The 144,179-nt window shown below is 33.9% G+C and overlaps 10 protein-coding genes across 18 annotated transcripts; 6 read left to right on the top strand and 4 right to left on the bottom strand.

Annotated features, from left to right (window-relative positions):
- Nucleotides 1–23,066: 23,066 nt before the first annotated feature.
- LOC112791645 (transcription factor MYB20) lies at nt 23,067–24,802 on the top strand. The gene is made up of 3 exons (XM_025834556.3): nt 23,067–23,363; nt 23,453–23,582; nt 23,752–24,802. Exons 1-3 carry the CDS (start codon nt 23,231–23,233, stop codon nt 24,449–24,451), a joined length of 963 nt encoding a protein of 320 aa, XP_025690341.1. The 5' UTR covers nt 23,067–23,230; the 3' UTR covers nt 24,452–24,802.
- A 36,334-nt stretch (nt 24,803–61,136) lies between these two features.
- On the top strand, nt 61,137–62,253 carry LOC140183611 (uncharacterized). The gene is made up of 2 exons (XM_072232069.1): nt 61,137–61,595; nt 61,960–62,253. The coding sequence occupies exons 1-2, from the start codon at nt 61,137–61,139 to the stop codon at nt 62,251–62,253; spliced, it is 753 nt and encodes a 250-aa protein (XP_072088170.1).
- Nucleotides 62,254–62,309: 56 nt separating this feature from the next.
- LOC114927490 (uncharacterized) lies at nt 62,310–63,268 on the top strand. The gene is made up of 3 exons (XM_029297470.1): nt 62,310–62,441; nt 62,749–63,073; nt 63,219–63,268. The coding sequence occupies exons 1-3, from the start codon at nt 62,310–62,312 to the stop codon at nt 63,266–63,268; spliced, it is 507 nt and encodes a 168-aa protein (XP_029153303.1).
- A 3,113-nt stretch (nt 63,269–66,381) lies between these two features.
- Nucleotides 66,382–69,363, top strand: LOC112791644 (glucan endo-1,3-beta-glucosidase 2). The gene is made up of 4 exons (XM_025834555.3): nt 66,382–66,771; nt 67,514–68,764; nt 68,874–68,904; nt 68,991–69,363. The coding sequence occupies exons 1-4, from the start codon at nt 66,699–66,701 to the stop codon at nt 69,130–69,132; spliced, it is 1,497 nt and encodes a 498-aa protein (XP_025690340.1). The 5' UTR covers nt 66,382–66,698; the 3' UTR covers nt 69,133–69,363.
- Nucleotides 69,364–70,836: 1,473 nt separating this feature from the next.
- On the top strand, nt 70,837–74,805 carry LOC112791642 (uncharacterized). Its single transcript, XM_025834553.3, has 6 exons — nt 70,837–71,697; nt 72,147–72,452; nt 72,775–72,833; nt 72,993–73,121; nt 74,016–74,151; nt 74,274–74,805. The coding sequence occupies exons 1-6, from the start codon at nt 71,302–71,304 to the stop codon at nt 74,589–74,591; spliced, it is 1,344 nt and encodes a 447-aa protein (XP_025690338.1). The 5' UTR covers nt 70,837–71,301; the 3' UTR covers nt 74,592–74,805.
- A 732-nt stretch (nt 74,806–75,537) lies between these two features.
- On the bottom strand, nt 75,538–79,760 carry LOC112791643 (THO complex subunit 4D). The gene is made up of 7 exons (XM_025834554.3): nt 79,386–79,760; nt 78,469–78,757; nt 77,504–77,647; nt 77,335–77,403; nt 76,692–76,879; nt 76,389–76,451; nt 75,538–75,883 (listed from the first exon to the last, which is right to left on the bottom strand). The coding sequence occupies exons 2-7, from the start codon at nt 78,718–78,720 to the stop codon at nt 75,715–75,717; spliced, it is 885 nt and encodes a 294-aa protein (XP_025690339.1). The 5' UTR covers nt 78,721–78,757; nt 79,386–79,760; the 3' UTR covers nt 75,538–75,714.
- A 6,434-nt stretch (nt 79,761–86,194) lies between these two features.
- LOC112791640 (uncharacterized) lies at nt 86,195–92,680 on the bottom strand. Of its 9 annotated transcripts, XM_072233529.1 has the most exons (9): nt 92,513–92,680; nt 92,373–92,421; nt 92,133–92,241; nt 88,663–89,615; nt 88,499–88,561; nt 88,332–88,372; nt 87,803–87,978; nt 86,855–87,669; nt 86,195–86,760 (listed from the first exon to the last, which is right to left on the bottom strand). In XM_072233529.1, exons 4-8 carry the CDS (start codon nt 88,961–88,963, stop codon nt 87,567–87,569), a joined length of 684 nt encoding a protein of 227 aa, XP_072089630.1. In that variant the 5' UTR covers nt 88,964–89,615; nt 92,133–92,241; nt 92,373–92,421; nt 92,513–92,680; the 3' UTR covers nt 86,195–86,760; nt 86,855–87,566. The 9 variants fall into 9 exon arrangements, 8 of the variants coding, with proteins under 8 accessions (XP_072089630.1, XP_072089632.1, XP_072089633.1 ...); XM_072233531.1 differs by lacking the exon at nt 87,803–87,978; XM_072233532.1 differs by lacking the exons at nt 87,803–87,978; nt 88,499–88,561; nt 88,663–89,615 and adding an exon at nt 88,193–88,250.
- A 5,800-nt stretch (nt 92,681–98,480) lies between these two features.
- Nucleotides 98,481–100,149, bottom strand: LOC112791639 (HMG-Y-related protein A). Its single transcript, XM_025834550.2, has 2 exons — nt 99,788–100,149; nt 98,481–99,248 (listed from the first exon to the last, which is right to left on the bottom strand). The coding sequence occupies exons 1-2, from the start codon at nt 99,827–99,829 to the stop codon at nt 98,769–98,771; spliced, it is 522 nt and encodes a 173-aa protein (XP_025690335.1). The 5' UTR covers nt 99,830–100,149; the 3' UTR covers nt 98,481–98,768.
- Nucleotides 100,150–108,767: 8,618 nt separating this feature from the next.
- LOC112791638 (HMG-Y-related protein A) lies at nt 108,768–110,287 on the bottom strand. The gene is made up of 2 exons (XM_025834549.3): nt 109,980–110,287; nt 108,768–109,510 (listed from the first exon to the last, which is right to left on the bottom strand). The coding sequence occupies exons 1-2, from the start codon at nt 110,028–110,030 to the stop codon at nt 109,004–109,006; spliced, it is 558 nt and encodes a 185-aa protein (XP_025690334.1). The 5' UTR covers nt 110,031–110,287; the 3' UTR covers nt 108,768–109,003.
- Nucleotides 110,288–134,111: 23,824 nt separating this feature from the next.
- Nucleotides 134,112–136,113, top strand: LOC112782659 (putative F-box/LRR-repeat protein 9). Its single transcript, XM_025825153.1, has 3 exons — nt 134,112–134,479; nt 135,460–135,988; nt 136,084–136,113. Exons 1-3 carry the CDS (start codon nt 134,112–134,114, stop codon nt 136,111–136,113), a joined length of 927 nt encoding a protein of 308 aa, XP_025680938.1.
- Nucleotides 136,114–144,179: the final 8,066 nt, after the last annotated feature.

Raw genomic sequence — 144,179 nt, 5'->3', positions numbered from 1 at the left:
TTCAATTAGAATTTATAATTTTTTTACAATTTTAAGAATAAAGTTGTTTTGAAAGAGAAGTTAATGTTAAGATTAATATTAAATTTATAATTCAATTAAAAATATATACTATAAATAAAAATATAATATAATAATAAATATACATGATATAACTAAAAATTTTATTTTTTTAATTTTAATTTTTAAAATCTCTATTATATTTTTTCTGCTATTTTTATTTAATTCTCTCTTTCCCCTAATACTATAGTCTGACACATATATTGAATGCACGAACAAAAATTATATTTGATCTTTTAAGAGCGTCCATTAACAAAATTATACTTTGTTTACTACACATGAAAAACACTACGTCAACTCATTAATTTTTACTAGATAAAAGGATATTACTATAAGTCGAGTTTACATATGATTATTTTTCATTTAATAATAAATAATGTGTTAACAACATGCTCTCTTCCACTAGTCTTCCACACAATATATATACAAGTAAATGTATATAAGTAACTCTTGATATTAAAAATAAAATAAAAAATGTATAGGTATATATTGAGGTGAAAAAAGGAAAAAGAAAATCAACCACTTTATACTTGTTTATTTATTTCATTATTGTATAGTGTATCTCAAATAATTCTACAAATTACACAAATAACAATAACAAAAGACAAAAATATATATCTGCAGTCTGCATATATCAAAATCAAGTTAAGCATTATTGGTTGTAGGAGGTTGTTGATGTTTCATTTTCTTGAACACGAAAAGAAACGGGCCGGATATGCCTTAACATGTTTCTTAACGGATTATATGTTTTTAATATTTTTATCACAAATTTGGTTACGTTTACACTTTTTATAATAAATATTATTTTAATATTAATATTTTTTAATAATTAAATATATTTTTTGTTTTATTAATTAAAAAAATTTAAATTTACAATTAATTAATAATAATTATATTTTTATGCGAATGTAAAGAGTATTTGGACGAATAATGTTTTTTTTTTAATAATATACACCAATATATCGAGGTGTTTATTTGGATTCAAAATAACTTCACGGCACAATACCGAACTTAGTGACAGGAAATTTTAAAATGTACCTCTTGTTTGTATATAATTTAGTATAATTAAATTGACTTTTAATTTAGTATATTATCAACTAATTAGCTGTATTTTAATCTCTTACTCATTAAACTGATTTTGATCTCTTAAATCCGTTGGATATTAAAAAATATTGCACATCCAGCCATATATAAGGAACTAACTCCATCCACTAAACTCAAGCAATCTCTTTTAATTAGTTAATATAATATATATCCTTGTCAATAAATAATTTAAAATTGGACGATGGTATTAATCACATTTAATTTATAGTGTTTAAGTGGAAAACGCAAAGCAACTTGATTACATTTTAACATGTTATAAATTAAATTTGACCATTTGCTCAGCTGACTCCATAACCTTTGTCTGGTTATATATGACCTATTTACGCATAATTAAAGTGATACTCGATTTCGTCTCCTTAAATAAGTGTTAGGATGTTCGAATCTCGCATTGTATCAGTAACAATTTAATAGATTAATTTTTTGTCTATCGGATTAAGAGATACCGTGTGGATAACTAAAAAAAATATCACGCTTTGGTGAGAATTAATTAATAAAACAACGAACTAATTAACTATGAAGAATAATGCATGTCGCCATGGCTGCTTCATTACTATTTATATATTCTAAGGATGCTAGCATTAAGTTTATTACTCATTAAGGAATGTGGCTAGTAGTCATTGTTTTTAACAATCAGTAATTAAGAAAATGGGTGGTTAAACAACTAAGATGATAACAACTACCAGGATTTATTTTGTAGTACGTACCATGCATGCATATATACGTTTGGTAGTGCTAGCAATTTCATGTTGAGAGAGAGAAAGTATCATTGTTATTTTTCATTCTAGATCAAAGATTTTTATTTTTTCTAATAGCTAGTTTAAACCTTTGATAAGATAATTTATAATTTTCGGAAAAAGAAAAGAAAAAAATACCTTGAATCTTTTGCCCTTTGGTGATCGTCGTTGTATATGATTTATATCAGTAAACGTTTAACTTATTGGTTGCAATTTTATTTTGCTCTTCTACCTATATTTTAATTTGACCACGTTATCAATAACCTATTAATTTGTGCTGTTGGCATGTCACCGTCACAAGAAGAAATTAAATAAAAAATAGATATTAAAATATGGACTTGGTTATATATACACAACACTTTAAAATTAATTATATACTTTTCCTATATATATATATATATATATATATATATATATATATATATATATATAACTATTTGCATGTCTTCTCTTATAAATTTTTAGGATAAGTAATACAATATCAAAATTTATATGACTTAAAGGTTTAGATTCGATTTTTATTGACCTCAAAAAAAAAATATCTCAAAATTAATAAGAAGAGAAAAAAAATTTATATAAAATTTACATAAATCTAAAAAACTTTTAGGTTGAGTCAAGTCCATTTAATTTTAATTTTAATTTTAATATTGTATTATTAAAGCTTATTTAATCTAATATTTTTGGATCATCCACCTCTAAAATATTCTAACTCCAAATGATCATTTTTAAGTGTGATGAGGATGTATTACAAGTCTCTAATTTCTCAAAAATCAAATCTCTAAAAAATTTATAATGATGCGGTATTTTTCATCCTATAAATTAACTTTTAAAATTAGTTAAACCATTCAATAATTTTAATTCTATATTTTTTTTCACGCGTCAATATGTATAGAGTGGCATAGTCGCGTCTTCACCAGGAGTTTCATATTTTGTATTATTAATATAATATTAAAAAATCATAATTATGTTACTAATTTTACTACATTATTTCTAAGAAAATAGGTTATGAAGCATTGATATTATTAATATTTGACGCGATATAAATATAGAGACATACTAAAACTTTTCATAAAATAATAAGACACACACTTAATTATACTGAGTCACAAAAAAAGCACTTAATTATATTGATGAATGAAGTTACGCCTTTTTTTTCTTTTTAACGCAATCTAATCAATAATATGATTCATTGTTTGGCTATATGCTTGCAATATATATATAGCTCAGTACGTTCGTGAATAAAATATTAGGCACATGGATTGTGAATTACTTGACCTAGAATTAATAAATTGGGGAGAAAATAATGGATAACTTAATTACTTTAAAATAATTATTAAAAATTAAAAAATAAGTCTTAGAATATAACAAAATTAAGTACTTTCAATCCAAACCGAGTGGCCCAACAATTTTAAGAAACTCAAATGGCAAATTGAAGTTATAACCACTAACATCCTTAATGACTACTCACATTTGTTAGTTAAATTCTCCTAACCGAATTTGTCACAACTCTTATCGTCCAACAAACCACACAAGAAGAAATATCTCACTCTCAAATTTCATTTAGAGTAATGTTACACATTTATTAATTTAGAGAGTATTTTATTAAAAAAATTTAAAAGATAGAATTTACTTACTGCTGTGAGAATTAATGCATGATTAATATGATTATAATAAAAATTATGAATTATTTCATCCGTTACCGAATTATAACCTTAAGATAACTGTTATATTTAAAGTATAATTCGTATTTAACCGAGTTATAATCATCATGTATATATCATCACATGGAATTGCACTTATGCTTAAAGTATACACAACTAGTAGCAGTATTTATTAAAAAAAAAAAAAAAACTAGTAAAGTATTTATTTGAGGCTAGCGTTATAAATGACCTTGCGCAATATTTTTATGGGAACATTATGTCTGTTTTCAATTTATTTAATAATAATATATATAACTTCAGCTTCAGTATATTAATGTTTTTCTGCGTGAAGTATTTGCCGCCAAATTATATACATTATCAACGAACTCTCAATTATTCTTTGGAATCGGCACTATTTATTGCTTCTAACACGAAAATAATAATTCATATTAGGGTTGTAGACTTTCTCTCTTTGTACATAAATCCTACCTACTTTCCAACGCCAAAAAAAAAAAAAACAATCCTACCTACTTTTTGTTCTAAAAAAATTATCTATAAAATCAACTCAATAATACATACGAAAGCCTACCTATTTTTTGTGTAAAATAACGAACTACAAATTCAATCCAAAAAGCATGCTAGCTAAGAAAACTTAATTACGTATTTCCTAATAATGTCGACTAATAATATTATTGAAATCAACAAAAAAAATCATTGTTAAAGATGATTATATGAACTTTGTTTAAATTATTATATATATGTATAAAACAAAAGAAAAAGAAGTTATTACTATGGATATAATAATTCATATATTTTTTATTGATTTAAATTTTAAAATAACTAATTTTGTAATAAATATTAAATTTTTTGTAATCTAAAAACTTAAGATTTATCTTTATTACTCTAAAAAAGGTTAAAAAAACATAAAATAAAAAAAGTTTAATTATTTTATCGACCCCTATAATTTTATTAAATTTTCAATTAGGTTCCTATACGCTTTTTCTTTTTAATTGAATCCTTATACCATATCAGATTTTGTAATTAAATCTTTGTCGTGACAAAAACGTTGAAATTAACAGAATATTCTATTAAACAAAACGAATATGCTTAATACTTAATTAATATTCTATATAATTTAATAAAATATTCTGTTAATTTTAATATTTTTGTCACGATAAAAATTTAATTATAAAATCTAATATAATATAAAAAGCTAATTAAAAAATATATAAAAATTTAATTAAAAATTTAATAAAATTATAAAGAACACAAAACCATTAAAAATTTGGATGGACTACATAAAACCACATAATTCTGTGTTTCTAGTTTCTACCACTTTTAGTCTCCTAGTCTCCAAAATACAATCTCTGCGCTCGATCCACTTCAATGGCCCAATCAGAGTCAGAAAACACGCGAAAGAGTTTTCACATTTTGTAAGAGTAATGTCATGAATAATGGCAGGAACATTGACAGTTAGAATTTAACATATCAACTTTTCGTAAAACATCGCACACATATACAATATTTAAAATTATTTTATATAATATAACCTCCATAATTCAATACACTAATTATTTATAATTATATATTTATTATATTTAAATATACACAATTATTTTAACGATAAAATAATTTTAAACGGTTTAGATTAATTTGTTACTATTTTTCAAACATTATTATTAAAACTAATTATTACGGGCGGACAAGTCCAGCCCAAATAGTCACCGGGTCGAAGCATCGCACCACCTAGGCCCAAACCTCTCGCATAGAGGTTCAGCGGATCGGTCCCTAAACACCCGACTCAGAACTCGATCAACCTACCACCCAAAGCATACTATCGCTCGGGTCGATATCCTTGGGGCAGCGCTCAACTTCCCGACCCGAGGTCCGGAACAACCTATTCACGTGGAATACGACAGCTCACCTCTACCAATGAGCTGGACCATCACTAGGCCCACCCACAACATGCTGGACCATCACTAGGCCCACCCACAACATAGTATATAAAGGGAAGGACAGCTCTCCCCCCAAGGTACGTTACATCCTTACCTAATTCGGCCATCCTTTGATACGGACTCTGACTTGATCGTCGGAGTGTCCTTGCAGGTGGCCACCCCCTCTCGCACATTCCGTCCAACCTTCGGCGTCGCCAGAACACCTCAGCCATCGCTCCACGACCATCCGGGATCTCCCATTCTTCCATACCCATCTACATCTGACTACCCGAGAACATCAGGTACCGAACACTAATATATATACAACATATTAAAATGAAATGATAGGCTTAAAGCATACATAATTCAATCGGTTCCTTAAAAAATTGACACCTTGTTCATATTTCTTGCAACTTATTATTATAGCTAGCAGTTTAATTTAATGTAGATATAAAGATTATGTTATTCTGATAAAGATATGGATGATCACTTGATTTAGACGACTAATTTTTTTAATATTGAAGGAATCACTTTTTAAGATAAATTTAAATAAATAAAATTTTAAAATTTTGTTCATGTATAAATAGAGATTTAAACCTTTGACAATAAATACAATAATAAAAATAATTCTCTCTCTTTTTTTATGTTGCAACTATAATATTCTTTTATCTCACTCTTTATATATATAATATTAATAAATATATTAATCATCTCTATTATATTGAGATAATAATTATGGTGAATATTGTTATCTAATTATACTTTTTTATTTTATATTTATTACATCTTCTTTATTTATTTATTTATTTATTTTACAACACGTTATCAGTACAAGACTCTGATCAAAATTTAGGAAGACTCGGGTAATAAATTTTTATTCAGTCGAAACTCTCATCCTGAATTTAATGCTCTTGATATATCTAGAAACAACTATTTATCATGAAAACTAGATGCTGAAATCCATCTTGATTCAATGGATCTTGGAGATACAATTAAGGCTGAAAATAATGCATTTTAGAAGGATAAAACCAAAGTCATGATCTTCCTTCGTCGTCATCTTGACGAAGGATTGAAAAATAAATTTCTCACATTAAAAGATTTTGGAGATCTGTGAAAAGACCTTGAAGAAGGGGTATAATCAACAAAAGACAGTAATACTTCCTCAAGCCCGATATAAATGGACGCATTTGCGTTTACAGGATTTTAAATCCATAAGTGAATATAATTCAGCAATGTTTCAAATCACCTCAGGAATGAAATTATGTGGGAAAAAGATAACTGATAATGATATGTTAGAGAAAACTTTCTCAGCCTTTCATGCCTCGAATGTGCTCCTGTAGTAGTAATATCGAGAAAAAGAATTTAAAAAATATTATGAATTAATTTTTTGCCTTCTTGTTGCTGAACTCAATAATGAGTTGCTTTTAAAAAAATCATGAAACGCGCCTAGCTGGCGCCGCACCATTTTCTGAAGCAAATGCGACAAATCATAACCCTAGAAGAGGTAAATGGCAAGGGTTTGGCAAAAATTATGGAAGAAAGAAAAATTATATTCACAAGAAAGGATCTCACCAGAAGTGGGATAAAGAAAGAAACAATGGGTAAAATAATTCAACAGATGATAAATATTTCCGTTGTGGTGGAAAGGGCCATTGGTCGCGTACCTGTCGTATTCCAAAGCACCTAGTCGATCTTTATCAAGCATCTTTGAAAAAAAGATGACAAAGAAAAGGAGACGAATTTTGTTTCAAATGATGCTGAAAATTACACCACTCATTATGAAGTATTTGATTTTTTTAGGGTCTTGAAAGAAATATTGGTCATTTGATCAATGATGGAATAGTTTAATATGTGGGATTGTTAAGTATTCGTGTAAATAAATAATGTAAGAAACTTCTTATTAAGTTTTATTTTCTATGCATTTGAATTTCAAGTATGATGTATATGAATAATGTTTAATAAAATATTTATGTTTATGAATTTCAAACTTACAAAATGTGCCAAGTTCTAAAATAATAAAGTTTTTAGTATATATTATACTTCTTAGAAAAATATTTTCAATCAAAAAAATAATTTTACTACGCAAATATCTCTACTCATTTTATTATTTGTCTTTAAAAAAATGGCAAGGACATATAGTGAAAATGTTTGCCTTGCAGATAGTGCGAGACCGCACACCATTCTCAAAAGCAATATATATTTTACTCATCTTGTGTCAAAAGAATGATATATTAATACTATTATTAACTCAGGTAATGTGATAGAAGGTTTCGGAAGAGCTATAATTTTATTTTCTGGAAGAACAAAATTCATAATAAATAATGCACTATTGTCTACTAAGTCTCTAAAGAACTTATTGAGTTTTAAAGATATTCGCCGAAATGGATATCATATTGAAACAATGAATAAGGAAAATCATGAGTACTTATGTATCACAACTCATGATTCAAATAAAAAGCTTATATTAGAAAAGTTACCCTCACTTTTAACTGGATTATATTATACTAAAATTAGTGCAATTGAATCACATGTCATTGTAAACAAAAAGTTTATTAACCCAAATGAATTCATAACTTGGCATGACCGATTGGTCATCCGTGAACAATCATAATGCGGATAATTATTGAAAACTCCCATGGACATTCACTAAAGAATCAGAAGATTCTTAAATCTAGTGAGTTTTGTTGTGCTACATATTCTCAAGCAAAGCTAATTTTAAGGCCATCACTAGTAACGATTGGATTTGAGTCCCCTGAATTCTTAGAAAGGATTCAAGGCGATATATGTGGACCTATTCATCTACCATGTGAATCTTTTAGATATTTTATGGTCCTAATAGACGCATCTTTGATATGGTCACATGTGTGCTTATTGTCTTCTTGCAACCTGGCGTTTATGAGATTACTTGCTCAAATTATTCGATTAAAAGCACAGTTTCTAGAAAATCCAATCAAAGCAATTCGTCTTGATAATGTTGGTGAATTTACTTCTTAAACCTTTGATGCTTATTGTATGGCTAATGAAATAAGCGTTGAACATCCAGTAGCTCATGTTCACACACAAAATGAGTTAGCAAAATCACTTATTAAACGCCTCCAATTAATTTCTAGACCCCTTACTTATGAGAACAAATCTCCCAACATCAACTTGGGGGCATGCTATTTTACATGCCGCAGCACTTATTCGTTTGATGCCAACAAATTACCATCAGTTCTCTCTTATGCAATTAGCTTTTGGCCAGCAGCCAAATATTTTCCATTTAAAAATACTCGGATGTGTGATATATGTTCCCATTGCACCACCTTCACGCACCAAAATGGGACCCCCAAAAAATTGAGGATATATATCGGATATGATTCTCCCTCTATAGTAAGGTATCTTGAGATACAAATTGAAGATGTGTTTAAATCCCTATTTGCAGACTGTCATTTTGATGAATCAAAATTTTCAATATTAGGGGGGGAAAATAAGTTTCTTGAAAAGGAACTTAATTGGGATGCATCATTCTTAATGCATTTAGATCTTTCATCAGGACAATGTGAACTAGAAGTTCAAAAGATTATATATTTACAAAGAATAGCAAATAAATTGCCTGATGCATTTTCTGATACAAAAAGGATAACTAAATCTTATATACCAGTTGAAAATACTCCAATTTGAATTGATGTCCCAGTCGGACAAATAGCCACTGAAACAAATTCACGTCATAAGTGTTGTAGGACTGTCGGTTCTAAAGACAAAAATCATTAAAAAAAAGAGGTAAATACTATTTTTGTTGAAAAAGACATAGTAAAGACACCTGCAGTTGTCCATAATTCTGATATAATTTTGACGTCAGAAGATGTTCAGGTACCTGAAAATTCTGAAAATGATGAGACCTAGATAAATTATATATTTACAGAAGAAAAATGGGACCAAAATAAGACAATTGTCAATGAAATATTTTCATATAATGTGGCATTAAATATCATGAATGAAAGTAAGGATCTTAAGCCAAGAACAGTCGAAAAATGTCGACAAATGAATGATTGGCCAAAATGGGAAGAAGCTATGAAGGTTGAGTTAGTCTCACTTGCAAAACGTGAAGTCTTTGGACCTGTAGTCTGTACACCAGAAGATGTAAAACCTGTTGGATACAGATGGGTGTTTGTGAGAAAACAAAATGAGAAAAATGAAGTTGTATGCTACAAAGCTTGACTTGTGGCACAAGGTTTTTCACAAAGGCTCGGTATAGATTATGAAGAAACATATTTTCCTATAGTGGATGCAATAACATTGTGTTATTTGGTCAGTTTATCCGCGTATCATAAATTACGTATGCATTTAATAGATGCGATAACAACCTATTTTTATGGATCATCAGATCGTGATATCTATATGAAAAGTCCCTGAAGGACTAAAGATGTCTAAACTATTCAATGAATATTTGCAGGGGTTCTACTCAATTAAATTGCAAAAATCTTTATATGGTCTAAAGCAATCTGAACGAATGTGGTATAATCATCTTACTGAGTATCTGGCTAAAAATGGATTCAGGAATGATGATATCTGCCCATGTGTTTTCATAAAGAAATCTGCATCTGGATTCGTTATTATAATTGTTGATGATTTAAATATCAATGAAACTCTTGAAGAGATTCCAACAATTATAAAAACTTTAAAAGAAGAGTTTGAGATGAAAGATCGTGGAAAGACTAAATTTTGTCTCGTCCTACAGATCGAGCATACAAAAATGAGATCTTTATTCATCAAACAATATAAACAGAAAAGATTTTAAAGAGATTTTATATGGATAAGTCACATCCCTTGAGTACCCCAATGATCGTAAGGTCTTTGGATGTGGAAAATGATCAATTCTGTCTTAAAGAAGAAAATGAAGATATCCTTGGTCCTGAAGTACCATATCTTAGTGCCATTGGAGTGCTAATGTATCTTACTAATAATACACGACTCGATATATCATTTGCTATGAATTTACTAGCAAGGTATGATTCCTTTCCAACCAGAAGACCTTGAAATGGAATCAAACAAATCTTTTGATATCTTCATGGAACGGTTGATATGAGATTGTTTTATCCCTATGGATACAAGTCACAATTAGTTGGGTAGCAAATGCAGGATACTTGTTTGATCCACATAAAAGGAGATCTCAAACAAGATGCCAATTTACATATGGTGGTACAGCTATATCATGGAGGTCCACAAAATAGACGATTGCAGCAACATCCTCTAATCATATTGAAATACTAGCGATACATGAAGTAAGTCACGAATGTTTTTGGCTCAAGAGTCTGATCCAATATATTAGGGGTGTTCGTAGTGCGGTTTGGTTCAATTTTTTAGGGAAAAGTCATCCGATCCGATCGTCTAATTAAACTGTAGTTCAGTTTGGTTCGGTTTTTTTATCAAGGCCATCTGAACCAAACCAAACCAATTAAAATTGGTTTGGTTTGGTTCAGTTTGTTTGGTCTTTTCAATCAATTAAAAAAATACTACCAGACTATTATGCAAAGTCATAACATTGAAATCGACAAACACAAATACACAATAGCTAACAAAGTCTTGATCTAATGAAATTTAACGACAAAAGAATTCAAATACGACAATTAAAGAAGTAGTTTAATAGTTCAACCGTCAACACAACTAAAAATGAAAATAAATTATCATTAAAAGATAGCAAAGTTATGGTGTTTTCTCCAACAAAACAGCTAAACTTCTTAATGCAAACCAACCTGAAATAAAAAAAAAAACAGTTATATAATAAGAACAACAACAACAACAACAACAAAACAACAATAAAAATAATATAAGGAGAACAATTCCTACCATAACAAGATGTACTCAATCAGACTCAACACCGGAATCTTCTTCATTAGGATTAGGAGTGGATGCAACTTCTACAAAATATATAAAACAAGAAACAATCATAACAAATAATATATTAATAAAAACTATATTAAAATAAAGAAAATTATAAGTAGAAACTTAATCATACCTAATTTCAACTTCTCCAATTCCTCGATGAGTTCCTCAAGAACAAGTTTTAGAGAGTTTTGGAGCCAATTTTGTGTACAAATTAACGCTTCAGCTGTCATCAGAGTTAGAGAACTCCTATAATTATTCAACACCCTTCCTCTAGTACTAAATGCCGATTCTAAAGCAATTGTGGAAACTGACATGGCTAAGACGTCTCTTGCAATCTGCCCAAGAATTGGATATTTAGTGGAATTCACTTTCCACCAATTTAGAATGTCAAATTGCACGCCACTCTTCTCTAATGCCTCCATAAGATATAACTCAATCTCATTCTTGTTAACACTCTCATTGAATTGCATTTCCTTCTTAAATTCCATAGCAAAAGAAGTTTCATGTGCCTCAAGCTCTTGTGTGCCAATTTCAGGAGGATCTTGCCGAGTAGATCTTTGATAGTTACCACCAAACAGTCTATAGCTATCAAACACCTTGAAAAGCGTCTCCTTCACCTTTAAAGTTAAGAATTCAGCATCTTTTTTTTCATACAACTTTTCAAAACTCCACTTAATCAATTGAAGCTTATATTTAGGATCAAGAATAACTGCAATGAAAATTATCATGTTTAGGTTTTTTATATTTTCCCAATACGTATCATACTTGGACTTCATTTTCTCAGCGATGCCTGAAAACACCGTATCTAAACTTTTCATCCAATGCTTAAGTGTAGAAAATATTTTACAAAAGTCATTAAAGTGTTGAGAAGATTTCACAAACGTTGAACCAGAAACTTTGTTAGTTACCTCATAAAATATTTTAAAAAACTTGACAAAATGCCTTGCATTCTCCCAATCCTCAGACTTAGGAATCCCACCAGCCATCATAGCATATTCAGAATCTCTCTCCCCCAATCGTTTAAATGCCTTTTGAAACTTCAAAGCACTTTCAAGCATTAAGAAGGTAGAGTTCCACCTGGTAGAAACATATAAATGGACAGTGCCTTTTTTCAAAATTCTAGCTTCCTTAATCATAGTTTTAAACCTCTCAATACGACTCGGTGATGCACGCACATGCCAAACTGCATTAGTAATCTTTAAAATTGACTCATGCATTTCTCTCAACCCATCATTCACAACAAGATTTAAAATATGAGCACAACATATAACATGTAAAAACTCTCCTTTTAATGGATGTGAGTTCCAATCCTCCATTCTATTTTTCAAGTAAGAAAGTGCAACATCATTTGAACTAGCATTATCAACAGTGATAGAAAAAATCCGGGATATTCTCAGCTCAACAAATATCTCTCAATCTTCCAACCAATTGTTTCTCCCTTGTGATTCTTGATAGCACAAAAAGTCAAGATTTTTTTTGTAGTTTCCAATTAGCATCAATGTAATGAGCAGTAAGGCAAAGATAGTTCAAGTTTTGCATAGATGACCAACAATCAGTTGTCAAACAAACATACTGATTTGGTTGAGAGAAAATAGACTTCAACTTAATTTTTTCATTCAAATAAAGCTTCCAACAATCCCTAGCAACTGTGAGCCTTCCAGGAATTGGAAACTTGGGTTGCAAACAACTCGTATAATAACGAAAACCATCCCCCTCAACATGCAAAAAAGGCAATTCATCCATAATAATCATTCTAGCAAGCGCTTGTCTATAATGATCAACATCAAATGACACGGCAGAAAGTGAACTATCTATCCCTTTCATATCATCTTTTATCACATCTTGAAAACAAATATTCTTTTGGGTAGGATCTAATGCTTCCTTCGGAAATTTTTTGCATTGTGACAACAAGTGATTTTTCATGTTACTAGTGCCATTTTTATGTGTATCATAAGTATAACTAGCCCCCACACCAATTACATTTAGCTCTAGGATACTGTGGATTACTAGTTTCATCTTTAGTAAAGTGATCCCATGTCCAAGACCTAGGCCTACAAGGTTTTCTCTTACCTTCGTCGGTCTCAGTTTCAGCGGAGTCATCAACAGGAGCTTCCTTGTGTTTCGATGAGGAGCTGGGACAGGAGGCAATGCAGTCAGAGATCTGATGCTTGTTGATTCATTCGGAAGAGAAACTGGTGGCAATCCAGAGTCGCCCATATTCTCACTTGAACTGACGTCAAACTACATAAACAAATACAATAAATCAAGGACAGAAACACAACAACAAATAAATTAAAAACCAGCACTAAACTGCACAATAAATGAATAACCAGCAATACCAAGTTATCAACATTCAACAATAAATTGAGCAACAAACTGACCAGCAATAAACTGAACAATAAATCAATAACCAGCATCCAGCAATACCAAATTATCAAGAATAAACTGAACAAAAACTAAACAATAAATTGATCTCAATAAACTGAAAAATAATTCAATAACCAGCAATACCAAATTACCAACAATAAACTGAACAATAAAATGAACAATAAACTGATTTCAATAAATCTGAACAATAAACAGCAACCAGCAACAATGCCAACAATAAAATAATTCATCAATAATTCAATACCAAGTTACCAACTTTACCTAACAAACACTCAAACAGCAAGTAGCAACAATGCACCAGTAAATAGCAAATGGTAAACATTACCTGAATCGGTGGCTTGGGCTCCATATTGACTTAGGAGGAAGGCTGGGTGAGAGACTGGGAGGTGCTGGGTTGAATTGATGATCGTGGCAAGAACCCAGAAACGCTGCTGGGTGGTGGTGTCATACTGGCGTGGTGCTGTGCTACCCTATTGAGTCAGTGGGTGGCGTGCTGGCCTGTTGTGCGACGGCTTCGTGTTCGTGGTGCACTGGCGGTGGGGGATCTCTGCTCTGTCCGCGTCTCTGCGAAGAGGAAATCTTCGGCGTTGGGATTCGGAGGAAGGCTTCGTGGTGGTGGGACTTGGGAGGAACGTGGGTGCCATAGGTGTGGAGACTCAAGGACGTGGGTGGCTGGCTCCGTGGCTGGGTGCGCAGAGGGAGAGATTTGGAGAAGAGAGAGCTACTGAGCTAGGTTAGGACATTAGGTTTCGATTGGGGATTTAGGGGGTTAGGGGCGCAGTGACGCACTCTAGCGCAGTAGCACTCATTTCATTTGTTTGGGGGGTGGGGTTACTAATTTTTAGGATTTTTTTGCCAAACCGGTTCGGTTTGGTTAGGATTTTCATGGTCAAAATCGAAAATCGAATCGAACCGCAAAAAAACAGCAAAAGTTTTTTTTTTGTTTTTTCGATTTTCGGTTTTTTTTGTTTTCGGTTACTTCGGTTTGGTTCGTTGGTTTAGTTCGGTCTGGATCGGTTTTGAACACCCATACAATATATTCTGTCATCTTGTGGACTGATTGATCAGAAGATAGCTCCAACTATTTTATTTGAAGATAATACAGCATGCATTGCTCAACTTAAGGATGGATACATCAAAGATGATAGAACAAAGCATATTTCTCCCAAATTTTTCTTCACTCATAATCTTCAAAATCAAGGGACAATTGATGTCCAACAGATCCGCTCAAGTGATATTTTGGCAGATTTATTTACAAAGTCCTCTTTTGAAAGATTGGTACATCAGATTGGGATGCGTCAATTTTGAGATATTAAATAATATCGACATTGGTGGAGACTGTACTTTTTTTTTCTTTGGTCATGTTTTTTCTTATTTGATTTTTCTTGACAAGGTTTTTAACGAGATAGTCCCAATCACAAAGAATTTTGTACTCTTTTTCCTTTACTAAAGTTTTTTTCCATTGAATTTTTTTAGTAAGATTTTAATGAGGTATAATCCTATAAATGGTCATCAAATAGAGAGTGTTGTGATAAAGATATGAATGACCACTTAATTTGGGCGGCTAACTTTTTCAATATTAAAGGAATCACTTTTCAAGATAAATTCAAATAAATGAAGTTTAAAAATTCAAAACTTTATGCATGTGTATAAATAGAGGTTTAAACCTCTGACAATAATCACAGCAATAAAAATAATTCTCTCTCTTTTTTTATGTTGTAACTATAATATTTTTCTCTCTCACTCTTTATATATAATATTAATAAATATATTAATCATCTCTATTACATTGAGATAATAAAATAATAATTATAGTAAATATTGTTATTTAATTATATTTTTTATTTTATATTTATTACATCTTATTTATTTATTTATTTATTTTACAACATACGTATTTTTTAATAGATAAAAATATACTTAAAAAAAATCTTCATTTTAATATTTACAATGAAATTATTATTATCAAATATATAATCATTTAAATATTCATACTATTTATGAATTAATTCCTAATCTGATTTATCATTACTTATATAACGATATATAATCAAAGCGGCGTGGTAGTAAAAGAATATCACTAAACAAACACGATAGCCTAAAACATTCGTTTTATACTTAAATTTTATATGTATCTTATAATAATCTTCGTTTTTTTGTCTGTTTTTTAAATCAATACTTAGGATTCGTTTGGTTAGTCTTCATGTCTATTAGGTAGCGTTTGTTTTCAGGTACTGAAATAGAGACTGAGAGACTGAGATTCAGTATTGTGTTTGTTAGTTCAGAGACTGGTACTAAAATTTCTGTCTCTGTCTCCAAAATTTCAGTATTTCAGTACTTCCAAAAAGTAGGGACACAAGGGACTGAAATTTTTAGAGATGGAGACTGAAACTTTAATAACATTTTATACCTTAAATACTTTCATTTCAATTAATTAATTCCAATTTTACCCTTTGTGCAAATTAAATTAGAGTTTCATTCTTATTTCAATTCATGTCTCCTATTTTGCACCAAACAGAATACTGAGATTTGTTTCAATCCCTGTCTCTCAATCTCTATCTCTCAGTCTCAGTCTTTCTGTCTCTATCTCTCCACCAAACGCTACCTTAAAGACATGGACACGGTTACACACGTTTAATGTTTATTTTGTAAGACATAACAATAGAAAAATACAGTTACACACTGAGATACATAAAATACGTGTATTTTGTGTCTCGCTAAAATGATGAGACATGGTGAGACACAATTTAAAATTTAATTTTGGACAAATTTATCCTTAATATTTTTTTTTTAAATTTTAATTTTATCCTCATTTATTTAACCTTTTTAGTCTCTTCTTCTTCTACACTATTTTAGCGTCCTTCTTTTTCTCCCTCACGCACTTTCATCTTTCACTGTAACCATTTTTTTCTTCATCCTCCACTGCAGCTACTTTCTTCTGTTTCTTTCTTCCCTTGACCCTAATCTGGCCACAAAACTTCTTCTTTTTCTTTGAATCTGACCAGCAAAATTTCTCTTTCACAACTGAGTATAAAACTCCTCTTGTCTTCGTGCCTCTTTTTTGGCAGTCATGGATGTCACCATGTCACCCCATTCTCGCCATTGCAGATCGTCGTTGCCACAGGTCTCATTGCGTCCCCGCTATGGGTCTCATTACTTCACCACCACCATTTTTCAGATATATTCCAGCTCCCTCTGTTTTCTTTTCTTTTTTTTTTTGCTAGATATGCAGTTTGTCATCATCTTCTTTTTTGCTTCTATCACTTTTCTCAAACCTCATCACATCCCTCTCACTTTTATTTTTCTTTATATTTTAATTGCTGATCAGTTTTTAATTTTTAAAATATAATTATTGAAATTCTTTATTCTATTTCAATTTTTAATTTGAATTATTAAACTAATAATTAAGTTTTTTGATGATATTGATTTGGATTGAATTTGAAAAATTAGCACTGGTGTTAGAAACAAATGATAATGATAATGACAGTGATGGTTATGTTTAGAATAAAATAGACATTTAAATTAGATATTGTGTCTTGTGTATCATCACCAAACACAATAATAAAATTTATGTATATTTATGTCTATGTCTATTTGTGTATTTATGTTTATGTCTTTGTGTCTAAATGACACTAACCAAACGCAGCCTTATATATTGCCATAGCTTTTATCGTTAACACCACCTTATATTTATAGACCATCGTTAAACGCTCCTTTTAGTAATATAAAGTCAGTTATTATTGGTTTTCAATGCTTTAAGATTTAAATTGTGAAACTATTTTAATAAGTTAAATATTTATCTTTTGGTGATTATTTACATTTATTTTTTCCTTCAAATTTTTAATAATAATGAACAGAAAATTAATTAGACCAGTAAATTTTAATGAGATAAAACATGTAGTCTTTTAGTATTCATTTTCAAAACGTTCTTGGTAATAATAAATTTACGGCTAAATTCTTTTAATTTTATTAGAATTTAGTAGGGGATGATATTTTGAAGGTTGTACGCAATTTCTTTATTAGTGATAAATTACTTAAGAGCTTTAATCATATACAAATTTATCTCATTCTTAAGATTCGTGATGCTAAGTATATATGACACAGATTAAATCTATTAGTCTTTCTTCAGTTGTGTATAAGATTATTTCTAAAATACTAATCCATCAGCTACAGAAATTTATAACTTTGCTGATCAGCCTTAATCAAAGTGTCTTTATTAAAAGTAGATTGATTTCAGATAATGTCCTAATTGCTCATGAATGTATGCACTATCTAAAGACAAAAAAGAAGGGCCTATCGACTGAAATGGCTGTTAAATTGGATATGAGTAAAGCCTACAATCGTATTGAGTGGTATTTCCTTAGGTTCATTTTAGAGAAACTAGGATTTGAATCTAGGTGGATTTGTTGGATACAGGAGGTGGTCACTACAATTTCTTAATCTGTCGTTGTTGAAGGTCAACCTTTTGGTTTTTTAAAACCAAATAGAGGTATCCGTCAAGGAAACCCTCTATCTCCCTACCTTTTTCTTTTCTGTGTAAAAGAATTATCCTTTTTGCTAAACAAGGCAGAACAAAACGGTCTCATTGAAGGTATTCAAATCAATCAAAAATGTCCTACTTTTAATCACTTATTATTTGTGGATGACTCAATCTTTTTTTACAAAGCGTCAGAAAATAGTTGTGAAAATATTCTCAGTCTTCTTCAGTCATATGAGGAGTTCAATGACCAAAAAGTTAATTTGCATAAATCAACTCTATTATTCAGTAATAATACTCCTCCTACTACTCGATTACTACTGGCTCAGAAATTGGAAATTGTTCATATTGGTGCACAAGATAAATATTTGGGTCTTCCATTTACAGTAAAAAAAATGCCACCTTCAGAAAAATCAAGGACAAGGTGAGGAAGCGAGTTCAAGGGTGGAAAAAAAATTTCTCTCCTCTATAAGCAGGTATGTTCTAATCAAAACTGTTAGGGAGGCTATCCCAATTTATTCATTATCATGTTTACGTCTTCCTGACACTTTAATTAGGGAGATTCACAACATACTCTCCCAATTTTAGTGAGGTTAAAAAAATACAGAGCGAAAAATGGAATGGATTAATTGGGATACTATGACAAAATCGAAATTAGAAGGTGGACTAGGTTTTAAGGACCTAAGGACTCAGAATTTGGCGTTATTAGCAAAACAATGTTAGAAAGTTGTCTCTCAACCACAATCACTTCTATCTAAACTCCTCAAAGGTAAATATTCTTGATACAGTTCTATAATAAATGCAGGAATCGGAACAATACCTTCATGAGAGTAGCGTAACATATTGGAATGGTGTAAAGTTGTTGAAAAAAGACTAGTTTGACGAGTTGGTGATGGGCCCAGTATCCGAATCTCCAGCGATCTTTGACTTGCTCATCCACATTTTTGTGTTGTTCCTCCATCTGAAGCTTCCAATATGCAAAATCAACCACTATTGATAGTCAAAGATTTAATACTTTTTAATGGTCTGTGGAATCAAACTCTAATTAGAAGCATTTTTTGAGGGCACTAATTAGTGTGTGCTAACAACAATTGGGGGTGGAGAAGATAAAATTGATTGGGTCCCTAATAAAAGTGATTTGTATGAAGTGAGTCTTAGGTACCGTGTGGCTTATGGATTCTCACATCCTTCCATTGAATTTTTCCCAAAAATTATGAGACAATGAAACTTGTGCACGAGAATTGTGGAATCCGAGCGAATATTAAGATTTTTCTTTGGAGGAAATTCCATGAAAAACTTCCAGTGCTACAAAAGTTTTATCATCGCATCTCATCGATTCAACCCACCTGTTGAAAATGCTTACAATTTTCAGAAATAATCAATCATTGCATCTATTATGAGAAATCAATGGAGATTTTGTCAAAAATAGACTTACCTATTACTAGAAGGAGGACCGAAGACTCTTATTTCTATGTTGAGTGGAACTTAAGAATGAGAATTTTGCGTACCCAACCCAATAGCTCTTCTCACAAGATGATGATGGTGATTTTAAATTGGTCTTTATGAAAGGTTAAAAACTAGTTCATCTTTTATAATGTATCAATTAATGTGGAAGAGATAATAACATTGATTTTGAAGTTGCAAAAAGAGTTTCAACAAATTTCCAATTTCTGAAAATATTAAAGATATATTTTCAATTCCTACATCCAAACCAAAGAATCAACCTGAGAATATTAAAGATATATTTCCTCTTGCAATTGCAAGCATGTAACAAGTTGCCTTAAAGTTTAACAAAGAATCCTTAATTATAAATATCGAAAGTTCACCACAGATGTATTAAATCAAAGCAACGTATTATTTCATTTGATCTTGGTGGTGTAAGTAGTAGTATATGCAACAATAATACCGGCCACTAACAATAGTACGACGCACTTCAGTTATTGTGTTCTTTTTATTTATTTATTTATTTTTCTAGATGGACTAGATCGAAGTCTCTAATTTTAGACACTACAATATCACAAACTTATATACACTACACGCTCATATGCACAACATTTAAAAATTCTCATCTACTATTTGGTCTGAACTAAAATTTAAACCTAAGTACAACATATTAAACGGCACTTCTAAGATTTGCCATAAAAAACATACACCGCAGCATTATATACATACATAAATTTACTTCTCTGATCTATGGTAATTGGATAATGCATCACTCACAAAAATAGAGTATTTATTTAGAGAAGTAGGAAGACTCTATCTTAACATAAGAAAGTAAAAACACGTAAGTAATAATGCTAACTAACCTACGAAATCCAACAAGGAAATAATAATAATAATAATAACTCGAAAAATTAATATGGAAAAACAATTAAAGCAAAGGAAAAAGATTGATAAAAAAAACCCTAAACTGTTTTGCTACATGGCTGAAATGGGAGATATGAACATACTAATACAACAACCAATCATGATACTAATTAGAGAAGAATGGATAATTTAAATAGGAAAGAGTGGAGAAAATTTTTAAAATTAAAATCCATGAAAAACGTAGTCCGATCCATCCCTTAATTTTTAAAACCCTAAATTGAAGGGAAGAGAAATCGTCGTTTTTAAGCCGCCTTCATTTTCAGTTTTTCAATCCTTATGTGTACTCTGATGAATCTCCATGCATGCAGAAAGGAAGATGGATCAAGTAGTAGGAATTATTGAATAGGAATTATTCAAGATTAAATATGTATCATGGCTAATTAAATCGATCAACTACTCCATGTTGCAACAATCAGTTAACTTACTTGGGCTGGCTATATATAGAGATCGAGAATCGAGACAGAGAGAGTTGGATACTTGGATTTTCCAAAAGAAGCGCAGATTCTCCATCTTGAAGGTAGGTACGGAAGCCACCATATCGCTCAACTTGTTAATTTCTTATATATAGTCACGCTAGCTAGGGTAAAGCTCAGTTTTTTTTTTTTTGGACATCAGATTTGGGTTCAATATATATATATTGACAAGATAGTTCGAGAGAAATGTAAGATCGCCTTTGGTTTGGATATTTTTTATTTTATTAAAAATAATAAAATTTTATTTCTAATTATTATTTTTATTTTTTTACAAAAATTTAAAAATAAAAGATTAAAAATAAAATTGCAAACTAAATTCATGTTAAGAGTCCAATATTCGATTGCTTAAACTAGATACAAGATATTTAATTTAATTTTGAGTTCAAATTGCACCTTATACTATAAAAAAATAAATGTATAAAAAATATTAATATTTTAATAATTTTAATTATTATATATATTTTTTATAATTAATATCAACGCACTAAACGATCGAATATTTTTGAAATATCTAAACTTCTTCTACTAGACGGATGACACATATTCCTAGGTTGAATTTTATAATATGTATTATGCACGTTATTATTTATTATATTAGACTATTGACGATAATAAATAGGCAATTTTTTTTTATCGTGGGTGAATTCGCTAATTAATTATACATCGGTCATTAGTTTATTATATTGTTGTCGCAATGAGAATGACGCAACCCTGATGACTTTGGTTACAAGAAGTAAATACAAGAGAGCGTACTTGAAAGGTATATGTAGAGTCATGGTAAATAAATGGAAACAACCTTAAAACTTATTTCTTTACGTCTTAAAAGCTAGAGTCTTGGTATATTTGCTTTTAAGGTAAAACAACACAGTACATTTTCTAACAAGTTATTCTTGCTTTTTATTTTTCTGGAAATCATTGCACATTTATAATATTTAGAATGAAGTAAATATTGATTTTATGAGCATTTAATTAAGGAATTATTTTTTTTTAAGTATAGATATTATGATTTTTTTTTTTTAAGAACGTGCACCAATGATCCGTTAGTTTTATATGATGCATGTAATTGATGTATAGCTACAATTTTCATCATTACTCACATTGCTTTAGTTTTTTTTTTTTTAATCCTTTTGTACTTATTTATTGCTGAATAGAATTATTTAGACAATTGATGATTCACATTGTTCTTTAATTTATACCTTCATGAGTCTAGCTAACTACTAAAGGAATTCAAACTGGTTACGTTCCAATAATAAATCACACCATCTTTTATTCTCAATCATGACTTCACATAATTATTTCTTATAAAACTGGTAATAAAAATGGCTAAAGTTCAGATAGTATAATTTTCTTTAAATACATCAAAAGTCACTCCGTTCCTTTTATTAATATTTTTCTTAAACAGTTATAAATGTCTAGAAGAGAGGAGTGCTAGGACTCCGTGAATTTTGTGAGTTGTAACTATCAATTAGCCATCAATAATATTTTTAATGGTGTAAGATTTTATTTAATAATAAAAAATTATTTATTTTTCTTTTGCTAGCTAAATGCCGACTAGATTTTGATAAAAGGGATAGCCTAAACTTTCTCTAAATTATATTTTAGTAAATACTTTTATTCATTAAAGGCTTCAGTGTGAACACAATTAATATTTTGAAATAAAGAGTGTTAAAGAAGTCAATAGTTATAGTTGAAATAAATGAGAATTAGTTTATACGGGCTGAAATAATAATGAAGACATTGAATGAAATGAATGAATGTTTAAGAAGGCAAAGAAGAAGAGTGTAGTGAATTGTAAGAGGTGTATTGGTCGGAAAATGTGAAGTAATTGGAGGGTTACATACAGAAATTGAGAATGGTGTTTACTGTTTGCAGGAATAGAGATAGATAGTGGAATGGAGTATCTCTATCTCACGCTTGAAACCCAAGCAAAGTAGGTTGATGAGTTGGCGCTTTCTGACCATGACCTAGCACGTGTGGCTCGTGTCACCTTCTCTAACCAACACCTGTCTTTTATTATTTATATCTCTAAATCAAAAATGCAAATTGAGATAGTGGGGCTTGATGACTTTTGGACTTTAGAGCAATTCAATTCTATTGCATTTGTGTATATATAAATAAGTAGGTGGTGCTGCTCTATCTCAAAGCTTCCCCTTGTTTATGTGCATATTCTTTCTCTATCTATATTATCATAATGGGAAGGCAACCATGCTGTGATAAAGTTGGGTTGAAGAAGGGGCCATGGACTGCAGAGGAGGACAAGAAGCTGATCAACTTCATCCTCACCAATGGCCAATGTTGCTGGAGAGCTGTCCCTAAACTTGCAGGTTCCCTTCTTATCATGTCCACCACATTTAATATTAATGTAGGAATTTGGATATGATGAAATTGAAATTGGAAAATGACTTTGATGCAGGCTTGTTAAGGTGTGGTAAAAGTTGTAGGCTTCGGTGGACAAATTACCTCAGGCCAGACTTGAAAAGAGGCCTTCTATCAGAATATGAGGAGAAAATGGTCATTGACCTCCATGCTCAATTAGGCAACAGGTGCTTCTTTCTATCTCCAAAGACAAAAATTTTGCACTTCTTTAAAGTTGACTGCATACGTTAATGATTAATAATAAAGAAAGCAAAATTTTTATGATAAGCTGTAACTTTCAAGTGGCTTTAAAGTCATTATTCCTTTTCAATAATAAATAGTATTCTTGTTTGGTAGGTGGTCTAAGATTGCTTCACATCTGCCTGGAAGAACTGATAATGAGATCAAGAATCATTGGAACACCCACATCAAGAAAAAGCTCAAGAAATTGGGAATTGATCCTGTCACACACAAGCCACTCTCTAATAACACCACTGACCAAAATCAAATCAAACCAGAACAACCACCACTTCAAGAGCAAGAACAAGATCATCATGAGTCTTCCATAATTGTTGAACCTGAAATTAAGGAGGCAGAGAAGCCTGAGGCAGAGGATCAATTCATGACCCCACTGTTTGAATCAATGGACACAATAATGATGAATGGTTTCTGTACAGATGAAGTTCCAATTTTAGAACCTGATGAGATCCTTGCTCCATGTGCTGGTGATGCTTCTACTTCATCAACAGCAACAACCACTTCTTCATCATCATCATCATCTTCTTCTGATTCTTATTCAAATAATCCATCATCCAAGTTCCTTGAAGACCTTCTTCTCTCAGATTCTGAGTGGTCCAATGACAATAACAACAACTACTATAGCAGCATGGCCTTATGGGATGATGATGACTTCATTAGCAGTTTGGATATGCTTCTTAATGATGATTATTATGACAGTGACAGAAAACAGCAGCAGCAACCTTTTGATGCTTCACTGAATCAGTACCCAAGAATGATCATGGATTCATCAGAATCTTGGGCTTATGGCTTGTTTTGATTGTAATTTCAATTCCCATCCCCCTCTTCTTTTTCTATTTATTTCACTTGATCACAGCTTACGTATGTGCTTGTAAGTTGTTAAAAAGAATAAACAGTGAAACTGAATCCCAAATAGTTTGTTTAGTAATTAGCATAGAATATATTATCCACTTTCTTTTTCCCCAAAAAGAAGGGGAAAAGAAAATCTGTATATGATAGTGGAAACGTGTTGGTTTGTTGCTTCTTATGTTCAAGCCATATTTTTTATTTTCTCTATCTCTTTTGTCACACTTGAAATTTTGTGCCCTGTAATTGGAATTCCATATTGTTTCTTACATAGCAAGTTCAATAAATATATGTTTTGATTCCACACTTCATAGTTCATATGCTAAATAGGAACAAAGCCCAAATCAAATGCTAATTTACTAGCAGCAGTAAATTAAGTTTAATTTTAGGAACTAAATGATATTTAACTCTTGTTGCTACTAAATTACACTTGGTGTTTCACTATGTTAGCAATAATGAAAGATTACCAATTTGGGTGGCAAAATGTAATCATTTGAGATATTTCTAATCCAGGACTTAAACAGCTCAAAATTAATTAATTAAGTGGGTAAGAAAACAAAGGAAAAAGAAAAAATGATATAGTTCCAATGGTAAGTAGGGATATGTCTTTTTCCGTGATTAAAATAACCTAAAATTTTGATAATAATAAAAAAAGGAATAAATAATGAAGTTAATTAAATGGAAGTCATCCAAAAAGTAGACGTCAGTGTATATTTATTGGATTTTGAAGCAAGCATCAGAAATCTGCGCACTAGATGCCATTCAATAACCTCTTAACCGATTTATCCAAACCGCACATATTTGAAAATTAATCAAATATATATGCTGGGGAAGCTAGATATTAATTATATGATATGTAGAATTTATTATTCTTATCTTATAATACAATCTCCTCGTGGCCGGCGATCAATTATCTTTGTGAAATTAAAGTAATGCGTAGTTGTACAATTTTTTATAACGTTGATGCTATACACTTTTATATCTAAGTTTAATTTAGTATAAATCTAATAAAATAAATGTGCTTATGTGCAAATATGTTATTATTTCTTTTTTTTTTCAGTACAAAAATTTTTTATTGACATACCATAGATATAGCATAACAATTTTTATTCATAATATAAATTTTTTTTGTGTATAATACACAAATTTTTGTTATCAATAATTTATTGGTTAGGTAAATCAATATTATAGATATGTGGTATTTCAAAAATTTTTGTACATAATATAAAAATTTTTTATGATGTGCATAAAATTTTTTTGTATTATATACTAAAATTTTCTATTGTATGTATTTTGTTGATTAAATATTAATAATTTAAATAGTTGTACATTAAAATTTCTGTTATGTGCACTAAATTTTTTGTGTTGTCACTATAACAAAATCTAATTTCAGCGGTCATTTTAGAAAAGCAGTCAAATAAAACTGCCGTTGCTGCTATCCTCTAATTTCACATACTAGCAGTTTAATATTAATATTATTGTTTGTATTTTGTTAGTTAAGTATTAATATTCTAGACATGTGATTTTTTAATAATTTTTGTGATGTACATTAAAATTTTGTGCTGCCACTATAACAAAATCTAATTCTAACAATTATTTTAGGGAAGCCGTCAAATAAAATTGCCGTTGCTGTTACCCTCTAATTTCCCATGCTAGCGGTTTAATATTAATATTAATATTATTATTCGTACTTTGTTAGTTAAGTATTAATATTCTAAACATGTGATCTTTTAACAATTTTTGTGATGTACATTAAAATTTTTTGTGATGTGTATAAAAAATTTATGTATTGTGAATCAAAATTTATATGCTCTAATTTTTTGATTATATATAGAATAAAACGACGACAATGATAATGATAATAATAATGACAGAAGATAATAAAAAAATCAAAAAAAAATAACGACATTAAAAAAATAAGAAAAGATAACAACGATAACGATGATGATGAGAAAGAGGAGAGAAAAAAAAAAAAGTAGCAACTACAATACAAATATGCATACATTTAAAAAAAAAAAAAGCGCGCTACGCCTAGCAATCGTTATTATAAATATTTTCCAGCAGCAAAAAGCAAACAAAGGGTTCATCAAAGTACGGCTAGCCTCAAACAGCATCACAGTAAAGCATCTTATTTCTATGACCTACAAAATGTATATAAAAGTATTAGGAATTAGCAATTTTTATAATTTATAATTATTAAGTAATTATTAATAATATTTTTAATAGTGTAAAAATTTTTTTAATAGTATGAGATTATTTTTTTTTTGTTGATTATATGTTAATCAGAATTTAATTAAGTTGCTGATTCTTTAGACTTTTCCAATGTATATTTTAAAAAAAAATATAAATAGACAATAAAAATATTAAATAATGTGAATAATAAATTATATTGAACGTTCATTTTACTAAGTATGCGGATAATTATTTTAATATTAAAATTTAGGTAAATAATTTAAAAATATAATATGTTTTAATTCGATTAGTAATTATTTATATTACTTAAAAAAATTATTGACAGCATTACCCATATTTTAATTCTTGTATAGTTTGTTTTGCTCATTGCATTAATAAACTCTAATTAAAATTGATATAGTCAAATACATTTATAATGTTCTCTTCCATATAATTAACAAACTTGATGCAGCTTTTATATTAGTATCAGAATAAATAATAATGCATTATTGTGATAATAACAAACCTCAAGAGAATGACTTTCTTATGTAAAATTTTCATGCTTTTTTTTATGTAAATATATATTGATTAAGAAAGTGAGACAAGACATATGACTAAAGATTATCAATAACCAAAATTTGTTATCATGAATAGAAACTCACATGAAAATCCACATTGATATGCGGTTTATCAAATCGATCAGAATAAAAAATGGGAGTGCGCTGCTTTATTTCTCTCGTATTTGAAACATTTTTGGCTGGAGAAATTTATTAGTTTTTACAAAATTTAGTTTTTTCGAGTGAACAAAAAGTGTTGACCTCTTAGACTTTTTTTTTTAAATTATGTTACGTGATTTATTTTAATCTTTACGAGTTACTTTTTTCACATAGCACAGTCAAAATTATTTTGATTTTTAAAAAATGAAGAAATGAAAGATCAATTAGAAAACAGAGTAGAAGTAGATAATACAACAAGATAGTCATTTTCCAAAAGGAAAAGGAAAAGGAAAAGAAAGTCCTTAACAAACAGCGATGCTACACAATATCCATGATAACTTTAACAAGATTGCACTTGAATTCTAAGACTTATTTTTAACAAAATTATAAGTTTATTATTTATGATCATTTCAAATTAAATTTGAAATTTCGTGATGAATACTTGATATAATTTCTTAGCTTGGGAATGAGTAGAAAGGGTGCCTTATCTTGAAAGTTAAAACCGTAAAGTACGAGTAACATTGACATGCAGGGTCCATATATATACATAAAATTCGCCTAAGTTATATATATATACCAAAATCAGTTATTAAAATCAGCACTAATATAAAATACATGTTAGAATATAAATATAAATTAAAAATAAATTAAATCATATATATTTATATATACATATATAAATATATTAATAACTGATTTTAGTAATTAATTTTAGTGTATAAATAATATTTTTATATAAGATTATACTATACATCATGTGTTATCTTCTGTACTCACATTACTTGAAAATATTTTTATACAAAAATAATAATTAAAATATAAATATATATTATATTAAATAATTTAATTAAATTTATCAAACTATCTGAAAATTTTAGTTATATTTTTATATAAATATATTTTTATTTGAATACATATAGTCACTTTTTACCTAATTATAATATACACTTCTAATTTTTTTTATTACTTTATATATACTTTTCACTAATTAAAATATATTATGATCTGTGTACATATATCATCATAGTAATTATATTAAGTGGTAAATACATATATAGACAAACATTTGGTAAATGGTCCTTTTAGCTGCTGTATATATTGTATACACCTCTACTTATAATATATGAATGTATATGCTTGTCTAAGTTTGTATGATGACAGCAAACATATACTTGTTCTGCAAGCCAAAGTTATTTTTTTAGAATAATATATATTACATTATGAACAAAATTTATTATTTTATTTTTAATTTTTATATATGATACTTAAGTATTTTACTAAATACAATAATAACAGCACAGTAGATTATGAATGATAAATGGTTTGAGAAATTTAATTATTTAAGATAAGTGTCTTTAATTTGAAGAAAAATAAATAGATATTAAGCCAAAAATTGTCTTCAAATTCTGAAATAAGGACATTTTATTTGGACCTCTATTTTTTAGTAAACTTTTAATTTGAAAGATTTGGCATGAAAAATTGGATTGTGAATCAGTTAGATTGAAAAATGTGATAATCAAGAAACAACCTAACCAAATAAATTAAATGTAACCTCTACATTTGACTTGAGGAAGCAGATATGAACTTAACTACTTGAGATGATTAAGGCTCTGCTGAAAACAATGAAGGACAAAACAATATGAAAGGGATCATAAGATCTAAGTGGGAGAGAAAAATTCCATGTATGCACATACATTATGAAGGCATTATCCGTACATACACCAAGTCAATGTTTGTACATCTTAAATTAGTCAAACCTTTTGCCTTTCATCTTCACGTTGTTGAGACTTAGACAAATTAATATTTAATTAATTATATAATGAAAATAAACCTACACAAAACTATTACTATTATTTAACTTACACGCTATAAAAATAAAAAATGAAAACTATGACTTGCCAATCAAATATAGTTGTGTTTTGTATGTCTTCTTTAGATATATATGAGTTTTCAATTAAATAATCAACTGTTTTTAATGACATAAAAATATAATAAGATTAGATGTTTGTATAGTATAATAAAATATTTTATTCCAAATAACATCAAATACAAGTTAAATTCTTAAATAATATTATTACAGCATCGATCCCGTTGTTCTGAAATTGAAAAGTAATATTCTTGTTCTTATCTTGTTAATTTAATTAATAGATGTTGAATATGTAGTACAAAATAACAGTAATAAATTAGAGATTAAAAGTCTTTATGAAAAGCGAAGGCTACGAATGTTGTGTGGATTTGATCCCTTTAGCAATTGAATTGGCGGCAGGTGTGTATTGATGATCTGAGTGGATTATTTATTAATCAACAATATAAACGTTTTTGCTCCATCGAAACCGCTTCATTCTTCATTTCTAGCATTAAGTTTCATCATCACAGCTAGATATATAGCATGCAAGCACTTCAATTAATCTGCAAAGGAGCTTCAAAACGCGTATGAATTGGTTTTGTTTTTTTGTGTTAGGCAATATAATGTTAAGAGATAATTCTGGCTAGCTCGTTACACAAAGAAAATGACCTTTATTTAGATAGTGGAGTTCAATAAATTAATTACACAAAAATCTTTCAAAGTTATTGTATTTCTCGTAGAATAACTAAATAAATAAGGAAGAAATAGCAAATATAAAATATGAAAATATGATTAGATAACTCAAATAGTAATATTTACTAGAATTACTATATTAATATAGTAAATATAATTAATATATTTAATAGTATATAAGAGAATAGTATAAAGAGAAAAAATATTATGAGAGAGAGGCTATAGTTTTATTGATTGTTGTTGTGTGTAAAAAGCATCTGAGGATGCTTGCTACTTATATATGTAAAATGATACCACTTTTAACTTTCATTTATTGCCATTTGTCTTGTAAATGGATTCATTTAGTCTTGAGAATGAAATCCACTTAAGTCATACGTGGTTATCCATTGTCATCCACTTTTATCACAACATTCCTCTTTGGATGGTCATTTAGTATTATTACCTCGTTAAAACCTTACTAAAGAAAAATTCAGTGGAAAAAAATCTTAGTGAAAGAAAAAGAGTACAATATCCTTTGGCTATGTTTGGTTGAAAGGAAAGAAATAGAGAGGAAAGAAATTGAGTGGATTTTTATTTTCTTTAGATGTGTTTGGTTGAAAGGAAAATAAGAAGGAAAGAAATGTTATAAAAAGACAATTTTACCCCTATATTATAATATATATTGAAAAAAGTGAAGGGGTAGTATTGGAAGTAGAGAGAGAAACATTAGTTTTCTCTCCATTTTCTTTCCAATGTTGGAGAGAAAAAAAATTGGTGGGCCCCACCAGTTTTTTTCCATCCATTTTCTTTCCCCTCAATTTTCCTCTTCAACCAAACAATGAAAAATAATCATTTTCCTTCCCATTTTCTTTCTTCCCTTTTTTTTCCTTCCATTTTCCACTCAAACAAACATAGCATTAGTGATGGGGACTGCCTCATTAAAAATCTTGTCAAGAAAAATCCAATGGGAAAAAAAAAACCTGACCAAGGAAAAAAGAGTACAGTCTCCCCCTCTTGCCGACATCATTTAATGTCTCAAAATCGGCGCATCCCAATCTCATGTACCAATTTTTCAAGAGAGGATTTTGGGAGTGACTTTGTGAATAAATCTGCCAGATTGTCACTTGAATTGATCTGTTGGACATCAATTGTCCCTTGATTTTGAAGATCATGAGTGAAGAAGAATTTGGGAGAGATATGCTTTGTTCTATCACCTTTGATGTATCCGCCCTTAAGTTGAGCAATGCATGCTGTATTATCTTCAAACAGGACAGTTGGAGCTATCTTATGATCAATCAGTCCACATGATGACAAGATATATTGGATCAAACTCCTGAGCCAAAAACACTCGCGACTTGCTTCATGAATCGCTAGTATTTTGGCATGATTAGAGGAGGTTGCTGCTATCGTCTGTTTCGTGAAATATTTGTTGCTATCGTTGTGAATATTCATTGGATGGTTTAGATATTTTTAGTCCTTCAGGGACTTTCATATAGATATCCCGATCTAATGAGCCGTATAAATAGGTTGTTACCACATCCATTAAATGCATATGCAGTTTATGATATGCAGATAAACTGACCAAATAACGCAATGTTATCGCATCCACTACAAGGGAATACGTTTCTTCATAATCTATACCGTGCCTTTGTGAAAAATCTTATGCCACAAGTTGGGCTTTGAAGCGCACAACTTCATTTTTCTCATTTTGTTTTCTCACAAATACCCACCGGTATCCAACAGATTTTACATCTTCTGGTGTACGGACTACAGGTCCAAAGACTTCACGTTTTGCAAGTGAGTTGAACTCAGCCTTCATGACTTCTTTCCATTTTGGCCAATCATTCCTTTGTCGATATTCTTCGACTGATCTTAGCTCAATATCCTTACTTTCATGTATGATATTTAATGCCACATTATATGCAAATATTTCATTGACAATTGTCTTATTTCGGTCCCATTTCTCTCCTGTAAAGACATAATTTATCGAGATCTCATCATTTTCACAATTTTCAGGTACCTGAACGTCTTCTGGCGTTATATCTGAATTTTGGACAACTTCAGGTGTCTTTACAATATCTTTTTCAACAGAAATAGTATTTACCTCTTTTCTCTTTCGAGGATTTCTATCTTTGGAACAAACAGGCCTGCCACGCTTCTGGCGTGTATTTGCTTTAGTAGCTATTTTTTCTACTGGGACATCAATTCGAATTGGGGCATTTTCTGCCCTGCCACACTTCTGTCGTGAATTTGCTTCAACGGCTACTTGTTCTATTGGGACATCAATTCGAATTGGGACATTTTCTGCTAGTATATAAGATTTGGTTATCCTCTTTGTATCAGAAAACGCATCAAGCAATTTATTTGCTATTCTTTGCAAATATATAATCTTTTGAACTTCTAGTTCGCATTACCCTGATCGAGGATCTAAATGCATCAACGATGATGCATTTCAATTAAATTCCTTTTTCAGGAAGTTTATTCTCTCCTTCTAATGTTGAAAATTTTGATTCATCAAAATAACAATTTGCAAACCGAGATTTAAATACATCTCCAGTTTGTATCTCAAGATACCTCACTATATAGGGAGAATCATATCTAACATATATCCCCAATTTTTTTGGGGTACCATTTTGGTGCGATTAGGTGGTGCAATGGGAACATATATCGCACACCCAAATATTCTTAAATGGGAAACATTTGGCTGCTGGCCAAAAGCTAATTGCATAGGAGAGAACTGATGGTAATTCGTTGGCCTCAAACGAATAAGTGCTGCGGCATATAGAATAGCATGCCCCAAACCGAGGTTGGGAGATTTGTTCTCATAAGCAAGGGTCTAGCAATCAATTAGAGGCATTTAATAAGTGATTCTGCTAACCCATTTTGTGTGTGAACATAAGCTACTGGATGGTCAACACTTATTCCGTTAGCCATACAATAAGCATCAAAAGCTTGGGAAGTAAATTCACCAGCATTATCAAGGCGAATTGCTTTGATTGGATTTTCTGGAAATTGTACTTTTAATCGAATAATTTGAGCCAGTAATCTCGCAAACGCCAGGTTGCAAGAAGACAATAAGCACACATGTGACCATCTCGAAGATGCGTCTATCAGGACCATAAAATATCTAAAAGATCCATATGGTAGATGAATAGGTCCACATATATCACCTTGAATCCTTTCTAGGAATTCAGGAGACTCAAATTCAATCTTTACTGGTGATGGCCTTAAAATTAACTTCCCTTAAGAACATGTAGCACAACAAAATTCACTAGTTTTAAGAATTTTCTGGTTCTTTAGTGAATGTCCATGAGAGTTTTCAATAATTCTCCTCATCATGATTGTTCTCGGATGACCCAATCTATCATGCCAAGTTATGAACTCATTTGGGCTAGTAAACTTCTGGTTTACAATGTCATGTGATTCAATTGCACTAATCTTGGTATAATACAATCCAGATGAAAGTGAGGGTAACTTTTCTAATATAACCTTTTTATTTAAATCATGAGTTGTGATACATAAATACTCATGATTTCCCTCATTCATTGTTTCAATATGATATCCATTTCGGCGAATATCTTTGAAACTCAACAAGTTCCTCATAGACTTGGTAGATAATAGTGCATTATTTATTATAAATTTTGTTCCTCCAGGAAACAAAATTATAGCTCTTCTGGAGCCTTCTATCACATTGTCTGAGCCAATAATAGTATTAACATATTCTTCTTTTGGCACAAGATGGGTAAAATATATATCACTTTTAAGAATAGTGTGTGAAATTGCACTATCCGCAAGACAAATATCTTCAGAATATGTCCTTGCCATTTTTCTTCAAAGACAAATGATAATAATAATAATAATATGAGTAGAAGTACATGCATAGTAAAATTATTCACATGAATACTTAACAAACACATACACATATCAAACTATTCCATCATTGATCAAATAGCCAATATTTCCTTCAGAATCCTTAAAGAAATTAGATACATCATAATGAGTGGTGAAATTTTCATCATTTGAAACAAAATTTGTTTCCTTTTTTTTGTCATCCTTTTTCAAGAATGCTTGATAAAGATCAACTAGGTGCCTTGGGATACGACAGGTACGTGACCAATGGCCCTTTCCACCACAACGGAAGCATTTATCTTCAATTGATATACTTTGTCCATTATTTCTTTTTTTATCCCACTTCTGGTGAGATCTTTCTTGTGAACATAATTTCTTTTCCTTCCATAATTTTTCTTGTTATCAAAATCTTGCCATTTACCTCTTCTGGGGTTATAATTTGCCGCATTTGCTTCAGGAAATGGGGCGGCGCCAGCTGGGCACACTTCATGATATCTTAAGAGCAACTCATTGTTGCGTTCAGCAACAAGAAAGTAAGAAATTAGTTCAAAAAAAATTTTTAAATCCTTTTTCTCGATACTGCTACTGCAGGAGCACATTCGAGATATGGAAGGTCGAGAAAGTTTTCTCTAACATATCGGGTTTGAAGAAGTATCACATTATTGTACCTTTCTTCAAGGTCTTTCCACAGATCTACAGGATCTTTTAATGTGGGATATTCATTTTTCAATCATACTTCAAGATGACGATGAAGGAAAATTATAGCTTTGGCTATATCCTTTTGGAATGTATTATTTTTAGCCTTAACGGTATTTCCAAGATCCATTGAATTAAGATGGATTTTAACATATAGTATCCATGATAAATAATTATTTTCAGATACATCAAAAGTATTATATTCAAGATGAAAGAGTTTCAACATAATAAAAATTTGTTACCTGAAGTTTTCCTAAAATTTCGTTTGAGCTTTATACTAATAACGTGTTATAGAATAACTAAATAAATAAGGAAGAAGTAACAAATATAAAATATGAAAATATAATTAGATAACTCAAGTAGTAATATTTATTAGAATTGCTATATCAATATAGTAGATATAATTAATATATTTAATAGTATATAAGAGAATAGTATAAAGAAAAAGAATATTATGAGAGAGACTATTGTTTTATTGATTGTTGCTGTGTATAAAAAGCATATGAAGATACTTGCTATTTATACATATAAAATAATACCACTTTCAACTTTCATTTATTTATTGCCATTTATCTTGTAAATAGATTCATTTAATCTTAAAAATGAAATCCACCTAAACCATCCGTGATTATTCATGGTCATTCACCTTTGTCACAACAGTATTCACACACTCTTTTTGGCATACTTGTTGTCTTCTCAAAACGACACAAGTGAAGTTTCATTTCATTTCTTCATCTCAAATGATTTATAATGCCGCGTTCCGCGTTATGTCCATGATTCATTTATCTATAATTCTTCTATCACTCTTTTCTGTTTACATTTGTCAACTTGTTCCATAGGATCGGAGTTCAGCGATTCTTCCTTAGAATCTTGTCTGCGAAGACCAAAACTATGATTCAAATTTCAAACAAAGTTATCATGCAAACTTTGATTCAGTCTTTCGGTAAAATCTAAAATCATTTCGCCTTGTTTAAAAAGATACAAGCCGTCAGTTTTTTTTGCCCTTTAATTTGTTTTAGACCGGTTAATTATTTGAATATGAAAATTTAACCATTTGATGAAAAATAACAATATAAATATTTCTTACGTATATTATATTCCACTGAATTATTATTGTAATAATTAACAACTAATTAATAAAGTTGTGGGATTGGGCACCATTTCTTGCGGATTGACGTTCTAATTCACCTATAAGGGCTATGCTTGGAAGAAATAGAATCATTTATCTACTGTAACAAAAATTGGACATGATATCCTACCAGATGTGACAGTGAATCATATATTATAGATGGTACCCCATTACTATGCGCATCATTCTCAATCCATATCACCTACGGATTCTACCATCAAAAGCTGAAGCTCATATATAGACAAGTGGAAACCAAATATTTTGTGCCCCAAATTGCAAGTTCCATATTGCGCATACATATAATATTAAAAGATTTAGTTACATAATTTTTCATTAGAACTTTGGAGGCATATGTTCACGTACTAATGAACATCTTATACGTGGCTGTGCCTCTCATAGGCCAATTGTGTCCATTTTTATTCGAGGAAAATCATTGCTAGCTTAATAATTGTGTTTCTCCATGAGGGTGATGACTAAATATTAAAATAAAAAATAATTTACCAACATAAAAATTCAGTTGTCATTTATTTATGTATAATTATATATATTATTTTATATTTTTTTAAAAATAATTAATCATTAAAATCAAAAATATTTCATAACATAAGAATCAAATTTAATTATATCAGAGTTATTCAATTTTTTTAAAATCAAAATTTTAAAATAATTTCATACTTGGATGAGTATTAAAAAGTTAAATAATATTAAAAGATATATTTTCACCTAATTTTAAAAGAAAATATATTTTAAAAAATGTTTAACTATTTTGACAGTCTTTGTAATTTTATTAAAATTTTAATTAGATCTTTAGAGATTAAAAATTTGTAATTGAATTCATATATTAAATAAAAAAATTAAATTAAGTCTCAAACTGTTTTTACTAAAAATACAAAATACTTTTAGAATATTGAGTTCGATGCAGAATAAATTATAAAATAACTTAAAAGTAAATATTCTATGATTATTTTTTTTTCAAGTCATTAATTATTATTGAAAATGGACCAATTGGATTGATATTATTAAATCAAACCCACTTTGATACTTTTTAAGTTCTTTTCGGGACTTTGGTGATATAACGAGTAAAGAATAATGACATCTTTAATTCTCATGAATCTTGATCTTCGAAAAAGTGATTTGTCTGACATTAACTTTAGAAAATGAGCTTAGGAATATTTTGAATTACAATGTATGTCCTTTCCCTCTATTCTAAATAGTTTTTGGAATTCCCCATCCATTATTACCTTTAAGATTAATTGTGGTGTTAGTTATTTTGGTTCGAGTGATACTGTTAGTTTTGCTCGTGTTGTTAGAGACTGTAATGGGAGTTGTCAAAGAGGGTGTTTGGGAATGATTGAGAATAATAGTATTTTTCAAGGAGAATTATTTACTATTTTGAGAGGATGTCTCTTAGTTTGGGATGTGGGTCAACTAGCTGTTATTTGTAAGACGGATTGTGTATTTGTGTGGAAGCATTTAATCTTGTTACTCAAGATGGTTTTGGGTTTATTGATCCGTTGGTACTCGAAATAAGAGATATCATGCATTAGAATTGGCGTGTTGACTTTCGTTTGATTATGAGAGATGCAAACACAATGGCAGATGCTATGACAAAGATAGCGATGAAGTTACAACTTTCTCGTGTGAAACTTCCTTTACCTTGAAAGGAGTTTAAGACCATCTCTAGTAGGGAACTTATTCCAGTCCCTATTTATGGCCCACCTGTCATAAAAAGTAACTCCACATCAGCTTTTGTGTCATAAACAGTAAATAAGAACTCAAAACATCTCTCTCTTTTCCATTAGAAGGAACTAACTTTAGTCCCTATTGTGGTCCTACTTAATTAATTAATTAAAATACTTAAAACTAATGTAATTGATTTTTTTAATAATATTATTTAAATTTATAAATTTAAAAATAATTCACTATTAAAAGATATTAATATTAAATAAATTCATATATAACAATAATACACAATATATAATTCAGAATTACACTAATTTATAAAATTACTTAATATAAAAAAACATAATTAAGCTTTACAAGTATTATAAAATTACCGTATGTGTTTAATTAAACTCTAATTAATTATTAAAATTATTAATAAATTAATTATAATTTAATTATTATTAACTATTATTATTAATTATTATTAATAATTTAATTATTATTAATTATTATTAACTTAATTATTATTTAATTATTTAATATAATTATTTAATTATTTTAGATTTTATATAATTATTTATTGAGATAATACTCAATTTGGTCCCTGAACTTAACGCAAGTCTCAATTTAATCCTTAAAGTTTCAATTGCCTCTATTTGGTCCCTAAACTTTGTGAACATAACTCATGTTAGTCCTTGAAACAATTTTCAACGTACAAACGTTAACGGAACACTGTCGTGACAGCCGGATGCCATACTAAACTTTGTAAAATGATGTCGTTTTGGTTTTGGTACTCAAATAACCCAAAAACAACATCCTAAATGGTGTTTATTAAAATTTTACCTAACAAAATATGTAATACGAAGTCGTTTTTGAGCTATTTAAATATCAAAACCAAAATTCAATCATTTTACAAGTTTTAACGTGACATGTGATAGTCTATAACAGCGCTCTATTAACATTTTTATATTAAAAATGGTCTCAGGGACTAATATGAGGCACGTTTATAAATTTCGGGGACTAAATAGAGGCAATTGAAACCTCAGGGACTAAATTGAGACTCGCGTGTAAGTTCCGGGACCAAATTGAGTATTATCTCTTATTTATTTTATAATAACTTGCCAAATGACAAGTTATTATTGGTTAATTTGAGTCCCTGTTTAGAGGGATTCACTCATCTAAAAATCCGTGCAGAAACTCGTTCTTTTTCCTCTCCAACGGTCCGTCTCTCATTTGTCAGAAGCAGGACCTTAAGATATTGCCTATTAAAATTACTCTAAGAGTAGTCCCTTTATTTAAGTAGTTTTTTATTTTTTTATTTTATTTTATTTTTACTTAATTTATTTCAGTCAGTGAAAAAAACCACCTTGGTAGAAACTAGAAAGTAGAAATTAACATGATGGATTAAGTATTATTTCTTTTTCCATTTTATTGTGAATTATTAGTGTTGAACAGCTTTTGTCGATCAAAGCAAGATTCTTAGTGGTTCTTATTTAATTTCTTGCCATATGATGATGAATTTTGTCCCATGAAACATAATTGAAGGCATGTGATTGGTTGATTTTGGTATACTTAATTAGTGGGTCAAATCACTTCCAAATTAAAGCAGTCGTTAGAAGGTCAATTCTTGGATCATCACTTATGATGTGTCATTAACTTCATTCAAATGACTTACTAGTAGTTTTTTTTTTTTTTTTGACAGGGACTTACTAGTAGTTACAATATACTACTGCTTATAATTATACGTATACTTATACAGATAATACTGTAATAAAAAAATAGTTTTAATGAAGAGTAAAATTTAATTTTTTAATAAAAAATAATCCAAAAAAATTATCATATAAGATACACATGATTTTCATAATTTAGCAAAAACTTTGTTTTTCATCCAATATTACTTTAATTTTCACCAAAAGAAATTCATTACTTATACAACCATAATTATTACAGCTTAGAATGCTTCCCACAAGTCGCTATAATCGGCGGTGGATCCCTAATGTCATATACCTTTAAGCTAAGGAATAGAAACTTGTGGGATTAGTAATTTTTAGTATTGTTTGTTATTATTTATTTATTTGATTAGTATAAATTTAAATTATTTTAAATAAATAAAATTTATTAATTTATATGTATAAGTTCTTAAAAATATAGATATAAATTGTATTAATTTATATATATGTATATAATTTTAATAAATATAAATATAAATTATATATTTTTTATATATAAAATATTTATAAATATAAATATAAATTATTATTGATTAAAAATAATAATATTTGTTAATCATATCTCATTACTCTTTAAAAACTCTTTTGAAAAAGTAAGTAGATGATTGTCATGTTAGGTCCTTATCTCTTCAAAAGTGATTAAAATGGATTATATTTATTATTTGTTCCTTCATAAATAATCAATTAAAAGCTATAAATTGCTATTTAATATTTATATATTTTTTATTAATTTTATTTTTTTTAAAATAATTTCATGACAAGCTATTATGCCTTTGTTAAAGAATATACTACCTTATTAAAAGAAAATCATGTTGCTTCCCGATGTTCTTAGCAAGAGTATTAAATTTTCAAGTATATACCATGGTATATATATATTTTTAAATTGATTGTTTGACTTTTTACAACTATTTTACAAATCATATGAAATATAAGAATATTAATCAATGACGGGATATATATATAAACATTCAAGTTCTCTCTTATAAATCTTTCTTCAACTACCTTACCCAATTGTTTTAGAAACTCATATACCATGATATCATTCAAGCATATTAAAATTTGAAAAGAGTTTGTGTTATATTTTTTCTGCTAACCTATATGTGTACCTGTAAAATATGAGGACAATTATTGGATTATCTTAAACTCAAAAAGTCACAAACATCATCGCATGATCAATACCCATTGTTCATACCCTGACCCAACGCAAAAGCCCAGGTCCAACTAAAAGGCCTAACCTGAAGGGTTAAGCCTAGCTAAGTACCGACCTCCACATAAGTAGTCGGTATCAACCACGACTTGGTCCGAAGAGGTCGGATGTGAGATTAGCTGGCAGATAAACACTCATTCAAATGAGTAACCGCCCCTAAAATCTCTCTAAACCGCTTCATAAAGCCATATCTTAACCTCCCCAAGATAATAGGGACGGTTAACACCCTAAAGATACGGCACTACTCCAACGGTGGTTATTGGCTCACCACTATAAATACACTGACACCCCTCAGGTATCTCTAAGTCCAATACTCTCTAGACCTGCTCACACTCTTGCTAACTTAGGCATCGGAGTGTCTTTGCAGGTACCACCCCCCATTCACTCGCGAGCACAAGTCGGGCAGAGCCTCCTGAGTTGCAGGTCCATCCGGAGCCTTCCTCCTTCATACACTTGGGCAGCCAAACGCCATCCACTTTATTAATCTCTGGTTACCCACCGTAACATTGGCGCCGTTGCCGGGGACCCGAGAGATCATCCAGAGATGGCGGATAGATCCCACGAAGAAGGCCATGTAGAAACAGATTCTGAACAAGAGAATCTAGACATGGGTAATGACAATGAAGACCTGGCCCAACACCAGGAGGATAATAACCAACACAGAGAGGGTACCTCCGGAGTGAAGAATCCGAAGGTAAATTCCTCAGATGGGCGTGAATCAGAAAAAGGCGGACCATCCCACGTAGCTGAATTGATGGGATTAGTCCATAGCCGCCTGGAACAATTGGAGCAAGAGCGGGAGAAACAAAAGGAAACTGAAAGGTACCTTAAAGAGGAGATGGAGCGGCGAAAGGAGTTAGAAAGAAAACTCTTACAGCTAGAATCCTCCCTCAAGGGTCACAACTCCCGCGATGAACAAGAAGACCAACTCTCGGGCGGAGAAGATCCTTTCAGTGAGGACATAATGAGGGCAAAAGTTCCAAGGAACTTCAAAAGCGCTGATATGGACCTCTACGATGGAACCACGGATCCAAAGCATCACCTAAGCAACTTTAAAAGTCGGATGTATCTAGCTGATGCCTCCGACGCTACGAGATGCAAGGCTTTCCCGACCACTTTATCGAAAGCAGCGATGAAATGGTTCGATAGCCTTCCCCCGAGATCCATCACTAGCTTTGAAGACCTCTCAAGAAAGTTCTTGATGAGGTTCTCCATTCAGAAAGATAAGGTAAAACATGCACCGAGCCTCCTGGGAATAAAACAGGAGGTCGGGGAATCTCTGCGAGCCTATATGGAAAGGTTCAACAAAGCATGTTTAGAGATCCAAGACCTACCCACAGAGGCAGTCATAATGGGGTTAGTCAATGGGCTCAGAGAAGGTCCCTTCTCACAGTCCATATCCAAAAGGCACCCCGTTTCTCTAAGTGATGTACAAGAAAGGGCTGAAAAGTACATCAACATGGAAGATAATGCAAAATTAAGAGACCTGAGTTGGCGACCTGGACCCCCTCCCTCATCTAAGGAGAGGGAAAGGGAAGTCAAGAAGAAGGAAGAACTCGGTCTCGAGAGGCCCAGAAAATATCACTCTTATACTCCTCTAAAAACTTCTATAGTGGACGTATACAGAGAGATTTGCCACACTGAAAGGCTGCCACCCCCTAGACCTATTAAAAATAAAAAAGGGGGAAGCCGCAGCGATTATTGCGAGTACCATAAAATATATGGTCACTCCACCAACGACTGTTACGACCTCAAAAATGTGATAGAAAAGCTGGCTAGAGAAGGTCGGCTTGATAGATATCTCATGGAAAGGTCGGACGCCCATGGAAAGAGAAAGCGAGATGATATGGATAGAAGAGATCCCCCGCCGCAGACTCCAGAGAGACATATCCATATGATCTCAGGAGGATTTGCGGGAGGCGGCCTCACTAAATCCTCTCGCAAAAGACATCTCAAAAGAGTCTACCAAGTCGAAGAAGAAACACCCGACTTCCCCACTATTTCGTTCACAAAAGAAGATGGGCAAGGGATAATCCCCGGGCACGATGATCCCGTGGTGATAACTATGATCCTAGCCAATGCCCATCTCCACAGAACCCTAGTAGACCAAGGAAGCTCGGCGGACATCCTTTTCAAGCCCGCCTTCGACAAGCTAGGGTTAGATGAAAAAGAGTTGAGAGCCTACCCCGACACCTTATATGGATTAGGGGATACGCCAATAAAGCCACTGGGATTCTTGCCCCTTTACACCACTTTTGGAAGAGGGAAAAAATCAAGGACTCTGAGCATAGACTTCATAGTCATTGATGAAGGGTCAGCCTATAATGCCTTAATCGGCAGAACTACCCTCAATCGCCTCGGGGCAGTGGTATCCACTCCCCACCTTTGCATGAAATTCCCGACCCCAGGAGGAATAGCAACGGTGAGGGGAGATCAAAAATTGGCAAGGAAGTGCTATAACGAAAGCCTAAATTTGCGAGGAAAGGGCAAAGAAGTCCACACCATAGAGCTAGGCGACACAAGGACCAGAGAAGAGCTGCGACCCCAACCGGGAGGAAAAACCGAGGAGATACAAGTCGGCGAGGAGGAAGGAAAAAACACTTACATAGGAGCCAGCCTAGGGGAAACCCTAAAACAAAGGTTGGGTAAACTCCTAAGAGCTAATTCTGACCTCTTCGCATGGAAGGCTTCCGACATGCCCGGGATTGATCCCGAGCTCATGTCCCACAGGCTCTCGGTTTACCCAGGGTCCCGACCTGTACAGCAAAGAAGACGCAAGCTCGGCTCGGAGCGAGCCTTAATAGTAGAAGAGCAAGTACAGGCGCTCCTAGAAGCCGGCTTTATTAGAGAGGTCAAATACCCAACGTGGCTAGCCAATATAGTGCTAGTCAAAAAACAGAATGGTAAATGGAGAATGTGCGTCGACTATACCGACTTGAATAAGGCATGTCCTAAGGACCCTTATCCCCTACCAAGTATTGATACCCTGGTGGACTCCAGCTCGGGGTACCAATACTTATCATTTATGGACGCCTACTCGGGATATAACCAAATCCCGATGCATGAACCTGACCAGGAAAAAACATCATTCATCACACCCAAAGCCAACTATTGCTACGTGGTCATGCCGTTCGGACTAAAGAATGCAGGAGCCACGTATCAAAGGCTTATGAATAAGGTGTTTTCCCCCCATCTAGGGAGCCTAATGGAAGTATACGTCGACGACATGTTAGTAAAAACCAAGCAAGAAGTCGACCTCTTATCCGACCTCTCACAAGTCTTCAACACTATAAGGTTGCATGGGATGAGACTAAATCCCGCAAAATGCGCCTTCGCGGTGGAAGCAGGGAAATTTCTAGGATTCATGCTAACACAAAGAGGGATTGAGGCCAATCCCGACAAATGCAGAGCCATCCTAGAAATGAAAAGCCCGACTTGTTTGAGAGAAGTTCAACAGCTTAATGGCCGGCTTGCAGCCCTCTCCAGATTTTTGGCAGGATCGGCACTAAAATCCCTTCCACTATTTTCCTTATTAAGGAAGGGATGCCAATTTGAATGGACTTCGGAATGCGAGGAGGCGTTCCAAGAGTTCAAAAGATTCCTAAGCCAACCTCCTATCTTAACCCGACCAATACCGGGAAAAGACCTCGTCCTATACCTATCCGTAGCAAACAGGGCTGTCTCATCAGCCCTGATTAGAGAAGACGAGGTCGGACAACACCCGGTCTACTTCATCAGTAAGGTCCTACAAGGCCCTGAACTAAGGTACCACAAACTAGAAAAGTTTGCCTACTCCTTAGTGATAGCCTCACGAAGGCTACGACCTTACTTTCAGGCTCACACAATAAGAGTCCGAACAAACCAACCCATGAAGCAAATCCTCCAAAAGACGGATGTTGCAGGGAGAATGGTCCAATGGGCAATAGAACTTTCCGAGTTCGATTTGAGATATGAAACTCGGACAGCAATTAAAGCCCAATGCCTAGCCGACTTCGTAGCAGAATATGCAGGAGATCAAGAGGAAAAGCCGACTACATGGGAACTCTATGTAGATGGATCCTCCAACAAAACAGGGAGCGGCGCAGGCATAATATTGGTGGATGAAAGAGGAACCCAGATAGAGGTCTCCTTAAAATTTGAATTTCCGGTGTCAAACAATCAGGCAGAATATGAAGCCTTGATAGCCGGATTAAAATTGGCGGAAGAAGTTGGTGCTACAAAAATATTAGTATACAGCGACTCACAAGTGGTGACCTCCCAAATAAGCGGAGAATATCAGGCAAAGGACCCCAATATGAAGAAGTACTTGGAAAAAACCTTGGAGCACCTTGGGCGCTTTGCGAAAACCGAGGTTAAACACATAACTCGGGATCTAAATAGCAGAGCCGATGCCCTATCCAAGTTAGCAAGCACCAAACCCGGAGGAAACAACAGAAGCCTGATTCAAGAAACCCTCCAAGAGCCCTCGGTATCAAAAACAGAAGATGAACAAGAGATACTTGAGGTAGTCGGTTTAAACCTCGGATGGATGAATCCCTTGGTCGAACACCTGAAATTCGACATCCTCCCCAAGGAGGAGAAAGAAGCTAAAAAGATCCGAAGGGAAGCACAACATTATACTTTGGTGAGAAATGTCCTTTACAGAAGAGGGATATCAACGCCATTACTAAAGTGCGTACCGACCTCAAGAACCACCGAGGTGTTGGAGGAAGTACATAGTGGGATCTGCGGAAACCATCTCGGAGCAAGGTCGCTGGCCAGGAAAGTAATCCGAGCAGGATTTTATTGGCCGACCTTGCAGAGAGATGCCACAGACTTTGTGAAAAAATGCCAACCATGCCAGATGCATGCAAATTTCCACGTAGCTCCACCAGAAGAGCTCATCAGTATCACTTCCCCCTGGCCTTTCGCAAAATGGGGAATGGATTTGTTAGGTCCTTTTCCCCAAGCACCAGGACAAGTCAGGTACTTGATCGTGGGAATAGACTACTTCACAAAGTGGATAGAAGCAGAACCATTAGCTACTATCACCGCTCAAAGAAGTCGCAGGTTCCTCTACAAAAACATCATCACAAGGTATGGAATACCTTATTCCATCACTACAGATAATGGAACCCAATTTACCGATGCCACCTTCAGAAGCCTAGTAGCCAGTCTAAAGATCAAGCACCAATTCACCTCGGTGGAACACCCACAAGCCAACGGGCAAGCCGAGGCACCTAATAAAGTCATACTGGCAGGGTTAAAGAAGAGATTACAGGAAGCAAAGGGAGCTTGGGCTGAAGAGCTCTCTCAAGTGCTATGGGCTTATAGGACAACCCCTCAATCCGCCACAGGAGAAACACCCTTCCGACTAGTCTACGGCGTAGAAGCCATGATTCCAATAGAAATCAATGAGCAAAGCCCAAGGGTAATTCTCCATGACGAGGTCGGAAATATACAGGGGCACAAAGAGGAGCTTGACTTGCTCCCCGAAGTCCGAGAAGGTGCCCAGGTAAGAGAAGCGGCATTAAAACAAAGGACGACTGCTAGATACAATAAGAAAGTCATTCGAAGAACATTTGTCCCGGATGACTTGGTCCTCATCAGAAATGACATTGGAGTCAACAAATCAGGAGAAGGAAAGCTCGCCGCGAATTGGAAAGGGCCATACAAAATCAAGGAAGTGTTAGGGAAAGGTTATTATTAAGTAACCGACCTGAATGGCACTGAGCTACCAAGGTCGTGGCATGCTTGTAATATGAAAAGGTACTACAGTTAAAAGCGAACTCTACTCCCTGATGTGCTCTTTTTCCAACTTCGTGATTTTTTCCCAAAAAGGGTTTTTTCTGGAGAAGGATTTTTAACGAGACATCACAGTAGAGGCTAAGGGAAATAGGCTATCAAGACCCTTAGTAGCAAAAAGGTACCTTCCCAATTAATAAAGATATTTTTTATTTACGATATCTCTTACAATATCCTTCTTTATTTATCTAAGTTTTTCTACGAAACGCGCCGACTTAAGCTCGGCAAAACGTGAAAATCCCATGAACCGACCTAGATGGTCGTCAGGATAAAACGACGAGGTACAAGTCGGCGTAAAGAGGTTATATGAGTTGATCGTAAGAACTCAGGAACCATCCGACTCTTAAGTCGAAATGAAAATCCGAGTAAACCAAACTCGAAAGAGCTCCGAGTAAAAGAAAACCGAGCTCCGAGTAAAAGAAAAACGCATCGCAAAAATAACCTAAGTCATGAAAACTCATCAAAAAGCAAAGTTGAGTATAAAGGATACCAAAAAGAGATTGAAAAACCTAGGATCGAGGGTTGCGTAAAAAACCCTCAAGCTAAAGGGCTCAAAAAAGCAAGACAAGCCAAGAAAAAGGTTTTCAAAAAAAAGATCAAAAAGGGTTCTTCGAAATATCAAAAGCAGAAAAGCATACACGCACAAGGTAACTTAAACCCTTATCCAAAAAAGGGCGTTCACTTTTGTTTAAAAACCCTTATCCAAAAAAGGGCACAGATCAGAATATTTTGTTTACGGCCTTAAAAGGCCAAAGGGAAATTGTTCAGACAACCACCAACAATGAATAAGTTTAAAAAGGGGGGACTCACAGGCCGAGCCCCCATATAGCCATAAAAAACAAAGTTATCATTTCAAGGGAGTAGAGGAATCACCACCGCCAGACTCAGGAGGGGCACCACCAGGACCAGTCGGAGGAACGGAGGAAGAACTCGGAGCATCTTTAGAACGAGGAGGAGACTCAGTAATCCTCTGCCCCCGAGTCTTCAGATCCGACTCAGAAACAGCCTCGGGGACAGGCGGATCAACGATGGCGCCATCAATAACTACCTTGTCGGGATGTAAAGGAGAAAGATCCAAGTCGGGAGCGATAACTCTGACTTGTTCCAGGAAAATTCTCCAAGACTCCTCGGCCCCATCAGCAATAGAGTCCTCCAACTCGGCGTATGCGTTCCGAGAATTCAGCAAGTCCTTCCTCACAGCAACAATATCTTGAAATAAACTGTGGTAGCTGTCTTGTGCTGTTTTCCTCAAATTTGCCTCCAAAGTGCATTGAGCCCGCAGCTTACTCTCCTCCTCCTTAAGGTGATCCCTCTCCTTCCTCAATTTATCTCTCTCCTCCTTCAACTCTTTCTCATGTTTTTCATAAATAAGAAGTCTCCCCTCCAACTCCTCAACCTTCGAGGATGCCCCCAAAGAGCTGAGGGGAGTCTTCTCAAAAATGTCCAAAAGTTTGCCACAAACACCCGCCGCCCTAAAACTCTCCTCGGCCAGAGCGGTGAGGTGGTTCCGAACAGAAACATCATCCATGCTTATATAAGGATAGATGTTCTTTCGGACGAATGCAAGAGCATCCGCCTTAACCCCACCATCCAAAGAAAAGCTAGACTTTGAAATCTTGCGCTTCTTCTTCTCTGGCTCGGAAAGAAGTTGGGCAGAAGGGAGTGGCCGAGATAGAGTTGAAGAAGAAATTATAATAGGTTGAGAGGGAGTACCTGTATTCTTAGGAGGAGGAGGAGGAGGAGGAGAGACGACTGCTTTGGCACCCCCGGACCTAGCCCGGGACTTCGCTTTAGCCTCCTGGACCCTTTGATAAGCCTCATGAGCATTCTTTCTGGCCATATCTACAAGTAAAACAACTAACAGTTATAAGTCGGCTAAACATTCAAGTCGGTAGAAACAACTCGGGAATAAGAAATGCATGTACTACCTAATTGAGATTGAACAAAAGTCGGCGTTCCCTGGAGGATTTTCCTGGTATCCAAGTATGGGGCCCTCCCCCACGCTTCGCGGAAAAACCCCACAATAGCCGCCTCCACCTCATCCAGGTCATCTGGACCATACTTTTCACAAGAGGAAGGCGGCAACCAATAAAGGGAGAAGCGAGGGGAGGAATGCTCATCCAGGAAAAAGGGGTGGTGACCCTCTACAGCTTGTACTTTGAAAAAATAGTTTTTGAAGTCATGAAAAGATTCGTCAAAAAGGGTGAAAATCCTCCGACCTTGTATGGCTCGGAAGGATACCCACTGCTATTTGTTGTTTAGCCCACTAAAGGGCTTAGTCATATGAAAGAGAAAGAAGAAAATCCTCAAAGAGGTCGGAAAGTCCAGAGCGTGGCTAATAAACTGATAGATCTTCAAAAAACCCCAAGAATTGGGGTGAAGTTGAGTAGGGGCAACTCTACAGTGGTGCAAAACAGATATCTCGAAATCTGAGAAAGGAAGAAAAATACCCAAGCGGGTGATCATACATTCATACATGAAGAAAAAATGAGGGGCCGCCTCATTAACTCTCCCAAAACAGACCCGGTCTTCAGGACCCGGGATTATCAGTTCATATTTTGGCTCGTCCTCCTCCGAAGTACAGAGCCTGTGATGAGTACGAAGATGAGTGATAAACTCAGCATCGACCAACGGTTCCTCCCCAAGGACCGTAACATCAACCCACTGAGAAAGAACGTCTACGGAAGCCATTTTTATATATAAAGAAAAATGGCAGAAACCTACAAAAGGGAAAAAGAAAAAGAAAAATCAAAAAACACGTCCCCTAAAGAGGAGAGATACGAAGCTAGAGTCTACAGGTCAACCTATCCACTCACAAAACAAAACATGCAAACATAAGGCATGACATGGAAGAAACAAAACTAACCTTTATCCGAAGAAATGAAGGCTGGAGAGAACGGAAATCTTCGAACACAAGAATGTAGCACGAGCAGGGAAAGAAAAAGTTTGAAAGATTGCAGGGAAAATTGAAAGAGAGGGAAAGTATTTATAAACACGCTAAGGGGCATAATGGTAAAAGCGAAGCAGTCATTAATGAGATTGCACTGTTACCAAAGCCCTTAACGCTTCCCCAGCGGACACGACGCTTGAACTGACATAACTGTCAGAAACTAAAGGTCGCGAAAATCACGTCGGTTTCTAAGACCCGTGTTTCCTCCCAACAAGTCGACTACGAACCCGAGTTAAATACTTGAACCCAAACTTTAAAGAAAATTTGGGCTCAAGTAGGGGCACTGTTCATACCCTGGCCCAACGCAAAGGCCCAGGTCCAACTAAAAGGCCTAACCTGAAGGGTTAAGCCTAGCTAAGTACCGACCTCCACATAAGTAGTCGGTATCAACCACGACTTGGTCCGAAGAGGTCGGATGTGAGATTAGCTGGCAGATAAACACTCATTCAAATGAGTAACCGCCCCTAAAATCTCTCTAAACCGCTTCATAAAGCCATATCTTAACCTCCCCAAGATAATAGGGACGGTTAACACCCTAAAGATACGGCACTACTCCAACGGTGGTTATTGGCTCACCACTATAAATACACTGACACCCCTCAGGTATCTCTAAGTCCAATACTCTCTAGACCTGCTCATACTCTTGCTAACTTAGGCATCGGAGTGTCTTTGCAGGTACCACCCCCCATTCACTCGCGAGCACAAGTCGGGCGGAGCCTCCCGAGTTGCAGGTCCATCCGGAGCCTTCCTCCTTCATACACTTGGGCCGCCAAACGCCATCCACTTTATTAATCTCCGGTTACCCACCGTAACACCCATAATGAGTACAAATGTTGACTTTGCCTGCTCATATATATATATATATATATATATATATATATATATATATATATATATATATATGTATATATAACACTTTTTATATTTAGATTAAGGATGAAGTATTATTATAATTTTTAAATTTAAAATAAGTTTTAATTTTATTTTTAACATTTGAATATTTTATTTTTATTTTACGCATCTTATTTGGTCATATTTTAATTTTTTGGTCAAAATTAATATTTTTTTAAATACTCTTCTATTATAGTGTGATAGTTGTTGTGATTTAAAAATAAGGATAAAGTATTAAATTAGTCTTCTATTTTTGGGCGTAATCTTGTTTTGGTCTTTAAGATTTAAAATATCCTATTTGAATCCAAAAAAAAATTCATTTAGCTTCAATGCATGTAGTTCTACCATTAGGTCAAAGTTAAATAATTAACGGAATGTCCTACATGACAGTAGTACAAGAAAATACAAGTTTTAGATGCACAAAATCAACCGTGGATGCATCAATACATTTTATTTATTATTTTCCTTTGTTCTATAGAAAATATTTCATTTAAATTGTAAAAAAGAATAAATAAATGTATTGATGCATCTACGGTTGATTTTGTGCATTTGGAGCTTGTACTTGTTCTCCTGATTACCAACCTTATTCTTGTACTGTTATCATGTAGGATATTCCGTTAATTATTTAACTTTGACCTCACGGTGGGACTATATTGAAATTAAATAAAAAAATTTTGGATTCAAATAGGACACTTTAAACCTTAAGGAATAAAATAGGATTATGTCCAAACGTAAAAGATTAATTTAATATTTTGTCCTAAAAATAAAAAAAATAAAAAAAATAATAGAAAAAATAATTTTTATAGTTTTAACTACTATAAAATTATAATAAGATGAAATAAAATATTTGAAATAAAAAGAGAACTTTTCAAATATAAGGAATAGAATAAGTTATAGGAGTTAGTTCAAATATTAACAACTAAATGAATATTTTACCCTTAAACTAGCATAAATTAACTTTTTATTTTTCGTTAAAAGTATTATCTCCTAACAATTTTTCTAAAAAGATTTGATTAATCAACAATAATATCGATCATGAATTAAAACACAGGCTATAGCTAGCTAGGTATAGAGGAAAAAAACAAGAGAGAGAAATAGCATTGCAAGATGAGGTACTAAACAGTAACTCAACTCCCGACAAACATAAATCTGCTTGGATTTTCTTGTAGATTGATAAAATGTTAATATGAATACTATCATATATTTGTTAGAGTTAAATTCTAAAGTAGTACCTAAAATTTATGAAATGTATTATTTAGTTTTTAATTTTTTAATTGTATTATTTATATTTTTAAAATTGAAAAAATATACTTATTTAGTCCTTTCTAATTTTTCTATCCAAATTACTTTCTAACGACAGTAATGTGGCAATAGATTATCAAGCTAGTATTCAACAACGCCGTTTTTTCCAAACTAGTAAATTCATTCAAAACAGCTTCCATCAAATTTTATTGTTTTCATCAACAAAAGCAGCAATATCTTTAGAGAAAGAAGAAAAAGAACGGTTACTCTTTTTTCTCATGGCCTTCATGTTCTTCTGCTTCTCAGAGCGCTTTTTTCTTGCTTCCAGCCTCCTCAATATTTACTAAAGTTGCGAAAACCGAACCGGTCAACAAACCGGTAGAGTAACCGGTTCAGCAGTTCAGTGGTCTGACCGTGGTCCAACCGGGTTCAATCGGTTTAGTTAAATATAAAATAAAATTATAAAAAATTAATATATAATTTTCAATATTTAAATTTGATAAATTTTAAACAGAAATCACACCATATAAATTACATTTAACAAAATAAATCTTCAGCCATAAAAAATATTCTTTCAATTTTTTTAGACATTCTTATGGAGTACATTATCTCAAAAAAAAAACTTCCTGTAGTTATTGGCATCAATGTTTAGTCCATGTCAATTGCCAACATTGTTCCAAGCAGGTACTTCATGGCTGCAAAACCACCACAGCTCCAATCTCAGTTGACAACAAAACCACCACAGCTATATTTCAATACAAAATCATCTCAAACACTGATCCATTCTCTTCTTCAACTTCAACATGCAAACAATATCCTCAGATCCTCAGCAAACAATAGCATCAGCAACAAAATTATGAATAAATAACAAATAAATCAGAAACAACAAATAACAAATAAATCAAAATAAACTCAGAAAATCAAAATAAATAAAAATCATGAATCCACCAAACAAATAAATCAGAAAATCATGAATAGAAAATAAAAAAATAACACATAAATCCATTCCAGCGAACAATAAACTAGCAAGCAGAGGATCAGGGAGTGTTAGAGACTGAGACTTGAGACCTGAGAGGGTTGAATGCTTGAATCAGAGAAGAAGAAACTTGAGAACTGAGAACTGAGATCTGAGACCTGAGAGGGTTGAAGCAGAGACTAAGAAATGAGACACGGCGACGGCGAGGAGCAGCGAAGCGGCGCGACCCACGGCGAGGAATAGCGAAGCGGCGCGACTCACGGCGACAAAACGAGCTCGGACAGAGAGGGCGACAAGTAGAGAAGGGGTCGGCGATGAGTTTAAGCTCTGAAATGGGATGGTGGGTGGTGGCTATTCTTGGAATTCGAAGAGAGGAGAGGATTATGGCCTATAGGTGGGAGCTAGGGTTTTCTGGTGGGTATGAGTGAGAGAGAGAGACAGAAAGGAGTGGGGTGGGGATTCAGGGATTGGGGCCTTTAGAGAGACAGAAAGGGGTGGGTGGGAATTCAGGGATTGGGGCCTTTTTGGCCTTTCATTCGTTTTTTTGTTTTCACCTTCGAAACGGGCGTCGTTTAGTAGTTTGGTTTAAAAAAAAATCGCTAAAAAACCGAACGATTCTCCCGGTTCACCGGTTAACCGCCGATTTGACCAATTTTTTCACCGGTTTTTTGCCAGACGGTTTCTGACCTTATCCGAACCGGTTAAGTGACCGGTTCCCGGTTTTTTCGGTTGAACCGGTCGGTCCGGTTCGATTTCCAGAACCATGATATTTACAACTCCTTCCTCTTTCTTCACTTCTCCTCTGTTTCCGTTGGAAGGAAACATGTTCTTATCAGATTTGTTGTGCAAGGCATTGGCATGTTATTAGAGTAACCCCCAATATCTTAATTATTATTATTACTATTGTTATTATCTTCATCTCTGATGAGGGATTTTGAGAATGAGAATTCAGGTATTGATGTTGTTCTCTTGATCTTCTTCGTTGTTGGGTTCACACCAAAACGACCGTTCATTGAAAGACCAAGGCCCAGCTCAATCTCTTGTTCTGCATCTCCATCACCATGGTGATGTTGTTGTTGTTGTAGCTCATGATGGTGATGATGGTTCCTAGACATGAACCCTTTTAGCATATCTCTTGAAAAATCGTTCATGCGAGTTCTGCTGTTCTCTCTTTCCTCAACAATTTGTGCCACTGAAAAATTTGGGATTGAAACAAAAAAAAGATTATCTTTTTTAGAGAAGTAAGAATACCCAAATAGCTCAGAATTCACGAAGACTTGAAAATTGAAGTTTGTTTTTGGTAGGTAATCGAAAATTGGTGATGAACCAGAAGAAAAATAAGGTCGAATCAAATGGTTTTTGTACCCATGTAGTGAGTAAAAACGAACAAAGAAGAAGAAGAAGTGGTGCGCTACTTCTGCAGTTAGGGATAAAAAAGAGTTCAGAGACCATATTGGGTTAAACACTTTCAATTGCCACGTCATGTAATCGTTAGACACTCTAGCGTGACAATTTATTGTCATATCACTATCACCAAGAAGTAGTTTGGATGGAAAAATGAGAAAGAACTAAATAGGTGTATTTTTTTCAATCTCAAAGACATAAATAATGCAATTAAAAAATTAAAGACCAAATTGATATATTTCATAAATTTTAGAGACTATTTTAAAATTAATCTTATTTATTATACTACTTTGATAAGTATGAAAAAAATTACTATTAACTTGGAAGAGGATATTTAATTTTATAGCTCGAGTGAAAAAAATTAAATGTTCGTTCTTTTCTTTTTTTTTTTTCTTTGGTTTTTCATTCCTTAAAATATTCAAATAACCAAGAGTCGGCGCAAACAGAAAAAATAAAAATGTCAACAAGTTACATAGTTATTAGTTAGTAAATGGGATATAAATCTTAAGGTAATTAAAATTAGAGATATAATAACTTTTGTTTTTTTTTATCAGTTTAAATTTTTGGAATGAGTGATTTTATAATGTGAACACTAAACATACATGGATAGAAATACTGAATTAAAAACACAACTTTATAATTATTTAAAAAAAATGATAAAATAGGTCTTTAACCTTTTGATTCACGGATATTTAAATTTTTAAATATTTAGAAATATAATTAAATTTTAATCTTTTTCAAAACTTGGACATATCAATTTCTTATGTTCACTTGCGTCTATCAAATCCAACAAAAAATCAAACGTAACTTTCATTGTACTGACCTACTTGATACAGACGCACAAGTGAGAGAATTTTTAAAATAGAACAAATTAGATCCAAGAATCGATATGCCCAGATTTTAAAAAGATTTTAAATTTAAATGTATTTTTAAATTCTTAGAGATTTAAATATCCATAAACAAAAAATTAAGGATCAATTTGTCATCATTTTTTCTTATTTTTATCATTTTTTTATAATTATATTTTTTATTATTATACTTTTTTTCAAATTTTTTGTATAAGAAAAATAAGAGTAAACTAAATTTTTATAATTTGTTTTAGTTTATTTCTCAAAAAACAAAAAACATATAACAAAAAAAATCTATACAAAAATTCAAACAAATTCCAAAAAAAAATTATTACTTCAAAAAAGTATTAAAAATATAAACTCCTCCCATCAGTTTAAATATTTATGAGAAATAATTTCATGGCACCTATAAATTACAAGATAACCAAAACACAACCCAATAAATAAACATTTGGAATTAGCTTTGAATCCACCATATTTTTTTCTTTCCTAAAATAAGCTCTCATCCTCTCAAGTAGTTCTGTACTTTTTTTTACTGAGAACAAATCAACAAACACTTACTACATGAGCAGCAGGTTCGTCTCTGGTTCTGTGATTTCATTGGATTGGCGAAGGCCACTCTTTTATATTCGCATGGTAAGCAACATACTATTCAATATTTATAAAAGTTACCGGCCCTGGGGTACATTTGCAATTTAAGCAAAAACCTTTACAAATTAAATTAAGCAAAGCATTTCATTGGATATGAGGTACAATTCCCTCATGAAGCATAGTGTTTTGAACATTGATGAAAATAGTCTTACCTTTAATTAAGAGAAAGGGTACAAACTTTTTCTGGCATCCATTTCATCAATTATTATTATTACAATAATGAATCAATGCTCCAATTAGTGCACTATTTTCACAAGTCACCTTTGACGTTTCTATGTCCTCAACCTTTACATTAAAATAGACTACCTACTAGTTTTTATAGAACAATTCTTTGTTTGTTCACTTTCTTGCAATAGCATGCTTTCTTCTTCCCATAATTGCATGTGTCCATTGTTAATTCGATACACCACAGTATGACACAAGCGAACTCGTAATGCTTTGGTCACTCACAATGTCACACATCACACCTACAATTTTTCTTAATTATATATAATAGAATGGCAAAGACAGAAAATTTAACCTTGGTACTATCACTACTATTCCCACTTAAAATTTTCTCCATCCTTGAATGACTTAAGCAACATACAAGCTTGACGCAATAATGCTTGTCCCATTTAGGGATGGCAACACACCCAAACTCACAGATACTCATTTTGCTCCTACTTGTTCGAGGCGGGTAATCATCCGCTCCGGTATATATATAATACGTATAATATATGTAAAATAATTAGTAAATAATTAATAATATTATATTATATTTAAATTTTTACTTTAATTTATGTTATGTATGTGATGATGGTTATATAAATTTTAAAATTTAATTTTATTTATTAGATTTTAATAATTATAAGGGCGGATAGGGGTGGAGCGGATATCCACAGGAACGGGTTAGGGTTCAACGTTTTACTACCTGTAGATAGAAGCAGAGCAGGTTCTACGCGAGTTGTTGTACGGCGAGGTGGGATCGAATAGAGTAAAAACCCACCCCTATCCACCCCGTTGCCACCCCTAGTCCCATTAGCTTGGTTGGAAAGACATTTTGGCGCTAAAACTTTTATATATGGATAATTTTAAAGTAAAATATATATTATTTAATTATTATTTTATAAAAAAAATATTTTAATTACAAAAGGACAAAACGTTATTAACGTGTTATAAAAACCCACAACAACATATAACATATAATTTATTACATCATTTTTAAATAATTTATCACTCAAAAACTAATATATATATAATTTTTTTTATTCAATACCATTTAAAAGTGTTTTATTTTAGTCTTTATTGTTAATTTATAATTTTAATATATTAAGTGCTCACATAATAGATTAAATTGACGTCTTGCCACCTCAATTTAGTTTATTGCATAAATATTTAACTTAACATATCAGAAGAATATGAATTAACCTAACATACAAAAATGACAATGCTAATGCGTTTTGAAAACAAAATAGAAAATGCAATATTTATTGGAGAATAATTATATAATATAAAAATTTTGAATTATAAAATATAATTTTTTAAAAAATATACTTAAAATTAATGTGATTTAAACTCTAAATTACGTTATAATGCAATAAATTAGACAATAAATAATAAATTATTATTTATTTCTTATAGACTCAAACCATGTATACAAAATATAAAAAATAAACGATCAAATAATAATAATTCATGAATACCAACATTCGATTGGTCTAATGAGATGAGGTGTTAGGCTCCTTAAATAAGGCATGCAATACTTTAAATCTGGATGGAAAAAAAATAACAATCCATGAATATATTCAAATACATATCACATTTTGATTTGGAACTAATAATCCCAACAAATCTTTGGTCCCCACCCACCACTACATGTGAATGTGATTTAAATATTATGCATTTATGTTGTCTAGTATATACTTGAAGCTAAAAATTGGAGCTTGATGATGGGTCCAAAAGGTGGAGATATGACTGGTTCTGTTTTATATTGAAATGGGGAAAAAATAAAAATATACGAGGTCAACATTTTAGACGGCAACATCTTTTTATAAATCCACAAAAAAAGATAAATGATTAGGGAAAAAAAAAGGAGAGGGAATATCATTAATATTTTCAGCGACTTTTTCCAAAATTTAATAATATTATGTAAAATATTATCTAATAGCAATCACTTTATATGATTATGGATACTGAAAAGGCCTTTTCCATATTTGATTATTCTTCCATATGGGAATGCTAATTGCTACATATCCATTCATTTTTGTAGAAACCTTATCTTATGAAGCCACATTATGGGTTCTACATTCTTCTGATGCAAGGTGTGTCATTATTAGAATATATATGGAAGCCAGACATTATGTTTTGGAGGGTACTATCTTATATGAGCTGCTCCAATTTATCAAATACAGGTGTAGTTGCACCAAATATTTGTTATCACTATACTAAGCCCCAGACATTTTTATTTGGATTTTGCATTTTATTGGTCGTCTTTACCATTATCAATTAGGTTGTCTTTCTTTATAAGAATAAGACACTCAATCATAGTTATATATTGAAATATAAAATTATATTTGAGAAGTAAAATATGAATATAAATATTATGTTTTGAAATATTGTCAAGAAATTATTATTATTAAATTTTTATAATTATATTTTATTATTTTATTTTTTATTTTAAATTTTATATAAAAATATAGATCATACTTTTTTTATTATATTTAATTTACCGTCAAATAAAATATAAAAATATTAATTTTTATATTTCTGTCTTTCACTCTTTTGTATCATATTTTTAGCATCTTGTTTTATCTTGTTTTTTAAATTAATGTAACTTTGTGTGTACTAGACTATCTTATATATTAAGTTCAATCTTCAATTAATTTCCAACACGTGGGCATATTTGTTAGTATTGGAAAATAGATATCAAAATTAAAAATATTTTATATATACAAAAAATTAATTATTATATATTATATATATTTATATATTTTATTTCAAACATTTTTAATGCATATTTCGTATATATATTATAACTGCACGTGACTAGTTAGTAATAAATTTTTAATATACATGTAACAGACTGTGTCCCAGGTATAACATGTTTCAAAACTACCTTTTATTTTTGGTATTTATACTTATTAGTGCGGGTTCAAATTGCTTTATGCTCGTACGTATTCTTCCAATGTCATAGACTCATATAGTAGCAAAAACTGTATATGTATGTTGCATGCATGCAACAAATTAAAAGCAATTAGAATTAACAAATCACTTAATTCATGCTTTCTACAAATTAATCTTCTTAGTTTCGAGAAGTGATTTTAAAAAATAAAAAAATAAAAAAAATTTATATTTAAATATTTTATATAAAAATATGAAATAATTATATTTAAATATAATAATGTAAAAATATTATTTATTTATTTATTATGTCAGAAATATTTTTTTAAAATAAAAAGATCTTTTAAAAATATAAATTTATAATTTTTAAATTTTTTTATTTTTACTATATTTATTTTTATTATTAAAATTTTATGAAACATATTAAAAAATACAAAATATATTTTTTATTAAAAAATATTTTTTTAATAACTGATGACACCTAAACAAGCACTTAACGTATTTATACCAGTACGCCAACACACTTTGTTAGACGTTCAAATAATGTTTGAAAATTTATGATCAATATTACAATGGACATTGGACAATGTCACGTATAACGTCCTCACTCAATTGAATTGTTTTCTAAGATTAGATGTTAATTGTTAAGAGAAAGTGCTTGTGTGGACACAAGAAGTAAACATTAAATTCGAGAAACTTCCACGTTTTAGATGAATCAGCAAAGATGGTAATGATTGTTGCCTCAACTTTGAATACTATAGAATGTAATGAGTGGAAGCCAATTAGGGGTGGGTCGAAACATCATGCTAACTCAATAATCACACACATTGGCAAATTAATGTTTATCTATAAAGGTTTAATTTATGGTGATTCACGTACAGAATAAATATATACATAAAATATGAAATATGAATATATTTGATAATAAAATTAAATTTTATTTTAAAAGAAAATAAAATTCATTTGATTTATTATTTATTTTTATTCTTTTTGTATTCTCTGTACAATTTTATTTGATAAAGCTGTGATTTGAATTAAAAATAATTAATGGGTTGGAAACAATAATGTTAAAATTATTGTCTAATTTACAAATCAACTTGATTTCAGATAAATATTGATGACAAGTTGACATAGCAATGATAGCATATAAGCTATTTGTCTTGTTTTTTTTTTTTTTTGGTTTTCTACGGTATTCCCTAACCCGGCAGGTCAAGGACTAATCCGTCGCGATACTGAGCTCTATTTAAAGGTTTGTCGCTGGCCAATGGGTTGCTGCATGTACAAGGCGGGATTCGAAAATGAGTCATAAATAATTTGGGCAAAATCAAGGTCCCGTGTATGGTATAAGAAAGGCTCGATATTGTTTTTGGTAAAAGGCTCAATATTTTTGGTTAAGCCCGCCCATATTTTTGTAGTGATGTATTATTCTCTCTAAGGCCATATGTTTGTTTGTTTCCTGGGTTAGAAAAGAAGTGGATTGTTAATGAGAAGTGACAAAAATATCTCATTCAAGTCCAAAAAAAAATCTCATCAGGTCGAAGGAAAAAAGTTAGGACTTTTGGTTGAGTGGTAATATATGATGCTTTTTAATTTGTATTCAGGTTTGAACTTTAACAATGGCCAAGTAATGAATAGAACTCTTAAATGTGTGTGTGTGAGTAAGTAATGTACCTGAGTTTGTAATGTCTAAAATTAAAAGTTATCTAATCCATCTGAAACAAATAGAAGATGATAACTACTAGTTTTATCTTTCCCTCTCTTTTTTTCTATACAAAATATCGGTATTGTGAAGATGTGTCATTACAAGTTTTGAAAAATTTTTTTAGCTACATTAAAAATGTAAGTTTAATTTTAAGCTATGCTTTTTTATTGAAATAAATAAAAAAATATTATTTTCCTAAATACGCACTCTTGAAAATTGTTACCTAAATGCACGGTACTATTTTTCGACCACCACCCACGAAATGAGTTTAACCTCCACCTCAAGCCAAGCGCCCACAAATTGGACCAAGGTGCCATTATGTGAAAGGCGCCCAAGAAATGGGCATTTAAGGCAGGACACCTGCGAATTGGGCCATTTCTTAAGAGATACCAACGAAATGGCACTTGAGACAAAATTGGGAGGCCAGATGCGAGTTGGCCCAAATTCAGTTGTACCCCACACGAATTGGTGCAACTCAGGTGCACCTCCCGCGAAATAGAGCATGGATTTCGCTATATAAAGGGCTGTGGCAGCCAGTTTGAAACCACAGTTGGAAATCATTGTTGTGTCTCCGAGTAATCCATCTCCAACCACTCTCTTCCATCTCCAACAACTCTCTCCCATCTCCATCTCTTCACCTTCTTTATAAAATACTCTAGTTGGTACGTTGTTGTGTCTATGACTTCTGAAAATGTCTACGTTTTCATATATTCTAATGGAAAAATTTCTCATACATATGAAGGTATTACATTTGTTTGTGACGATCCACTGTGGATAATGATCCCGCCCCAAACATCATTGCAAGAGATGAAAAATGTGATCCTCATGAATACTGGTATGGTCGGAAAAAAGAAAATCACGACGTTGACTAACAGAATGCCAGTTGCAGTCGCCAACTCGTTTGCGTATCAGAAAATGCAAATTAAATCTGACCAACAAGTTTCGATGATGTTTTTTTTTTACCATTGGAGCATTGGAAGTATCTACTTGTTGGAACTATGTGTGAATCTCCAAGATGTTGGAGAAAGCTCCTCTAGTTCCAATAATATGGAACAAGCTCGAAATTTTGGTGCGGCAGATTTGATGCCAGGTCAGGAGATTTTAAGAGCTCGTAGTCCAACCTTCAACGCCTCTGTGACGCCTGGTCAGACTGTAGCAAATTGTCGTTCACGTCCCTCCCCTTCTAACCGTGTTGCACACCTAGAAGGAATTGTTGATGGGTTGGCAGAAACTTCTGATGAAGATGAGATTGAAGATGATAGTGGTGAAGAGGCAGAAGTGGTTTCCGAAACCCAACCGGTTTACCGCGAGAGGGATGTTCCGAATCGTGTCGAATCGGTTGGTGTGGGAGGGGGCGGTGGTGGATCTAGCGGTATCTTTACTATCTATCTTTAAATCTCGGTGCCATGATGTCGACCACCGCCGAAGACACATCGAGCAACTATGCTTTGTCTGGTGAGATGGAGTTGGAGGTTAGTTTGAAATTTCTGAATAGAGAAACTGCGATGCTTGCTGTAAAGAACTACAACATTCGAAGAAGTACGGAATACAAGGTGGTAGAGTTAGATCAAGCTAGGTATGTCTGCCAATGCAAGCAGCTTAGGGACCAATGTTGTTGGATGGTACGGGTTGCAAAGACAAGGGCCTCCAGATTTCTGGTAATTCGAAAATACGAAGGGCTCCACAGTTTTTTGGCAAGCTCCATGTCTCAAGACCATGCTCAGCTTGATAGGAACGTCATCTACCAGCATATATTCCCCATGGTTCATGCAGATGCTACTATTTTCATTAAGGTGTTTCAAGGATCAGTCGAGGCAGCCTACGGGTACAAGGTTTCTTACAAGAAGGTTTGGCACGCAAAGCAGAAGGTAATTACCAAAATTTATGGTGATTGGGAGGAGTCATACGACCAGCTTCAGAGATATTTCAATGCACTGCAAGCTTTTGTTCTAGGTATTTGTTTCAATTAAAAGTTACGGTAATTTATAAGTTGAAGTCCTTATGGTGTGGTTCTAATTAAGTGTAGTCATGCCAGGCACAATTGTTGACCTCCAAACACGACTGAACTATGTCGGCAACACATTGGACTGTCACAGTGTCATGTTTCATCAGGTTTTTTGGTTGTTTCCATCCTGTATTGAAGCCTTCAAGCATTGTAAGCCACTGGTCTCCATAGACGAAACGCACTTGTATGGTAAGTGAACAGGGACCCTGTTGTTGGGCATAGTGCAGGACAGGGATAACAACATCCTGCCCGTTGCTTTTGTGATTGTCGAAAGGGAGAACACAGAGTCGTGGTTCTTTTTCCTTTCGAATCTCAGGAGACATGTAGCAACTCAACCAGGGATACTGCTTATCTCTGATCGGCATGCAGGAATAAAGGCTACTTTAGAGCGGGCTGAGAGTGGATGGGAACACAATGTGTACTGTGTGAGACATATTGCCTCTAATTTCGCAACTAGTTTCAAGAGCAAGGAAGCAAAAAGGCACCTAGTCAACGCGGCGTATTCTAAGACACAAGAGTAGGCACAATACTACCTTGAGTTAATTAGCACGAGGATCCGGTGTCTTCCCCGCAAATGATGGCCTGGATTCGAGGGTTAGAGCCGCCGAAGTGGCTGCAGCATCGTGACGAGGGCCGACGATACAGGCACATGACAACCAACTTGTCGGAATGTATCAACTCTATTCTCAAGGGAACTCGTAACCTTCTAGTTTGTGCTATTGTGAAGTATACTTACCATCGTCTTAAAAAAATAATTTTTTAAAATATTATTTTTTTTAAAAAGTTTATCAGGCCTTCTAACAGGCTACAGGCCAGGCTAAACTGAATAACATGCCAGGCTTAGTACTTTGAAAAAAGTCTATAACAGACTGCAGGCCAGGTCCAGGCCAATTAACTACATAACAGGCCAGGCCTGACCTATTTTCACCCCTAGGCTTAATGCATTATTTGTCAAGAAGGGTCGCGAGGCACAGGCACAGATCGCATGAGGTCAAGTTTTTTCGCAATTTCTGCAGAAAGCTATACTGGCAAACAGAGAAGGTATTTCCCAGATGCTTGTTATTTCGTATGACAGAGCCACGTCTATCTTCACAGTCAATGAGATAGCAGCCGTCGGGGTCCAGTCGTGTTTCAGGGTTTACTTAGAACATGGTAGATGTGACTGTGGATACTTCCAGGCGTTGCACTATCCATGTGCTCATGCGTTGGCTACATGTGCACACGCAAGGCTTGATTGGCAGCCTTATGTCGCGCCAGTCTATCGTGTTGAGAACGTGTTTCGGGTTTACCAGATGGAATTTTCTCCAATGCCAGACGAGGAGTTGTGGCCTCCATACGAAGGTGAATGGATCGCCTCCAATCCCCATCTCCAAAGAACAATGGAAGGAATGTTATCGGTGCGCGGATCATATAATGCGTCAAGTGCGAATAGGAACCTCCGGGTCCTGTCGCAATACCACCTATAATAATCTTGGCTGGGACGCAGGGTCTCGGCGTGATCAATCTGCAGTCGATATGACTCGATATGGCGGCTAGCCCATACCTCAAACCAAGTTGACAGGCGTACGAGCCACCAGCGGAGGATTCAACAGTCCTTGTTTGCCCCCAAATTGACGCAACACTCTGTCAATATTTAGAATCTCAATCCACCAGAATAATATCAGCGGTACAACCGAGGTGTAGAAATCTCTATGTGGAGCACCAAGAAATTCAGCAGGCACTCTTGACAGAATACGAGGTTCCATATACGGCAACCAATTAAACTGCACGGAGAGTGACATAACGTTAACACATATTTAGACGAACACCATATATAAATTTCAACAAAGGCTAAATCAGACCTCGTCCACTTGTAGGTTGTCCAACCTTAGTCGGTGCCTCAGAAGGCATTGCTCAGCGTAGTTATTATGTCCCTTCTTGCCCGCCCACCTGAGGGAAAATCAGTACGTGCAAATAAGTTGTATAGTTAACAATAAACCAAAATTTATGACGTAACGAAACTAAACAGGATATGCCATATGATACCACACCTTGTAGCTAATGGAAAACTATACAGCGTCGCCACCTCTGGTGCCCAGAACGATAGCCTGTAATAAATCTATGACATTAACAATGTATGACAACCAGCCATACCTTCGACATTGTAATCTGTTGCCAAGCACATGGCTCGATATAGCCAGCAAAGACATGCGCTACCCCAACTATAGGTACTGATGGCATCAAAATCAACCAACAGAGATAGATACTGAACGTGGACTGTGTTGTTGGCCTTGTCTGGCAGTAGCATGCCGCCCAACAAATACAGAATGTAACAACAGGCATACTGAATTAGGACATCATCTGTTACGTCAAGCGGTATCTGTTGAAGACGAGTTCTAAGTCACTTCAGCTTTATGTTATATTTCGTTGTCCCTACATGCCCGACTGGGACATCACCAAGTAGTTCTTAGCACCATTGCCATATATCTCTCTGATGAAAGTTGTTCCATGACCTTAAAGTACCACTGATAGGCTCCCCATCAATAGGTAAACCTAGCTGCATTGCCACATCCTCTAGTGTGATGGTACACACACCCCACGGGAGGTGAAATGTGTGCGTCTCGGATCGCCATCTCTCAATAAAGGGGCTTATTAGTGGATTATCATACTCGAAACGCTTTATTAATGAAGCACAATAAAATCTTGCTTGTCGTAAATATAGTTCAAGCCTCTGTCGCCTGACATCCATACTTGGATCCGGCGGCTCCGACGTGAAAACATCCACAAGTGTGCCATGCGGTGTCAGAACACGTGCGGGCTGCATAAAAGAAACATGAAGAGCACCCTTAAAATTACACTGGCCGATATTAAATAACGCCAAAATTATTTAAACTGAAAAAAGTAGAAACAAAATTGACAACAAAGAATCACTGAAACTAACCTTGTGAATCAAATGCGCAATAATATAAATCTCGTCTATCTGATTTAAATTTTCCTGGACGTTACTACAACTACCGTCGCCCATGTTACACTTTTCTAATCAAATCACAACATAAAATTATTAATCAAAACACACTTTTTTTTCCTCTCCTCCACGGTTTATGATTTTCCTCCCTCTCTTCCACCGATTTTCATTTCATGCTGCACTTGGTCCTTTTCCTCCTCCCTTTTATATACACACCAAGCCACAATATGTACCCAATGCATGTTTGTACTGGACTGCAACAACCTGAAACTTGCAGCATTCACCACAAACCTGCACCATTTCGTTGCAGCCGCCATGGGCTTGGTCATTTTATGGGCGCTGCAACAGATGTGACCCAACTCGTGGATGCCAGAAGCAGGATGCTCCATTTTGCATGCGCCTCCTTTGATGTCGCCATTTCGCTGCTGCCTCCAGTGATGTGCAGTCCTCCATTTTGCAGGTGGTATGATTGAAATGGTGGTCAACGATTCTCCTGTCAGCTTTGGATCCATTTCATCAGACATGTATGAAATGGTTGCTAAACCCATTTCGTGGGTGGTTGCCGAGAGATGGTGCTGCGCATTTAGGTAACAGTTTTCAAGGGTGGGTATCTAGGGAAATAATATTTTTGTTTTATTTATTTCAATAAAAAAGTCCATATATGAAAATACTCAATTTTATTCTAATTTTTTCTCCCTTACTCTAGGTTATTTTGGGTATTTTAATGTTAAAAGAAGTTACTATATTTTCATTCATAATAACGATATAAGTGCGCCATTATTTTGATAAAAAAAAATATTTTTTCAATGAGTTTTTTTAGCGTGTGTACCAAATTTCTAGTAGTAAAAATAAAAGTATTAGAAAAATAAAAATATCTTTTTTGATAAGCTGTAATTTATATTTTTTTAAAAGATCTTTTTTCCTTAAAAAAAGATGTTTTTCATATAATAAATAAACAAAAAATACTTTTATATTGTTATACCCAAACATAATTGATAGATAAAAAGATCTTTTTATATGAGATAACTAAATATAAAATAACTTTTACTTTTCTATAAGATCTTTTAAAAAAAAGATAACTCAAATTATTTTTTTTAAAAACTCACCCAAATAAACCCTAAATACCATAAAATTAAATCAGGAATTAGTCCTCACATAAAATTATATTTACTTATTATCTCAACATTTAATCACCATCCACGCCCATAGTTAATAAAATTGAATAAGATCTTTTTAAATTTTAACACAATAAGCGTAAATATTTTTTTATAGATATTATAAAGTGTGATTTTTTATTATATATTTTTAAATAAAATCAGAAAATATTATACAATAAAAAATTATATTTAATAATATCAATTTATAAAAAAAAAGTATTTTACACATTGAGCCAAACTAGAAGTATTAAAAATGAATGAGGAAGAGAAGAAAACAAGGGGTAAGGGTGGGAAATCCCATATAATATTTGACCGTTGTTGATTCTATGTAGAGTGTAGAGTGCAGAGTACCTGTCTGTAAGTTGCAGTGGTCCTTTTCCCTTTTTGCTGGCCCCACACCACATCCATTGGTCTGTTTTCATCTCATATATCATATCATATGCTTTACAGTTACAAGTTACAAGACAAAATCCTAAAGCCAAACTCTCCTACTTTAACGGCTACCACACAGTTAACTATAAATAATACCAATTTATGTAGTAATTTACATGCACATACACCTTTAACAAATTATCATATTTGTTGAATCCAAATACTTAAAAAGAAGTGCAAACATAAAATATTAGTCACTCTCCTTTCCTTGGTCCTTGCAATCTGGTTTCGTTTTCTGCTGACTCTGCTTGTTTGCAGCATTCATTTGGATTCCTTAACCATTTTGATTTTTCTGACACCTTTCTTTTCCCCACTTGCATTGCTCCTTCAATTCCATATTGTAACTTCTTTTGTTTTTTTTCTCTCTCATTCACATTATCACATATATCACCTTCTTCCTCTTTCCATTGTTGAGTTTCTCAACCCGGAGGACATGGCTCTGCATTCTTGTCTTCTTCTTCTTCTTCTTCTTCTTCTTCAAATCTCTCTACTTGCAGCTGATGAAGGTGAGTACTGAGTGCCCTCTTCTATTACTTTCTTTTTTCTTCTTTGCTGCTGTGCTTTCTCTCAACATGGGTGTTTTCTTTGTCAAGGGATAAAGATTAGTTTTTTTTTTCCCATTCACATTCTCTTGATGTTTGAACCGTTCATTATAGCATTAACATTCCCCTTTGGAATAAAAACATATTATTTCTCATGAGTTGGCCTTCATTGTTAAGTGTGCTCTGAAAGTGAAAACTACATTTGCTTCATTCTCCAGAGGTGGATTTTGGGATGAGTTCTTCTCTTGCCTGCCCTTTAACACTGTATTAGCTCCAAGCAACTACTAATTATTCTACTTTTAATAATGCTTTTCTCTTTGTGATTTATCTTAGGGTAGGGAGTGTGTTAAGAATACTAGTCATGGAAGAGTTGTTGGTGTTTTTAATGTATTTACACATTTGAATGAAAGAACAAAGTTATAAAAAAGATACACCCATGTGCACAAGCACAACCCTTTTTATTTACTTGTTGCATATTTTCTTTTAGAATGAAAATAATGAGAGGGTAGATAGGCATTTGTTCTTTGATCTTCTTCTTGAATGACAATTTATGTGGTCCACCTCTAATCATTTAGATACATTAAATAAAGAAGGACACCTCAGTTTGTTGGTTTTGTTCTCCTTGCAATTCAATAACTTATGGTCTTCACCTTATGTTAAATGGAACATGATGCTGATTTGTGTTTGTTTTTTACCACCTTTGAAGCATTCATTGGAGTGAACATTGGAACATCTCTCTCAGACATGCCTCATCCAACACAAGTAGTAGCACTTCTTAAATCACAGCAAATTCACCATGTTCGGTTGTATGATGCTGACCAAGCCATGCTCATTGCACTTGCAAAGACAGGAATTGAAGTTTCTGTCTCTGTCCCCAATGAAGAACTCTTAGCAATTGCCCAATCAAATTCCACAGCTGCCAATTGGGTTTACCGAAATGTTGTAGCACATTATCCATCCACTAACATAACATCAATTTGTGTTGGTTCTGAGGTTTTAACCACACTTCCTAACGTTGCAAAAATCCTAGTCAATGCCCTTAAGTACATTCATTCAGCTCTTGTCGCTTCGAATCTGGATCGCCAGATCAAAGTTTCCACACCCCTTTCGTCTTCCATGATCCTCGATTCGTTCCCTCCTTCCCAAGCCTTCTTTAACCGCTCCCTGAATCCTATCTTGATTCCAATGCTTGATTTCTTGCAATCAACAGGCTCCTATCTAATGCTCAACATTTACCCGTACTATGATTACATGGAATCTAATGGGGTGATTCCATTGGACTATGCACTCTTCAAGCCTCTGCCTCCCAACAAAGAAGCCATAGATTCCAACACACTTGTACACTACACCAATGTGTTTGATGCTGTGGTGGACGCAGCATATTTCGCCATGTCCTTTCTAAACTTCACCAATATCCCGGTGGTGGTGACGGAGACAGGATGGCCTTCCAAGGGCGACCGGAACGAGCCGGACGCAACATTAGACAATGCAAATGCATATAACAGCAATCTCATCAAACATGTTTTAAACATGACAGGAACTCCCAAGCATCCGGGGATAGCCATTAGTACTTACATCTATGAGCTCTACAATGAGGACACAAAAGCAGGGCCATTGTCTGAAAAGAACTGGGGATTGTTTGATGCAAATGGAAAACCTATTTACATATTGCATCTCACAGGGTCAGGAGCAGTTTTGGCTAATGATACTACAAATCAAACTTACTGCGTCGCCAAGGATGATGCTGATCCCAAGATGCTGCAGGCTGGAATAGATTGGGCTTGTGGACCTGGCAAGGTGGATTGCTCTCCATTGCTTCAGGGCCAACCCTGCTATGAACCGGACAATGTGGTTGCACATGCTAACTATGCTTTTGATACTTACTACCATTTGATGGGAAGGTCTTCTGAAGCCTGTAACTTCAATCAAATGGCTACAATTTCTACCTCCAATCCAAGTAAGTTACTGTTTATTACATCAAAATTAAGATTATAAATGTTGGGTTTGATTTGTTTTGCCATTTTTGTATATAGTTATGTAACTAATGACATTGTTAACGAATGCAGGTCACGGTTCTTGTGTATTTCCGCCGGGAAGGTAAGACATATTGGCCTTTTTATGCTTCATTTCATTAATAATATGTTTTTTGTGTCTTTGTTGATTTTATTTGTAAATATGTGCAGTCTCGGCAAAAATGGAACCTTTGGTAATGTGACAGCAGCATCAATGAACTCAACAAGTTTAGATTCTTCTGCTAACAATGTTCATAGAAGCCTTGTATTGGTGATAGGAGTAGTAGTAACATGGGGAGTGGTTTTGCTATGATACATTCCTTAAGGAACATATGCTCCTTATTAGATTATTCTGTGAAAAATGATGATGTTGCAATCTCAAACTTCAAAGTCCAAAGTGGTCTGGTCCATTCAACTTTGTACTAGAATATCGTTTGACAGTTGACAAGGCATTAACTAGGCCAATTTTTTTGTGGAAGCCTTTCTTCTTTTTTTCAATGTAAGATGTGATCGGATAATACAATTCAATATTCCAGCCTGTAAATTAAGTAGGATCTAAGGAAGGACTAGGTGGCTGCCATTTGCCAAAGCGTTTCCTTCACCTTCGAAACATGTATAAAGAATATTCTTCATTGAATTTTCCAGATGGAAAAAAAAGGGGGAAAAAGTTATTAAAAAAAAGCTAGGAAGATTGGAAACACTAAATAAATAAATAACATTTTTCTTGATGCCTTTTTTATTTTATTTCTTTATTATTGACCGCTTAATCCAGGTACAAATTTACAAGGATTTAGATCTTCTAAATTTTGAATATCATTTTAGAGAATAAAATATGATCTTTTATTTTTTGAATAGTTTTTCTCTCATATTTTTTTTTGTTTCACCTATAAAATAAATGGTGAAACATTACATTTTATCATCTAAAGTAAAAATTCAAAATTTAAAAGATTCAAATTCGTTCATAAAATAGCAAAGTGATACAGAAAATAATTAAATAAAAAAGTCTTTTTATTTGAAAGAAGGATATAGAATGAGCGTTGATTTTGTATGTTCATATTGATATTATTTACTTTGATCAAATAATTTAGTCAATACCAACTCCATTGCATGGTATTACGTGTGTGTTCTTAAGATTTGTATAAATATAGGATTAGGTTGAAACCTAATAAAACAGAAAATAAAAGAAAGAGATTCTGAAATCTAGTATCTTATTAATGACTCGTTGTCATCAGTCATTAGCCATTATTACAGATAAGAGATGTTTAATGGAAAAAGCTAAACCCGGTTGTCAGCGATGTATGGTTGGTACGGCGGATTTTGCTAAACACAATAACAATACTGCCAATGAGAAATGCTTTTTATGACTATATCGCCATCTTTGATTCTTTGGTTTGAAGAAGGACATTTGTATTAACCACAATTAACATTTCTCCTTAAAATTGATAACCTTTTACCTTTAAATTTTCTTAATATAATACTTATTTTTTTAAGAGTTCACATTCATGTATTTAGATAATATTTTAAATATTAAGTTTAAAAATTTAATTATTTTTACTAATATAATAATAATAATTATTTGTGTAAATTTTTTATTTTAATATTATATGAAAATTAAATTCTTTATTTAATTACATTAGAACAATAGTTACATTCTTATATTATATTTGTGTAACTTTTAAAGTCATGAATTCGAATGTAATATTAAATTAAACTAAATACATATAGTATTGTATAGTTTGCGCTACATTTACTCTATTTTTATGTTGTCATTAAATTTACGATCATATATATAGAAAAAGAATAGAATTAGCATAAGGAAAAGTTTAGGGCCAACAGTTTTATTGAATTTTGGCCAGCATGTAATCAGCAGAGGAAGGTGAGTCATTGGATAAAATCTCATACCAATCTCACACCATCAAATCATCATTGATGGCTAGTTGATGGCTAACAATCACATAAATTGCTGGCCCCTAACATTGCTCTTAGAATAAAAGTAGCAGCCAATGTCCAATGAGGTATGGCAATGCTCTTTGGTGTTAAACAAAAGTTACCACTTAATGCACAGGCAAATAGAATAAAAACCGCAATCCTGTAGTTGAAGACAAGTATCAGAACAGTAAACACATTTTCGGAGTATTTAAACAAGAACGAGGGGCCAAAGATCAGAAGCTGCTATGCCTATTCTGTCATAATCTCACTCTCTCTCTCATCCAGCTCCTATAAACAACCCTCTCACACTCGAAGCTTCCATTCCATGTGCTGATGTGCACAACAACCGCCACCCCCTTAACCCCCCAATTAAGGATTTAAGATTCCAAAACACTAGACAATACAAGTCACAACTCAGCACACAAAAGCACATAAGAAGAAGAAGAAGAAAACACACTCTTCCAAGTTAAACATCTTCCTTTCTTCAACCATCCGCAAACTCCAAACTTGCGACCATATTCGGAGACCCATTTGACCAAAACATCCGAAACCAATGTCAGTGTCATGTGGGGTGGAGTGCGTCTTCGTGCTCGGCTGCGCACGCTGGCTGTGGAAGCGCTGCACATACATCGGCTCTTACGACAGCGCCACGTGGACCGCCGCCACTCCCGACGAGTTCGAGCCCGTCCCCCGCCTCTGCCGCCTCATCCTTGCCATCTACGAGCCCGATCTCCGCCGTCCTACCCACTATGAGCCCGCCGGCGGCTACCGCGTCGACCCCGATTGCGTCGTCAAGCGTGTCGGCCACTCTGAAACCCAAGGCCGCGTGCCGCCGTATCTCATATACGCCGACCACCAGCACCGCCAGATCGTGCTCGCCGTCCGCGGCCTCAACCTCGCCAAAGAGAGCGACTACAAGCTCCTTTTGGATAACCGCCTTGGGAAGCAGGTTTGTATTTGGATTTTGGAACAACATTTATTTATTAAACTTAGTAATATACTAATATTGCTTGCAGCTATAAGAAAACTAATGCTCAAACTTTGTTATGAATTGATTAATCAACGTCCCTTCTAATAATAACAAGAAAAACTGTTCATATTAGGTATAGATTACTAACGAGCGCGTAAATCAGCTGGCTGGGGGCTGAGCTAGGTACGAGAGGTTTGAATTGCCTATGTCTGGTTTTGATTATAAAAAAGAAAAATTGTTTTAGTTGAATCTGCCTATAAGGACTCATAATCTATTAAAGGACATGTTGAATTATTATAGACTATGGTGAATATTTTTATATGCCTTGGGCTTAATTGTTGGAAACTTGGGACACTTTTTTATTCAGGATGAATGTAGCTATTGCATAAAACCTTGATAGTGTTTACCACTTACCAAATATGTTACAGATGTTTGATGGCGGGTATGTTCACCATGGTTTGCTGAAGTCGGCGGTTTGGTTGCTGAACCAGGAATCGGAGACCCTCAAGAAGTTGTGGGTGGATAATGGTTGCAGCTATGATATGGTATTTGTGGGGCACTCCCTTGGTTCCGGGGTTGTGTCGTTGCTGACTATACTGGTGGTGAATCATAGGGAGAGGTTGGGAGGGATACCAAAGGAGAAGATTCGGTGCTATGCCGTTGCTCCTGCAAGGTGTATGTCACTCAATTTGGCTGTCAAGTATGCCAATGTCATACACTCTGTTGTACTGCAGGTAACGAATCAAATTCTATTCGATGCTCCTGCTTGTGTTCCTGCTAATATAGTGCTAGTGTGTCACAATCATGACAATTCTTGAGAAGACAAATTATTATATGGCACTACTTTGTTTATTCTAAAGCTAGAATTTGTGTTTCTATGTTAATCTGGCGAGGAAGATATTCTATATCAACAAGCTTTTTCTTCTCCCCAACAATCTTTTCGTTACTAATCTCAATGGAATTGAAAAGATGCTCATTTAATTGCTTATTCAACTTTCTGATCATTGACAATGTTGATTCTAATTAGTAATTATAGTTGCTTTTATTCTTCTTCAGGACGATTTCTTGCCAAGAACAGCCACTCCATTGGAAGATATATTCAAATCCATATTCTGGTTAGTAATGTCCTTCATCCTATAACGGCAATGTGGGAGCACTATTGTTCTCAACTTTCAAGTGCATGTGATTTGTTCTCCATTCATATTTTTAATCTCTGTTGGGTGGAGTAAATTATCACAATGATCTCTTAAACCAGGCCTTGATGATTTAAACAGCTTGCCCTGCTTATTATTCTTGGTTTGCTTGAGGGACACCTTCATACCAGACGATAGAAAGCTTAGAGATCCAAGGAGACTTTATGCACCTGGACGAATGTACCATATTGTTGAGAGAAAATTTTGCAGGTATTCACTTCCGTACACTCTTGTTTATAGTAAACGCCCAATATTCCCAAATATTGTGGGAATTTCCCTTTCTTCTCCCTTGGTAATTCTCGTTTTGATTGTAGTAAGGAATAAATACCGCAAGGATGTAGTTAATCAGATATAGTAACAACACAACTTTGAGTGATTTTGTTTTTTGTTAATATTTTTTGGGTTCTACCTACCTAGAAAAATACTTCAAAAACAATAATAAAATTATAGAAAATCTTGGTTTATGATTGAGGAGTTTGTATAGGATTTGTTACTTTACCCAATTGTAGTAACGTAGACGGTTTGTGATAGATCATATAATATATCAGTAAATAGTCGAATTAGTCTCTGAAATATCACTCATTCTCCAAATTAGTTCTCGAAAGATTTTTTTAATCAAATTTGTCCTTCAAAGATTTTAAATTAGTAATGTTAGTCCTTTTATCACTTTCATTGCTAATGACGTCATAATTTGCTGATGTGGTATGTTAAGTGACATCACAACACACACCTAGTAATCCTAATTGGCGCCTAACATGGTAAGTTTATGAAATTAGATCAAATTAATCCCAAATTGAGGGATTTTAATGCCTAAAGTTCTCTCAATTAGACAACTAGATTTTGATTTGATCTATTTCATAAACTTGTTATGTTAATAATCAATTGAGACTCTTAGGTATGTGTTGTAGTGTCACTTAACGTGCTACATTAGCAATTTTGACACCATCAACAAAGAAAGTGAAACTTAAAATATTTGAAGGATGAATTTGATTAAAAAAATCTTTCGGAGACCAATTTAGAGAACAAATGATCTTTTAGGTATAAATTTGACCATTTATTCGATAATATATTGTAATATAATTCCTAATTTCTTGGTAAACACAGATGTGGGAGATTTCCTCCTGAAGTGAGAACTGCCATTCCTGTTGATGGAAGATTTGAGCATATCGTCTTATCCTGCAATGCAACATCAGATCATGGAATTATTTGGATCGAAAGGGAGGCAGAGAAAGCTCTACAAGTAAGGAAATTTAGTGTGAGAGTGCCATTTGCTGTTTGTGTTGATCTATTAGTCAGTATATCTGCGTGCGATATGCTGTCATTCTGTTAATAAAAGTAATGTATTTTCTGTTTCTCTTGCAGCAAATGAAGGAACATAGTACCGAAACTGTGATAGTCCCTCCATCGGTGCAAAAGTTCGAGAGATTGCAGACCATAGAGAAAGAACATAGGAATGCTTTGGAAAGAGCTGTTAGCTTGAATGTACCCCATGCGGTGGATGCTGCAGAGAATGAACCGGGTGAACACAATGAAGCCGAGACAGGTAGCACCAGTGACGAGAAAGAAGCCTCAAGTTCTGAATCAAGAACAAGTGGTGGAAGACCAAACTGGGATGATGTTGTCCAAAAGCTTTTAAAGAAGAAGAATGAGCCAGAAGATGTTGCAAATTTGCCACAATAAAATATCTTCTAGGTGAGAATTTCTTTTTTTCCAACCGCTTTTTGCTATTTTTAGATAATTCAGTGTTTGTATAATGTAAAAGGTAAAATGATGGTGTGTACAGCGTTACGAGAAATTATTTGTAATTTTAAGATTAATATGACGGCAAGTGCTGTCTCAAAATCCAATGTTTTGATCATGAAATAAAATGTTAAAAACTGTGAATATCGATCAATCTTTTTCAAACCTTTCTAATTTTGGATGAACCGAACACACAAAAGGTTGCTGCACATAGTGGGATGCATGATTTGCTAGATACTCTGAAGAAAATGGTTTATCAAAATTTTGTATGACTAAAACCATAAAAGTACCAAATTTATCTGTATATAGTTATGTACTAATGCTATATCCTATGAGAATTTGTTCCCGAAATGTATCTTATTGTATTTTAATAGCGACGGCATTAATCGAAGACCTACAAGTACATTTTTGGCGTCCATAAAATTGAAAATGTCTACATTGATAGATAGAAGAAAGAACGAGGATTATATCAAGCAATGCATAAAAGAGGCACTCGATGCAAACATGGCTCAAGGGATTATGGAACGACCCACACTCTTAGACTGCGATTGAAAAGAGATTCAAACAGACACAGAAATTAGAAAAATGAAACTAAAAATCTCTATATTATTAATTATATTTAATGTAAAATATAAAACATTTAATTGCATCTTAATATCCATTTAATTCAAAATAAATATAAAAATAAATAAAAGTATTTACTAAAACACCTTCAAATGTTAAAATTTCAATTCCCATATTTAGAAATTTCAATCCCATATGTTCCTCCTTTAATACTGAAAGCCCTGGAATTGTGTTTCAAAATTAAAATTTTAATTCCAGTTTTTTACCACTAAACACAAAAGCAATTGCAATTTACACCAATAATAAAAATGAGCAGGAAAAATACCATCCAACAACTTTTAAAAGTCATTCAGCCTCTAACGAGATAATGTCGCAAAACAAGTAGGCATCTCATAGCAGTGTAGGATATATAATAACGGCAGACTACTGATTTTGTACAAGGACATACTACATGGCAAATATTAGCCGGTACTACGAGGTTATTATCTTCACTGCTTCCTCAGAACTGCATGGCATCAGCATGATAGTTCTCCAATTCTTTATCAAGTTGCTCGACTGACTTCTCAACAGCATCCTTTTTCCCACGGCCTCGGACACCGGCCCTGCCACGCCCCCGACCTCGACCTCGTCCATTCCCACTCCTTGGGGGGCCGCCACGATGTCCCCAACTGTAAGTAAACCAATAGAAACAAGGTATTCAGTAGCTAATATAATAAGCTTGAACAAAATTTAAACAAGTCAAAATTGGATTATGGCAAAAGGAAAATATGGCGAGGTACTTTTTGCTAATATGATTGCATATCAAAAGGCCATCCGTTATCAAATACACGCTTTCACTATGCAGTATCATATGATCAGAGAATAAAGTAAATCTAACACAAGCATCTTCTCCAAACTCGAGAAAATGAACAAGTAAATAATAAACCCAACAGATTTTAACATCTGTGGCAGAAACATCAAATTAAAACTATCATAAACATCCCATCTACATTTAATTGTAAACTGAAGGTTTAGAGACCAAGTTAGATCAAAAGCAATAGCTAACCTTGCTTTGACTTGCTTTGGCAATGGTAGTAAAAGATAAATATAATGCCTATGAAGTTCATACACACATGCCATTGAGGAATCAATAGTAATATCAACATAGTGCAATTGCAAATCTAACAGACTTACCCAGCACCAATGCCAGCACCACGATTAGGGACAGCAGGACCTCCACCTCGCCCTCCTCTTGGCCTGCAAACACTCTTAACATCAGCTCACAATTTGAAGTAGTACATACTTTTCCATCAACATGGAAAGATATAAGCTTATATGTTTGAAGGATAGCGATATCAAGGGTTGAAATAGTACTTGACATTTTCACAATTCCAAAATGAGAAAGGCATAATTAGTTGATTACACAAAAGATGCAGAGACATGGACATGGCCATATAGATGTGTCAAACACGTCTATTGCTAATTAATGTAACTTACGCCATCACAACAGTCCGTTTCCTCTGCCCATTAACTTCAGTGACATTCACACGAGCCGTTACAGGTAACTCTGCATTGGCACCAACAATCTCAATCTTCATAGGTTTTCCATCCAAAAGGACATTGTTATATCGTTTAAGAGCAGCAAATGCATCACTTCTTCTAGTATAAACAACTTCTGCAGAACCCTGTAAAGAAAAGGATAAATGAGAACTTCCAAAATGCTACTACATTCTAAAACTCGTTTTGCAGAGATTAGGCTTCAAAATCTGTTAGCATTCGGCAACCTCAAGGCTTCCAATTTGGAACAAACAAATTGAGAACTGTATTTTGTCAATCCACAAGTTCTTAAGAAATTAATTTAGCAGCCTACGTAACTTCAATTCTTCTGGATGTGTTAAGGTATATACTTCTCCGTTTTTCAATGAGATAGATTACCAAGTAAAGGCATGCGAACAATTTTATACAACATTGTTGAACTTCAAAAGATATGGCAAACCATGTTATTGCATGGTTAAACTGGGAAAGAAAAGATGTCACATTTTGCATATTGTAACCCATTCCCAAATTGCCCAACAAATAGAATGGAACAAAAGGGGAAAAAAACAGCATCAACTTTTAAAATGAAAAATCTGATGCTTACACTTTGATGCCCATTTTTGTCATAATGAACAGCATAGCGCTTCAACTCTCCAAGCTCAGCGAAAAGTTCCTGAGTTGCAAATCAAGTTTCAAGTGGATGTCCAGAGAAATTGGCTAGAAATAGAGGCTAAGGGAGCTTATGATATGATACGATATGATGCAATATGTACCCTTATGTCTTCATTGGTTACTCCATGGTCCAAGTTCGACACATACAACTTGGTGCCAACTTCAATTCCTTGTATGCCAGCAGCTCGAAGGCTATCTTCAAATAAATCATGCTGCCATGGAAAAGGCCTGGCTCTGCGAATGGACTGGCCAAAGCAAAGAGAACACATTCCAGAGTGGCATAAGAACACATCAGATTATGACCACAAAAAAGACATTCACCATTCTTCAAGATTAGTCAGAGCAGGATAATCCCCAGAAAATAAACAAAACATGTTGTTCATGAAGTGGATCTGCCCATGGCAAAGTATTCAAAAAACATACCCATACTCAAGAATTTTCTAGGTAAAAAGACAGAAAACGGGGAGTAACAATTCAACCCACTGCATACAAGCTGGTGCTACGCTATAAGTGAGAACTCCAGTTCTGATGTTAAGCGAAAAGCTCCTTTTGCAAAATACCATGAAATTGGGAAGTAAACTGAACTCTTGCACCACCAACTTAGCAGTAGGATCCACCAAAACAGTCCATAGATACCAAGCAAACATTTAATCATCTCATCTAAATGAAATGGATTAGCATGGTTTAGAGAATTTAGCCCCGCTTATAGTTTATATCATTTTTGTGCTACAGGTAAGAACTCCATTTTGAAATTCAACTAATGAAGTTCATTCACATAATATGCCAGGAATAACCAAAGAACTCCTGCACACATCAGAGATCGTAGCAAAGCCCCCAAAATCAAAAGCAAAAACAACTCTTAGGTGCATATTAAGTGTAACATGGTACTATGACAAGAGCATTGATGATGCAAAATGATCGAGCATGAGCTTCTCCATGGATCATATACTAAAGTAGGAGTTCCTCCTGGTTTTGAGTTTCTATATTGCAGAATCCTCTCATAATTAGTTTTAATAGTATTCAGAATCTCAAGCACATGTATAAGGGTCCATGTTTTTGAGCTTGCCTTGGCGATAGCATAAGACGATGGCCGAGCATTAACCATTAGAGGACCTCTGCGAGCAGCACCAGTCATTCTTCCAGCACTAACAGCACCAGTCATCATTCTTCTACCATTAACAGTACCATTCATTCTCCCACCACCAAGAGTCCCGCTTGCTCCACGGCCAGAACGGGCTCTACCACGTCCTCTAGCTCTCCCTCTGTTACTCCTGTTCTTTATTCTATCATCAAGTGACATGTCTAAGGAAGATGCCATTGATCTTAATTCTTCCAGAAATGTCAACAAAGTTGGCCTGTTAAAAAGAAGGATGAAGCCAAGTTAGATATATAAAATATCACTACCCTAATGAGGAAAAAAATGTAAAATTTAACAACAAAGAATAAATAAACCAAGAAAAAGTTATGTTCCTACAAGATTCGGTTATCCAATAATCAATATCGTCAATTTCATAACCACATTTGAAACACATCTAGCTGTCAGACCCCACAAAAACTTCAATGATTATCTTTTTCAAGTGAGCATTCTGTTAAAACTACCCTAACAGTTCAGATAAGTCTCGGTTTCCATGGAAGACTGTCCTCATATTTTGAAATAGAGAGAAACAACGAATAATCTGCTAAAAGACAAACATTTTCCTATGTTTTCCGACAATACAAACGCACATGATTTTCCACAAATAATCCAGCTTCCGGCTGAACAACCGTATCAAAACCGTAACCTTAATAATATCAAATCAAAGCATTTCAGCACCGTATTTAGAATGCAATAGAAGAATAATAAGCAAATCAAGTCACGATATTAGTTCAGAATTCTAGCCTCCTCGAACAGACAAAAAAAAATACACCATTAGAAACCGAAACCCTAATCTACTCACATGGCGCGCAGACACAATAATAACAAATTGAAGAGGGGAATTTTACCTGGAGATGGGAAGAGAAGTGAGGAATGTATACGAAGAACGCAATGGAGTGTATGAAGCGTAAATCTGTGAAGAGTGAGAGAGGGAAAGAGAGGTTATGCGCGTGAGTGTGTGTTTTTGGGGGGGCAAGATCTCGAATCGGAGGCAGTGAATAACGAGAGGCGAATTAGGGTTTCTAATGAAAGAGAGGGGAAGGATCCATGCTTATTGGTAATAACAGAGAAGGGGGTTGTAGGGTTTCCGCGATGCAGCACGCGAAACGAGTAACACTGCGATTTTTTGGTCTAATTTATCACTTCTTATATATATTAGCGTAATTGCTTGGCCCCTCGGAAAGCCGTGTTTTTTTTTTTTTGGGGTTGTCCAGTGCCCATTCAGGGGCCTCCTTGTCATTTTGCTTTTCTTAATGCAGTGTGCAACTGTGCTAAGGGCGAAGATTCAAAAATTTCTTTTTTTAGTTTTTTGGATTTATAAAAATGATAGGTATTAATGTTTTATACAATTTTTAAAATTAAATTATAATTTTTTAAAAAGTTATTTAAAAATTTATAAAAAATTAAAAAAATAATTTTTTTCATATTAATAAATTTTTTTATTATATTTTTTTAAAATACGTATTTTTAGAATTAAAAATCTCAATACAAAATAACTTATTTGTAACTTACTTTTAATGTAAATATTTATTGTTTAAGTTATTTTTTTAAAATAAATTTAATTAAGCTGTTTATCTAAGTGCTAACAACGCAACTTTTATTTTCCCTTTGTTTGCATTTTTTTCTTTTTTAATTGGATGATCTCCATGGTCACCTTACTTGTTTGTTGTGTCGTTATTTTCTAGACATATAGTGTTTATTTGGACGCCGTTAAATCGATAAAAATTATTTTTTATTTTTTAGTATATTTGGTAAATTTCTAATAGTAAAAATAAAAATACTAAAAAAATTAAAAAATATTTTTTTGAAAAGTTACAATTTATATCTTTTTTTAAAAGATTTTTTTCTTAAAAAATATTTTTTACGTAATAAATAAACGAAAAAGTACTTTTATCTTATTTTATCCAAATATAATTGATAGATTAAAAGATCATTTTACATAAGATATCCAAATATAAAATTATTTTTATTTTTGTAAAAAAATACAACAACAATAACAACAAAATTTTGTCCCACTAGATGGAATCGACTAACTTTTATAAAAGATCTTTTAAAAAAATATCATTTAAATTTTTTTTTCGAAAATGACTCCAAACGAACTCCCTTAATAGTTCCTATACCTGTTATGCTCCTTTGATTATTTACAAACGGTATTCAAACCTTTATTTTTGTTACTTTAGCTGTGGCTTATAAAAAAAACTTTTTGAATTATGGAGACAAGAAAAAGAATTCAATACATAAATTTAACATTTAAAGAATATTATTTACTAATCTTATTTTTCAGTTATTTAACCCTTTATCTTATCAAATTTCATATTAGTCAAATTAGTAAACAAATAAAAAAAAGAGAGCAAATTACTAAAAAAAACTCATAATAAGAAATGACATACAGACGTAATAATGCTAATTGAAATTTTAAAAATTTTTAAAAGATAAGTAGGGTTTGAAAACAATTGTTATAAGGTTGAAGGCTTCTCAAGAAAAAAATAAATGAATTTTTAAAAGATTTTATAATAACTTAAAAATTCTTAAAAATTTATTATTTCTTTAAAAATAAAAAAAATGGTTGACAAAAATAAAGTTGCAGTGGCCGCAAAAGGCCAAAATTTTCAATTTTCTTATAAAACGTATATTTTACGAAAGACAACACTCCTACTAAATAACATAAACAACACTAATTAATAATAATTAATGAATAAAGTATCATTTTTATTTCTATATATAAATCTTAAAATTATCGCTAATGTTTAAAACGTTCTATTTATTTGTATCCTTAGAATTTCTAAATCTAATTAATGTTGTCCTACGGTCAACATGGCTAATATGTCATTAACGCTGTTGTACAGGTGGAGGTTAGTATCCATTGGGACAGAAAATTTGTTTGTAATCGTTATTGAATAAAGAATAAATAAATAGATAAACGCCAAAATAAGTCCTATTCAAAACCCTAATTGCAAAACCTAGTCTTGTCCTTGCTGTTGCATTTTCTCTCGAGCTCAGTTTTTTATACCTGATTTCAATGGAGTTTGAAGCATGTCAATCTGAAGCGACGCGAAGCAGTAAGCAGGTGACACAAAATAGCAACCAAGCACGTCGAAGGAGGATAACTTGCTACTATGAAAAATAGCTTGTGCTTGCTACTTCATCGATGGTAGAAAATCCTGGACACATGTTCTAGGGCTGCGTTAACCTTGGGATGAGGGTGATGTTTAGCGTTGTGTTTATTTGTTGTTCAGTTATATGTTTAGGTAATTTGTGAGTGTGATTAGGTTGTCTCATGTTTGGTCTAGATTGGAGAAGAAGGCAGCTATTTTGTATGGATACAACCAGAAGATGATCCACAAGTGTCAAAGTTAAGAAAGAAGGTAAAAAATTTGAAGGGCAAATTGGATAAAGTTAAATTCAGGTTCATGATTGCAGTGATATTTGCTTTAGATGGATTGACAGTTGCATTAATTTTAGTTTGTTAAAAAATAACTACTATTAAATTCGGGAGATTTTTACTGCAATGATGTTGCTGGAGATAATAAAAGTTTAAGAGAAATTATTAAATCCTTAACTTGTGTTTTATATTTTGGCTAAGAAATTATAGTGATGTTGATTTTATTGCTGCATTGTTGAATTGAATGAGATTTTAATAAAATGCTGTTTTAGTGAATTGAATGAAATTATGGATTGTGCATCTGTAGTTAAATAGATGCTATATTTTGCCTTCTATTTAAATGCTAGATTATGCATTTGCAATGTTATTTTATTGAACTCATATGGATTGTTAAACTGAATGAAAAGAAATGTTATATTTTACCTTCTATTTAAATCAAATAATTCATGAGCATAACAACAATTAAAACTCTAGCATATCACTTAATCATCAATTATAACATTATTATTGGCTACAACGACAAAAGATTCATAGAAAAATAACAAAATCAGAGTACGATAATTTGCTCCACAATAAAAGTCCAACATAACAAAATATGGTCTTTAAACTAATTTTCACGTACCATAATCATACTAAAGAAAAATCTAACAAGAAAAACAAAAGATTCTAAAAAATAGAAAATTTCACACATCATAATCATGACATTTTTTTCATATTTTGGGTGGTGTCCTTATCATGAACTTGAGTTGGGATGTGTTAATAGTTTTGGGTGGGCTTGGCAGCACCATAAGCATAGTTGCTTGCTGTCCATAAGCATTATTGGAAGATGTCACTTTAGCCTTTTTTGAAGTAGCTTTTGATTGCTGGGAACTCGCAATATTGATAAATGATTTTCTCCTTGGCCTTGAGGTTGTGATCCTCTTTGAAGCAGCTTGTGATTGTTTAGAAACCTAACTAGAGATAGTGCTAGAGATGAGTATTGAAGATCTTGTTGATGTAGATCCAGATACTAAAGCAAGTAAATAACTCATCTTAAACTACAAATCCTGTTATATTAGGTAAACATAGTCAAACAACATGAACCAAATTGTTTGAACAAAAATGTATATATTGGTCATCACAAAATACTACTAAATCCTTAAATCCATAAAGAAAGATCGAATCACAAAAAAAATGTCATGCCCTAATTAATGCAAACAAAGAATATTTTTCTGGGAACACAAAAAATCAAAACACCTTATGATATGAACAAGCTCATATATGGCCATCGTTCTTTGTGGAACTATTGCATAAAAACCCGAAAAAAATTGTTTCCTTCATACGTAACTTTGTCGAACGAAATCAACGTGTGACCAAAACAAAATCCTAAGCTATCATGCTACACAACCAAGAACAATCCATGGACTATTTTCAATCTGCAACCACTCCCTGTGATCAGGCTCGGAAAAGAGTAAAAAATATATGATAAAGAGAACTGGAATGGCAAAGGTTGTGCTGAAGTGCTCTGTTTTTTCAAATTTTTGTGTTTGCTATAATGAATGTTATAATGGGCATGAAGATGTAGATGTGTCCATGTTAATTTTGGGCTCACTAATTTAAAATTTTGCTAAGGATTTAATTTAATTTTAATTTTTTAAATTTAATTTAATTTTTAAATATTAGATTAACGGACTAGTATTTTAGGTTACTTTAATTTATTTAAAACTAGTATTTTTACCCGTAAATTACTCGTGAAAAATCACGGGTATATTTGGACTAAAATTAACTATGATAAAATATAATAAAAATACCTAAAATATTTAATTGTAATGTAGAATAAAAATAATAAAAGAAAAAAATAACAAATAGTAGTAATAAAAAAATAACATGTTATTTTAAATTTGAAAAAATTTCTTTAAATACAATATTTGCTGTGCTATTTAAAGTATGTCCTTCTTTGTTGTGAATAAGGATTTTTAACTCCTTATTTCAAACACGAGATATAGCAACATAAAGTTGTTCGTGACTAAACACGAGTTTAGAAAGATACACCCCAATATTGCTAAGAGATTGTCTTTGACTTTTATTGATGGTCATGACATATGAACAACAATAGAAAATTGTCTCCTATCTAATTTGAAAGGCCATGGTGATTGAGAAGGAGACATGCACATGCGTGAGATTAAGACCTTTTTGCCAAGATAGCTTCCAACTAATACTTCTGCTTCTATACATGATTAGATAACCTTGTTATAATTAGCCTGGGGTCATTACATAAACCCGCAAATTGGTCTAGATTTCTTAAATACATTATAGGAATTCCAACCTTCAATTTCAAAGCATGATGAGGTAATCCTGAACATTGGAAGCTATTTAAAAACTCTGGAGTAAGTGTTTCAGTAGCATACTATACGCTTCCATAAGATTTGTCAACACTATCTGAACTTAAGTAAATTTTTTCATCTCCTGAAATTTTCATGATAATATATTAATTTACCTTCTTAACGACATCAAGCGTAGAATAAAGAATTGCTCGTGATTGCAACCAATTAGAATCCAAGTGATTTTCAAGAAGATTTTGATATATACAATCCACAATAGAACTAAGAGGATCTTCAACATTTAATATGAGCAACTCAATAAGAATCATAATCTCAGATATGCCATCATTAGGCCCACCTATATTGCCATCTCCAACATTTAAGATCCATTGTGAAAACAGAGTCAATTCATCATTATGTGAAGATTCCTCTAATCTCATTTTTTTGAAGTTTCAAAACACTACAATAGTCCCATATATAAGAGGAACATATGCTTGCATTAACAATTTCTGTCCTGCCACCTCCAAGAATGACAGGAAGAATTTGTTTAAAATCTCCGCCAAAAACCACTACTTTCCCACCAAAAGGCAAATTAGCAATATTATTATCTGTAGATGACATAATGTGTCTTAAACTTTTATCAACTGCCTCAACACTATATCTGTGAACCATAGATGCTTCATCCCATATGATAAGCTTTGTTTGCTTTAACAATTCAGCTAGTTCACTATTTTGTTTGATATTACATACATAATCTTCATATACCGTTAATGGTATAGCAAATCTAGAATGAGTTATTCTACCTCCAGGTAGTAGCAAAGCAGCAATTCCACTCAATACAATAGTAAGAATAATCATTACTTGTGACCTTAAAAAAGAAGTCAAAACTGTTCAAAGATAAGTCTTACCTGTTCCTCCATGGCCATATACAAAGAGTACTCCACCATTTTTTTAAGAAACTGCTTCCACAATTTTCTCAAAAACACCTTGTTGTTCTTGTGTTAAGGATGAGAATAATGTTTGAAACTCATTTTTTAAATTGTTCTTGTCATAGTTTAGCTCCTTATAAATTAAACCATTTTAAAATTTCAGCCTCACAAAATATTCTGGAAAAGGCATATCAGGATATTCCTTTAAGCTCTTCCTATTATCTTACAACATCATCTCAATTTCATATAAGCATCTTGTTTTTAGCTTATCATCGTCAAAGATAAATCTGCAAACAAAAAGAAAAAACAATCTAAGAACAAATAAAATAGTTATAGTAAGAAACACAATATGAATCATTAAAAAATAAATTTTTATTAGAATCAAAGGAGAACCTAAATTTTTAGACAATTTTCTTTCATTATACAAAATATCATTTGTTAGAAGCCTCCAAGTTTCTTCCCAAACATGTTGTAGTCCGCTCACACTATTTGACATCAACATCACAGTGAAAAGCTTCCTTAGATAATCACCTAAACCCCAACATGAAGCTTCTTTGATAGCTTCAATATATTCTCTATCATCATTAAGTAATCCCAAAGCAAAGCAAGTATCTCTAAAACTATTGTGAATAACACCATTTGAACTTTTGATTTGGTCATAGTTGGTAGGACCTCGAACAAAATTCAACATCATTCGTAAATAAAATAACTCTCCACATATTGGAGGTACATAATAAAGCCTTCCAATAGTATAGCCACACTTTCTTTTTTACCATATTTTTTCTTTTTTATTATAAACAAAGAATCTTGGAAACTCAGAATATGTCAACTCTTTAGCCTCCGAGTAACTATTATTAGCATCCATCCATGTAGTAAACATTGATTGATCAATCCCGAATTTTGACAGAATATCATCAATATCTTCACCAACTTCATATAGAATTGGATTCCGACCAGGCAAATGAAAGCTCAATCTCTATACAGCAGGTTCTCTAGAATGAATGGGGTATGTAAATATTCTCCAAACAGCTTCACATGGGGATATATATCTATAATCAAGACAGTTTTTTATTTCATCAATAACTTTATTTGAGTGTTCACTATCATCAGCATTATCTAAAATAGCAGTGACGCGATCATAACCCTTGTTTATATATTTGAAGAGTTACTTAATTGCTAAGCTCTGATTACACCACTCAACATTCATGTGTGCTTGATATTTCATTAGCAAAGAAGGATTATAAGTAACAACATAGCGATTATATAGAGCCACATTTCCTTTTTGCAGCATAACAACCAGTCTTTCTTCTTCTGTATATTGGATACCCTTCAGCATCAATAGTTGTTAAATCAGTAAAAGATTTGGGATAGAACTTTGAACAACGACCTTCTTTCATGCATGGTGAAAATATATTTGTAGAACCGCATGGACCATGAAGCATAAATTTTTTTACAGCCTTGTACAACTCTGGATGCTCAAATTTATTAGGAATCTCAGCACAAATTACCTTATCTATATCTTTTAGATTTGGAAATTTGCTTAAAGAATCCAAGAATATCAAAATATGAGCATGTGGTAGACTTCGTTTCTGAAATTCAATTGTATGAACATCTGCACATAAATCATAATATAGTATGTATTAGCAACTATAGATATACTTAATGTTCTAAAAATAGTATATACTTTTTTTTAATGTACACCTTACCAGCAACAACTTTACCAAAGAATCTTTCCTTTTTCAAATCTTTAATTAGCATATCAAGCTTCATTTTGAACATTCGACAAACAATGTCAGGACGGTCTACTGGTTTGAGATGTAAAGGGTCTAAAAGTCGCTTGATCTCTGGCCATTCTGAATTACATGTGAAAGTGATAAACAAATCTGGATAACCAACATGGCCACAAATTGCAACACAATCATGGTATAAGCCATCCATATAACGCCTACCTCCTATAAAACTTGATGGCAAAACTATTCTTTTTCCTACACTTGAGCTACTTGTTTGACCTGTAGATTTAGCATTTTTCAAACTCTTGTAATCTTCAGCTCTAAGTTCCTTTTGATGAATCCTAAAATATAACAAACGTTCTGACTCAATCATAGTGTAAGCATCCACTACAAATTGCTGAAAAAAGTTTTTTAGAAACCAGTATTGTTGGAGCTTCTGTTTTCCTCATTTGAAGCCTAAATGCAAAAAATTGTCGCATGATCAATTTGCTCCTCTTGTTAGGTTTCAAACTCCCAATGGTTTTATGTTGAATATCAATTCTATAGCCATCTTCTCCATATGGAAAAAGAAGTGGATATTGTAAACCAAGATAAGCAACATGAATCTCATTTATATGCTTTAAGTGACCATCTTGCCTTTCTAAGATTATATCTCTAGTTGATGAAAGAGAATCAATATCACCAACAACTAAAGCAGCCACTTCAAAAATATCAGGCAAAATATAAATTCTCCCATCTTTTGTAACTTGCTAACAATCTCAGGGTAAATAGCATATTCAGAATCATTTGACCTACAACATCAATAAAAAAGAAGTAAAAAAAAAAAGAACTTCTATAGCTAAACAAAATGATACAGAAAATAGACAGAAAATATAAATGAAAAAAACAAAATATTAGTAATTAAGTTTAGATAAAGCAAATTACCTAAATGGTGTTATCCTATTGTTTACTTCGTTTTCTGTGTCATAGATATACAACTGAGCAAACTTAAGTTTTTCACCGGACATAGGCATTAAACTACCAATATAATGAACATTTTCTCTACTAATCTTGTAGACTGTTGTAGCACGTATATGGCCTTTGTTTATAGATGACTCCACCTTTCAAGTAGAAGAAGTAAATACAAACATTTGATTATGTGCTCTGATATTATTTTGAAAATTCTTGTAATGCTTTGAACTATAGTCATATAGTAACTCTTTTAAAACTTCAGGAGGCTCTGTTAGAAAAGGCAATTGCATTTTTCCTAAACTGCAGCATAGACTAAACTCTGGAATGATATAATTTCTATTTTTTCGATTTCTTTTATCATACCATATTAAAGCACCACACTCTTGACAAATTGAAATTGGATCACCGAAATCAAAATAATCTGCATTATATGACAATTTTTTCTTTAGAATATACAATACAAAAGGAAAAGAATATTTATAGGTGAAAAGTAACATTTTACCTCCATATGTGAACTGAAAGTTATTTTTTGGTGACCATTACCTGTATCAAATCAAATATAATATTTCTCAACTAAATAAATTTAACTTCAAAATGAAATAAATGTAAAAGTAATTGACAAAATGAATATATGTGGAACAATATAATAAAAACATAGCATAATAGTACCTTCTTGAAAATTAGTGTTACTTTCATATAAACCAATGCTTAGAGAGTAAAATTTTTGAGAAGCTGCTTGCATATAAAATAGAAAAGTTAAACACTAAACTAACTCAAAGAATGGATAACACTACTAATAGCATAAAAAAATTAATTTATCATAGCAAACTCACCAGAAATATCATCATAGTTGAAATCATAATCAACTCTAACGGAAACTAATCCATCTTCTAAAATATCAAATTCAGAATCTTGAGAAAATATCCCATTGATCACATGTCGTCCAGAAGATAAATGACAACTTGGATGTGTCATAGATTTCTTTGTATTTGAATAATCTTGACCAGCAGAAACTCCATATTGAAATGCATTGGGATTAAAAAATATTTGTGTAAAAGACTTTAGTCTTTCAAGTTCATCAGTCAACATATGTGCTGGTAGGTATGAAATACTTGCAACAAAATCTTTATCCATGCAACTTTTTTTTTTAATTTTCACCAATAACAATGAAAATCTTTTTCTTTTTTGACTCTCTATTAGTGATTTCAGCTAACACTTTTTTTTTCTAAATTTTTCATATTCCTTTCATCAATTTGAGAGTCCCCAGTTCTTTTTTGTCACCCTCTTTTCAGTAGTAATATTGATTTTCTTCTTAATCTAGCCTTTCTGCACTCATCTTTAGTAGAATTCATTCTTTTCTTTCTAATAATAACTGTAAAACTTATAACAAAATAAACTAATAAGCTTTAATATCAAATATTAAATCATAATATAATAATTTAAAGTAGAAAGCAATTTAAATTAAAGATGTCTAATAAAATTTATACAAACTAATGAATAAGTATTAGTTAGATATGTATAAACAACCTATGTATAAATTCAAGTTAAATGCCATATGTGATTGAAATAAGAATGATAGCATGTGTAACACCCTACTATATTTAATCTTATGCTTAAGTCATAAGACTGAGATAGTATGATATTACGACTTCTAAAAGTAAAAAAAAGTATATATAATAATAAGGAAAAAGATACTCAACTAGGAACCTTGAAAAACGGGTAAAACAAATTTGCAAAATGAAAAGCACAACGCTCGAGGAATCGAATTACTTGCGTGTTAAGAAACCTAAAAAGAAGTGATAAAGATAAATAAGAGAGAAAGAAAAGCCAACGAAATAACATAACTAGCTCCTGACTCAGCCTGCAAAGCTAAGGCTGGCCGGAGGATATATATATATACATATAAACATACATAAGTATTCTCAAAATACACCAAAGTACCAAAGTGAACTCCTATCTCTCCCTCAACCTCTAAGAGGAGCAGCATACATAAGTTACTTGGAGAGTAAGCTAAATACATATCTACATATATACAAACAGAAACCCAAAATACACCCAAGGACTACTTCGCTTCCCAAGATCCAGACGCCTGGCGAGGAGCCTCTCGACCTACATCTAAAAAACAACAACACAGTATGGAATGAGAACTGAAGGTTCTCAGCATGGTAAAAATGCCACGCGTATAATAAATAAGGTCCTGAGAATGCCATAGGCAATCCTAGAACTTCGTTATTCAATTATCCAACTTAATTACTAAACAGAAGCCATAAACAGTTATAGGTATTCTAAATCTACCTAACTTACTCAATTTCAATCCTAATCTAACACCAAACCATTTTTTCATTTCCTCCATCATCTATAATGCAACAGAAACAAGCAACCAAACAAGTTCACGCACAAGTAATGAGCAGATAGTACAAGTAGCAAGTATAACAGGTAGCAGGTGATATATATATCAATTAAGCAACCCAGGAAATGCATAGCAATCAAAACAAACAAATGCATATGATGAATGTCTATCCTACTGGCCGTGAGCTCACGTGTCGGTTACTTTGCCAGAATCCGACACATCTGGTAGCTAACCCAGACATTGGTCTCTAGGTTGCGCATCTCTAGGAGGATCATAAACAAAGGAGAGTGCCTTTCCACATCGAAGGAGTGTGTCTTTCCACCTTCTCCTAGAGGATATACGAATGACAGTGTCTTTCCACTCGAAGAAGTGTGCCTTTCCACCTTGCAACCCGAGAAGAATGTGGGGGAAACAATATGAAAGAGAGTACCTTTCCACCTTCCCCACACCTGCATCACGACAAGAGAGGGAACTTTCGTCCTCAACTTGCCAAATCGAACATTTCGGCCACACACAGTCATTCCCAAATCTCATCATTTATCATCATCATTTCCTTACATTCGTTCTTTATAGCCATAGTAACATGTATTCATTTAGCTTTCACATCATTCCCTTATAACTCATCACATTTACCCTTTCCGGGTCCTGACCAAACCATTTATCAAACTCTTCTCAGCCTTTTTAATATCAAATAATCTTAAAATCAACCCAACTTTAACATTAAATCAATCACATAACACGAAGATTAATCTTTGACTTCTCGGACCCATGACTATCTCTAAGACATCCTCGATACTCTATTTTCTTTTCTGTTTTTAATATAACAAATGAACTCGGAATTGGGCAAACTTTATGTCCAGACGTTCACCTCGGAATAAGCTTTCTAACAAATAAAAAATCACAATTTTTTTATTTAACTAGCCTCAGAAACCAAGGAGAAACACTGACTGCTCTACAGTGCTTAGAAACCAGAAAATAACAGCAGCATATGATATCTAAAATTCCATATAAAATTCAAATTAAATCCAATCGCCTTAAAATTTAATATAGTTCAACTTAACATATCCAGGTTTCTTTTCCAATTAGTTTCAGGTAAAAATCATTTTTAATGAAGGAGTTATGTAACTTGGAAGTTGAGTAACTTTCTGCAAAATTCTGTTTTAAAGGCCAATGAATATGTCCTCTTCCAAGTCCCATAACTCACTCATTAAATCATGGACAATTCTGAAATTTAAATCACAACTGCTAAGCATAATAATTTTTCACCTCCAATTGTTTGCACTTGAATATCCATCCATAATAAGAAGTTATAAACGCTCAAAGTTGCTGATCTAAGAAAACAGAATCTGGCTTTTATTGTATAATGCATCGTATTTCAAAAATTCATATCTTTAAAACCACAAGTCCAACCATTTTGAAATTTTACGAAGTTAAAATAATAGGACTAAAGCTTTATTTAAAATTGGTTTCATTTCAAAATTCATTTTGAAACATTCGCAGCAGAGCCAACAAGTTACTGCTGTTCTAAAAATTATGCAGTAAAAATCAGATTCCACGACTACAATTTGAAAGTTCACCATAAATAATATATTTAACGAAAAGATCCCAAATTCTCCAGTTCAGTTCCAAATATTTCAAGGTTTAACCAGGACTTGGTTCCACGCAATTTTGATCATCACAGAATTAGTTACAGCATATGCAATACCACCACAACACAACTCTACATCCTTATTAACAAACAGCAACCATAATCCATCATAAATAAATACAAGAGCATACCATTAATAACTTCCACACCTCATAATTCCAATATATATCCACCAACAAATCTATTCCAACAACATTACAAGGCTAATCATTAAATATAACAAACAATTCAACTTATCCTATGGTTCCTCTAATCTAAGTTTTCACAACACCGTAAATATTAAACGTGCGAAACTTAAATCATACCTTGGCCGACCACTTAGTTTCACCCAAGGCAGCCTCACAACACAAAACACAGTCCCTCCAAGCTCAATTAAAATAGCCACAAACCAAGCCTTGATCACCAACAAGCCTCCTAATATTCCCAATTCAATTCCAAAGCATATATACCCACTTAGTCTACACCTAATACATATACATATTCTAATTTCAGTTTTTCCATAAAAAAAACAAGATTGAGCTAGTGTTAGGGTATTTTTACCATACCCATATTCTCAATAGCTTGAGTCCATAAGTCCCGGAAGCTAACTTGAACCTAAAACACAAAAATTGGACAAGATTCAATATAGATTTTCAATTTTACCAAAGAAAGGAGGTAGAGATTCTGACTCAAAAGTGAAGCTTACTAGTAAAATTGATCCAATAGAAAGGTAGAGCTCGACGCGCTGGACGCGTGGCTGCAAACGGTGCGGCGATCGGAGCTCAAATGAGGAAGATACGGTGGTTTGAAGATTGGATGAAGGTTAGGGATTTCCTCCTCTTCCACTTTCTATTTGCTGCGTGGTGTATGAAGTGAGGAAGAAGAAGCTGATGCTTCTTTTATATTATGGGTCCGGTTGAACCCACGGGTCCGGTTTGGACCCCAATTCAACCGGTTTGGCCCTTCTAATCCGATTTTAGGCCAAATTTTTGAAATTGATATCAAAATTCTCGTTTTGATGAGCTCTATCTTATATTAATATTAGTTTTACATTTTTAGCTTTTCTAATTAAAATACAATTTATTAACTAATTATTTACCGATATTAGCGGGGTTTACAACATGTATAATAGATTGAAATGAGGTTCATATGATCATTAAAATTTCAATTTATATCATGTAATGCAATACACCACAATGGTTAGGTCCACATAAAATTCAATCTGAATTAGTATATTATAGTATGCTTATAAGAATATAAAATTAAGAAAATATCTCCAACCTATTGTAGGAAAGTTTTTGTTGAGCAATCATGTTTGGTTTTCCAGCAAATTCACGATCATGGTTTTTCAATGCTTCTTTGGCCAACTTAGGGGATGAAATAACAATTGCTGACTTTAGACCTAATTGAATGGAAAATATAGGGCCATATTTCATTGAGAATTGGAATAGCTGAAGATAAAGGGAAGAAGTATCTAACTGGTGAAGATTTCCAATTATTGGAAGGCCTTTAGGACCTGGTGGAAAGACTTTGTTCTTGTTAAGTGTTCTTTGTTTTTGAAAGAAGAAGAAAAATAAGGACAGAGGAAGAGTAAGGAATAGAAGTAAGATAAGCGGTGCACCATTCTGGCCGTGACTAATTATGGTAAGCTTAGCAATTCAACAAACATGTAACGTGCAAGAAAAAGGAATTGATGCAATTCACCGAGTATTAAGTTTCGCTACCTAATATTTATAATACAAAGCAATTCATCAAACATGTAATGTGCAAGGAAGCAATGCTATAAAAAAATCAACAACTAAGTTTAGGCCTAGCAATTCAACAAACATGTAATGTGCAAGAGAAAGGAAGTGATGCAATTCACTGATTATTAAGTTCTGCTACCTAATATTTATAATACAAAGCAATTCATCAAACATGTAATGTGCAAGGAAGTAATACTTTAAAAAATCAGCAATAAGTTTAGGCCTAGCAATCCAACAAATATGTAATGTGCAAGAAAAAAGAAGTAAAGCACTTCACTGATTATTAAGTTCACATTCATCAAACATGTACTATGTAGTCGAAGAAAGTAAAGCAATTGACCAATCTCTTGCTTGAATATAAGCATAGAGTTATGAACAAACCCACTCTCCAATCATATTAGGATCAAGGTAAGAGTAAAAAGGATTACACAGTTGGTCAAATGAAACTGAAGTAGCTGATGCAGTGGTAAGATGGTGAATTGAATCGTCAACAGTGGTAGAGAACAGATGATTGAGCGACTCAGTTGATGGTAGAGGGCGTTGTTGCGATTTGGAAATCAAAGAAGAAGACCCAGTGAAGTGACTCGTCAAGCAGCATTCTCTGAAGGTTGCGAAAGCTGTTGGAAACGAAGGTTTAGGAGGAACAACGCATAGCAACTTTGAAGGTGAAAGAGGGTTAAAATTGGAAGAAGGTTTTTGTTAAGCACTTAATCTCAATCTGCAATTGGGGATTGTAATTGGAGTAAAGAAGCGGGAAACATTTCTATAAAAATTTGCTATTGGAGTAAAAAGGCGGGAAATGTTTCTAATTTAGGTATCATGAGGAGATGCCATGTGGTAATTTTTTGCTTCAAAATTAGATATATATAATGGATTAATTTAGTAAAAGTTTAATTTGTTTAAAAATAATTTAAATTAGTTTAGTTATTTAAAGTTAATTTAATTTAATCCTTAAATGTTAGAGTTTAAACTAATGTAATTTAATTTAGTTTAATTTTATAATTTATGTCTTGAATATTAGATTAACTATGTACCGTTAGAGTTTAATTTAATTTAGTTTAATACAATTTAATTAAATTATTGAACGTTAGGTTATCTATGTCCAGGATTGTAATATAGTTTATATTAATATTTATTTTTAATAGAGTTCTCCGCTTTAGGTGATTTTTGATAAAACTTTGATATGATTTTTTTGAAAAATGTCTGCATTACTTAATGGCCTATTGGTGAATTGGTTTGTTAATTGTCATGGTTCGAAAAGAATTTTTTTCATCATCGTGTAGCCCACCGATGTATCATCAGCATGAGGAGATAGCATGATATGCCCCTAGACAACAGAATCATACCGTAACTATAAATGGCTGGCTTAGCCCATCTCATGAGACTCAACGACCACTGGTTTAGGTTAGATGAGACGCTGTTCAGTACATTTGTCGAGCAGTGGCGGCCTAAGACGCAGCAGACCTTCCACATGTCATTCGAAGAGTGCACAATTACGCTACAGGGTGTTGTGTACTAGATAGGCCTTCCCATCAATAGATAGTATGTCAATGGATGCCTGACAGACTTCGAGCGGTATATTTATGGTGGCTGACCTGCATGAGATTGGTTCCAGGAGTTATTGGGTGTGTTGCCTCCGGCGGACTGCATCAACAACTTCATCGTGAAGTGCACTTGGATGCAGGAGACATTCAGTCACCTTTCCATGACATAGACAAGGAGACAGTCAGGAGGTGCGCGAGAGTGTAAATCATGATGCTATTATCCACACAGCTCTTCGGTGACAAGTCTTGTACATTCATACATATTTAGTGGCTACCGTATGTAGCGAGATTATAAAACTTTCCAATATTTGTCGTACAAGTGGGTTTCGTCAATACTCAATATTGACCAACATTCACAATACTTGAATGCCTTGATGCACGATGGGAATAACCAAAAAAGTAAATAAAAAAATGCTGATGACCCGTTAACTTGGCTTCCAACTCATACGTGACTCGTCTTCAGAACTGCAACACTACCTGGCATTGTTATCTACACACCAAGTACCCACCTTGGCAAGGCATTATAGGCCTCCTCTCAATCCTCATATATCTACGCGACGGCCTTCTGCTTAGCCAACCATACCCGCTTGTACATAGGTCTAAACCCAAAATGTGCATCCGTCGTATTCTGCAAAACCTTGATGGACACAGCCGCATCAGCTCTGATCATAAAAAGGATGAAAGTAGATATCACATGATAGTCAAGCTTCCTGTGAACACTGGAGATCGAGGTGGCCAAACATGTATGAGGTCCGTTATACCGTTTGACCTCCTAGATACCTTTCCATTGTCGTAAAGTGATCCGAATCAACCATCTGAAGTTGTTCCGAACTTCATATACTTTTCTGTAGTACTTGACTTGGTTCAATTCCAGCACTTTGTACTCAATCTCATGGTGGATACAATAAGTCTTCACACATAAGACGCCTTACTCTTTATTCTAAAACTATTGACTGACTTGGAATTCAGCTAGACCTAGAGTGTCCTGTGAATTTTTGGCCCCAAAACAAACTTCTACATCCGGAAACCCTACTGTCTCATGGCATCTAAGTCTAGAGTCTAAAAGTGTGGTGGTACTGTTGAGTTCTCGAGCTTGATGCTCCACCAACCCCAATAGGAATACTCCTCCATATGTCATCATCGCTGTCATTGTCAATCATGGCGGGTTCAACATTATCATCATCCCCTAGCACGTCTTCTACCGTATCTAGTTCTCCAATCTCCTTAAAATTTGGGATCATAACAATAGTATTCATGTTAGCACCTATTTTCGCAATCTCATTGCAATGTAGATCAGATGCGAAAGACGGAGATGCCATCAAATCTCCCACAGATGCCAGTACATGCATAGATGAAGACACAACTACAAGGTTGAACTGGAGGCTGTTGCCATTGCTACTGATTGATGATTCCAGTTCGATCTTCTGAGCTAGAGACCACGTCCACAAGCTTGGCCAATAGTTCAGAAATTCCCACCTTCGAAAATTGGCGACAACAGTGAAATAAAACTTGCAAATCCTCGCTCACTGTCTATCACAAACGAGTCGTACTTCACCCCATCGCGAACAACATAACTTGGAATTCTATAATATAACTTCTCTATCTGTTTCATTCCATGTAATCATAATTTCTGTAGTACGGTATTCTGAAAATCAACAAGGCTCGTAGAAGGTCTGAAAAAACACTCAACAGATTCTTATCAATAAATATTTTTTTCTTAGTCGTGTCTTTCTAATGCACAAGAACTATAAAACTCTCTTTACTAACCATTGTGAATTTATCTCTATTCAACACTCCACGTTATGATCCTATATAACACGGGGTCCTTACGTAAATTGAATTGAGTCAATTTAATTTAATCATATGCATTGCTTTGCTAATAAATTGAATTTACTATCTTCGATTTACCATGATTAGGTTTACATATAAATCGATCCAACAAAATTCGAATTATAGGCGTATGACTAAATCGAATCAATATGATTTGAATTACGAGTGTTGCTAGTAAATCAAATATAGTGGCTTGGATTTACATGAAACTAAAATAAGTCGAATTAGCTTAATGAAATGAAGGTAAATCGAATTATGTGGATTCGATTTACATAAATTTAGGAGATTTGTGTCTATCTTTATATTTAGAATATTCACGTAAATTATAAACCTTAATGGATTGTTTATGTGATTTATCCAAAAGAAAAATAATAGAGAATGTACTCTTGTGCTCAGGAAAACAAACTAAGCAATCCCTCTCAACATGAGAATTTCCATTATAAGCTAAGTTTAGCAACGACAAATTGACCGGTCCCAAGTCAAGAAAAAAAGGTTTGACTGGTCCCTCCAAGTCTACTACTATAGGTAACGGATGCTAAAGAAGATGCACAATTATGAGTGTTGCAAATAAATCTACTATCTTCGATATAGCATGATTAAGTTTTACGTATAAATAGAATCATATTTATTCGAATTACATGGATTAACCATTAAGAGTCTCTTACATAAATCGAATCGAATTATGAGTGTTATTGATAAATCGAATGTAATAACTCTTATATACATGAAACCAAAATAAATCAAATTAGCTTACTTCGATTTACATAAAATGAAGGCAAATCAAATTATATGGATTCGGTTTACATAAATTTCGAACATTCACGTCCACTCCTTATATTTATAACATTTACGTAAATTATAAATCCTAATGGGTTGTTTATTTGATTTGCCCAGAAGAAAAAACAGAGACGTACTCAAGGAAACAATCTAAACAATCCGTCTCAACTTAAAAAGTTCCCATTATATACTAAATTTAGCAACGACAAATTGACCAGTCCCAAGTCAAGAAAAAAGGTTTGACCAGTCCCTACAAGTCTACTACCATAGGGAATCAGATGCCGAAGAAGATGCACAATTAATTGGGTGTTGCGAGATGTGACACCAATTCATTCACTAATTCACTAATGTCGTTCAACACTGCTAGCTGGGACCATATTAAAGGGAACAGATTAGGAGCAATTACTTCTTGCAGTTGCACACCACATCTTAATATCCACCAAACTTCATCGTCAAACAATTTTTTATAACATCGTTTCCCGCTTCTTACCTGTCATAATTCTTACTCTAACTCCTGATCCTCATTATCCATAATGTTAAATGAGTTTTTTCCAGCTAAACGATAAACAAGGTTTATATATAACATTGTTATATGTAGATACCGTATATCAAATATTTGTTCAACTTTAAATGTGTTTAAATTCATCTAACGTTGATGATATTTCAAAATAACAGCACCCATTTTTATCATAATTTAGATGTTAGGATTTATAACACCACAATCGACAGGAACGAAAGCTTAACAAGTTCTAGTCATTGTCCTCATTGGCTAACAATCTGAGACCAAGAACGAAAGCGTCATTCAAAAGCTAATCACTCACTACACAAATTTTACAAAACAGCATTGCAAATTAAACACAAATCTAATAATTAAGTCCACATCTACTACTAAAGAGGAAATTAAAGTTGTCCTACATCGCTGGGATATTCCTCGTACTTATTTGATGTTATACACTTGGTTACTCTCAAATAGGATGATAGAATCCATCCATACCTCATTTAAAAGTAACCAAATGTATGTTTAGTTTGACATACTCAACAAAACAAATGCACACAATATTTCTCATTATTCAACACTCACTTCTGCCATGTGAGGCTTCATCTTAGGAGGCCTGCCCCTTGGCCTTCCAGTGGAGGAAGCATAAGGTGACGTCGATGACAAAGGCTCGTCTGTGGTCCTAGGAACCTTCTTGGGCCGGCCTCGAGGCCTGCCACTTGACACTTTTGCAGTAGGTGGGGCATTAGGGTCCTTGGGGGGACGTCCCCGGGGCCTTGGTGAGGACAGGACTGTCCCCGGAGGGAGAGGGGCCTTGGGCTTTGGAGGCCTGCCACGGCCCCTCTTTGGTGCAGCATTAGGGTCAGGCTTCATGTAGTTGTTCTTCAAGAACGTGAGGTCGCCACTCTCCTTCATGTTGTTGAGGTGTTGGGAGAGTAATTCTGTGTGCCCTGCTGGCAGCTCCCCATAGGTGGACTCTATGTAGTTTGATATGGCTGATTTGCTTGCGCCATTGCTGTCCCCCGTAGCTTCAATTGCTTTCATTATCATCTGCACCATATGACAATCCCAACACACACAAAAAGATACAACTTCATACATGTATTTTTCAAAAATAACATATATAAAATAAAATCATAGCTTAAATTGATGAGTTTCTGCCATGTTCATATGGTAAGTGTAAAAATTGCATGAAGTGAGTCTCAACTCTCAGATCCCATAATAACGATAAACAATATTTCTCCCAGTCAAAATTACAACAACTTTGGGGTGTTGCATTCTCGTTAAAATTTCTACAAACCCTAAATTCTTTTTCCAAACATGCCTTCTAATTCAACTAAGTAGATTCAAGTTGGTGAACAAAACCAAATCAGCCTATAACGATTAGGGAACATTGAAACTCAAATGAAGATGTAGGCCAAAAAAGAAAATGAAACCAATTTTTTTTAAAAAAAAAAAATTCAAACGACCTTGATACTCATAAAATTCTACTTGCTTCACTAGGAACATTCTTTGGATATTGATTTATATATTTATTAGGGTTTAAAAAGAGGGAAGAAAATGCTAGGTTAAAAGATAGCTAAGTTTACCTCAGGGTATGGAGGAAGTTTAGTATCCTCTTCTGTCGCCATTGATGTATGTTGCAGGTTGATGAGGCAGCTGAGTAGCTAGCTGGCACAGTGCACACTCCACTAAGTCACTAACCCCAAATATTAAAAATGAAAACTTTGGGGTTGTAAGAGGAAGGGTTCAATTTTTTTTCACCCAAAGGAACAGTTTTTGGTTTGGGTGGCACTTGCAAAGATCTAGTGGTGTGATATAAAGGTAATAGGCAGCATAAATAAATTAAAAAAAATTGCAAAGCAGAGAAAAAAGAGGAAATAATAAAAATAAAATAAAAAAAGAAGATGCAAACAGTTCCCCTTTTTCGCCCACCTTCTTCCTTCATCCTTTTTGGGGATTATAATGGACAGCTCGGATTTAAAAGATGGATGATGATCGGACGGTGACGGATCCGTTGTTACAGGGTAACCTTGATCGATGACATGGCAATTATGTTGAAGTTCAAAGATCTTTTTTAAGGTCCCCTTGTTCTTTGGGCTTTGTTTTTGGATGAAGTGACCCTCTTAACTCTCTTCTTTTTTCTCTGTTTTCTATCCCCTTTTTTTTTCTTTCCGTTTTTTTTTTCTTTATAAAATTGAGTATGATGATATGAAAGTAGGGAATATTATGATGCCACAAAAACATGCCACTTTCGGTTTTAGAATAATGTGGTCATATATGTTTAACTATGCAACACTTAAAACAAATAAATAAATACTCAAATTGGTTCCTAATAATTTTAAATAGATTATTTTAGTTTTCGATAAATTTTTATTGTTTATAAATTTTTGAGAATTATTATTGTCAGACAAATTGATTCATCTTTTAATCAAATTTTTAATATACATATTAGAAAAATACAATATAAGAAAAATACAGGAAGATATAATATAACATTCAATTTAGCAGACAATATGCCTAAGCTTGTTCATATTACAATAATTTTTTGGAAAAATATTTTAAACATTTATAATTTAAAAGAGTGTAAAGTCGAGTGATAAGAATCATAAGATGTTACAAAAAGAAAAAGTTATTACTTTTAATATTTTATTCAATAAAAGATAAAGAATTCCATGGTTTATAATGAAAAACAGGAAAAAGCAACTTAGATTTACCATGTAAAGAGACACAAAAATGAAGTAATATCATTGGAATTGGAACTTCGTAGAGTTTTGGTGCCTCAAACAACATGAGCAAGGAAACAAGAATGCGGTTTCAAGAAGATGAGAGTAACTACAGTTTTCGGACTAGTTAGATTCCTTCATACAAATTTTATTTGAAATGTCAAAATTTAAGTTCTTAATTAATCAATTAGACAATTTGTAAGTCATAAAATTTGTTCGCACTTCGCACCTAATAATAATTTTCCACCCAAGATTTTTGTATGTGAGGAATCGCTTCTAGCATAGCCATATGCTCTTTTGATGTGATATTAATTTTGAAATGTAATTAGTTACTTTTATATATTTTTTTATTATAAATTTTAGTATCTTACTTTCCATATGATCTGGCTATAGTGTTGTGTTCCCCAACTTCTTAAACAAAATAGGGGGAAAAAAGATGGAAGGGAATATTACGTACACACTATATGACCAACTAACATAATAATATTTTACGAAAAGCACTAACACACTAATCCATTTTCTTTTCTTATTATCAAAATTTGTCACCGTTACACATAGTCTACAGATTATTAGCAACAATTAGGTAACACTCGTAAGGGTGATTTTTTTAGATATGATTGGGAGTGTGAGTTATACTGGGATATGATGATTACGAGTGATTTACACTGTTATGATGGCGTTGCTTTTTTGAAATTTTGGGGGAAGAAATCGGAGGCACTGATTTGAAGCAGGGAGGAATCGGTCCCACCGATTTGTGTGAGTGAGAGGTTGATGGGTATGAAATCGGTGCCACCGATTTGAGCTAGGGAGAGGCTAATGGGTATTAAATCGGTGCCACCGATTTGTGGGTGCTGGAAGACGTTTGCTAAGAGTGCAGTAATCGGTCCCACCGATTACTGGAGGCAGAGAATTTTATTTTAATCCGGGGTGCACCAATCGGACCCACCGATTTGGGTGTGCAGCGGTCGGTCCCTCCGATTTGCCCTTAGTCAACACAAAAAGCGGATGGTGGTATCACAGAAGCCCCATTTCTTCCTCGTCAGCTAATGTTCATCCTCTTTTCCTCTCTTCTCTTCTCTGATTCTTCTCCTTCATTTTTGTAAAAGAAATTCCTGTGAGGTTGAGAATAGTTAGTGTTATGGATGATAGAGTTGTATTGAAGATTTATTATTACGGACAGATCTTATTACAAACATATGAGGGGGTTCAATTTGTGTGTGAAAATCCATTAGATGTTGTTATTCCGTTCACATTGTCATTTGAGGAGTTGAAAGGTGTGATTTGTGAGAAGATAGATTCTCAAAGATGTAGGAGGATATCGTGTATTTTGTACAGGTATCCTTTACCTGTGTTTGGTGGGTTTGTTCAATTTCAGACCAAGTATGTGATGAACGAAGCGAGTATGCAGGAAATGTTTTCAATGTACATGGAAAATCGCCACCGAATGTCGTGCATCGAGTTATATATTGAGTTTGAGCAATCTAAAGCGGACCGTAACATTGAATTGGAAGATTATAATAGTGAAAGCGAAGATGAATTTGAAAGTAACTATGAGATCGTCGGTCCAGGTGATGACGAAGAAGCAGCTGGCGGCGCCATGAACGCAGATGTGGCGGAAGTTGCAAATGCACTAGCAAACCCGCATCCGTTTTAGGAGCCTTCTTTCATGCGGTCGTTGGATTTTGAGGCTATGCACGCACCAAAATTTCCGCAATATATGAATCCAGGTGCGTAAACCTAGGTAGCTACGTGAATCTCTGAAGTAGCAGATCGATAAGTCAGATGAGTAATGTATGTGATATGTGACCAGGCATTTGTGTCCATAGCGTTTGATTTTTTTATTAATTAATAGTTCTTTGTTGTGAATGATATTTAGTTGTTGTTTACGTAGATGGAATAGCGAAAAATAAGACTATAATGATCTTACATAGTAAAGTATGTTTATTAATTGAGTTGTAATGAAAGACTTCTTACTGAGTACATAATAAAGCATTTATTACTTTTGATGTATGCAGCCCCTCCTGTTGTGGCGGATGGTGAGTTCACAGTGGGGATAGAATTCAGTCCAAGGAAGGCAGTAATCAAGGCAATGAAAGATTATACCATCCGGAGAGGTGTGGACTATCGGGTATATGAGTCGGAACCGACGACATTCTATGCCAAATGTACAGAATATGGGAATGGTTGTGACTGGTTGATCAGGGTAACCAAAATGCAGAAGAAGGTTGCAGTCGACACGAGTTGCCCTACACAATGATCTATACAAGTGTGCCAGGCATGCTGAACCCCAACTAAACTGTATGATCCCACCGAAGTTGCGGAGCAAAGGTAAAAATTTACAGTGCACCGCTGCACCCGACTTATCTGCAAACAGAATTTTCCCAAATAACAACATTATGTGACACTTTACATACATCTGCATGTGCACATCATCATTCAACACTATACGATCTCTCACACCCCTAAACCACGTTAATCTTATAAAGTTCCCTCTACAGTCATTTTTGCTGGGTGCAATTTCAAATTGGTGCAAGCACTCGGCTTCTAATGCCTCAAAGCTACTCATGGTCGGACCTGTATTATTATTTTTATTATTATTATTGTTATTATTATTATTATTCATATAAAAAAACAGCATACTAATTTTTTATTATTATTAGTATTATTATTATTATTAATTATTATTATTATTATTGTTATTATTATTATTATTCATATAAAAAACAGCATACTAACTAATTTCTTATTATTATTATTATTATTATTATTATTATTATTATTATTCAAACAGCATACATACTAATTTTTCTATTATTATTATTATTATTATTATTGTTATTATTATTATTATTCATATAAAAAAATAGCATACTAATTTATTATTATTATTATTATTCAAATAGCATACATACTAATTTTTCTATTATTATTATTATTATTATTATTATTATTATTATTTATATAAACCAAACAACATACTAATTTTTTATTATTATTATTATTCAAACAGCATACATACTAATTTTATTATTAATCATAATAATTAACGATCATAAATAAAATAATTGATAAAATTTTTATTATTAATCATATTAATTAATTAAATTCAATTACTAATACTGATAACGCCGTCACATTTCCGTCAAACACCCCAAAACTCTATAACGTTGCGAAACACCAGCATCTTTCCCATATCAAAATTAAAAAACTCGTAACACTCATGAGTTGTTTTTTATTGGAGAAACATGCTATCCACTTTTTTTCTAGCTCTTTTAGATTCTCCAAAACCATATACGAAGGCCATATTTGGTGTTAGGTTTGAATCATAAGAGCATCCGTTGTAAGCTCCAAAAGTTTTGATTCATTAGTAAAAAAATTAATTTTGATGGACTGTGAGTATAAAATTATTTTATATATATATTTAATTATATAACATCATATCGATAAAAATAATTACTTTTTACATAAATAATCATCCAACAAAAATGTTTGTTATTACATAACTCTATAAAACGTTTTATATTATCAGTGTATTAAAATTAAATTCTTAGTAAAAACTCGAGAAACTCACTTGTATGCACATTTTTTTGTCCTACTTTCATTTTAGAATAAAACCCAAAATAGTCCCTAACAATTACTTCAAAAGACAACGAGGCCCTTAACAAAAAAAAACTCCAACCCGACCACTGACAATTACTTCGAAAGGACAACGAGACCCCTGTGCTAAAAAAATCCAAAAAATGACTAATCAGTCCAAAAAATATATCAGAAGCCGAATTAGGTATTTTTTTTTGGGAGTCTCATTGTCCCTTTCGAAATAATTGTCAGAGACCGAATGACGTATTCACTCTTTATTTTAAACACAAATAATTCTCAGGATTTTTTTACACAAATAAATTAAAATAAATACAATGTTTTGCAATTCTCCTAATAAAAAAGTGATTGTATTTGACTATCTGTATATATTTTTTAAAAGATATGTAATTGTATTGTTTTGTAAAAAAAATATATATATAAGAATAAAGATAAAGAAAGAAAAAAGAAATCTGTCACTTTGATAAATATCAAATACTAACAAAAAGAAAACTAACAAAAGAAATTGGAGCTTCCTTGTTTTCACCGTTATTTTTGGAGGTTTTTAAATGTGAAAAGTTCGCAGCATCCGTATATTTTTTTAATTATATATAAATGTTGGTTTTAATTAGAAATTAAAAAATATATTTTATGTAAAAATTTATTCCCAATAGTTGATCCTTTTTAACAGAGTTTAACTACAATCTTGATACAGAAAAATAGACCTAAAATCGTTAAAAAAAAACAACAATTTATAAATACAAGTAAGAAATCATAGCTCTTTTGCACAATTTACATTATCACAAAAGTGCAAAACCTACACCACACATGTTGAATGTGATCTACGGTTTACTCTTCCAAAAGAAATACAGCTATTGTTCGACGAACAACAATCAACAATGACTCTTGAAGCATGTCACAAATTATAAAGATTTACAATAGCCAAACACATACACTAATACACCTATTATGAACCAACTATAGTTATCAAAATCTAACCAATAATTAAACAATTAAATTAGTTAGATTATCGAATTATTATATTATTGGTTCAATTGATAAGTTATAAGTTAAATCGATTGATCTGATTATAATTAAATAATTACATAAAAATTAAATTTATTTCTTATTTTTATAATAAATATCTGTTTAGTTTTATTTTGTATTAAATTCATTATTATTTTTAAATTTTAATAACTCATCAATTAGTTTATATTTATTATATTCTTTAAGTATTTATAAATTTATATTTATTATACTCTTTAAGTATATATAAAAAAATAAAAATAAGAATATTTTTTTATTCTTGAAATTTGTTAAAAAATTTCAAAAATACTCTTAGATTTATTTTATTTAAATTTTGTCTTAAAAATTTTTGAATTTGCATCAAGTATATACTTGACAGCTAAATTTTTAGAAAGTTTAGGACCAATCTAATAATAATATATGACAACTATATCTAATTTATAGGTGTTAAAAATTATTTTTGTAAAATTATTGCTGAATTAGTCCTAAATTTTAAAAAAAATGCTGCCAAGAATATATTTAATGTAAAATTTATGCGACAAAATTAAAACAAAATAAAATTTAAAGATATTTTAACAAATTTTAAACAAAAAATATATTTTATCCAAATAATAATCATATAAATAAAAAATATATTGTAATTATTAAAATATTATTTTTAAAATTTAAAAATATAATTTAATTATATTTATATAATATATTTAATAAAAAAAATTTATATATAAAAATTATTTTTTAATTAACTAATTTTACCAAATTTAATTAATTTTAATTAGATTTGACTAATTTTTATTGAATTTGACTAAATTCAATTAAATTAATTACTTCACCTATTTAAATAATGACTCAATTCAAATTAATGATCAAATAACCGGATTTTCAGTTCGATTGACTGGGCTGGTTTGGTAACTGTAGGACCAACTCTTTTATTTATTTTATTTTCGACCAGGAATCAAAATGTTCCTCTTCAACCTTCTTTCCTTTGATTTTCTATTAAAATCATTTTTTCATTACATTATTTTTCTTGAGTCAAGAGCTTATTAATTATACTTTCAATCTTTACATTACTATTAGAGCCCATTTAGAAAATAACAGAAGTTACTTTTTTAATTTTTAAATTATAAAAAATCATAATATGCATATTTGGTATTATTTAAAAATAAATTTTTAACTTCTCAAGATGTTAATTCACAATATTTTAAAAAAGGTAAAATTATATTATGAGAAGTCATTTTATCATTTTTTTTAAAACAAATTGATTTTAAAACAAAAAAAAAAACTATTTTTATTTTTAGTTATGTGAAACTGTTTTCTGTTTTTCTAAAAATATTGGCCATCCACCATCATTTTTACGAAAGATTCCATATCTTAGAAATACTGTTCTTTCACCACCATTTTTACGTAATGATTTATCTGCTGAAAATAGACTCTCTACCACCATTTTAAAACGAACCACTTACTGCGTATATTCTTTCCAGTTATTTTTTATTATTTTACCACTATTTTTATTATTAAATTTGTATTTAATTGTGTGGTATAAAATTTCAGTTTTAATTTCTTTTTCATATTTGATTTTATTTTTATAGTTAGTTATAATAAGTTCTTGACCCAATAAAGGAGGAGGCTAATAAAAGTTTAAAAAAAATAAAAAAATAACAACAAAATATACATTGGCACACATTTTATATTTGCTTTTTACGTTCACCTACCATATCATACACCATAAAACAACAAACACTAACTACACAATAATTTATTTGGCATTGTCGTTAATATTATCGTGAATTAAAATTTTATTACTATTCACTACATATAAAAACACCGTTATGAGTGAAGGTAAAGTAGAAGAACTAATTTCTAATGATATTATGTGGAAAAAATCAATTGTCTAAAAAATGAAACTAACAAGAGAGCAAATAAAGAATCAATTGCCTAAACGATTGTAATTTTAGTGATTAGATTATGTAAACATTCAATTTGTTATCATCGTTATTTTAATTTTTTTTCTTAAGTAAAAAAATGGTATTTTTTAAATTATTTATCCAAACGTTACAACTTTAAAATATATACTTCTATAACTAAAAATTTAAATACAAAATAACTTATTTATAAATTGCTATTAATAAAAATTCTTATACTTTAAACTCTTTTTTTATAAATATTTATTTAAGTTATTTATCCAAACTGAGTCTTGACACGTATGATTTAGCATTTTTAAATAGATTAGTAATATATAAAAATCTAAAATAAGTTTTATTTTTACAAAGAAAACTTTAAAAGATATGACCCACTCTTTATGAGGTAGGTTTTGTGAAAAGGTAAATAGTGAAAGCCGAAAGGGAACTATGATTCTTCATTTGTTAAATTCTATAAAAAATTACTAAAATTTGAGAATAAATTTTGTAGTGAATCATAATTTGAGAATAAATTATTATCTGTCAACTTATTGTCAATAATAATTAATTATTATATTTTAAACACATGTATAAAAAGAAAAATATCTATATAAAAACATTTCTATTAGATACAGTCGTACAAAAAAATATTTTTATTAGATGCATCCATAAAAATACTTTCATTAAGCACAATTATAAACAAGAGTCGACAGAAATTGACAAAAATACTGTTAAAAATGTAACGAGATTATAATTTTAAACTACTTATTACATATATTTTTAAATTGTAATCTAAAACCACAGTTATACTTAAAGAAAGACAAGAATATAACTATTTTAATCCCGCAACCTATTCTAATCTAAATGACTTAAAAGCATGCACACGACAATTCCAACCCAACATATTAAAGACTAATTGTTACATACACAAACAAAATTCAAACTCCTAATAATTACTTAAATAGACAAATAAACTAAATAAATGGAACAACCCAAACTAGTCACTAGCAAAGATTGTTAGTGTGGTCATTTTGGTTTCTTATTCAAAAATCAATAATCCATAATATTAGAATATATTAAGAGCAGTTAACATTTACTAGAATTATCCTAATATATTCTAACACATAAAAATCATAAATTGCTTTGGAAATCAGAAAAATGTGTTTCAACTTTCAAACAATGTTTTCGCCAACAAACTACATGCCTTGAAAAATAATATTATATAATTGAATTCACAATTTGTAAACCAGCACATAGCCTCAGAGGCTCAGACCACTAATACAAACGTAATTATTAGTAATTTCAGATTAAAAAAAATCTTAAACTGAATAATCTACACACACGAGAAATTTCTTGTCATGAATTTCAGATATTTTAGAGTCCATCAAGTCCTATCCATGGTTGATTGTCCTATTTTCAGTTACAGTTTACAAACCACCAAAGCTTCATCATCAACTAACGCTACACAAATTGTACATAACAATTCATCTAAACACGTAACACTCAAAGACACTTTTCTAACCCCAACACTTGGAAGAGAAAAACATTACCATGATTCAACAACCAAGAACAAAAAAGCGTTACCCTATTGATCAACACTAATTTCCGCCAATGGACCTTTCATTTTGGGAGGCCTCCCTCTCCCCCTCCCACTAGGCGAACCCCCAACCACCATTGGCGGTGGAGAGCCATCAAATCCCCCAGAGGGCCGGGCCATTTTCCTTGGCCGCCCTCTCGGTCTGCCACTCCCACCCGAGGTCTTAGCCTTTGGTGGGCGTGGCAGCTCATTTGGATCCTTTGGAGGCCTTCCCCGGGGCCTGGAGGGTGCAACGATAGTGCCCGGGGAGAGAGGGTCCTTGGGCTTTGGGGGCCTGCCCCGGCCCCGCCGTGGCGGCGTGTTGGGGTCACGTATGGTGTAGTTGTTTTTCCAAAAGACTAGCTTACCACTGTCCCTCATCTTTGCAAGGTGCACATTGAGCAGTGCCTTGTGCCCCTGAGGCAAACCTCCGTACGTGGATTCTATGTACTTTGATATTGTCGTTTTGTTCGAACCGTTCTCTTCATTAAGAGCTTCAATTGCCTTCAAAATCATCTGAGAAAATTCAAACAAAAACTCGCGTAAACAAAGCTCACCCAGTCTCCACTGATTTAAAATAATCTATAGTCGTTTTTGTTTAGTTAATTCCACCCGTAATTCAGTGAAATAATTTTCATTTCCATTCTCTAGCTTCCTATAAATGCAAAATCGGGGGAGATACTTAATTAATCAATATCTTTATTTTTTTTTCATTTCTCCAAGTTTTTGAAATTCCAATGGAAGCATAGCAAGAACAGTTGTAAATATTCAGAATTCAGATCAAGATTAAACCTAAACAAGAAAATAAAGAAAGAAAAAGCAAGAAGGGAAGATTCTGAATGCAGTTGAAATCATCTAAAAAATCTAAAAATAATAACAATTAAAAACATAGATGAAAGTTTTAGGATCAAATAATAACTGAAAACTTTGAATTAGGTAAAGTATTAAGAGATAAATGGAGATTTGAAGAAGGGAAAAATGTTACCTCGGGGTATGGAGGGAGTGAACGAGGTTTATTAACCTCTGGAGTCGCCATTAAAAGGTTTGGCAGAACTCTCGTTCCCGTAAAGAAATACAACTTCCAAGATTCAAGGTTCTCTTCTGTCACACAACTGTCTCGTTCGTTTGGGCAGAACCTGCAAAGAATTGAGGATCTGATTTGAAGGACGAAAAGATAAAATAAAAAATAAATTAATTAAAAAAAATGCAAGAGCTTCTTTCTTTTTCTTGCAATTGCTGTTGTTGATGTTTTCGGGAAAAATCCGAACGGTTGGGATTTGGAGAAGGGTGAGTGATCAGACGGTGGGGTATTGCCACCTGAATAACACACGGATCGCTGAGGTGGCTTATGTTTTTTATTGTTTTTAATAATACAGTGTGAAAGTACAGAGATGTCCCTGAAGGTGGACGGGGTAACTCGGTAGAAAGGTGGGGCCCAATTGGAAGCCCAAAGCCGGAATGGGAGCTCCTTGTTTTCGCGACCTCAACAGATGTAGCATCCAAATTGATGTAAGAGAGCCGACGGTGAGGATTTTATGGGGGGAGGATCACGTGTGTTCTGAGTCCGTTAGATTCAGATATGGTTGTTCCCTAGTCAGTAGTCACTACTCCGCACTCACTAGTCACTAGTAATAAGTGGCAGCTACCCCCAGAGATTTATTTGTACAACACCACCAACAAGAAGGTGTCACACACTGACACACATGATAATGATGTTCCATCCAAGTGACTGAAAGAGAGTGAGGTCAATTAATATAGGTTGATTAGGTTCAATAAGCATACGACTAATGATATACTAGTACAATTTTAAATCATCATTAATTCTAAACAAGGAAAAATTGTCTGCTGTATGTTTTTAAAACAATAAATATATATAATATATTAGATTTTTAGCCTGTTAACGGAATTAGAAAAACAAGTAAGCGGTTATTACAAGGGTCTAGTCATAAGTAAACTTAATGAAATAACACTTTTATCCGGGTACTAAAATCACAAACACTTACAAATGCCAAGTTACTAAAATAAATCATTTGCATTTTAATTTTATTAGATTATAACTTTTATTGATTGTAATATTGTATAACGCAATACAATTTTTATATTATTATAGAAATTACGATAGGAGATCTACGGATTAGCAATACACATAAATTGTTAAAGGGGTTCCAACACAAAAAAAAAAGAAAAAAATTGTGACACCCTTCAAGCGGTTTTTTCATGAAATCTAACAATACATAAACTGCTAAAGAGGTGTAACAATTTATGTATGAGTATAAATACGCTGAAGGGAGTTATGGATTATTCAGTTTGCATCATTTGCTAAAAGTAGAAAGAGAAGTTAAACTTTGTTTTAGAGAGAGAGGAAATTGTGAATTGAGAAGGGAAGGCTCTTAAGGCTTAGAGAGAATTTGAGAATTTAGAATCACTTAGGCGTGGAACCATGGTGGACGAACGCAGCCTGTACCAACTCAACGGCGTTGCGCACATTGTCGGCAACATTAACGAAGAGGTAAGTTTGTTTTTTTTTAGTTATTGAATTTTATATAACATAAAATGTAGTATTATAGTGCAGTAGTTAGAATATATAATTTAAGATTTGTAGTTTAGAATTTTAAAGTTAAGACTTAAAATTTAAAGATAGAATCAAATGTTTAAGTAGAATGGTTATCCGCTTGTAATTAAAATTTAGGGTTAAAATTTTAATTACAATGTTTAAAGCTTGTAGGGTTATTTTTTAAATATCGTATTTGAAAACTAAGATTTAAAATTTCAACTTTTAAATATTAAATTTAAAACTTAAATTTTAGAAATATAACTTAACAGTGATAATGTGATATTTTATTATTTTAAATTTTAAAATTATAAATTTTGTAATTTAATATTTAAAATTTAAAATTTAAATTTTAGAAATAGAACCTAACGGTTGTATTTTATTATTTTAAGTTTAAGATTTAAGTTTTAAGTTTAAGTTCTATTATTTTAAATTTTATAATGTAGGACTTATGAATTTAAAAGTTGGACATTTTTCACTTGTTCTAAAATACATTAAAATATATTTCAAAATTTTATGTAAAAGTTTAACATTTTGCGCAATAAGGGTTCTAGTAAAATAATCTATGTAACCTTAACAATAGACAGAGCTCCTAACCTTAACAATGGAGGATTAGTTGCTCATGGTTCTGAGAAGAAAAATAAGGGTTCTAGTAAAATAATCTATGTACTTGTCTAAATGTACAGAGTTCCTATTTATTACTAATCCTAATAGGTTTAAAATCTAAAATTAAAAATAATATCTTTTCCTAAAAGATAAGATTTGAATTTAAATTCGAATTATTTAACAGATCTTCAGTTGATGGGTGGGAACCACTTGATTTGTCCATTCTGCAGCTTTTAATTTGTGTTTTCTGGGCTGGAAACTGGGTCAAAAACAGCCCAGAAATCATAACCAGCGTTCTCTGTATTATTGCAGATCGCGTATGTGACGCGTCCGCGTTATCCACGCGCTCGCGTCATTTGTGCAGATTCTAGTCCACGCGTTCGCGTCGTGCACGCGATCGCGTCATTGCAATTTCTCCATTTCGTGCGATCGCGTGAGCCATGCGTCCGCGTCGGTCTTTGTTGGTCATCTCTTTGGTTTCTTCTTTTTCTCTGCAGAAACTTCATCAAATCCCTCCGAATGCTACCTAAAATAAATAAAATTGTACAAAACTCAAAATAGCATCCATAGTGGCTAAAATATAATTAATTCTTAATTAAATTCAACAAATTAGATGCAAATTCACTAGGAAAAGATAGACAAGATGCTCACGCATCACCCGCTATGGTCGAGGTCTGCGCAGCCCGGGAACCCGTCGACGAGGTCCGTGCCTCCAGTGCCGTGAGCTGCCCCCAACCGTTGCTTGGGGCGTTGCTGTGGTTTCCGTGCTGAGAGCATTAAATGCTCTTTACGTTTGATTTGAAAGCAGGAAAAAGGTCAATTTTACCCCTGTCTTTTTGCGCTCCCCTTGACGGTTATCATTCCATATTCTTTTGCTCTCGCTTTTGTAACTTCTTCACTTTCCCTACGAATTCTCTTCGTCTCTCTCTGCTTTCTGATTGCAACGCATTCGAACTTCTGCATCCTACTATGAATCCCACCAAACTTGTCCTTCCATTATTCCTTCTATTTCCTGCACTTACTGGTAAGCAATCCTTTCATTTTTCTTTGTCACTGATTGTTGTGCTTGTTTTTTGTTACGACTCTGTTGCATGCATTTCACACTACTTTTGATGCATCTTATTTAATTCTTGTCCAGTGTCCAGTCCAGATTAGGCTTGCCACTATTAGCTAGTTCTTAGGGGAGTACCGTAGGCAAGCAAACCACAATGTATTCGTCCCAGGAAAGCGAGAACGTGTTTGCCACCTCGGGTGGACAATTGGTTATGGGTGTACAAACCCAATTCCACTTGAACAGCTGGGCCGCAATCCGCTGTTTCGAGATGGTGTGTGAGTATTTGGAGCTCCCGATCCCTATAAACACATTCCTTTATATCTTTCTCCTCACCAATCCTACTCGAGAAGGCACACACAAGAAGGGCTACATGTCTTTCCGAGTAGTACAGAACTGACGGATCTTCGGACTTTTCGAAGATTCCTTCTATTTTGGTTCAAGAGTACTTACTTCAAGGTCAGGTTGGCTGAGGGTTACCACTCTTTTTGCCTTACCTTGGAGGGCGAGAGGCAAACCCCAACCTATTAAAGCTTCAGCGTAGGATCTGATTATTTAATAAAGGTGTCCTATCATTGGCTAATCCCGGAGGATCGTCAGATCGCAGACTTATTGTTAGCGATCTTTGGTACCAAAAATATTAACCCGACTGGTCGTCAATGTGTAAGTAAAGCCTAAATTTATTTGTCATTCCATTCTCACAATTAGCATGCTTGCTTTGCTTGTTTCAAAACTTTCATATTTTCCCAGCTACTTAACGTATCTTGACTTTTTGTAGTTGCCATGGATGCTGGGAACACCATAATGGCTGATTTGATGACCCACTTCTTCCACGATCTGGTCCTCATTACCAATCCAAAGAAAAGGAAGACTTTTAAGTCCAGAAGACCTTCACCATAATGGAGAAAAATTTTAATGCTGGGCATTTTATCGAATCACAGCTTCTCCCGGGTTTGGAAGAGTTCTTCTGCGAGGAAGATCTGGCTGCTCAAGCGAGGTGGACTTACCGTAGTCCCCTCTAGACCTCTGCATTTACAAGGAAGGTGGAACCCATCCTTGCGCAAGGACAGGGTTTGGAGGGGAAATTCTGGGCTGCCCAAAAAGATATTACTGACTTGAAAACCTGGGAGGAAGCTCTGAAGACCCAGCTTGCCGAGAGCGAGAAGAAAGTTGAGGAGAGTTCTCTCTCTCTCTCTCTCTCTCTCTCTCTCTCTCTCTCTCTCTCTCTCTCTCTCTCTAACAACCTCAACACCACCCGAGGTCAAGCCACCATCGCGGAGGCGAAGGTAAAGGAGCTAGAGGAGGAGCTCTCTGAGGCCAAAAGAACGGATGAGGCCGCCAAACGAGATGCCTTAGCTTTAAAGAAAAAGAATAAAAAAATTGTCAAGGATGCTTGAGCGGTGGTCAGGGCTACTGAAGAAGGAATCAAGGCTCAGGTCTCCCTCTTCGCTCTTGATTTTGACATTTCGTTGACTGGAGCTTTCAATATGGTGCAGGATGGGAAGATTGTCGACATCCCGAGGAAGTGAAGCTCCGTTGTAATAAATGTGGATCTTATATTTTTTATTTATTTTGTTGGGTCGATGTGGTGCCTTTGAATTTGTAATTTTGAAATAATTTCTTTGTCGACTTTATTGTGACTTTTTACTTTTAAACTACTGTTTTCATTCATGGAATGTCTCGGTTGTTCTTGTTGATTATTTGCTTGGCCGGCAGGCCGTAAACTGCTATGTGCTGGGTATCCGTGAATTGCAATCGTTGTGGCTTCCGAGGTGATTAGTCCCGAATTTCCATACAACAATAATAAGCCACAAGTATGACAGAATAAGCTAAATTACTTATATTTCTAAAAGCAGGTCTCCTTAAAACCCCTTACCATTACCTAGTGGGGGAGGGGGATTACGGGGGAATGAACACCTCTTTAACATTTGAACAAAAGTACAAACAGGACAATCAAAAGAAACCAAAGTATTTAACATAAGGATAGTAAAGGAAAAGAAAAACAATTAAAACGAGAAGTGTGGAAAAACCGTTAGGTCGTGAAACTGCCTTTCAAGAGTAGAACCTCTTCAGGTTTGCCACATTCCACATAATCGGGATATTGTTCCCATCCAACTATTCTAGCTTACAAGCACCTTTTCCAAGGACTTATCTTACTTTGTACAGGCCTTTTCAATTAGTTGTTCGTTTACCTTTTCCTGAGGTCCGCGTACACCAAGTTACCTTCCTAGAAGTTCCTGTTCAGTACTTTGCTATTGTAGCACAAATCTATCCTCTGTTTTAGCACAGCTTTTGATAAGTGGGACATCTCCTTTGTTTTGTCAATTAGATCTTTTTCAATTGCTTCAGTACCACTGTCGAGGAGTAGCCTTGGGCTTGGTTCCTCGATTTCCAAAGGGATGACCGTATCGACCCCGTAAGTAAGTTAGAAAGGCGTTTCTCTAGTGGAAGACTGTGGCGTTGTCCTGTAAGACCATAACACTGAGGCTAGCTCGTCTACCCAAAAGCCCTTTCACTAATTGTTCATACCCTGGGTCAAGCTGTCCAACCCAGAATGTTTAGCGACAAGCCGACCGACCTCTTCAGGTCAGACTATCCGACCTCTTCTCAAAGAGCTTGGCCAATGTCCGACCTCTTCACAAAGAGCTCGGACAAAATGCCACAGAGGCCCAAGTAGGCCCAAACGAAGGAACACAGCCCAATCTAAAGGCAGCTAAAGCCCAGAAAAGATAAAGGCAGTTCCCTTGAAGATAAGATGACCTCACTCAAAGATAAAATAAGATTAGATAAGATAAGATAACTATCTTATCTCCAGAAAGGTCATTCCACACCATTATAAATACACTGGAGCACCCAGGTATAACTCATACTCTGATTCTACTAAAAACCTGCTTAATACCATTGCTAACTTAAGCATCGGAGTCCCTTGTAAGTACCACCACCCACCGGTGACAAAGGATCAGCAGCATTGCCAGTCCAACAAGTCGGACACGACAGCTCCGGCTACCAAAACCAACAGGTCAGACACGACAATTCCGGCCACCAGAACCAACAAGTCAGACACGACGGCTCTGGCCACCATCATCAAGTCGAACACAACAGCTCCGACCAGTACAGAAGATCTCGTCCGAGATCGACCTACAGTTTTAGGTAACCCTCGGAACATTGGCACCGTTGCCGGGGAACCTGGAAGTCATCCCATCACCATGGCGGACGACTATGACAACAACCACGACTTAGAGGATAAAATGCCGCACAAAAATGCGGACAATACACCAAAGGATACTCCTCAACTCAACAACGAAAAGAATTCTCCAAACACGGGAGCCATGGAAGTGCTTCAAGACCATTTGAAACAACTTGAAAAAGAAGCTCTACATCAACGAAAGGCTGAGAAAGACCTACAAAGGGAAATAAGGCGACGCCAGAAATTGGAGGACAAACTCCTAAAACTCGAAGCAGATCTCAAGACCAAAGCCAATCGATCCTCTCATGAGGATAGCTCCCGCATGGACCAAGATCCATTCACCAAGGATATCATGAAGACCAAAATCCCAAAGGACTTTAAACTCCCGGATATGACCTTATATGATGGCACAGCAGATCCCAGCCATCACCTCAGTAATTTCAGGAGTCGGATGTACCTCACTGACGCCTCAAGACGTAGTCTGCTGCAAAGCCTTCCCGACTACCTTAACAAAAATGGTGATTAAGTGGTTTGACAATCTACCAGGTCCATCTCAAGCTTCGACAACCTAGCCAAAAAGTTTCTATCCAGATTTTCTATCCAAAAGGACAAAACCAAGCACGCCCCAAGTTTACTAGGAGTCAAACAAGGAGATCGGAAAAGTCCCCACAGCTACATGGAAAGATTCAACAAGGCATGTCTAGACATACAAAGTCTACCCACAGAAGTGGCCATCATGGGCCTCTTTAATGGCTTACGAGAAGGGCCTTTTAGCCACTCAATATCCAAGAAGTACCCAACATCTCTAAACGAGGTTCAAGAAAGGGTAGAAAAATATATCAATATGGAGAAGAACTCCCGATTGGGAGACAGCTCAAAAACTGGATTCTCCTAACCCCCCAAGGGACAAGGATAAAGAGTCCAAGAAAAAAGAAGATCAACCCGGTGAGAAGCCTAGAAAATACCACAATTACACCCCTCTTAGGATGTCTCTTGTGGATGTCTACCAAGAGATATGCAAAGAGGTCGGACGAGTTGAAGGTCCACCTCACACCAAAGAGGTCAGACGAGTTGAACGTCCACCTCACACCAAAGAGGTCGGACAAGTTGAACGTCCACCCCACACCGAAGAGGTCGGACGAGTTTCCACCTCACACCCCTGAGAGACATGTTCATATGATAAATGGAGGATTCGCATGAGGAGGGATCTCTAAATCATCTCGGAAAGGACACCTCAAAGAGGTATATTAAGGAAGGGAGAGAGGTTTGAATAGGACAACGGGGTGCAAACAAGCCTTCTGAAATTTCAAAGATTCTTGGGGCAACTGATGAATGGATTTTTGACGGTTTAGAATTTCACTAATGAAATCTCGTTGTAAAGTATAGTTTCTAAACCAAACAATAATCCTTTCATACAGAAAGTTGTTTGTCACTAGTACAAACCCCTAAAATTTATAAACCGAAGTATTCAAACCTCGGGTCGTTCTCCCTAGGAATTACAATAAAGTGTTTTGTTATTGGTTGTGAGTTATTTTGGGGTTTTGATAAGAGGCATGAAAGATAAATGGCAAGAAAGTAAACTAACAACTATAAAAGGCTCTTGGCAAGGTGTGAGAACTAGAAGTCCTATCCTAGTTATCCTTCTCAATTGTGATGAGAATTGTTCATTGCTACCACTTAGTTAACCCTTACTAAATAAAGGAAAGTCAAGTGGATGAATTGACTTGAGCCACAAGTCCTAGCCAACTCCCAAGGAAAGACTAGCTTTAGTGCACTCCAAACCAATTAGGAATCTCTCCAATTATCAATCAACAAAGGAATTAGACGACTCAAGAGTTACTAACTACTCTACCTAGGCCAAGAGGAACAAAACCTACACTAAAATCCAACCAAGCATTTCATCAAACACTTGGAAGGCATATAAGAAAAGCGTAGTAAATTCATAACAAGAATAGAATCTAACAACAATTATTGCAAAGAATTAATCGACAACAATCAAGGAAATCACAATTATCATGAATTACCTCAAATTGCATTATTGAAAGGAAACAAAGGAACAACAATCTATCCAAAACAAAATGAAGAATTACAATTATGAAAGCACATAACTAGAAAGAGAGAGATGAGAAGATTAAGAATTGATAGAGGAAAATTGAATCAAAGCATGAATTAAACCTAGATCCAAGAAGAGAGATTAACCTAAACCTAATCCTAATTCTAGAGAGAAGTGAGAGCTTCCCTCTCTAGAAAACTAACTCTAAACTAATCCTAGTGAGTATGTATTATTGCCTAGTTGATTCCCTCTTCCTTAGCATTTGGCGCCAAAATGGGTTCAGAAACCCTCTCAAATCGCTAGGCACGTGTTGCATTAGTGAGGTCATGTGCCATCATCGGCGCGTGCGTGCACGGTACGCGTGCGCGTCCTTGGCCTGTTTCGCAATGTGCGCGCGAGCGCCTTGTGCGCGTGCGCGTGCATGGCTGACTTTGCTTCTTTGATTTTTTATGCTTCTCTCCACTTGTATGCTTCCTTCCTTGCTTCTGCTGATCCATGCCTAGCCCATTTCAATCATGTAATTACTAGCAAACACATCAAGGCATCTTATGGAATCAAAGAGAAACTAGAATTCATCAAAATAAGGCTTAAAAAGCATGTTTTTACACTTAAGCACGAATATGGGAGAGATAACAAAACCATGCTAATTCATAGGCTAAATGTGACAAAAGGTTATCAAAACACTCTAAACTCAATACAAAATTAACCGTCAAATTGGGGTTTGTCAGCAACCACCCATTCTTACCCGACCAAGGGAAAGTGAAAAGCTCATATTATACCTCGTAGTGGGAAGTCGGGCAATAGCCTCATCACTAGTTAGAAAAGACAAAAGTGGGGAACAACCCGTCTACTTCATCATCAAGGCTCTACAAGGGGCCGAACTAAACTATCAAAAGATAGAAAAGTTCGCCTACGCCCTCATACTCTCTTCGCGACAACTCCGTCCATATTTTCAAGCTCACACTATTAGAGTTCGGACCAACCAGCCCATAAAAGGCATCCTACAGAAAACAGACTTAGCTGGAAGAATCCTACAGTGGGCAATCGAGTTATCCAAATTCGATCTTTGACATGAAGCTCGGACAGCCATCAAATCATAGTATCAGACCGACTTCATTACAGAGTACACTAACACCCTGGGAACTCCTACAAAATGGAATCTCTACATGGACGACTCCTCAAACAAAACTGGGAGTGGTGCATGTGTAATTATAGAAAGTGATCAGGGAAGCCAAATCAAGCTAAATAACCAAGCTGAATACGAGGCACTACTGGCTGGTTTAAGACTAGCTAAGAAGGTAGGAGCTTACCGTGTTCAGTGGTTCACAAATAGTCACCTCACAAATAGAAGGGAGCAACCAAGCTGAGGATTCCACCATGAAAAAATACCTCGGGTAATTCAGGGGACCCTGGACAAAACCAGAGAACAGCTTGGACAATTCGGGGCACCCTGGACAAAAATAGAAAACAGCTCAGACATTTCGGGGAATATGAAGTCCGACACATACCTCAGGAGCAGAATGCCTAAGCTGATGTACTTTCAAAATCAGCCAGCACCAACAGCTCGGACAATTTGGGGAATATGAAGTCCGACACATACCTCGGGAGCAGAATGCCCGAGCTGATGCATTTTCAAAACTAGCCAACACCAAACCAGGGGGCAATAACAGAAGCCACATCCAGGCTACATTACAAGACCACAACAAGAAAGGAAAACAAACCCTCTCCTCAGGGTTCGGTGACACCAACTCATAATTCTTCTCCTCATCCCTATCCCTACAAATTCTACGGAACCTCCTAAGTCGCACACAGTACTCAAGGTCAACCACAGTAACACGCATTAAAATTATGGAATCCAATTAATCAGACATGGCGTCCGGGATCTTAGTAGACATCTCAGCAATATTTTTTCAAGAAGACATAGGTCAACCATCGGGTTATTACCAAACAACTCGGACAAATAAGGAAACAACTCGGACAATAACAGCAAAACATCAAATATCAGATACAACAGTAAAAGAGAAACCCCAGGACTCACACGAAAGTCTAGGGGCACCCTTTGGAGGTAACAACAGGGCAAGAACACAGAGAAGAGAAGCCGACAATCTATACCCAAACAGTCCGAACACCTCTCAAACAAAAGGTCAAAACAAAAGCTAGAACTTTTGTACAAAAAGAGTCAGGCAACGATGAAAAGAAACAGGAACAGCAACCAAATCCTAAGCAAAGCACACATTCTCCTCAAAGGCAAACGACAAAAGAAAAGTCACAACAAATGATCAAAGACGCAAACTTTTTATAGAAAGAACCAAAGTTCTTCAAATCAAAAGGGAGCTTGGGCTGAAGAGCTCCCACAAGTCCTATGGGCATATCGGACAACTCCACACTTCACCATGGGGGAATCACCCTTCCGATTGACTCGTGGAGTGGAGGCAATGATCCCAGTAGAGATCGAAGAAGGATCCCCCAGAATGATCCTCTACAATAAAGAGGTCAACTCCTAAATCCAAAGGGAAGAACTCGACCTACTCGGATTAGGGAGGAAACGTTAAATCGTCAAATGGCCTCTTGATACAATCAGAAGGTAATCCAGCAAAGTTTCGCCAACAATTATCTCATCCTATTCTGAAATAACATCGGAACAGGTCGGTCAGGGAAAGGGAAACTAGCAGCCAACTGGAAAGAACCATATCAAGTGTTCAGAAGTATTGGGGAAAGGCTACGACAGAGTATCCGACCTCAAGGGGCAAGAGCTACCAAGGTCATGGCATGCCTGCAATCTAAAAAGGGTGCCAGGCCGAGATCCAAAAACATTGCCCGATCTAGAAGGGTAAGTACTAACATGTACACACTCTTATCTTCATTTTATTGTTTAAAAGATTGCAGATTTCCTAAAAAGTTTTCTACCAAGACGCCCAATACGGCAGGTCGGCAAGGTGAAAACCAAATTCACCGCCCGATCACGACAAAGTCGGCAGGATGAAAACCAAATTCATCGTCCGATTTCAAAGCGACAGGTCGGCAAGGTGAAAACCAACTGCACCGCCGACCATGATAAAAACTGAATTCATCAATTACGACAAAGGTCGACAAAGTGAAAATCAAATTCACTACTCAATCAAGCCGCATTAATCTGAAATATTCATCGTCCGATTATAAAGCTACAGATCGACAGAAAGTAAAAATCAAATTCACTACACGATCACGATAAAGACCAACGGAGATGAAAACCTAATTCATCAAAAGGTCGACCAAACAGGGATTAAACCCAATTTCTACAAAATCGGCAAAGATGAAAACAGAATAATGCAAGAAGTTATCGAAAGTGATCTATAGAAAGGACCTGACGAGATTTTAATAAAATGGATTGCTAAATAATAACTTAAAGACCGGCCGACACTAAGAAGTCGGTCTAGTCAATAACCAAAGTTATAAGTAAATCCCTGGAAAGAGGTCTGGCCAGCCCTATAAAAGAGGATTACAATAACTTAGAAGGGCCCGACATGATGAGGTCGGCCCATAACAAAAAGTTATGAAAAGTAATCCCTGAAAGAGACCTGACAAAAGTCCAAAAAAGAGGATTGCTAGAAATAACTTAGAAGGGCCCGACATGATGAGGTCGGCCCATAACAAAAACTTATAAAAAGTAATCTCCCTGAAAGAGACCTGACAAAGGTCCAAAAAAGAGGATTGCTAGAAATAACTTAGAAGGGCCCGACATGATGAGGTCGGGCCATAACAAAAAAGTTATAAAAAGTAATCCCTGAAAGAGACCTGACAAAGGTCCAAAAAAGAGGATTGCTAGAAATAACTTAGAAGGGCCCGACATGATGAGGTCGGCCCATAACAAAAAGTTATAAAAAGTAATCCCTGAAAGAGACCTGACAAAGGTCCAAAAAAGAGGATTACTAGAAATAACTTAGAAGGGACCGACATGATTAAGTCGGCCTGACAAAGCTACAAGGTTATAAAAAGTAATCCATAAAAAGAGACCTGGCAAGGTCCAACTAAAAATGGATTACTAAAAGATAACTTAGAAGAGGCCAACATGAAGAAGTCGGCCCGAGCCAATTAAAGCTACAGATTGGACCGACGAGAATAAGTCGGACCAACGAAGGCTACAGATTGGACCAACGAGAAGAAGTCGGACCAACGAAGGCTACAACTTGGACCAACAAGAAGAAGTCGGACCAACAAAAGCTAAAGAAGGATCGACAAGGAGAAGTCGGACCAACAAAAAATGTGCGCAAAAAAGGACATAGCTCCGCCCAAAAGCCACGACTTCACAACAAGGTTATCAAAATTGTTCAGACCAACTAAAAAGGTTCTACCAAGAACACTAAAAAGTTGTCGGACAAGTTAGCCCCAAAGGTCATCCCGCCTAAACAGAAGACGGACTAAAAAAGATCTAAAAGAGGTTGGACAGCAAAGTACCAACACTCTATAAACATCTTACAAAGGCCAAGGAAAGGTCAAAAGACCAACGCCAGAAGTGCTTCGCTGAAAAGTACGAAGTCTTGAAAAAAGACACTACTTAAAAAGCGAAAAGCACGGTCTCAAAGACGGAGCTAAAAAGTAATCCAAACAAACTATAAAAAGGTTCCCCGCACTACCTAAAAAGTTGTTGGATTATAACTAAAAAGCCTGAGCAGTGAAGACAAACAAGTCGGAAGAAAGGCTGAAAAGCCCTCTCAACAAACTAAAAAGGGCAATACCAGACTCGCACAAGGAGAAACTACTCAAGATCGACCAAAGTCAGGATGCTTGAGCACGACTTCCCCAAAAGAGATCGAAACTCTGAAAGCACGATCTCATGGAAAAGTCCGAACTCAAGCAAGGGCAAAGTCATACAGGTCGATGTTAGCTAAAGAAGAGGCGCAAGTATGACTTCAACAAAGAACAAGCCAAAAGGTTGGAAAACAACTTAAGGATCAAATGTGCTTAGCCAAAAGGGATACAACTCCACTTAGAGAAGGCACAATCTCAAACAGGGCTACGAACGTCATCCGAGACTAAAAAAGGTTCTATATAAAGAACACTAAAAAGTCATTGGACAAGTCACTAAAAGCCCGGATATCAAGCCGCAAGGATAACTTCGCCAAAGCAGAGGGTTGTCAACACAAACTTAAAGCAAGGCGTGATCCAGAATGCAAGGGTAGAAAACCCACACTACCACTTAAAAGAGGTTGGGCTGTGAAGTACCAAACCTCTAGAAAATCTGCAAAGATTGCAAAGCAATGAAGAAACAAGCCAGACAGATGCTTGAGCACGACTTCCAAAGAGATCAAAGCTCTGAAAAGCATGATCTCACGGAAAGATCGAACTCAAGCAGAGGCACTGTTCATACCCTGGGTCAAGCTGTCCGACCCGGGATGTTTAGCGACAAGCCGACCAACTTCTTCAGGTCAGACTATCCGACCTCTTCTCAAAGAGCTCAGCCAATGTCCAACCTCTTCACAAAGAGCTCGGACAAAATGCCACAGAGGACCAAGTAGGCCCAAACGAAGGAACACAGCTCAATCTAAAGGCAGCTAAAGCCCAGAAAAGATAAAGGCGGTTCCCTTGAAGATAAGATGACCTCACTCAAAGATAAGATAAGATAAGATAAGATAACTATCTTATCTCCAGAAAGGTCATTCCACACCATTATAAATACACTGGAGCACCCAGGTATAACTCATACTCTGATTCTACTAAAAACCTGCTTAATACCCTTGCCAACTTAAGCATCGGAGTCCCTTGTAGGTACCACCACCCACCGGTGACGAAGGATCAACAGCATTGCCAGTCGGACACGACAGCTTCGGCTACCAGAATCAACAGGTCGGACACGACAGTTCTGGCCACCAAAACCAACAAGTCAGACGCGATGGCTCCGGCCACCATCATCAAGTCAGACACAACAACTCCGACCAGTACAGAAGATCTCGTCCGAGATCGACCTACAGTTTCAGGTAACCCTCGGAACACTAACAAGGTGCATTTTTATTCCATTGACTGAGAAAAACTTTTTGCTTGATCCCCAACCCAAATAAGAACTTTCTGATCTTTTTATCAGAGAACTACGTCCCGTTGTCTGGGATCACGATCTCTGGTATTTCAAACCTGGAGATTACTTGTCTCCACAAAAACTTCTGACAATTTGCTGACGATATGCTGGCTAACGGCTCTGCCTCTACTCACTTGGTGTAGAAATCAATGACCGTTATAAGATACTTAACCTGTCCTAGGACTACCGGGAATAGCCCCCCAAAAGGTTGACTCCTCACCGGAAAAAGGGTCGGGAGGCCAACATAGAACTTAGCTTCTTAGCCGGGGACTTGTAGAAATTTTTATTCTCTTGACATTTTTTGCATTTCCTTAGAAATTCTTGGACATCCGCCATCATAGAGGGCCAATAGTACCCTGGTCTAACAAGCTTCCTAGCTAGTGTTTTTTCTCCAATATGGTGGTCACAACATCTCCTATGAACTTTGTTTAGAACATAGCCCGTCTTGTCGGGCCGTAGGCTGATTAAGTCCTTGTTTGTAGAGCTGCCCCTGAATTACTACGTACTTGGCAGCTTCCATTCTTATCACATTAGCGTCCTTTTCATTCCCAGGGAGTGTGCCATCTTCGATGAAACATTGAATTGGGTTGATCCACAAAGGGTGCTTGGGACTTGGATTACACAAAGGGCCACCGATGGTTCTTTCACTAGGCCTTAGATCAGGCAGGGATCGGTTCCCCGCACCAGGCTTGGTGCTCACAAACTTCGATTGGAGGTTAGCTCTTAGCTTGCGTTTCCCTCTCTCGGCACATGCTGGACCACCACTTCTTGAAAACCCTCACACAACCTTTTCGTTATTTCCAGATATTTCTGTGCTCGGGACGGTATCGGTCCCTTGCTGCTAGCTCTCTTTCCAAGTTTTGGACTTGGTGTCAGAATTACTGCATGATTTTTAAGTTGTCATTGCCGGTACCACCAAATGGGCGTCTCCCAGGAGATCTGAAAGACAGGTCGTCCCAACGTTACAGTGGTATCGAGCGTTCTTAGAAGGAGGTCGCGGAGCTTATCCTACTTCTCAAGCGGGCTCCCCCTTTTCTCGTACTTCCTCTATGTAAGGAAAAAGATCCATACTCGCGTCAGATCTCCACAGACAGCGCCAACGTTTAGTTGTTCAGGTGAGTGGCAGAACGGGTGAAGATGAGATATTAGAGCAACTGGGTGTGAGGAAGGATCTGGACCTGAGCACGAACTTCAGGGTTAAGGTAATCATCCGGGCTACCACCGGGTTGGTGGGTGGGGTGTAACACCCTACCACACAGAGCATTATACCTATGATGTAAAACAGAGGTGGCGAGGCGCTACGACCTCTAAAATAAATACATACACATACTAGCAAAAAGAATATAATAAACTAGGAGCCTTGAAAAATAGATGAAATAAAAATCGCGAAATAAAAGCACAATGCTCAAGAAACGAGTTAGCTTGCATACTAAGAAAGCTATAGCTGTTAAGTGTAAAGTAACCTAAAACAGGAACAGAGAGTCAAAGATACCAAGTAACAAGCTCCTAACTCAACCCACGAAGTCAAGACTAGCCGAAAAGTTTACACACACACACACACACACACACACATATAATCAAAACCCAAATGTACATAAACAAAATCATGTCTCTCCATAAACCTCTAAGAGGATAAAAAAGAACATATATATACCACTCAACAAAATAACCTAGTAACCACTTCGCTTCAGGAGCCCAGACGCCTAACGAGATGCCTCTCGACCTGCATCTGAAAAAAACAACATAGTATGGAATGAGAACTGTAGGTTCTTAGTATGGTAAAGGTGCCACACACATAACATATAAGGCCCTGGGAATGTCAGAGGCAATCCTAGAACACCGACATTCAGATTATAGAGCTTAAAGTAGTAACAGAAGCCATAAAAGGTGATTTTCTAAGAGTATCTAAGCTTAACTTAACTTAATCTTAAATCTAAGTCCCATACGGCCATTCCTCCATACCTCCATATCCGTCAGAATTTTACAGACAAATAAACAGATAAAGACAAGCACAAGAAGGTTACAATTACTGCAGGTAACAAATATACATTTAACATGGGAAGTACACTTAAGCACATTCAGTTAATGCATAAACAAGTAATTCAAGTAGTATGCATATGATGCATGCTTGTCCTATGGCTGATGAGGCTCATCTGTCGGTTATCCAGCCAACCCGACAAGTCCGAAAACCTTAGATGTCCCTCGATGTGCATCCCCAAGAGTCTATGCATAGCTTTTTCTCAAATAATTAATATTGCTCAATGGGCGTTTAACATTCCCGGGAATTTATAAGTGTCTGGTCACCCTTACGTCGTAGGGTCAATAGAGTATCGAGTTTTCAACCTGGTACACGTGGTGGCAAGCGACGGTACTTTATCCAAGAAATCTCGTATCTCAGATCATTTAATCATTCAAGCCAAGTATCATATATTATCATTCATTCAATTACCAATCCAAGTATCATACATATTCATCTGTAACACTTCATAATCAATTCACCACTTTTCAGCTTTACTTCATCTCCAAGTTATCCCCATTTTCTAGCTTCATCTGATTATCAGGTTTAATACTATTATTCCTGACTAAAGGAATGAAAAAAGAGGTTTAGAAGATTGAAATAAAGTTTAAAACTAAAAAATCATGTTTGCTGGAACAAAGGCCACGCGTGCGCGTGGGAGTGTGAAACTGCAGCTCGCGCGCGCGTCCCCTTTGTCATGCGCACGCGTGCGCATGGGACCAGTCGCATACGCATCGCCAAAATTCCATGTCACACGTACGCGTGGACGTACATTCTTTTAAATAAAGCAGACTCAGTAGCAAAGCTGCAGAATCATAAAGTACCCCTTGCATGGTTACATATTCCACAACAAAATTTCTGACAAGCATAACTCAATCGTTTTTCTTCCGTTCTTCGAACGGCATAAACTTCACGAACCCAATTTTCATTTAAAACAAGTTGGAATCATTTTGGGGTTCCGAAAGCCAAATTATAGCCCACCGAAGTTCAGCCTAAAATCAAAATTTCATAAACTTGCTAAAACCTCTTTTTTATTCAAACATTCCCCATGATACCAACACAACCTCTTACACTTACAAGCACCAAATTGCTCCTTCTCCCTCAACACAACAACCACCATGAAAATCATTCTCCACTCCAACAATAAGCATATATATACATGCCAAATACTCCAACAATGATCATATATACATGCCAAGTTTCACAACCAAACCATAGCTTACAAATCACATAATAATATCCTCAAGTCAATAATTAACAAGTTACCAATCCTTCAACTAATCAACACCATACCAATCCAAATGTAACATCAAGATACTAAACCACAATATACACATACGTTCAAACTTATCATATGGTCATCTAGCCTAAGTTTTCACAGAACATTATATATTAAATGCAAGAAACCTAAACTATACCTTAGCCGATTTCCTCGTAATGATTAAGGCAACTTATTAAAACCAATCACAGCCCCGAAAACCTCAACAAAACTCTAGTGTTTAGCTTCTTCCAAGTTCCAATATCCACAATTTCAAGCTCCAATTATTTATTCACAACCTAATACACATTCATAACACATATATACCCAATTTAATACCCAAAGCTCAATTTCAGAAAAATTAAAATAGAATTATAGCATCCTCACCTTACACAAGCTTCACATAAGTAAGATTGAACATTTTTCTCAAGCTAATGGATCCTAAAATATAAAAAATCAAAGAAATTCAACATCTCTTCCAATTTTTGAAAAATTGGGGGAAAAAGTGTCTGGGAGTGATTAATGACTTACCAATGAAATTGTTCCAATAGAAACGTAGAGCTCGATGCGGTGGTCGTGTGACCGCAAACGGTGCGGTGATCGGAGCTCGGACGGAGGAGATACGTGGATTGGAAGTTGACGTAAGGGTTAGGGTAATTTTCGTTTCTCCTTCCCCTGTTGGCTTTTATCAGAAGCACCATTGAATTGGGAAAGAGAAGAAGGTTTTGGTTCACTTAAATGCTGGCCGGTTGGACCCTCGGGTCCAGTTTTGGGCCCGGTTCAATCGATTTGGCCCGTTCAGCCCAAACTTGGGCCGTTTTCTTCAAAATTAGTGTCAAAATTCTCGTTTTGATGAGCTCTATCCTAATTTAATATAATATTCACATTTTAAATTTTTTTTATCAAAAATTAATTTATTAACTAATTATTTACTAATTTAACGGAATTTACATGGGGCAACCTGCAAGGCATTTTAATGCTTAAGTTATTGTCCGTACCAAAAGACGGTAATTAGATTAAAAAAGTGACGTACCTCTAAAGAGGAAAATGTCCCTCTCTATTTATATTCTGAATTCAGGTAGGTCCCTTCGCTTGGACCCACCTAACTGAAAGCTTCTACTAACTGTTCAAGTTTTTTTAGCAGGACGTGAGGTGGCACGCGGGTCACCCTTAAATTTAGGTCAAGTGGTTCAGTGGATCAAAAATCCATAGTTAAACTAGAATTTTTGTTGAATTGGACAGAACAGATTTCCTAAGAAAGTTGCTTAAGTTTTTAAAACTATTTTATTAGAAGAAATCTTAAGAAATTTTAGAAAACAATATAAGATTTTGTTTAAAATTTTGAAGTGGAGTGTTGAAAATGTATTTAAGAAGTCATAATCCAAACATTCTAAAAGATTGTGTTTGAAAAATTAGGTAAATTGTTGAAAAGAAAACTTGGTCAAAAAAATAGAAATCTCTATATAAAAAATTATTATTTAATTTATTTTTAATATATATTTTATATTTATGATGGTTGATGATCGAGGAGAGGAAGTTCCTTTTCAGAGGGACTTATGATGTCCAATGATAATTTGTCATGCGATAAGTTATCTTTAAAATAAATAATTATATTAAATTATAATTAATTAATAATTATAAATAAATTAATTATGATTTAATTATTTAATTAATAATTTATATTAATTATTAAATCATGATTAATATAAAAAATTATATTAATAAGTTTGTTTACATGAAAAAATAAATTTAATTATTATACATTACAAAATAATTTTTGGATGGGTTTTTTATTTTTATTTATAAAATTTAAAATACTAACCATATATAAAATTAGCCGTTGCAAAACTAGTTGTTATAAAATTAGCCATTTAAAATTAGTCGTTACTATGTTATTGTTACTACGTTATGAAGGTGTAATTTTGGTGTTCAAGGATGAATACTTGCGAAAACCAAATCCAAATGATGTACGACACCTGCTACAAATGGTGGAGGGTCGTGGCTTTCTTGGTATGTTGGGTAGCATTGACTACATGTATTGGCAATAAAAATAGTTGTCCAAAGGCGTGAAAAGACATGTATCTGAGTAGTCATCATGGGGTTGCAACCATAGTAATTCAAGTTGTAACATCTTTAGACTTTTGAAAATGGCATGCGTTCTATGGAATTTCTGATTCAAATAACGATATCAACGTGTTAGATCGTTCACCAGTATTTGATGATATTTTAAATGACTGTGCTCTAAAGGTAAATTATACTATAAATAGTAAAATTATACCATGTGATACTATTTAACAGATGATATTTATCCTGGATGGACTACATTTGTCAAATCAATCTTAAAGCCACAACGGGAGAAACGTAAGTTATTTGCACAATATCAAGAATGACAAAGAAAATATGTGGAGCGAGCATTTAGGGTGTTCCAAGCACGCTTTGTAATTATACGTGATTTAACGCGTTTTTCCAAAAAGAAGAAGTTCGCAAACGTAATGAAAATTTGTATTATATTGTATAACATGATTGTTGAGGAGGAAGGAGACACTTATGCAGGAAATTTTGCTCAAAACTTAGAGTATGGCGATGTCGAAAACGGCTTATCACAACCTCAGTTGGGAGAGGAAGATTTTGCATCATACTAACAATTTCACCAAAAAAATAGGCAGCAGTAGGGGTGGCAAACGGGTCTAAACTCGATGGTCGACCCACGTAACTCGCTAAAAAAAGTGGGCTGGGTTGAAAAATTGGGACCGCCAAATAGTAAAAGTCCGCCTAACCTGCACCACTTAAAAAGAAGGCTTTGACGGACTTTGGCTGGGTGGACTTTTCTGCCAGGCTTAGTATTTTTTTTGGCAAGGGGTATTTTTGTAATTTTTTTTCCAAAACTCAATTTTTTCCAACCCAACTTACAAGAGAATAAAGATGAAAATTGAGGGTTTTGGATTATGTTGATTTTGTTTTGGAGACAATATTTATAATTATGTTTTGGATTATGTTTATTTTGCTTTGGAGACAATATTTATAATTATGTTTTGGATAAAAATTTAGTTTATAATTATATTTATTAAATATTTATAATTATAAAGACTTTAATGTTTGTGAATATAAAAATTATAACTTTTTTATATCTTTAGAAATTATAATAGTTAAAAGTAAAAAAAAAAAGTAAAAAACAAAGAGATTTTTTTTATACCTTTATATATATTATTTAATAGTTAAAAGTAAAAAAAAGAAGGTATTTGGTAAGCCCGCCAGCCAGCCGTTAGGCAGGGCGAGGTGGGATTCTGGGACCATCTCACTAGGCGTGACGGGGCGGGCTTCTGGCGCGGTGGGGCGGGCTTTCCCGCTTGCCATCCCTAAACAGCAGTATAGACAGTTAAAAGAGGATTTGATTGAATACATATGCCACTTTCACAATGTTTGTCGTCAACTATAAAAGTTAATTATGTTTTTTTTATATTAAGTAATTTTACAAATTAGTTTAATCTCAAATTATATATTGTATCTTATTGTTATATATGAATATTTTTAATATTAATATTTTTAATAGTAAATTATTTTTTAATTTATAAATTTAAATAATATTATTATAAAAGATATAGTAGCTACATTAATTTTAATTATTTTAATTTATTAAGTGAGACTAAAAAAAATTAAAGCTATTTTCCTTTAATAAAAAAATATTTTAAATTTTTATTTATTGTTTATGACATAAAAATAAATATAATTTTTTTTTCTAAAACAGGTGAATTATAAATAAAAATTAAGATGAGTTGTGTGCGAAAAATGCATGGGCTTATCTAAGTGGCTTCTAATTGTTTGAGCCAAACAGCCTTACTAGACCTAGGGATGTTATAAATTCATCCTTTTTGTTTTTTAAAAAACATCGGAAGCTTAGAAGTCTTAAATATTTTTCCCCAACAAAAAACTCCTTGAATTAGAATATTAATTTGATGTTTATAAAAAAAAAATATTAATTTGATTAGAGTACTGTCTTTGAAATATTACTATTTTATTTGTTTCTGGAAAAAATTAAAATACAGAATGCAATAATAATAACAATAATAAAGCTTGATGATCGTTATTAATAATGTAAAAATTTTAAATTTTCAAAACTTTTATAATACATTCATTAGAAAATTTTAGAAATAAAAAAAAACATTATTAAGCGACTAGAAAGATATTTATGAAAACATAGAATTTGAAAAGGTTAATATTAATGTCCTTTGGAACTTAGAGCAAGTTTAATGAGGAGACCCAATTTTACTTTTTTCTGACACCAATAGGTCCTAATCGTTGGAGCAAACTAAGTAAAGGTCTCCACATATATTTTTAGGGGAGCCAGGCCTTCTGAGCAGGGACTTTGGCAAACCAATAATAATTTGTCAAGTGGCAAGTTATTATTTAAATAAATAATTATATAAAATTATATTAATTATATTAAATAATTATATTATAATAAATAGATAATAATTAATTTAGTAATAATTATTTATATTAAATAATTAAATAATAATTAATGTAATAATAATTATAATAATTAATTATATTAAATATTGATATTCTTATTTAATTAATAATTTATTAATAATTATAATAATTAAATAATTAAATTTTTATTTAATTAATAATTTATATTAATTATTTATATAAAAAATAATATTAAATATTATTTATATTTATATTATTATATTAAATTATCCGTTGCAAAACTAGCCGTTACTATGTTACCATTATTATTAATAAATTAATATTTTGTTACTCTATATATACCACTTAGATACACTTGTATTCTCACACTCTCTACTACTCTTCTTCATTTTCTTCCAAATTTACAAAATTAGTGTAACCCCGAATTATATATTGTGTATTATTATTATATATGAATTTATTTAATATTAATATCTTTTAATAGTGAATTATTTATAAATTTATAAATTTAAATTATATTATTAAAAAAATTAATTACATTAATTTCAAGTATTTTAATTAATTAATTAAGTGGGAGCACAATAGGGACTAAAGTTAGTTTCTTCTAATGGAGAAGAGAGAGATGTTTTTAGTTCCTATTTACTATTTGAGGAGTGCTACACATACAAGTCATTTTTGTTTACAAGTCTTACAAGTTGGGCCTAACATGTGCATTACAGAAGAAGAAGAAGAAGAAGAAGAAGAAGAAGAAGAAGAAGAAGAAGAAGAAGAAGAAGAAGTTGGGCCTAACACGTGCGTTACAGAAGAAGAAGAAGCGTGAATATAAATGACTTGTATGATTTGTATGGAAAAACGTTCTCTCTTTGCCTTCGATCTCCTTCTGTTTTTTTCGATTTTCATGGTTTCTGAAATCAAGCTTTGAAATTGTTTTGAAGATGATGAAACTTCAGAAATACACCCGAACGATTACAAAAATACACCCAAACGATTATAGAAATACATCCAAAGGATTACAGAAATACACCCAAATAGTTACAGAAATAAACCAAATGATTACAGAAATACACCCAAAAGATTACAGAAATATACCCAAAGGATTTAAGAAATACACCCAATATAGGGAGAGACAGTATATTTCTTCTTGAAATCAATATACCCAAAGAATTATAGAAATACACCCAAAGAATTTAAGAAATACACCCAAAATTTGTTGAAGTACACCTTATGCATAATTCAAAACTCTTTCTCTTTTTCCTCCTGATCTTCTGCTGCTGCTGCTGCTTCTTCTTCAAAAACGATTTTAGAGCTTGATGTCAAAAAACAATGGAAACCGAGAATAACGAAGAAAGAAAACAAAGAGAAAAGCACGTAAATGAAGAAGAAGAACAGGAAGAGGAAGAAGAACGTGTAGCAACAAGAAGAAGAAGGAGAAAGAGAAGGCAAGAAACATACCTTGAATAATGTTTTTTGTTTTTTCTGGTGATTTTGATGAAGGAGAAAGAGAAAACGAAAAGAGGAGAAGAAATTTCAATAAAAAAAAGAGGGAGGAAGAGAAGAAAAAGAGACACAGAGAAAGAAGAAGAAGAGGAAGAGGAAGAGGAAAAGGAAGAGAAAGAAGAAGAAGAAGCACAGAGAAAAAAAAAAGAAGAAAAAGAGGCACAAAAAAAAAATGTGAAACGGCATGTTTATAAATGACTTGTATGACTTGTATAGAAAATCAGTTGTATGTGAAGAATTATTCTAAAAACTGTTTATGACACAAAAGCTGCGTAATGAAGATGCCTTAAACGTTAGAAAAGTTCTTTGATATCCGTCCCCGGCCCGCCTTTCAGAGATACGTCTATAACTCTATAAGTCTATATACACGCAAAAGAGAAGTGAATTAGTACGAGTTCTGTAAGTCATACTTGAAGAATGGCGTTGAAGTCAGTCAGTGTTGCTGGGGAAGTTAGCGAAGCCAGAGTGAAGGAAACCACCATAGCGGCAGTATTTCCAAATTGGCTTGATCTTCCGACGGCTGTGACTGCCAATATTCTCCAGAAGGTGGGACACGTAGATGTTCTGAAGAGTGTGCAGTTTGTATGCACTGGGTGGCACTGTATTTCTATGGATCCCCTCTTCTGGCGCACTATTTGCGTAACCGCTCCCAAAACCTACCTCGACCTCGTTGTCGGGAAACATGGCTTTTATGCTATTAAAGCCATTAATCGAAGTTGTAGTCAATTGGAGGACATTAGTATTGCTTATCCTACTGCATCAATACTCCGCCACATTTCTAATAGGTACCATTATTCTTTTGTCAGGCTTCATTAGTAGAATTCTTTGTGTCAGGTTTTCCCTGGTAGTAAATTCCAGCATAAGAAAGTGATTTAATGGGTCAGGAATTGTTAATAAATAATTCTAACTTACTGATCTTATAACAAAAACCTTAAATCTTATGGTTCTTCTACCATTTAAGTGTTTTTCCTGCATTCAACTGTTAATGAAGTCAGAAGTACCAGCAGTGCTTAGTCTGCTCGGAAATTTAAAGCTGCACTCGCTGCTGCGGTTTATGAAGTGGGAAAATGAAACAATGATATTTTTATGGGTTTAAATTCATACTTTAATTAGAAGTTTTGGTAAAAGGTAGATACATCATGTATATTAAGGTTCCAAGAGAGAGGCTCAGAAAAACTATGTCTTGAAATATAACGCTAACAATAAACTTTTATATTAAGATATTAGTAATTTAGTATAATATGTAAGATTATTGAAAATTATTATAGGGCCGTAAAAATTTACTATTTTTAATCCGACGTTAACATTGATGTTTAGGTTAATTGTTAGATTGGAATTGAAGTGATGCTTAAAAATAAAAATTCTGGAGATTTTTTTATTATTTTTTAAGATGATATGAATAACATACTTGTTTAAACTTAAACTAATGATAATATAAAAATTTAAAATATATGAATGTCGAATGTTAAATTGCAGTTTTATTAACATCTAATTTCAAAGAAATTGGTATAAGTTATATTTATAATTTTAAGACATAATATTATGGAAAATAATGAAAAAGGGCACTTTTGTAGAAATGATTATTCATTTTAACAAACTTATTGGTTTCAATTTTGGGTCAATTTGGATGACCGATTGCAAAAACGGTATCGGTATGATTATCGTAGACGAACTGATGCAGCTAACATGACTTATTTATTTATTTTTCCCGTTCCCTTTCTTTTAATCTAGCATTTTTTTTTTCTTGGTGTATTCCAATTCACAGTGGAAAGAATCTAAGGCGTATGAGGCTAGAACGTTGTTCGCCCAATTCATTCTGTTTTTACTTTGGTTTATCAAATCGTGAATTAATAGAAGCTGCTAAGAAACTTCCGCTGTTGGAGGAGCTTGAGTTTTTACATCCCGACGTTTCTATGGGTTGTCTTGAAACTATAGGCCAAAGCTGTCCTCTTCTCAAAGTCTTGAAAATTATCAAGAAGAAAAAGAATATCAGAGGCACTGAGTGTGACGACGAAGAGGCTTTCCACATAGCGAAATCTATGCCGAATCTGCGTCATTTAACACTCTTGCGAAACAGGCTTACTAATGCTGGCTTGCTTGCCATTCTTAATGGATGCTCTCACCTTGATTTTCTTGACGTGAGAGGTTGTTTCAACCTTGACTTGGAGGACACCAGTTTGGGGAAAAGCTGTGCAGCGCAGATCAAAGAATTACGGCTTCCGCATGAGTATCTAGCTGAATCTTCTGACAATGAGTTTGACATTACTACAAATTCGGATCTTCGGAATTCTGCTGTTCCCTGTTGTTGTTTCACTCAATCCTCACACACTCTCACTCACTGTCTTGCAATGAATTTGCAGAACTCACACTCGAATTGTTATATGTTCAGAGAAAAAAGAGAGAGAGAGTTGAACACTAGAGAACTGAAGAAGCAAAACTTACATCTAACACTATTCAATAATCTGTTAAATACAATAACAGACAAGAAAAAAAAACTAACCACTCACTCCACTACCTTAAGAATAGGACTCCACTTCCTTAAAAATAGAAACTAGCTGAACAAAAAAGATTAACTTGCCTCTGAGGCCACTAATGACTTTGACCCTATTAACTGAATCATACACATAAGCATAAAACAGAAATAAATAAATATCAGGTCCTAATACATTATCTAACATTTCTCCTCCTTGGATTAGAGACCTGGACACATTCCAACTTCATGAATCAATTGACTAAATCGACTAACAGCAAGAGGCTTGGTGAAGACATCAGCTATCTGATTATTTGTCTTGCAATACTTCAGCTCCACCTCTTCCTCCTGTTGTGCTTCACGCAGATAATAGAATCTCAGCTTGAAATGTTTAGTCTTGCCATGAAAGACTGGATTCTGAGCAATTGCAATTGCAGCTTGATTGTCCACATACAACACAGTTGATCTTTTCTCTTGCAGCCCCAAATCACAGAGTAACTTCCTGAGCCATACTGCATGCTTTGCAGCTGCAGTTGCAGCCACAAATTCAGCTTCAGCTGTAGACTGTGCTACAACTTCCTGCTTCTTTGAGCTCCAGGAAAAACAACCTGATCCAAGTGAAAAACAGAAACCCGTTGTGCTTTTCATGTCTTCCACCGAACCACCCCAGTCACTATCTACAAAATCAACCAGCTTCATCTCAGGAACTGCTTTGAATTTCACACCATAACTTTGAGTCCCCTTTAGATATCTCAACACCCTTTTTGCTGCAGTAAGATGTTCCTTAGCTGCACAATGAAGGAACCTCGATAGAATACTCACTACATACTGAATGTCAAGCCTAGTAGCTGTTAAATACATTAGACAGCCTACTAGACTTCTGTACTCATTCTCATGCTCAGAATCCTGCACATTACTCTTTCTTAACTTCTCTTTCTGATTAACAGGAGTAGTGACTGTCTTGCATTCTCCCATTTCAAATCTCTTTAGGACCTCTCTGATGTACTTTCTCTGACAGATGAATATCTCACCTTCTTTTTGCTGAATCTCCATGCCAAGAAAGTAAGACATTCTCCCCAAATCTGTCATCTCAAACTGCTTCATCAGTCCTACCTTCAGCTTCACTATCTCACTCTCCTTCTCTCCTGTAACAAGCAGATCATCGACATAGATAGACACCACCACAAGGCCTCTCTTACTCTGTTTGTAGTACAGAGTGACTTCACTTAGACTCTTCTGGAACCCAAGCTGATGCAGATAACAATCAATTTTGCTATACCAAGCCCTGGGAGCTTGTTTCAGCCCATACAAGGCTTTCCTCAGCTTATACACTTTGTCTTCATGGCCTTTAACAACAAATCCTTCTGGTTGGTCTACATAGATGTCCTCAGATAGGTCACCATTTAGGAAAGCTGATTTCACATCCAGCTGATAGATGGTCCACCTTTTCTGTGCAGCAACAGCTAGTAGCAATCTGATGGTATTCATGCGAGCAACCGGAGCAAAAGTTTCAGAGTAGTCCACCCCACTCACTTGAGCATATCCCTTCACAACCAACCTGGCTTTATACTTGTTCACAGTGCCATTTGGGTTCAATTTTGTCTTAAAAACCCATTTGACACCTATAGTCTTCTTGTGATCAGGCTTAGACACAAGTTGCCATGTGTTGTTCTTGTTGATCATGCTCAGTTCTTTTTTCATAGCTGAGGCCCACTCCACACTTCCTTTTGCTTCCTCAACTGTTCCTGGTTCTAGGAGAGCCACATTACATCTGGCATAGACCTCTGCCAGTGGTCTTGTACCTCGCATAGGCAAATTATCAATCAATTCATCTTCAATCAGCTCACACTTATTCTGTAGATCTGCTTCCTCATTTAACTCATCCTCATTCTGCACATTAGCTTCAACTACAATATTGTCAGCCATTTTCTTTTCAAATACTGCCCTCTCCCATTTTTTATCTTCACAAAAAATCACATCTCTACTCATAGTAATCTTTTGTGCATCAGGACAATACACTCTATAGGCTTTAGACTGAGAACTATACCCTACAAAGATACCAGCCTCACCTCTATGATCAAGCTTGTCTCTACTGACTAAAGGATTCAAGTAATAGCATAGACAACCAAATATTCTTAGTCCACTAACCTTTGGTTTGTACCCGTGCCATGCCTCGAATGATGTCTGCTTGTTGAGAGCTTTGGTTGATAACCTATTCAACAAGAAGACAGCAGTATTTACTGCTTCTGCCCAGAAACTCTTGGGTAGTTGTTTGCCTTGTAGCATACATCTTCCCATCTCCACAATGCTTCTATTTTTCCTTTCACTCACCCCATTTTGTTGGGGAGTGTAAGGAACTGTAAACTGCTGCTTTATGCCAGAGTTCTCACAGATGGCTTTGAACCTTTTTGAGGTATACTCACCACCATTATCACTCCTCACTGTCTTTATTTTACAATTTGCTTCATTCTCCACCTCTTGTTTGAACCTCAGAAATACTTCATCAACTTCTGACTTTTGTTTGAGAAAGTAGACCTAGCAAAATCTTGTGCAGTCATCAATGAAAGTCACAAAGTACTTGCTTTTGTTCAGTGACTCCTCAGGCATAGACCCACAAACATTTGAGTGAACCAGTTGAAGCTTCTCCTTGGCCCTCCATCTTGTTTTCTGGAATGGCTTCCTTACTAGCTTCCCTTGCAGACATACTTCACAATAAGACACTTCACTTCCCAACTGAGGCAAGTCTTCAACTAAACCATGCCTCTGCATAAACTGCAATCCCTTATAGTGAAAGTGACCCAACCTTCTATGCCACAACTCCTCCTGACCCTGCACACATGCCATAGCTTTGCTCTCTTTGCTTGCAGGATCGAATGCAAATGTTTTGTTCTGCATAGGGATCCTAAACAAGAGTTTGCCTTCCTCATCTGCAATAGCACATTCATTCTTATCAAACACAATCTTCATGCCCTTCTCAACTAACTGTCCCACACTCAGAAGATTCTGATCTATCTTGAGAACATAGTAGACATCAGACATCAGCTTCACTCTTCTAGGGCCTTCAAGTAACACATTGCCTCTTCCTTCAACCTCTAGATGATCACCATTCCCAATTCTCACTCTAGTATTGACTGATCTGTCAATATTAGTGAAAATTGCCTCATTTCCTGACATGTGATTGGAACAGCCACTGTCCACCAGCCATCCATCACGTGAGACTTGAGACACAAAGCCTGAAGCAACAAACAATTGCTCCACTTCACCTGCAGCTGCTTGAGCCTCTCCTTGTTGAGAGCTCTTTTCTTTGCAGATTCTCTCTATGTGCCCCATCTTCCCACACTTCCTACAGACTACATTTGGTCTTTTCCAACACCTAAAGAAAGGATGACCTTTCTTTCCACAGTGTTTGCAGGCTTCATCACTCCCTTTCCTCACTTGTGCATCACTTGAACTAAAACTGGTCTGTTGAGCACCAAACTGCTTGCCTTGCTTCTTCTTCTCACCACTTCCATGCTTCACCCTAGCCTGCATTGCACCTTCAACTCGCTCATCTCCTCTCCTCAGTACCCTCCTTTATTCTTGTGCTTGAAGAGCACTAACTGCTTCAGCAAATGGCATCTCTGAGATTTCTCTTGTGTTCTCAAGAGATGCTATAGTAGCTTCAAATCTTTCAGGTACAGAACACAGGAGCTTCTCGACAAGTCTTTCCTCTCCAAGATCAGTACCCAACAGTGCCTTCCAATTTATTGGTTAAGTCTAGGAGTTTATCAGCAAATTCTTGAACTGATTCATTTTCCTTCATCTGCACTCTTTCTAGCTCCCTTTTAAGGTTCATTGCTTTCATTCCTTTAATCTTCTTATTGCCCTCATATTCTTTCTTCAAAAAATCCCAAATATCTTTTGCAGATTCTAGACTCATAATCCTATTAAAAATAATAGGAGTAACAGCAGCATAGAGACTAGATCTTGCTTTGGCTTTTCTAGTCACACGTTCTTTGTAGAGCTTTTGTTGATTTGCAGTTGGATTGGCAACCAATGGAGGCACCACGTAGTCATCCTCCACTGCCTCCCACAGATCAGCTCCTTCAAGAAATGCTTTCATCCTCACTTGCCAGACATGATAATTGCTCCCATCAAGGATTGGAGGAGCAATGCCTGCTAGCCCAATAGTTGTTGATGAAGCTTCCATCACCACAGCCCTTAAGATACTTAAGGCTCTTGATACCAATTTGTTGTTGTTTCACTCAATCCTCACACACTCTCACTCACTGTCCTGCAATGAATTTGCAGAACTCACACTCGAACTGTTGTATGTTCAGAGAAGAGAGAGAGAGAGAGTTGAACACTAGAGAACTGAAGAAACAAAACTTACATCTGACACTATTCAATAATCTGTTAAATACAATAACAGGAAAAAAAAACTAACCACTCACTCCACTACCTTAAGAATAGGATTCCACTTCCTTAAAAATAGAAACTAGCTGAACAAAAAAGATTAACTTGCCTCTGAGGCCACTAATGACTTTGACCCTATTAACTGAATCATACACATAAGCATAAAACAGAAATAAATAAATATCAGGTCCTAATACATTATCTAACATTTCCTTCATGGAAGAAGAATCAAGTGATTTTTGGGAGGAAGAATTGTTGTCATCAATTGGGGAAGAGTTTCAGGGTCCGGATGAGTACGTATCTTGATCGATCCTGGTACCTGACTTAAGCAACTTCTGATGATAAGGATGATCCATATGCCGACATTTTTGTGATATGTGTTGTGATTGTGGACTCAGAGTCAAGTGAAGATGATGAAGCATTTGCATTTAGAATGGTGGTGGAATTTTATGTAATACTGTAGTTGCGAGCAATGTTCTTAAATGATTTGTTGTGACTACTTTACAATGCTGCAATGTTTTTAAGGCTTTTATTTTCCCTTTTTTAAAAGCTCCTATTTTAGTAGAGTTATGTCTAAGGCTATATGTTTAGTTGTGAACTAGTAAACATCACCAGGAACCTTATCTATATGGAAGTTATTTATGCCCTCACCCCTTTTCGTTACTGAATATAAATATTGCCTTGAGTTTTCAAACACAGCTTTTATTGAATCATGATATTTTCTGTTGTAACATGTTGCAACTTAAAACAATATTTTATTTACAAAGGTAGGATGATAAATATATACATATCAATATATTTAAAATATGGACAAATAATAATAAGTCATATAAATTTTATTTTCTATGTCAGCATTTAATTTTTTTAAATATATATTATATCACCACTTTTACTAAAATACTTTTTTATTAAATAAAAATAAAAAATATTTATTCATTTAATTTTATAAAAAATTTTAAATATTCTTTCTTTATTTGATTAGACAAAAATATCCTTTTAAATTAATCAAATTTTAAAATTCAATTAATCATAATTTTATAATTTCAAATAATTGAAACAACAAAACAAAAACATATTAAAAAATAAAAAATCAAAATTATTCTTCATCCGTATTAAATATATTAAAAAAATAAAAAAAAACTAAAATTATTTTTTATCGAGTTTAAAAACCCTCTCCTCCACGCAAAGCGTAGATGTAAGGGACATGGTGATTATTAGCAAGGACAGAAGTGGAAACTTCACCATCAACGCAGCCATAGCTGCGACGCCAAATAACACGGTTTCCAATTATGGCTACTTCCTTGTTTTCATCAAGAAAGGTGTGTATGAAGAGTATGTGTGCATTGCGAAGAACAAGAAACACTTGATGCTAGTTGGAGATGGAATCAACCAGACAATTATCACCGGCGATCGCAATGTTGTCGATGGCTCTACAATTATCCTCTTTCTATCCTCTCTTTCTGTTTTCTCTGCGAAGAGAAGAAGATGAAAAATACTGAAATTCTAAATTCTAAATCCTAAATATTTATAGGTGTGAACGAGAGTGTTTCTGAACACAGATGAAGAATAATTTTGATTTTTTGTTTTTTAATATGTTTAACATAGATGAAGAACAATTTTGATTATTTATTTTTTTAATATATTTTTATTTTGTTGTTTCAATTATTTGAAGCTATAAAATTAGGATTAATTGAATTCTAAAATTTGATTAATTTCAAAGAGTATTTTTGTCTAATCAAATAAAGAAAGGATGTTTAAGTCTTTTTATAAAATTAAAAAAATAAATATTTTTTATTTTTATTTAATTAAAGGGGTGTTTTAGTAAAAGTGGTGATATAATATATATTTAAAAAAATTTAAATGCTGACGTGAAAAATAAATTTCACATATCTTGTTGCTATTTGTCTATCTTTTAAATGTATCGGTACGTATGAATTTATCATCATACCATAGCAAACACCTTAATTTAACTTAAGGGTTCAGCTTGAGTACATGATAAATAAATTATCGGCTAACTAATATACAAAAAAAATTATAATGATGATATAATATTACTCTTTTAATATATATTTTATATAAATAATTAATTTTTTAATTAATTTTTTGTAATTTAAATTTTCAAAACTTTTGTAATACATCCATTAGAAAATTTTAAAAATTATGCAAATAAATAAAATATTATTAAGTGACTAGAAAGATATTTATGAAAATATAGAATTTGAAAAGGTTATTATTAATATTAATGTTCTTTGGAATTTAAACGTTAGAAAAATGTTTTGATATTCGTCTCCGCTTTTAAGAGAGACGCAAAAGAGAAGAACAATGGATTCTTTCAATTGTTAAAAAAAATTGAGAGTGTAAAATATAATTTTTAACTCTTTGTTATTTTTTTTTATATTTATTTTTAGTCTCACTCTTAAAATTAATAGTAAGAGATTACACTTTATTCTCTTAATTGTTAAAAAAAATTAAGAGGTTGGATTTTAAAGGGAAGTGAACACATACTTGAAGAATGATAATAGTGAATGGATCAAGATTAGATCAAGATAATTGTATTATCTCAAGACTGCTTCTTGAATTAGTCAACTGACAGAAGTTAGTTACAAATTCTGTTTTCTGTTAAGAGCTTATAGCTCCTCATGTATCGTATTACTTTGAGATAGTTTTCAACGGTTTCATTGAATACAATTCATTCTCGCTCTGAATACAACTTAGAACTGGTTTCCCTCAAATGGCGTCGACGTCAGCCGGTGTTAGATGGGGAAGTTAGCGAAGCAAAAGTGGAAGAAACCACCATGGCAGCAGAATCGCCAAACTGGCTTGATTTTCCAACGGAGTTGACTAGCAAGATTCTCTAAATGGTGAGACTCGTTAACGTTCTGAAGAATGCTCAGCTTTGTGCACTCAGTGGCACTGCATCTCTATAAATCCTCAGCTTTGGCCTACTTTATCAGTGCTCCACCGCATTGCTAACAAGTACCATTATTCTTTTCTCAGGCTTCATGTTCATTATTACAATTCTTTGTGTCCGATATTTAATAGTAGTGAATTCCATCCGAAAAAATTATTTAATCGTTTCAGATATAGTTACTAAATTATTCAAGCGTATACATGTTATAGCATAAACCCTAAATCTTATGGTTCCGCTACAATTTTAATTCTTTTTTTTTTTAATTACAGCTTTTAACGTTTAATTTTAATGAAATTCGGTATACATAATATTTATAATAAATAATTGATCAAACAATAATCTTATGGCAAAATTCTGATGCCTGGTTACAAGAACGGTATAATTCGTTGACGAACTGATCAGATGGTATATGAGTAGTAGCATAATCTATTTTTATCCCTTCCATTTATTTAATCTAAGTTTTTTGTTTCTTGGTGTTTTGTATTTCACAGTGGAAGCAATTTAAGGCGTATGAGGCTAGAACGTTGCTACCCTAGTTTTATTTGTACTTACCCCGGTATATCAGATGATGGATTAAGAGAAGCTGCAAAGAAACTTGCAGTGTTAGGCCAAAGCTGCCATCTTCTAAAGGTGTCAAGAAAAGGAAGAAAATAGGTAGCTGAACATATATAGCCTTTGCCTAGGTTGATTCTAGCAAAAATTACAAGAC

The sequence above is a fragment of the Arachis hypogaea genome, chromosome 3 (assembly GCF_003086295.3).
Source record: "Arachis hypogaea cultivar Tifrunner chromosome 3, arahy.Tifrunner.gnm2.J5K5, whole genome shotgun sequence".
Lineage (NCBI taxonomy): Eukaryota > Viridiplantae > Streptophyta > Magnoliopsida > Fabales > Fabaceae > Arachis > Arachis hypogaea.
The sequence above is the reverse complement of the archived record's forward strand: the minus strand, read 5'-3'. Positions and strand labels throughout refer to the sequence as shown.

What these genes read in the sequence shown, in the direction of transcription:
- LOC112791639 (XM_025834550.2), bottom strand. Translation starts at nt 99,829, where the DNA reads ATGGCGACAGAAGAGGATACTAAACTTCCTCCATACCCTGAG. An exon ending in AACTTCCTCCATACCCTGAG is followed by an intron (nt 99,249 to 99,787) that starts GTAAACTTAGCT and finishes CATATGGTGCAG; the next exon opens with ATGATAATGAAAGCAATTGA.
- LOC112791644 (XM_025834555.3), top strand. Translation starts at nt 66,699, where the DNA reads ATGGCTCTGCATTCTTGTCTTCTTCTTCTTCTTCTTCTTCTTCTTCAA. An exon ending in TCTACTTGCAGCTGATGAAG is followed by an intron (nt 66,772 to 67,513) that starts GTGAGTACTGAG and finishes CCACCTTTGAAG; the next exon opens with CATTCATTGGAGTGAACATT. An exon ending in TGTGTATTTCCGCCGGGAAG is followed by an intron (nt 68,905 to 68,990) that starts GTAAGACATATT and finishes AAATATGTGCAG; the next exon opens with TCTCGGCAAAAATGGAACCT.
- LOC140183611 (XM_072232069.1), top strand. Translation starts at nt 61,137, where the DNA reads ATGTCGACCACCGCCGAAGACACATCGAGCAACTATGCTTTGTCTGGT. An exon ending in TTTGGCACGCAAAGCAGAAG is followed by an intron (nt 61,596 to 61,959) that starts GTAATTACCAAA and finishes GGCATAGTGCAG; the next exon opens with GACAGGGATAACAACATCCT.
- LOC112782659 (XM_025825153.1), top strand. Translation starts at nt 134,112, where the DNA reads ATGGCGTTGAAGTCAGTCAGTGTTGCTGGGGAAGTTAGCGAAGCCAGA. An exon ending in CTCCGCCACATTTCTAATAG is followed by an intron (nt 134,480 to 135,459) that starts GTACCATTATTC and finishes TCCAATTCACAG; the next exon opens with TGGAAAGAATCTAAGGCGTA. An exon ending in CGGATCTTCGGAATTCTGCT is followed by an intron (nt 135,989 to 136,083) that starts GTTCCCTGTTGT and finishes TTATATGTTCAG; the next exon opens with AGAAAAAAGAGAGAGAGAGT.
- LOC112791642 (XM_025834553.3), top strand. Translation starts at nt 71,302, where the DNA reads ATGTCAGTGTCATGTGGGGTGGAGTGCGTCTTCGTGCTCGGCTGCGCA. An exon ending in TACACTCTGTTGTACTGCAG is followed by an intron (nt 72,453 to 72,774) that starts GTAACGAATCAA and finishes ATTCTTCTTCAG; the next exon opens with GACGATTTCTTGCCAAGAAC. An exon ending in GTTGAGAGAAAATTTTGCAG is followed by an intron (nt 73,122 to 74,015) that starts GTATTCACTTCC and finishes TGGTAAACACAG; the next exon opens with ATGTGGGAGATTTCCTCCTG.
- LOC112791640 (XM_072233531.1), bottom strand. Translation starts at nt 87,251, where the DNA reads ATGATTGAGTCAGAACGTTTGTTATATTTTAGGATTCATCAAAAGGAA. An exon ending in CTTTGGTAAAGTTGTTGCTG is followed by an intron (nt 86,761 to 86,854) that starts GTAAGGTGTACA and finishes ATTTATGTGCAG; the next exon opens with ATGTTCATACAATTGAATTT.
- LOC114927490 (XM_029297470.1), top strand. Translation starts at nt 62,310, where the DNA reads ATGGCCTGGATTCGAGGGTTAGAGCCGCCGAAGTGGCTGCAGCATCGT. An exon ending in AGGGAACTCGTAACCTTCTA is followed by an intron (nt 62,442 to 62,748) that starts GTTTGTGCTATT and finishes CAATTTCTGCAG; the next exon opens with AAAGCTATACTGGCAAACAG. An exon ending in GTTGTGGCCTCCATACGAAG is followed by an intron (nt 63,074 to 63,218) that starts GTGAATGGATCG and finishes GCTGGGACGCAG; the next exon opens with GGTCTCGGCGTGATCAATCT.
- LOC112791638 (XM_025834549.3), bottom strand. Translation starts at nt 110,030, where the DNA reads ATGGCGACTCCAGAGGTTAATAAACCTCGTTCACTCCCTCCATACCCC. An exon ending in CACTCCCTCCATACCCCGAG is followed by an intron (nt 109,511 to 109,979) that starts GTAACATTTTTC and finishes GAATTTTCTCAG; the next exon opens with ATGATTTTGAAGGCAATTGA.
- LOC112791645 (XM_025834556.3), top strand. Translation starts at nt 23,231, where the DNA reads ATGGGAAGGCAACCATGCTGTGATAAAGTTGGGTTGAAGAAGGGGCCA. An exon ending in AGCTGTCCCTAAACTTGCAG is followed by an intron (nt 23,364 to 23,452) that starts GTTCCCTTCTTA and finishes ACTTTGATGCAG; the next exon opens with GCTTGTTAAGGTGTGGTAAA. An exon ending in CATGCTCAATTAGGCAACAG is followed by an intron (nt 23,583 to 23,751) that starts GTGCTTCTTTCT and finishes CTTGTTTGGTAG; the next exon opens with GTGGTCTAAGATTGCTTCAC.
- LOC112791643 (XM_025834554.3), bottom strand. Translation starts at nt 78,720, where the DNA reads ATGGCATCTTCCTTAGACATGTCACTTGATGATAGAATAAAGAACAGG. An exon ending in CGTCTTATGCTATCGCCAAG is followed by an intron (nt 77,648 to 78,468) that starts GCAAGCTCAAAA and finishes TGCTTTGGCCAG; the next exon opens with TCCATTCGCAGAGCCAGGCC. An exon ending in TAACCAATGAAGACATAAGG is followed by an intron (nt 77,404 to 77,503) that starts GTACATATTGCA and finishes TTTGCAACTCAG; the next exon opens with GAACTTTTCGCTGAGCTTGG.